General features: G+C 37.2%; 1 protein-coding gene across 1 annotated transcript; it reads right to left on the bottom strand.

Annotated features, from left to right (window-relative positions):
* Positions 1-76,568: 76,568 nt before the first annotated feature.
* On the bottom strand, positions 76,569-127,720 carry LOC149205918 (protein DETOXIFICATION 33-like). Its single transcript, XM_089395225.1, has 8 exons — positions 127,184-127,720; positions 123,978-124,522; positions 123,774-123,860; positions 123,420-123,476; positions 122,140-122,378; positions 121,893-122,011; positions 76,885-76,971; positions 76,569-76,786 (listed from the first exon to the last, which is right to left on the bottom strand). The coding sequence occupies exons 1-8, from the start codon at positions 127,562-127,564 to the stop codon at positions 76,727-76,729; spliced, it is 1,575 nt and encodes a 524-aa protein (XP_089251351.1). The 5' UTR covers positions 127,565-127,720; the 3' UTR covers positions 76,569-76,726.
* Between the last annotated feature and the right edge of the window lie 16,459 nt (positions 127,721-144,179).

Here is a 144,179-nt window from a genome sequence, read left to right as displayed (position 1 = left end):
ACAACAACCAGATTTATATTAAAGCATTAAAACAGAGTTACAGTGGATCACTTCTCAACGAGAGTCGATGATCAAAGTTTTGAATACAACAAGAAATTACATAAAAGTAACAACAACCCATCCCCTGGGCTAGCAGTGCTGCCCCTTTTTATAACAGCCGGGCAGAGATATCAATGATGCAAAAATAGTTAAGATTGCGATCCCTCAAGATCAGAGGATCCTGAGGGATTCGCCAAACTGTTAATTCTAGTTATCCCTTTGTTTTCTTGCGCCGATTCGATATCTCCCTTTCCTTTCCTTGGCTAATATGCTTCAGTTTGGATTGTCGTGTCTGCATATGGTTTCCTACCACAGGGACAGCAGTTAACTCTACTCTGTCTTTTCCTTGGGACGGAAATCTTTCATTTTTCCCTTTTTCTGCATAAGAAAATGGTGATTATTAGTTATCTTGTGTTACATACAATTCTCATATATTTTGCCATATTTTCTTATTAATTACCTAGTTCATGATGCAAAGGGATTATAAATCTTTAAAGAAAAGATGAAAAAATAATCAATAAAACATCCTTCTTCAGTACTCCACACCTGGTCCATTTCGTATTCTCCAATATGGGCAGTCAATCTCATTTCGCAACCAATCTTTTTCTTAATTTTTCCCACCATATGTACCCCGCGTTGTTACGATAGTGGCTTATTCTTACCAGTCCAATTATCTATCAATTCTTGCAGTCCTTATACTTCCTTCTTATCCCTAGGAGCTTCATGTGGGTTTTTATAAATGATTTTAATAATGATGGGTCAACCACTTGCGTAGTACCGGTGTCTTGATGCTTTCCTGTACTTTGGGCCCTTGACGTAGAAGCTCCTTCATCTGCAAAGCTCCTTTTTTCTTCCATAAATGTTTCCTTCACCTTATTTACATCGACTCTCATTTCCTTATCAGTAGCCTTGCGAACCCATAAATTTTCCTTATGTTGCTTCCCTTTATCCTCCCCGATATCTATTTCACTTCGCATGACAATATTAACACAAGGACCCTCTTCGCGCAGTTCATATCTCATCATCTGGATGTTCTACATAGGCTTCTGAGTCTGAGTCTTCTTTTATTGCATATTCGCGATGAGCACCGGGCAGTCTTCTATGACATGATAAAAATGGCGACAATATTGACATGAGGGGTGCGTTGGATTCTGAAAATCCTGCGCAAAGTGACCTGGTTCTCCACAGTTGTAACAGATGATTTGGCCACGACCTCTTCCATCCCATCCTCTATGTTCTCTTCCTCGTCCCTGAAATCCTCTATGCGCTGCAGTTGCGCCTTGATCCTAAGGGCGAGCTTCCATCTGTACTCTATATGTTGATGTTTTGCCCATCATTAGTTCGTAACTTCGGAAATTTCACTCGTCATGACCCACAGACTAACAGAAATTACAGAACAACAGTTGTGGAGTCTGAACAAACTTCTGTAGTAGATGACAATTGTTCGTCGTATCCTTTCCTGTAATCTGACAAATAGCACACCATGGTACCACTCTGGTACTTGGCCTAGCAGTGTTCTCTGGTTTCAAGGGGACATGTCCCCCTCCAAATAGATAATTCTAGTACACCAGGCAATGATCTTATCATGTCCCTGGCCCTTACATTTCAAACACCATACCTCTGCACAGGCCTCATTCTAGACTTCTTTTCCCTTCTTGAGGCTTTGCAACTCCATATGCAGGTTATCCAGTTGTGACTGAATTTGTTGCATTCCCAGATTCGTATACTGAATGGGTGAGGCTTCTAATTCAATAGAAATCTCTAATGCCTCCGCTGCATTCCAATCTTATTTTGCGATAATGGAAATCTCAAATGGGGCAATAGCGAAGCAATGTACTAGTCCTTGTGTTGATCATATGTGATCTGCATATTAGCCTGTTGGAGCAGACATTTCAACCTCTGATCAAAGTCCCATGCGGACTCATTTACCTTATGCTGGATCTCTTTGACCTCTGTCACTAACTGGCCTTGCGACTTAGGCTTATTGAATTCATTATTGAGTGCTTTCTTAATTTTGTCCAGTGTTGCATTTGGATTAGCCAAATAGTACTTAATATACCAGCTTAGTGCTCTATCTTGTAGTGTTGTAACCAGTTGCACTTTCTTCAAGTAATCATCTGTAATCTGTTGTGACTTCCACACATCATCTCCTACAAACCAAAATATTTCAAGGTTTTTTGTCGCTAGACCTCTGAATATGGGCATCTTCATAGCGTTGGCCATGTTGAATAGTGGAGGTAGAGGTGGAGGCAGAGGTGTAGGTGTAGGTGTGTGAGGTGAAGGTGATGGTGGAGGTTGAGTGGCTGGATGTGGTATCCCCATGATACCCTGATTTACCGTCTGCAGTGCACCTAGAGGTGTCCTTAGAACACTACTTTCCTCGTCACTATTAGACACTGCCAATAGAGGACTATACTCAGCACCTGAATCTAGATCTCTTCTGAACGGTTTTCCACTTCGCGTAGCTACCGTCAGATCTCTTCTATACATTAATTCAATGGAATAACCCTTTTCTCTCACAATAGCATTTTAATCCAAGTTTTCAGGTACTTCAAATACTTACCTCTTGGTCCTTTGAAGAACTGTTGTTCAACTTCGCTATAATTACAAATGTATCGATCGCAAACTCAGTGATGAATCCACCCAAAATGCTATCCATCTAGTAATTGACATCCCTCACGATCTTGTTTTCTGAAGCTTCCAGGTGCCTAACCAATTCTAGATTCCACACAATAGGGTTATCCAGCTTCCATGTACCTTGACTGTCCACCAATTTAGACAGCCACTGGTGTAATTCGCACAGAAAAGAGCATAAGAAAATTTTGTGTTCGCCTGTATATAGGTATCTTTTCAACCACTCTTCCTGCAATAGATGTGGATTCCTATTTTCCTGAACTGCAAATTCGTGTAGCTTCCGATCTATCCACTTCTTGATTTCCTTCTTAGTTGGAACCATTTATTTGACATCACACATTCTTCAGACAGATCGCGATCCCGGAAACGAGACCATTTGTTGCCTTAGGGGGGTCTGGACCCAAGTTCAAAGTTAGTTGCACCAACCAACAAAACCCTTCACTCTTGGCCATTTCGGAAAAATCCCACGTAGCATAGGCTGTAGTCTCACCCAAAGAAGTATTGGGGGATGGTAGAACTAAGTTTCTATATCCAAAGGTTTGTGTGATGGGTTCATGTTATTTCTAGGGCTTTATTCTGACCTTCGCGGGCCCTAACCCTTAAAATTTAGAAAGTACAACAACTTACAGAAACGGATTCTAACCCTGCGTCGATTGCCTTAAACATTCATATCATTATGTAAACTAGAAAATCTATTACTTTCACACACCAATTAAGTGTTTCTTTAGATAATTACAAAAAACAGAGTGAAATACCCAAGAAATGCATAAGTAAACAGAAAGTCGCAAATACACAAATATGGCTCCAAATAGTCTTTATTATGGTAAATCCTTCTATTACATACTCTTTCTTCGATGTGCACATAGCGGTAGGGGCCCGTGCGCTCAACTGTGGACTTACCAAGGTCTCTGCGCACACAGTTGCAGGAGCCTTCCCCTTCGCCTAAGCACAGAAAATAAACTCTTTTTCCTTAGATCACTTGCCCATACATAGATCTTCCATGACTAGGTTGTTCTTATGACTTGCTATAACTCCTTTTTATAGCATCTTTCTTTACAATACCATGGTTCGTGACCCATGGGTGGGTCACAAAACATCCTAACTTCTAACAAACTAAGGGATTTGACCTTCCTAAATCCCCTTTGACTCCTACGACCTTCGTGCTCTGCTTCCTCAAAATGTGGAGACTTTACATAGATAACAAAATTTATTACAAAATTGACCCCAAGGGACCCTGTCCCAACAAGTCTTCAATTTAACCTAAAAGACAACCTATCCCAACACTCAAAGCCAAAAGGTCACAAAGTTAAAAAAAAAATTAAGAATAAAACGTAAACTTTACAAAAGTGGGTTTTTAAAAAATTTTGAAACTACAAGTTATAAATAGACCTTTTTGCTTACCAAGCCTCATTTGTGTTTTAGACAATTGAGTGCAAGAGCTCTTGAGCAAAAAACTAGCAACCACAATCCACCAAATTTCTCAGCCAGAACAGCCACCAAACTTCTAGGTAATCATCAAATTCGATTTCTCAATGAATTTTTGTACATTTCATGTATTTTTTGAACAATTTTACTGTAGGAAATTTGTTTTTAGATTTTTCTCTGCGCGTAAGCGGGTTGGGCATAATGAAGTTGTGTATTAGTAAGCCATATACATGACTTTGTATGAAGTGAACCCACATGTGCACAGTGAAAATTTTTAAAGCATGGATTCTAATGGATGGAAATGCTTGAAACTGCAGAATGACAATCACATGGAAAGAAAGAGAACATAGTGCAGTAGATAATGAAGTGATGAATGATCCATTGGCACTGGATGCACTTAGAAGATGTGGATTGTTGAAATTTTTCAAAATGCCAAATATGAAAGCCAGCAAAAGGTTGCTAGAAATGCTTGTCCATTACTGGGATCCAAAAGAATATGCTTTTATGATTGATCAAATGCCCCTGTGCATTGAAGCAGAAGACATATACTTCATTACTGGACTTTCCCAGAGAGGAGAGCCAGTCAATTTTCAAGGAAAGGCCTAAGGAAGCCTTAGCATGGATGATTACATTCACATTTACTTCCCCGGAAACAATGAGAAAGTAGGGACACAGATCCCAATCAAGAATGTGGAGAGTATACCCCTAAGGATTCTCCCTTTTACCATTGTAAGGGTAGCAGGATAAGCCTCATTGCACCAAGCTTCACGTGTGACAATGGGCTTGGTAGTAGATTGCCTCACCACAGTTTTTGATTGGTGCACAGCCCTCTTAATCAATCTAGAAAAAAAAACTCACTTCTATTCAGAAGAGTAATACTAAACATTTTGGGTATGGTAAGTTATCCTTTGAACTTTCTTCTTTGAGAGGCTCCCAAGACTTCAACCCAAATTAATTTCCACCATTAGCAGCCCAAGAGATCCACGGATAGGTAGATGGGTTGACTTAATGAAGAGACTAGGGGGTGGTGAGGTCCCTAAAATGACATTTGATGACGATTTTTTCCTTTGGTGGGAACAACAAGTCATTGCCATCAAGGAATACCCCTATGCAGGCATGGATTTTAGAGTGAATCCAGATCTAGTGCTTCCATGCAGTACTCCATGGGGTGCCATTAGTAAAATTGTTTTTAAGTTTTTAATGTTATTTGATTTATTTTTTTTGGATTTCAAAATTATGAATTGAAATTATTTTTGATGAGGAAAAATTCTTACAAATTTTTTTTATCATGATACAGATGTGGGACCGGTAAGACCTAAGGGTCTGCCCAGGAATAGGCATCGTGAAAGAGATGCAGAGAGTGCCACAGTTGATACTGAGAGAGTCATCCATACAATACAAAGGAACTTAGAGATATTGACTCACTAGGCACCTATGGAAGTGATAGAGGATCTACCAGAGGCGATGCAGAGATGTGTGGTAGGAGTACCACGAGATTGGGTGCGGCTTTTCCGATGGATGGCTACTTCCATCACCTTCTTCCAATATGTACATCCAGGGCTGGACCCATAGATATAGATTAGATATGTCCAGATGTTTTAATAGACATGATTGGTCTTAAGCCCTAATTTTGTAGGACATTTTGTCCCGATTTTGTATAATATTTTGAACATAAAAATTTTATCTATATACAAACGGTTTCATGATGTGATGACCATATATACAGATGATTTTTTATTATTTTTTATTTTAATGTGATGAATTATTAATATGCCAATCTAATGCTTGATTAGCTATGGAATAAACAAATGAATTTTCTAATCGTGCAATATGAATAAATGTGATAAAATTAAATGATATTTGTAATAAATGCACTCCAGGAAATTGGCGATATAAATAAGGATCTCTCACATGATATATTTTATTTAACCAAGACACCACCAGTTGTGAATCCAATTATACTACTAACGAATCAATACCAAGAGATATTGCTTCAGATAGTAAGTTAACAACAACAGTATATTTGGCAACATTGTTTGAAGCAGAGCCAATACATATGCCTCTTGAAACCAACAAATGACTGGATGGATAGTAAATCACCGAAATTGTGGAAGCCAAATTCCGGGTATGTCGACTAGCACCATCGGCGAACCCTAGATATACCAGATCATCCATCGATACCTGCCAAAGCAGATCAAAAATATTGATATCACTATGAAACCTATAGACAGATATGCACAAATATATACAATATCTACAACCAAGCAAATGATAGGAAGAATCTTAGGCATGATACTTCTTAAGATAGAGCCCATTTCTGGGCTCCTCCAGCTCAAATCCATCAAAATCAACCAATTCGTGAGCTCCTTTTTTCAATACCTTTTTAACAATAAAAGGACCGTACCACATGGGTTTGAACGTACCTGGCCCCAAGGCATCTTTGTCTTGGTCATTGAGCAAGACAAGGTCACCTTCAGATAAAACCATAGGATGCACAACCTTATCATATTGGATCTTTATTCTCTTTTTATGAGTTTCTTTAATTGTGATTGCATCTCGACGATGTTCATCAAGACGTTCCAAATAAACGAGGCGTTCTTCAAGACTAGAAGTGTCTGGAAGAAGTTCTACAACCAATTTAAGAGAAGGAATTTCACATTCCACAGGGAAGATAAATTCCAAACCATAAACTAGTTGAAAAGGAGTAAAACCCATAGCAGTCTTAACTAACATCCGATATGCTCAAAGCGCAGGATATAACATGATATGTCAATTGGATCGAACTTTATTAATTTCCCTTTGTAGGATAACTTTCAGGGATTTATTCACGGATTCCACCTGACCATTGGCCTTAGGATATTAAGGAGATGAAAGCTCCTACCAGAAACCCAACTTGAGAGTCGATTCATCCATCATCTTGTTCTGGAAATGATTGCCATGGTCAGTGACAATCTCCTTTTGAATATCGAAACGAGAAATGACTTGGTTGAATAGAAACAAGGTTGTTGTTTCACCATCATTCATTAGAGTGGGCATAGCTTCGGCCCACTTAGTAAAGTAGTTCACTGCTACAATAATATACTTATGACCCTTTACTAATGGCAGATTACAAGTTTTAAAATCGATGCCCCACTTTGTGAACGGGCTGACGGTAATAACAGGAAAGAGCAGAGCTGGATGAGTGCACATTTTCCAAGTATAAACCTGACAGGGATGGCATTTTTTGACCACCTCAAAACAATCTTTGAAAATCGAAGGCCAAAAATACCTTGCATGCAAGATTTTTTGGGTTGTAGCAAGCCCAGATAGATGACCACCACAAGCTCCACTGTGGCAATCATTGAGAACTGACTCAACTTCTTCTAAGTTTAAGCAGCGTCTAAGGATTGAATCAACCCCACAACGATATAAAGTATCACCAATAATAACATAACTTTTGGCTAAGTGACGCAATTTTCTTCGCTCATCCTTTGAAAAAGTGACAGGAAATTTCGAAGTCTAAAGTTATATTATGATATCTCCATACCAAGGATCTTGTGAAAAAATAAGGAAAACATGTTCATCAGGGAATGATTCCTCATAAACCATTTCTTATTCACATGGAAACTCAAAGATTAATTCCGTAAATAATAAAGATTTCTTAGATTTGGCTAACAAGAACTCGAGATAAAATTCTTGTAAAATAACAATCCATCTATTATATTTTCCCCCAATCACTCGCCTACTGAGAACAAACTAAAATGGGTTGACACCTACTAAGACAAAAGTTTTTCTAAGAACAATATAGTGTCGAATTCGTTGGAAAACATGAACAGCTTCCAAAGCTAATTTCTCTATAGGAGAGTATCATATTTCAGGACCTACCAAGCCTCAACTTAGATAATAAATCATGTGCTCATGGATAGCATCATCTTCCTGAACCAGAACCATACCGATGGTTGATTCTGCCGTAGTGAGATATAAGAGGAAATCCTTGCTATAATCGAGTGGACTAAGTAAAGGAGCAAAGGTCAATGATTTTTTCAAAGCATCGAATGAGAATTGAGTGAAATCATCCCATAGAAATGGAACTCCTTTCTTCAGCAACCTCATAAATCCCTTTGTAATCTCAGCATAATTGACGACAAATACCCTCAAGAAATTAGCTTTTCCTTTGAGACTTTGAAGTTGATGGATGGTAGATGGGTGAGGGAATTGAAGTATTTCCTCAACCTTGAAAGGATCTATGCGAATCCCTTCAATAGATACTATGAATCCCAATAACCAATCGGATGTGACAGCGAAAACACATTTATTTGAATTCAACCGGATTTTATAATAATGACATTGCTAAAAAATAAATTGAAGATAATGAGGATCATCGATTCTCTTAAAAGAATGAGCAGCTAAGTCATCCAAATAATCTTCAATGATATGTTCGATATCGTGGAAAGCGTAGGACATGGCCTGTTGAAAATTCGCTCCAACATTTTTAATACCAAAAGGCATATTTTTGTATGCAAAGGTACCTCAGGGGTAGATAAAAGTTCTCTTACGCTGATTTTCAGGACGGATAGTAATTTGATTATAACCCGAGAAACCGTCCATGAAGGAGAAAATCTCTTTTGCCGCACATTCATTGATAATTTGATCAATAAATTTAAATCCCTAAATTCTATGCATACACGGATCTTTCCTTGCTTTTTATCAACCAAGACTGGATTTGAAACCCACTCGGTCAACAGAACGGGGTATATGAAACCCATCTTAAGAAACTTCTCAACCTCAACTTTGATAGTTGTCACTTTCCTAGGGTTTATCGGGCAAATATTTTGTCACATAGGCTTCGCATTCGCATAATTCTTGGTCTCATGCTAGACTATTGATGGATCAATTCTAGGAATTTCCTCATAATACCAAGCAAACACATCATGGAACTCTTTAAAAAGATCAGTATAAATTTGAATTTCTTCAGTGGGGCATTCAGATCTGTTGAAAACATTCTCAATTATATTGGGATTCCTGGAGATGTTCATCAGAATAGTTTCTGAAATGACAGACATGTTACCTTCAGTAAAAATTTGTCCTGGAGCCAAAGGATTTAAAATTGTGTGAACATCACCAGTTGACAAGGGGCTACACAAACTTGATTCCACTTCACGCAAGTCTGGAAGAAAATATGACCGATGATGCAAATCATCCCATGGTCTCTCTATACCCGTCATTACTTCTAGGATTTCTTCCTCAGATGGCAAAACAATATCAAGGCATTCAATAGAAGAAGTAGATTCAAGAGTCCAAGACAGACGCACATCTCCATCCAAACCCTCTAGTGAAAGAGGAGTAGGATCAGAATCTCTAGTATTAACTATAAATTCATAATCAATTTCAGCAGTAGACATGGGATATGCCATTCCACCCACTTTCCCATCTTCAAATGTGGTTGTAGAAGAGGGTAAGGGCCAAGGATCCGAAAAATAATGAGTTCTGAAGAACTCTCTTCGAGAAGGGGCCTTGGATGATGAAATGGAATTTTTTCGAGCAATAGGAGAAGGAATATCAAAAGTACCCATCAACGAGGAATACATTTCGACTCCTAGATTCTCAACAGATTGCTTGGAATTCTTCAACAAAGGAACGAAAGAATCAGAGGATGCATTGGATTCTTTCGGGGAGTACTCCATCTGATCAATAGTAACAATTCTCCCCTCATGGGGAAAGCATATGATGTCAAATAATGATGATACACTGGAATCCATTTCATAAATCCCAATTCGTCCCAATAGAAGATTATAATCCAAATTCACATCGACTATCTCTACCTCAATATTAACCACCTTGCCCCCAACACATATGGGAAAGGCTAGAATAATTCCATGTGGCTTATGAGAATGACCATCAAATGCAGTCAAGAGAGTGGGTGAAGGAACAACTTGAGGAGATCCAATAGCTTTCCAACATGCAATCGACATGACACATGTGGAATCTCCCTCATCAACTACAGTTCGAAAGATACTGATCTTTCGGTATGTAGATTTAATCTAGAAATCCATATGATGAGGTAGTATATTCTTAATATTTGGCATGTCAATTGTAACAATAAGATAGTTTTTCGGATCTATTACCCCAATCATAGTGATTATCCGATTCCTTTGTGATGGACACGACTGGAGTACCTCTAATGTAGACATCGTACAAGGACTTTGAGCCAAATCTTCAATAATGGAGTAGTTCTGGGCAGCCCTAGCATTAGGGTTAATCGTTGAACATCTTGCAGAGCCTTTCAGCATCCGAGGTATAGGCTCAACTGCAGGCCTCTCAATATGGAGTGCCTCTGGAACATCGGGTGAAGCCTTAGCCTTAGATAATTCTGGTTCACCCTAATCATGTGATTTTTTAGCAACATCAACATGATAAATCATCATGTATACATTCGATTGATTTCCCCTTCTTGGTTTCCCCCTGTGGGGGTTACAGTATTAGAATTCGAGCCAGCAAAGATTTTCTTCCCCTGGGGAAAAGGGTTAGTCAGAACAACTTGGGAGCTAGAAGAACCCTGCTGCACTAACAAGCACTGAGCATCTTGAATCTTAGGGAAAATATGAGTTAAATGGTCTCCATTGCACAATTTACAAGGAAACTTAACTTTCTTTTTGGACTCCTTTTTACCCTCCCCAAAATTATTGTTGGGTTTGTTCACATTACCCTTCCCATATTTATCTTTCTTCTTACCATGTCTCTTTTTCTTCCCATCAGATTGTTGATTTCCCTTAGGGTTAGAAGATTGGATCGCGTTAATATTTGACAGTTGAGAAGGCATAGGCACTAACGGCGATGCCTAAATCGAAGAAGCAGTTTGTAAAGACAACTATTGCAATTGACTTAACAGGTTAGTCGTGTTGTTATCGATTGATCTGACTATCTCGTCGGCATGGGGACCTGGTTTCGGTTTAGCTAAATAATTCTTTCATCGAGGAGCATCAGGCAAAATATTTTCAAGAATCCCATACTAACAATATATAAGTTCCAATAGTTGGGCTCTAAAGCTAGTTTATTCCTCGGTGAATACCCCGGATAGTGATACATCATTAGAAATTTATGGTTGTAGATATTTTAAAAACCATTCGAAAATGAATTCATTAGGAATGTAGGCTTTGATCAGCCTCTTCCTTCTCTGCCATTCTTGAATATGGTCAAAAATGTGAGTTGCCTTATCTTATTGGAAACTAGCCAATAGCTTAGTTTGAGCATCATATCGAATGGGCAACTAAAAATGGTTTAAAAACATAGTATCAAATTCACCAAATGAAGCAGAGGTACCCCCACTAAGCTCTATATACAACTTGGCAACATTTCCATTTAATGTGCGTTGGAACAATCTCAACCTGATTGAATCATCAATTAGGGAGTTAGATGAACACCATAAATGGAATGTTGTTATATGGTCAACCAGATCGTCCCCATACTTTCCTTCAAATTTTGGAATATCTGATGGAAGTTTGGTGGGAACTGAAGACCAAGTCGGATTATATCGGATCAGATCGTTTGTCAATTTTGAGAGATATGGAAAATTTAGGGTTGCGAGGAATGGTAAGCGTAAAGGAGCTTGAGAATTCTACCCATCATAAGTAGGATTCCCAACATTTTGAAAATAATATCCTGGATTTGTAGAGGCACTAGGTTGTTGAAATTATTTGCAGAAGACACTAAACCATAAGGAAAACCTTGTGGTCCAGAAAAATTAGGAGTTTTACCACCTCTTGCTGAAAGGTTACCATAACCATGAATATTTCCCCTGAGAAAAGTATTAAAAGGAGAGGAGAGCCCTTGATAAGGATTCCATGCATTGGTAAAGGGAGAATAACCCTGAAAGGTACTTATGGAGGAGTAAGGCATGTTCCCCTACTGACCAAAAGAAAATTGGTTCCCAGTTACCAAACCACTAAAAGCAGGATTAGTCCATCCTTGAAAAGGATTATAACTTTGACCTTGAGTGGAAAAGGTTAACGATCCCAAAGAAGGATTAGAATGAGGTATATGACCACTTCCAAAAGGAAAACCCTGAAAAGAGGTTGAACCACTAGCCATCAAAGTCATAGTTGTGGAAACTGTTATCGGGAAATCTAGTGTCCACTTGGATCTACTAGTCCCACTAAGACTGGTAGCTATCTTAGAAACAAACAAACTAAAACTACTTTAATTTTCCTTTACGAGAAGTAGATAAGAGGGGAACAAAGGAGAGCAACCTCTATCTTGCGCTTGATTCCTCTCCCTTCTGATAGATCTTTGCCACTCGCTTCCTCGTCTACCCAGCTTCAAAGAGCACCTATGGAATCAAAGCAACATAACACTATCCAAGAACAGAGATCTACTATCATAAACAACATAGGACCAGATATATATTGACCACACAAAAGCATATATCATCAATCATACAAGAATGTGGAGGAAAACTTGAATAGCTTTATTAATATCAAGAATAGCAAAGAGGATTACAACCAATTGTTCTGACCCAGCGTCATCCTCTCAGCAAGAAAGCCCTTCTTCACCTCATGAAAAGCTTAGATCACCCAACACTATGATGTTACACCAAGAAACCAGCAGCACTTCCTTACAAGATACAAAATTCCAGTCTCTGGATCTCTGGGATGAGGGATCCATATATAGATGTTTGCAAAGGGGGGTGAGTCAGCTTCTGAGATTTTATTAGTGTCCTCTCTCTGATAGTTCTTGATTCCACTTGGAGATTGATGATCTCTTACTCATCCCTGGGCGAATGCAGAGAGGCAAGTGTCACAGGAGAAGTTTCTGGAAGATTCCATGATCTTCCACCTCGCAAATTGACTCTACCATTTGTCCACTCTCACCCATCGCACCCCATAGAAAGACTTTTCAGTATGCATCACACCTCCCGTTTGCATTTAGGTGGGATGCAATGCACGTTGACCATGGAGCAGGTGAGATGGTCCAGTTTTGACCAGTTCTGAGTAGTTTTTCCTCGAGACCTTCTGGGAGATGATGTAATCAACTGACCTTGTTCTTTTAGGGGATGGAACAACACTTTTAGGGACTTAGGAACCCTCAGTTTATGGACATATTTGATTGGGTTTGCAGTGCCCAAAAAATTCTATAACAGAAACACCAGATGGGATGGTTAGAGGAACCGAGGGAATTGCACTAGAAGGCATCCCAAAGGGGAAGGAACCAATGTGGGAAGCAAAAGCTTGGGTGCCCCTACTCAAATATGGAATGGAGGTAGACCCAAATATTGCAGTACTAGGAGTGATAGTAGATATAACAATAGTACCTCCTCCTTGAATTGAAAGAGGAGTATGCTCGCTAGAAGGACTCATAACTAGATTCGCGCTCCCAGTAGTGGCCATCGAAGGAAAAGGAAAATAAAAATCATGGCTTTTCGGCCTGTGAGTTGGGGTCCCAACGTATAATAGAATGTCTAAATAATTGAGAGGAATAGGTGAAGAAGGAGTCACTAGGGACTCAGGAATCTCTTCAACCTCAACTTCGTCTTCCGACTGGAAGGGAACCCTAGAAAGGACAAGAGTTTTCCTATCTAAATCATGACTTGCACTAGGTTCACCTTGTGAAACTATAGCCTGAAGCAGAGGATCAATCTCTGATGTGTTCATTGCTACTGATTAAAAATAATCGGTAGAATTGCTCCTACGCTTTCGAGAAGAAGGCTCGCCGCTCGTAGGTGAGAGCCCCTGAAGCCTCCTGGACCTACGAACTGGTTGATCAGCCACTTTTAATTATTAAAAGGACTTGTAAAGACAAAAAAAAGATTATAAAGTTATGACAATCTAGGAGAAAAGACCACTCACTGAAATGTCCCTAAAGATACAATCAATCAAGCTACTTTCAAGTATTTCCACTCCGGGTGATGAGGACCGGACACCAAAATACAAGAAAGCGAAGTATAGGACCTTCCGAAGATAGTTTGGGATAATTATGGCCCAAGCCTACTAGTGAAGGTAATAGAAACAATTACGTTGACCTCCAATCAAAAGCCTTTGTCGGTGCAAGTACCCTAGCTTCGTAAGGGAACCCTCCAGAAGTACTAATGAGAGTGATACAACGTCTACCTTAGGTACCATGGGTAGTCCCTCGCAGTCACCTATGTGGTCCTTAGGAATGGAAACTAAAGTCACCAGTTCGCATCAAAATCTGAGCAGAACAGTATTTGGTCTGGATCCAACAAGTAGGAGATGGGGTATCTCTCTTCCCTGCCTTCACTCATCCTCGTGCTTAACTCCCAGAAGAGAAGAGCTTTCCCGGATAACTTTAACGACACTGGATTTCACTCTTTTAATCAACTTCTATGTTTAAATTCAGAGTGGCCTTGGAGAGTTAACTCTCCAGACACCTATTCCAAGGCCCTAAATGAGCTAGACTAGTTGGTGTAACTATGACAAATCAAAAAATTCTAGTTCATTTTATTTTTAGCGCTTGATTTTAATGGTTGTTCTTTAAGTCAAGTTTAAAATGGAGGTGCAACTTATGATGTTATCGATGCATAAACAAATCAACAGAAAGCCTGGCTACATACATATGCAAATTTTTTCTTCGATGGAAGAGATTTTTACAAGGTTCTACGAACAAACTATGAAAGAAAAATTTCTTTTTTATTTTTCAAAAAACACGTTCACACACTCAAAATCTACAAAAAGGCTAAAAATGCTTACAATGCAACTATCCTAATTCAAACTAAATGATTAATGCAAGATTCTAATAATTTCTCTTAAATCAAGCAAATTTTTTTCTCAAAGAGATTAGGAGTCCAAAACTTGACAAAAAGGGAGAAACAAATTAAATCACAAACTTTATCCAAAATCAAGCAAATTAAACCTAATGAAAAGACTTCACACTTGCTCTAAAATGATAAGAAGACCAAAAAAAAAAGGCAACAAAAGATGTTTTTATCTTTTTTCTTTTTAAGGACACAAAGAATTCTTGAGAAAACAAAAACTACTAAAGACTCCAAGATCAAATTCAAGCATAAATGACCTCAAATTTCACAAGCCATAATAATCATAAGCATCATAAGACTTAACGTGAAAAGAGGCTACAAACTCAAACAAATTGATCTAAATAGCATCATAAAAATCCAACAAACAAGAAATATTTCAAGAAGACCAAGAAAACTTTTCAAGATTGCAAGAAGGACTTTCTCAAAAACCAAGAAAAAACTAAAAATGTCAACTTTCAAGAAAGTAAGGAAAAGCAATGTAAAGGATGGGTTATAAACGAATTGATACCAATTCCCTATTCCAAAAGTTCAAAACAGCCAAGAACTTCACTAAGAAGCCTTGAACCCAAACACCGAAACCAACACTTCAAAAAAAAGCAAACCCTAGGTTGACTAGGTCTTTCCACAAAGAGAGATAGGAAACTTAAAAAATGCAAAAAACAAGACTCTCCTAGACAATCAATGACTAGACAAGAGCAAGAAAAATCAGGCAAAACCCTTTACTGGACTCAACATTTGAAAAATTCATTCAAAACCAAGCATACGCGATTGTACAGTGACAGACATGCATGTATAAGCGACTATAACCAAGGAAACTCACGTATATGTGTGTTTATTTGTACAAAAGTGTGTGTATACGCGACTGTATGAATTAAAACTCACGTATAAAAAGGTTAGCAAAGAAGAAATAAAAATTTAGGCCTGATCTAGAAGATCAGACTTTTTTCCTAGATTGCAAACAAGTCAAAGATAGTGGGAAAATCAAGAAACCAAACAAGAAGGCCCAAATCAAGAGAAACAACCCAAACTAGGAAATACAAGATTGTATTCCCCAACGGAGTCACTAATTATGTTACATGAATAATACACCCTAGGGTCTGGGTTGAGAACCCCAACAGATCGAAGGGCATACACCAATAAGAAGCAAACAAACAAGTAGTCCTAATGCTTAAACTACTAAAGTAGGATGAAGAGATAGTACCCGAAGGTCCTACGTTTGAGGATGTTCCCGTAGGGTCAAAACCATATGCTTCCTCCAAAGCTTCAAAACCTGCAACTCATTCAAGAAAAGAATATATACTAGCAGTAGTTCAAAGCATGTTCAAGATATAAATGTTAAATCATATAAGCATATAAGTATAAATCATGAAATCATACATAAGTAGATCATAACATGAATTAAAGCATTAAGATCATAACATCAGGAACAAGACAGAGCTTCTTTATTGATGACTGCAAAAGAATGTGGAAGAATACAACTTGATTCGACCACGGCTCCAAGCGAAACCTTCCTCTGGATCCGTCCAGCCCAAGCCTCAACAATCCTCTTTCAAAAGCATACACATAGATGCCATATAAAGGAGATCAACATCTCTTTGAGGAAATAAGGGTTTCCTGTAGCAGGGAGTACAGGAGGCACAGGGATAAATCATACATGATTAGGGACTAACTTGATATTATATCAATATCCTATCTTTCTCCCCCCTTTAGGCCTTCCCATGAGGTGTGTTTATATCACCCCAAAACAGTTTTTTCAGTTGGGATATAGTTAGGCCACGGGCTCCTATAGGTAGGCTTCCGGTGTAACCCGTAAACCCCACCCATAAAATAGGGATTTTATATTTTTTTCATATTTTAAATCATATACATGGATTCGGTATCGCTGGACCCGCGTGTGCACACGCTTTTTGAAGGGCAAAGTCGTGTATGGCATTTAAAATAATTTTTCTAATAAATGGACCAAGTCTAAAGGGAAAGGGTTGCCCAAGGCCATGACTCAGAGCATCAAGTATATAAGGGTGATAAATGATTCTATAACAAGGAGTATCATCTCCACAGGTCATCAACCTCCAAGGACATAATCCACAATGTAACTTCCACACACCCAGCTTTAATGCCCTCCTACCACCATATCCACAAGACCTTGACAAGCCAATAACCCGTCATCACAACACCAAAATCATCCACATACAAATTTAACTTTGTAGTAGTGTACAAGATTTCCACCAACAGTAGGGAGGTCAAAGTCTCGCCCTCACCTCTGCCTCTCTCTTGTTTGCAGAATGCCCAAAACTCCATGACAAGAGAAAAACTATAAATAAGGTGGTCATCTAGTGCCATGCATGTCATTGCATGATAGGGGCGAGTCGCGCCCTCTGATCATAAATACCCATCACGTCCTAGGGTGGCAGGCTCAACCCCCAAGGGACCTTTAACAATGCTATTCACACCCCCATTAAGGACTTACATCCTATCCTTGTTATCTTCCATTACAACAACCATTATTTTCCTAAAAATGTTGTGATATTCTTTTAAAAATTGTTACAACAACCATTATTTTCCAACAAATATTGTGATATTGTTTTTTAAAATTGTTGGAAGAAAATCTTATTAAATCATAGGCAATATTTCCAAGCAATAGAATTGAAATAAGTTTTCTATCTATTCCATTTTGGGGGATTTTTGTTCCAAAACTAATTTGGATTTGTTATCCAAGTGACTTCACTTGTATGTTCATATTTTGCTTGCAAGTTTCTTCTTTTCCTCTTATTTGTTGGATCATTTCCTTTATTCTCTCATTTTGTCCATTTTCCTTGGCTTTCCAAATTACTATTACTATTTTAATACATGCCACATCAATAAAACCAAATGGAACTTAATAATAAATGAAACTAATAAACTTCATCATTAAAATAAAATCACACCATTTTTTTCCAATATTTTTACTATCAATTTGATAAAAATAACTTTTCCAATATATTTTACATGCTCTTAGTTTTCCAATGAACTATTTCTTATTCAATTTGGTCTTCTAGAACTCAAGTTATTACCCCAAAAAAAAAAAAACAAGAAAACACTCAACAATCATTAATTTAATTTGTTGACTAATTCTAATCATTAATCTACAAATTTAATTCAATGCCCCAACACACATTAAGAAAAAAATGATAATTTACAATGTGATAGTCTCTTTAAATTAGGTAGGAAAAATTAGAATTCTATATACTTGAAAACAAAATGTGGAGCTCTTTGGTAAAATAAAATGCATAAATATCAACATAAAAATAATAAAAAACAAACAAACAAAAAAGAAAGATATAGATCTTTGGTAAAATAAAATACCAAAAGATAAATTAGAGGTAAAATAAATTAAATTAAAATTAATATAACAATCAAATTTAAAATGAAATAATAAAATAACATTATCAAAGGTTAAACCAAAATAGGAAAAATCAATGTGTGTGCCATTTAGAATAATTTCGAAACACATAGTGAAATCAATTCATTTTACAAAACTCAAACAACAATTTAAAATTATCCACTAATTTATTCTTTGTTATTGGTATCTGAACCAAATTTGATATTGTAGAAAACGAATATGAAACACGGAAGGATATTATTTAACCAGTGGTTCTTCATCTTTCCATTTATGCACTATTTATCCCACATTGGCTGGGTGAAATCGATTTTCAACGTTTACATTGTTTTACCAACCAAATGCATGTTTTGTCTGATTATCATACCGTGAGCTAGTCAAACACTTAGTGTAATTTTGACATTTACCATATTTGAAACACAAACTTTAATTACCACATAATCGTGATGAAATGACACACCTGTGATATAGCAGACTAAGTTTGATGCTAGTAAATGACTTAGTGTTGTACTCTAAATTTGGACATAATCAGAAGAAAATTTAGTCTTGGTTCTCATTTCTGTTACTTTCCCATTTCCTAATTTGGATATAATCAGAAGAAAATTTAGTGTTGGTCTTCATTTTTGTTACTTTTCCATTTCTTTTCATTATGTTACTTTTTTTTCCTTCATTTTGACCAATAAAGTCAAATGAGATCACAAACAGTATTTTTATTATTTTATTTTAAATTATGTTATTTGAAAATTTTAAGTATTTGAAAATTTATTTTATCAATTTTTGTAAAAATTAATTTGATCGGGTTTCATTCGTTAAAATATATGTAAGTGTTTTAGGTGAAATCCAAGATATGGGTTTTGTTCCTAACCTTCATGACATGGGCATTGTCTTCTTAGGTTTGTGACAAACTTTCTAGAGGTGTCTAGTCAACATGGACACTCAAAGGGAAAATCAAGTTGTTTTAGCAAATGAATTCGCCCATATCCAAACAGCGGCAATTTAGCACAATCTTGGCATCCATGGGGGTCGAAATTTATGAAGATGACAATTAAATTAAATGTCTAGTTAGATTAAAGAGGATTGTCAGCAAATTAGTTTTCTTTTTGTTGTATAAACATACAAGTGAAAGCATGGGGATCAAGTTCCTTCAAACAAAAAATTTTTAATTAAGTTTTGTACATGTTTTTTATTATTAATAGACAATAGCTCCAAGGTTCCATGGTCCATAACTTATTTAGTGTATGCAAGTCAAGGCTTGGAGGGCCCCCACCTTCTTGCTATGTACACTATTTCTTTCATATCATACGTTAGTTTCCTTTGCATAGTTTGTTGGTAAATATATTTTTGTTTTCCTTTTAATTTGTATGTCATGTTTATATATCAGTTTTTGTTTATGTTACAACAATAATTTATTTTAATTAGAGTAGGGTTTGTTTTTAAAAACAATTCTACTCTTCCCTATTAGGTAATAATTGATTGGTCAATTAAGTATTGTTGCAAGCCTTTTTAACCATTAAGAATTGAATAAGAGACACTACAGCGTAGTTCTACTTGTGAAGCCCCAATAAATGCTTGACAAGATAGCTAAACTTAGTATCCCTGCGATATTAGTCGGACAAATATAATAGTTTAGAAAAAAATTGCTAATGATATATAAGAATGAAAATATAATTACTATAAATTAAGTTCAAAGTTTATTAAAAATAATTAGTGAAATCTTTAACAATATAATTTTACAAAGTAAAATACAATGTAATGTAAAAATCAATTTTTATTTATTTTAATTTTATGTATCAGTTATAATTTCTAACAAAGTAGAGTCCAAGTAATTTCCCTTAATTTTTAATATTTTTTAATGAATTGGAAACTAATTTTTATGATAGGTATATTTCATTAACATTTAAAATAACTTAATTGAAAATAAAATTTCTAAATAATTAAAAAAAAAAATCAAAAATTTGATTTTTCTCAATCTCAAATAAATTTAAAATAACGTCTATATATTTTATTAAAATTTTAAAATGAGTTAATTATAATTATTTCAGAAATCTATGTATGTTATGTAGGTGCTTCTATATTAGATTACAACAAAGCAAGTAACATCGAACCAACTTTGGCTAATAAAAAGTGACCATCTATGAAATGTAAAGTTCAATATTTTTATCCATTGGAATTTATATTTCCTTATTTTTAATTTTTTTATGATTAAATAATATTAAAACAAAAGTATTCCAAATTTTAAGATGAATCAATACTATATATATTAATTGATATTAATATATAATGTTGACTTAATATATATTTGGTATAATATTAAGTTATTATTTAATTTTAATTTATTTTACAATTTTATCATTGTTGGGAGTATCCATTGGAGTTTATATTTCCTTATTTTTAAACTTTTTATGATTAAATAATATTAAAACAATAGTATTCCAAATTTTAAGATGAATCAATACTATATATATAGCTAAGCATATATATTTATTAATATATATTTAATTTACATTAATTGATATTAATATATACCGTTGACTTAATATATATTCGTTATAATATTCAGTTATTATTTAATTTTAATTCATTTTACAATTTTATCATTGTTGGGAGTACTTTTTACAACACATCATGACATCAAAATATTTTACTTAAGCTAAGCCGCAGGGAATGCTAGCTAAATCTGTTTATATTTTGCACGCTCTTCATCTTTCTTGAGAGAGTCATCTTAGTTGAATATTTTGAAGCCAATTATTGAAAGAAAAATAGTTTTAAATGAGTATAATTATTAGCTACAAACAAAACTATGGTCATTAAAAAAGGTATAATTATTAACTACAAACAAAACTATGATCATGGTCATGGAGAAGTGAAAAATATGGTCATTAAAAAGAGATATAATTATTAACTACAAACAAAACTATGGTCATAGTCATGGAGAAGTGAAAAATATAACGCCAATTGCAAGAGCAGTTCATAATTTGTCCATTAACCATCATTAAAATTACATATGACCTTTAGAAAAGGCATATCTGATTAGATTTTAAATAATTTGTTGTTAAAATAATTTAATATATCAATCAATTTCTTATTTACAACTATATATTTACATTAATTTAATTCAATCCGTTTATATCTGTATTTGGTTGCTAATATTTAATATATTAATTAATTTTATTTAATTTAACAACATAGGTTTAAATTAATATATTAATGTTTGGTCTTATAAAGAAAAACAAGTACCATAGCACTAAGTTAATATAGTAAATGTTTGGTCTTATAAAGCAAAACAAGTACCATAGCACTAAGTGTTACTATTGATAGTAAATTTGAAAAATAATTATTAAGATGACCATAATTCATCAAAGTAGTTTTTACATTAATTAGTTATAAAAATTAAATAAATGGTAAATGTTTAAAGAAATATTTTTTAATATATCTGATATGGTTGAAATTAAAAAGAAAGAAGAACAAATGTTAAAATCTAATTAAATGATAAAAAAAAAAAAAATATATATATATATATATATATATATATATATAACACAAAAATAATATTAATAATAACTAATAATTTAATATTATAAATAAAAAATAATAGAAATATAATTTACACATGTAAACATGGTATTATTTTTTATTAAATTGAAAATTAAAAAAAAAAACTTAATTAAAAAGGCATAACTAGTTTTGACATAAATCTTAACATTTTATCTTTGATTATTATTAAAATTAGAGTAACCATATAAATTAAATGGCTCACAAATACATATAGACATCAAAATACTTATCTTATAATATATCTAACATTGCTCAATTTAAATAAAAATAAAAATAACTTAACTAAATTATAACTTCATTATTATTAGTACTATTATTATTGATTCTAAAAAGGATTAATATATGATTTAAACATATATATGTACATTTTAAAATACATGTAATGAGATATTTAATGATGTAGATTAATCCCACTTTGCATGAAGATTCTTAACCTATAAATAGATTTTGGTACAATACCATGACGCGCTAATAGCGCATGCTCCAAAATCCTTAATTCGTGTTCATATAATATATGTTTTTTTAACTAAATAATTGAATTAAAAAGGAAGAAAGGGCTTAACCACTTTTTCAATACCACATGCTTAAGAAACATATAGCTCATTTCATAGGACATTTCTTTAATTAATTAAATTAAAAGGGAAAAATGGTCATAACTATTTGGAGATCAATTTTAAATATCTTCAATTTTTTATTTTACATATTAAATATCTTAAAATTTTAATTGTTAAATTTTCTTCAATATTTTTGACAAAATACGTGGGAAAAGATGCCATAAAATGACCATTTCATTTATTAGTTAAATTAGACAAATATAGTTGCCATCGACTGGTTGAACTTTGTTAGCATATATTCTACAAAGTGAATCAACCATATATACCATCTATAGCGTCTGTAGCCCTTGTTCAAATGTGGGAGTTGGTTCATACCTTTCAAAGTTTAATAATTAAAATAAGTTGCAAATAAGGCCATCTATAGCGTTTGTAGCCCATGTTCAAATGTGGGAGTTGGTTCATACCTTTCAAATTTCAATAATTAAACTAAGTTGCAGAGAACGCTAGTTATGTGGTCTTGTTTCAATTCCCTTTATTTCATTTGCTTTTATTTAAAGTAGTTTTGCATTCAATACAAGAGTGAGTATATTTATTTTCCAATCATTAATTTCCACGAGCGAAGAGTATCGTTGTGTGAGACATTCTAGGTGTGATATCACACAATTGGAGTTTCTACCTATGCAAACTTTGAAATCCTAGGTTGGACAAGATTAGCTCCATTTTGTATTCAAATTTTAAGTGATAGCTTAAAATCTTGTTTTGCTTTGAAAAAGTTCAAGTAGAGTTAGCATTAATATCAAAAACTTTTATTGTTTACACCGTAGTGATTTGATGTACTTATACCTTCTCTAATTATAGATACTAAGTTTGAAATTCCATCCTTCGTTAAGGACTTGAATTTTATTCTTAGACATTAAACTTGAATTTCATTTTTATATGCTAAGTTTCAATCTCAATCTTTAGCTTTAATTTGATTCGTAGTTGGAGTTTGATTTTCATTTTCATTCAAAGTTTGCTTAGATTTTATATGCTTTTAACCTTAGATTGAATTTCATTCTTATCTCAAGCTTTTAATTGACATTATTTATTAGTCTTCTAAAGTTAATTCTTAAAAGTGATACATTAGGAAATTAAGATAATTATTTCACATAGAATGAATGTGCTTCTAAGTTTAGGAAATATTTATTTCCTAATTTATGCTAATTCAAGATTTATTTCCTAATTTATGCAAATGAATTAGACCAACATCTGTCATCCAAGTATCCTACATAAATGAAAATTAAAGTAAACAATTGACTCCAGATTCCAAATATAATACTTGTTTATACCTCATTAGTAGTCCATATAGGTCAACACATCAGCATGATTCATAAAAAAAATTAAAATTAAAATTAATTAAATTAAATTAAATTAAACTAAAAAAAATAAAAATAAAAATAAAAATTTTCCACATCATCCATCACTCATATTAATGAATGACAAAAGTTGTGAAAACTTAAAGGAAAAGTGCTTGTAAAAGTTATTTGGGATTTGAAGAGAAATAACTGAAAAGTTAATTTAATCCTATGTTAACTTATGATTTAATCTCGGCCCTTCATCAAGATCTAATCTCACCTATTGAGAGTGAACGAGGGGCCAGGTTGAAATTATAAGAGGAGATAGAGCAAGTGGTGAGTTTTAAAGAGCACAAATAGTGTGTGTCAACTCAATAACGGGAGAGGCAAGGATTTTAGCAGACCACATAGTTTTAGCAACCAAGAGAAAGAGATTGAGTGAGGGTCGAGTTGCTCTAACTCAAACAACATTTACTCTGCCTTTCAACTCACATGTGTGCATAGAGAGAGAGAGAGTTTCACATCCATACGAGACACAGTTCAGCCAATCTACACAACCATTTTGTAGGCAAGTGCACAGAAGGTGTATCAATTTATCTTGGAATATGATCAGTGATTTTCCTATGGTGAAAGGGAAGTTTTCCCTCTTAAATTTTCTAAATATTTCCCTTTTGCTAAAGATAATAAAAGACATACAAAGTTTGTAGGTTTCCCGGACTTGGGGTTCCCTGGGTATATCTTGTGTTCTATGTGATGAATGTATTTGTCTTCTGATTTATTATTAATTTTCGTTATGCATGCTAAGTTAGAAAACTCAATGTATTTGTAATTTAAGTTTCTAGAACAATTGTTGTTTGTATCTCTTTTTTACACTTAGAAAATTGCAAATCAGTTACTAGCTTTTAAGGAAATCTAGCATGGTATCAAATCATAGCCTCTGATTGAAGACCAAACATAGGTTTACCTTCAAGAGTAGGGTTTCTGATTCAGAGGGAGTGAGTTCACTAAGTCAATTTTGGTCGCTAGGGTTTCTGGGCAGTGTGCATTGTTTCTAAGTAGTGCAATTTGGCAGCATGGCATATCAAGGTCTTAGATTTGAGGATAGATTGGATGGTGTGCCCCACTTCTATTCATGGTGTGACAATATAGTTGTGATGCTGAAGGAGCAAGGGGTGTGGGAGTTTATTCATCATGTTCCAGTTACACCCACTGACCCTCAACAATTGGCTCAACATAACAAGAAGGATATCAAGATAATAATAATCATCTTGGAAGGAGTAACAGACCACATTATTCCTCACGTGACTGGGAAGAAAATAGCCAAATCCATGTGGACTTCCATCATTGGACTCTATCAGGGTTCAAGCGAGGCCAAAAAGCTAGTTTTGAAAGACAAACTCACGAGCATTAAAATTTCCAAGTTTGATTATGTGGTGTCTTACCTCACCAAGTTTACCCAAGTGAGGGAAGAGTTGGCTAGTGTGGACGAGACAGTTCCAGATAGGATCTGATGAATTTTTCCATGTTGGGTTTCACTAAATCTTGGTAAGCCTTCACAGATGGGATTTGTTTCGAAGAAAAGCTTTCAGATTGGGAGTGATTATGGGGTGACTGTGTCCAAGAAGAGATTTGTAGACAAGCTCAATCTGGGTCTCATGTTAAGATTGAAGAAGAAGAAGAGAACTTTTCCCTAGCCAACAAAGGGGGCAGATCCAAGGGAAAAAAGGACAATGGTGGTGGAGAGTCGAGCTCCAACAGTGAGAAGAAGAAAAATTATTTGTATAAGATCAAGTTCTTTTCATGCCACCAGTTTGGGCACTATGCTACTAAATACCCTAACAGGAATAAAGGGTCCAAGAAGGATCAAATAGTAGCCTCTGCAGAGATAGATGAGTTTTCTTTTCATTTTGAGAAGGAGTTTTCACTCATTGCTTGCATGGACAGCTCAGTGGCTACCAGTTTATGGTTTGTGAACAATGATGTGTCCTATCGTATGACAGGAAATAACAAGTATTTCAGCAGCCTAACAAAAAGGGACATGTTGATGCAGGAGCATTCGACTTCCAAGTAATAATAATTATTTGACTAGACTAGGGGTCTTTCATTTCCCAAGGTATGGTTTTGATTTTGGTATCTATTTGGTTCATGTAACATGGCCTACTTGGAGGAGGAAGAGAATCAAAGATGGCGAGAAAAATGGTAGACTATAGTTCTCGTGACTCTCCCTACATATCAGTTGGGTAGTAAGGAGGAGAGCATTCTCCTGGTATAGCAGATACATTGAGGAGTTTGAGGGCATAGATCAGAAGTTGTAAAGCAGACAATGACAGGTTGGTTGAGGCTCAAGAAAGACTTGCAAGGGCTCAGGAGATGAAGAGGCATGGTTTCTTGGGATGAAGAAATTCTTCAGATTACATGGTTATTCAAAGAACATGAAATCCAAGATAGCCACCTTCAGTCTCAAAGGGAAAGCATATATTTGGTGGGAATATGTGAATAATGTCAAGGGAATTCGGGAAGAAGAGATTATTTGGGATGAGTTTGAGAGACTCTTCAAGAAGAAGTACTTGTCTGAGAGGTACTATGATGACAGAGCTAAGGAATTTTATGAGCTACGGATGGGTTCTATGACATATGATGATTACACTAGCAAGTTCCTAGAGATGTTGAGGTGTGTGCCTTACCTCAAGGATGAGAAGGCTAAGATTCAGAGATTCATCAGTGGGCTGGTAGCAGCATATAGAGACCAGATTGAGTTTGATGATGCTAGATCATTGGAGGAAACCATCAGGAAGATAAAGCAATGTTACGAGTAGTGAAAGCGCAAAGATGATCCTAAGCGTGATTTGAAGGGAAATGAGAAATTTAAGGGGAAGTGACCACCGAAGCAGGGAAGACCTTAGGATGTAGGTGAGAAAGAAAATGTGGTTCCTTACAACAAGTTCAATGCAGTTGAGAAGGGACATGGGTCGCAGCCTAGAGAGCAGTAGACTAGATATGATGGTAGGGGACCATTGCAGTGTTAGATATGTGGCAAAGATCATCGCAAGAAAGATTGTACATTGTACCAGGGTGGTAGGCCTCATATATACAGTGCTCAGGAGGCACATATAGTTGGGGATGTTGGGCATAACATTCCTTGGATTTAGGAAACTCTGGACAACAAGCAGGTAGATCACCAAGCATCCATTATTGATATGGAAGGTAAGCGCTATGGTCGAGTTGTTTCTATTTTGATTGATCCTAGATCTAATTATAGTTATGTTAATCTTGATCTGGTAGATAAGTGTGGCTTGAGAAAATAAGTGTATGCAGAGTCTTGGTTGGTGCAATTGGCTACAAGTACTAAGAAGAGAGTTCATCACTGGATAAGAGCTTGCGCATTCGAGTTGTTCGGTATGCCTACAACAACACATCTGATTGCACTGCCACTGGGATCATATAGTATGCTTTTGGGTATGGATTGGTTGTACCTTCACAGGACCAAAGTAGATTGTTATGACAAAGTTATTGAGTGCTTGGATGATAATGGGGAAAATATAATTTTGCAAGGAAAGAAGAAGTATACATCAGTGAGGATGGTCACCGCTATGTAGGCTAAGCGCAGTTGTGGGAAAGGATGTGTGATGTTTGCAGTCCATATCTCTAGTGACAAGGTTAAGGATGTTAAGGATGCAGAAATCTTCAAGAGGTGCCCTATATTACAACAATTTCAAGATGTGTTTCCATTAGAGATTCTAGAGTTTCCTCCCCACAGGAAAGTGGACTTTTCTATTGAGTTGGTACCAAGAGTAGCACTAGCATCAAAGGTGCCTTACAGGATGTGCACACTAGAGTTAGTAGATTTGAAGTTGTAGCTAAAGGAAATGCCTGATAAGGGATATATTAGGCCAAGTGTATCTCCTTGGGGTGAACCAGTATTGTTCGTGAAGAAGAAGGATGACACTCTTAGGTTTTATATTGATTACAGGTAATTGAACAAGGTGACGATCAATGATAGGTACATGTTGTCAAGGATTGATGATTTGTTTGATTGGTTGGAGGGAGAAACGGTGTTCTTGAAGATTGATCTAAGATCAAGATACCATCAGGTACGCATCAAAGAAGAGGAAATTTACAACACTGCTTTCAGGACCAGGTATGGGAATTATGAGTTTGTTGTAGTTCCATTTGGTATGGTAATTATGAGTTTGTTGTAGTTCCATTCGATTTGACTAATGCTCTGGCTATTTTTATGTGCTTGATGAATAGTGTGTTGTGTCCTTATCTCGACAAGTTTGTTATTGTATTCAATGATGACATCTTGATATATTCTAAGAATGAGGAAGAGCATGTCGAACATTTAGCAGTAGTTTTGAGATTTCTAAGAGAGCATCAGTTGTATGCTAAGCTTAGAAAATGTAGTTTCTTTCAGACAGAGGTGCATTAATTGGGACATGTTGTTTCCAAGGAATGCATAGCAGTAGATCCAGAAAAGATAAGAGTTATCATGGAATGGGAAACTCCTAGAAATGTGGATGAAGTAAGATCATTCATGGGGTTAGCAGGTTATTATAGGAGATTCATCAGGAACTTCTCTCAGATTTCCTATCCCATTACATCTTTGCAGAGAAAAGGGAAGAAATTTGAATGGACAAAGGAATGTGCAACCAGTTTTGAGCAGTTGAAGTAGTTGTTGACAAATGCTCTAGTTCTTAAGATTGCAAATTTGGATAAAGACTTTGTGGTGTGTAAATATGACTGTGAAAGAGGACATGGTGGAGTCCTAATGTAGGAGGGATAGGTGGTGTACTATGAGTTTAGGAAACTAAATGAGCATGAGCAGAACTATGTGACTCGTGCACTTGAGTTGGTAGCTATTATCCATGCATTGAAGATGTGGAGACACTATCTTCTTGGTAGGAGGTTCGTATTGATGAGCGACCACAGTGGATTGAGGTACCTATTTGACCAACCAAATCTGAATACTAGGAAAGCTAGATGGTTGGCCACCCTTAGTAATTTTGACTTTGATATCAAATACGTCAAGGGTAATGAGAATAGGGTTGCAATTACTCTCAGGAGGAGAGTGTGGATGAACCATGTTGCAACAATGAGCCCTTATGGTATAGATTTACAGGATCGGATCTTACTGACAGGACAACAGGATGACAGGTACAGGGAACTCAGGCACAGGTTACATCAGCAGGGTACAAGTGATCAGGATTTGGACTATCATCTCACGGCAGATGGTTTGGTGGGATTCAAGGACAGGATTTATGTGTCAGATGACAGTGGGATCAAGAAGTTTATCTTGAGGGAGTTTCATGTCAATCCTTATTAAGGACACCCAGGATACCAGAAGATGTTAATAGCAGTGAATAGGTTCTACTACTGGCCAAATCTGAAGAAGGAAGTGGCAGAGTTTGTGGCTAGATGTTTGTACTGTCAGCAGGTGAAAGCAGAGTGTAAGCATCCAGGTGGATTACTTCGGCCTATTCCAATTCTAGAATGGAAATGGGAGGTCATTTCTATGGACTTCATTACAAGTCTTTGGAGGACATCGAGGCAGCATGATTATATCATGGTTGTGGTCCACAGGTTTAGCAAGGTAGCTCACTTCATTCCAGTGAAGAATACTTATTCATCTAGTGAGGTGGAACAAGTTTTCATCAGGGAGATCATGAGATTGTATGGTGTTCCAAATAAGATTGTGTCGGGCAGGGATTCTAATTTCACTTTCAAGTTTTGGAAGGAGTGGTTTGTAGGTTTGGGGATAGAGTTATCCTTCAATACAACTTATCATCCACAGACAAATGGCCAGAGAGCATCAACATGATTCTAGAGGATATGTTGAGGATGTATGTGATGCATCAGTAGAGGAGATGGAAGGAGTACCTTCCATTGGTCGAGTTTGCTTACAACAATGGTTATCAAGAGTCGCTAAGGATGACTCTGTTTGAGGCACTGTATGGGTAGAGTTGTAATACTCCCATCAGCTAGAGTGATCCAGTGAACAGGGTATTGATAGGACTGGACACGTTGGCAGACATGGAACAGGAAAGGCAGGTTAGAAAAAAAAATCTAAAGGAAGCACAGGAGAGGCAAAAGAGTTATGTAGACCAACACAGGGCAGTTAAGGAGTTTCAAATTGGGTAGCATGTGTATTTGTGCATCAAGCCCAAGAAGAGATCCTTGAGGATTGGATCATGTGTCAAGTTTGTGCCATGGTATTGTGGGCCTTTAGAGATCCTTGAGAGGATTGGACCAGTGGTCTACAAACTTGCATTGCCTCCGACAGTGAAATTCCATGATGTTTTCCATGTTTCATTGCTTAAAATATATGTAAAGGATGTTGATCATGTTATTGATTGGTTTATATTGCAAGTGGAACCAGAAGGAGAATTCCAGCCGAAACCTCAGTGCATATTGCAGCACAAACAGCTCATGCTCTGGAATAGAGAAATCAAGCTAGTTAAAGTGCAGTGGAAGCAATTTGGGCCCAATGAAGCTACATGGGAGATGGTTGATCAGATGCAGGCTATGTATCCTTCATTGTTTTCTGGTTGAGGCAAAGTTATTTTGGTATATGTGCATATTCATGTATGGTTATTATTGTAAATATTGTAATGAGTTGTGTTAAAGCTCCAATAAGTGGTATGGTTGTCATGTTTATCATGATGGTTTTTCCTTTGAGCAGGTTATTCATTGTAAATAATGCAACGAGCTGGGTTATAAAGCTCCATCAGCAGTATGTTTTGATTTTCAATGGTTTTGTTGATTATAGGTACCATACAACACTAAGGACGGTGTTCCCCTCAGGGGGAGGGGTCTGTAACAACCTCAGGTTAAAAGTTCATGTAATAAAAGTTAATAAAGGAAAAATAAGGCTAAGGTCAAGGGACACTTATTCCAAGCTAAATGTTGGGAAAAATATCCTAGTGGGAATCACTTTATATGTTTATGGCTAAAGGGAAATTGGCAAAGGCAATGGAAAAGTCTTTGAAAAGGCAAAGAGGCATTAATTGGCATTTATTTATGAAAATAATGTAAATTAGGAGAAAATGGAGGTGAAAGTTCACAGGTTGCATGTGAGGAGGAAAATGAAGGAAAATAATGGAAAAATGAAGAAATTAGAGGCATTAATAATAAAAAGACATCAGAGCATCAGTTGGTAGTTTTTGTTAGTTCAGTTTTGGAGTTAGTCTCAAAGAGGAGAAGAGCACCAAGAGGAGAAGGAAAGCAAGCAAGCAAAGGAAGGACAAGGAAGTAAAAGGAAGCAAGGATCAAGCAAGGAAAGGTTGGATCAGGCAACTTCAGCAGGAATACTTGCAGGTAACAAATTGCATATATGGTTTCCTAGATGATTTTCGCATGCATGGAATATGCATGTGTGTATTTTGGTTTATTTGTTGTCGATGGCATGGATTTTGTCTGGTTTTGACAGTGGTTTCAACCTTGTATTTCCATTCCCGGATAGCCATGATGTGATGGGATTATTTCTCGGTTGAGTTATGGATTTCCATAAGGTTTTGGATCCGGGTGAGGTGGTATCAGGAAAATACCAAGGGTTGGGGGTAGAGATGGTTTTCTTCGGGAATTTCTCAACAGGTGGGTGGAGACAGAAAAATTTCTCAAGGGATGGTGAAGGAATTTTGAAGCATCCAAGCTGGGTTTGCTTTTGTGATCTTGGAACCGGTTTAGGTGAGATCACAGTATGGTGAGGGTGGAGTTGGTTTAACCTTTGGATTCCCTTGGTTGTTTATGGATGGTTTTATCTAATGAGATCCCACATTCATGCTTGGAATATGGGACGGGGGTGATTGGATGAAAGAAGGATTTGGTTCAGCCCAATCTATGGTCAGGTGGTACGTGGAAGTCCCTAACTTGGTTGGCTTTTGCATATGGTTAATAAGAGCTAAGTTCCTCTTGTTTTGATGAGTAAATGTACTTGTTATTATGTGTCTGGAATGGTTGTTCTATCATTATTATTTATATGGTTATATGTTGGTTATAAGCATCGTTAATTGACAGATCTAAGTATGGATCTTATCACATTTCACTCAATGAATGTATGGCCTAACTGGTGTTATGACAACTATTGTGAGAAGGCATAAACCCTTCTTGTTAAATCTCAGATAAGTTTTCAGATCATTATGTTCATATATGCATTCATGACCTATAGGTTGCATGTTCACCATGTGTTTGACGGAATGTCAGTCCTAGTTGGGAGGGGTCAAGTCAAGTCCTGGTTCAAGTTTTGGTTTATAATATTTGTTTCTATGTCATTTATCATTTTTGGAAGTTTCACTAAGTTTTAGGTAGAGGCCTGAGTCCTGGCCCTGAAAAGTGGTTCAGAATTCAGGGTCAATGGCATAGAACTGACTAGAAAGGTCCATAGTTGCATGGAGGCAGGCTTATCAGTGAAAATGGAGGGCTACACTTGCTTGCATGCCTTGGAAAGGGAACGACTGAGGCTCTAGGTCAATGAAAAAGAGATTCAGCTCAGGGATTGGACACTTGGAGGGGCTGGGTAATTCCTGGAGTTCCTGTAGCGCCTGAGGAAGGTCAGTAAAGTCTTAAGTTGTCGAATCCATTTCCTTAAGGTCATATAGGAGGTTGAGTCTTATCATAGTGACCCTCAGCTCATGTTTACCCTAGGAAAACCGGTGAAAGTGGGTAAATGTGGGAGGAGGCGTGTTACATTGGTTCCCTAAGTGAGTGCTTTTGTTTAAATTATTTGTATATCCTATGCATTTAAAGATTTCTAGAAAATATGTAATTAAAGAAGGAATTTGTAATAAGATTTATTCTTGAGGAAATATCTCGATAATATTTGAGTGATTTGGAGATATTTCAGGGTAGTTAGAACCGTTGAAGGATTTGTGGATCTAAGAATCCTAGATTAGAGGTTTAGGTGAGAATTTTGTGGATCTGAATTGAATTAGTTCATAATCATTTGTATTTAATAACATAAATGAGAATTAATGAGAAGATGGTATGTGTGTAGAGGTGTATAAGAGATAGTCTTAAGAGGATTTATGGGCCAAATAGGGTCACAAGGCCGAGAGCATTTTTATTGTAAATCGGGCTGAGAGGGCCTTTTGTAATTATTTATGTGTTTAATAGAGGAATTACCCAAGTTTGAACAATGTGTATTATGATGTGTTATCGGGCCCTATAAAATATATTATATCGAGTAGAACCTTGTATGTTGCAAGTATTCCAAGAAGCTTGGGAGGGCTTCATGTTACATATATATATGATATACTTGATGTAAAATTGAAGCTTTACAATGTATAGAGCGCAAATTTGAAGCAATGAAGTTAAAATTAGAGATTGAGCACAAGATCGAGACAGAGTTGGTCGAGTATGATTGCATGCAATTACACGAACATAAAGTTGTCATCGAGTTGTTGAGTGTGGATCAATAAGAAGATTAGCAATTCAAAGTGATTAGAGTACACAGTGGAAGCATGGCAATATCGAGAAAGAACCAACACTGGATCATTGTGTGTAAGCCTACAATTAGAAGAATCTAAGGAGAACAAATGAAACACTTAGGCATTTTGAGTTGGCAAAATCCATTAACTAATGGATCGGCAGTGGAAGATAGTTCCCTGGGATTTTTAAAGTGGAAGCACTACAAAAGTGTCGAGGGCCCAGGACACATTCCCCAGAAAGAATTGTGAATAGGTAAAGATTGTGGTAATTGATAGAAAGGAAATTCGGTTACCCGGGTTCGTTAAGCCCGGACATGAATTTAAATTACAAGCGAGCATCGTATGAACTGGGCATTGGACTAGCGAGAACAACAACTGACAGAGTTTGATAGTTGACAAAGAATGTTTCGTTGCCCGAAACATAGACAGCCTGGAGGTTCCTTTTAAAACAAGTTACCTTGATAAGTTGGCCTCGAGGAACCGTCAGACATAGAGGTGAATATGGTGGGGCTGAGACATTTGTATATATATAAGTGGATGTGTGGAAACATTTAAAGAGCACTAGCTAAGTTGAGGGGCTACCGTCTTGAGTCAAACTATTGTGAGTGGGTCGGAGGCTTTGAAAACCTTTCTCCATCAGGCTAGGCTATTACGAACGGGATTACATGGTGTCGAGGTCAAAGTGGGACAACTTGGAGGTATAAGAAGTGGCTATTAAACTTGCAGCGAGCTTGCATGTTAAGGAGGAGGAGTGGTCTTACGTGACAGGGCTCACATGGTAGTCGACTGGGCAGAGTATACAAGTGATTCAACTCAAAAAATATATGTACTATGTATTATGAAAAGGAGTGACTCTCGGGTAATATTATTTGTAGGCCACGGTCATGAGAGCAGGTTTAGTCCAGGGAAAGAATTATTCCTTTGGTTGGATTGAAGGGATTTTTTTATCAGATTCAGCTAAACGAAGGAATTTTTTGTAGTTCTGATCATCTCTGTGGTCAGCCTACATCAAGTGGTATCAAAGCAGGAGGGCTCTGAAAATCTCATAATAGAGAAGTTGAAAGAAGAAAGCAAAGGAAATAGTAGCAAAAAGACTATTAAACAGTAAAGCGAGGTGTGAAAGGAGTTGAAAGAGGTAAAATTTGTTTTATGCTTACATTTTGTATTATGTTTGAAGATTGACGTCCACAGAAAAAGCATTAGATATTTTGGGAGGACAATCGAGCATAATGTCCTAGAAAGAGAATAGTAAGACAGAGTCAACAGAGGACTAGAACATGTTAAAGAAATAGAGAAATTATTTGAGAGGAGTTGATGTGCCTTGAGGAGGATTGTTTTGAATAAAATAGAGCAGAAGTGCTTTTGATCCAAAGGAAAGATTGTAAAATATTATATATTGTTTTAATAATTAAATTTAGTTATGAAGAATTATATGTGCAGATAGCATAGAGAGAAGAAGGCTGGTAGTAGCTATGACAATTAAAATTGTGGCAAAGGAATGAGAGCATACAGAGCTCTTAAAATAGAAATGTTGTGGTAGGACCTAACAACAAAATGAGATTGTTGAAGCAAGGACAGTAAAGGAGGGTGGATAAGTGAGTAGAGGAAATTGTAGTAGCCTGACAGCTTTGAAATCTGAAGAGAAAATGTGCTCAAAGAAAATGATAAGAGGTTTTGTTACAGAGGACCAAAAGAATACAAATTCCAACAAGAAGAAGTTGGGTATAAGTTTCTAGAGGAAGTTCCACAATGATTGTGGGTAGAATTTACTAAACAAAGATAGAAACATAGAGAGAAAGGAAGAGGAAAAGGCTTGTTGCAGCTCACAAGTGGACAAGGAGTGTTCACGGAAGTAAGAGGAAGGAATGGTTATTGAAATTCATAACGAGGGTTCAGAAAAGAGAAGTCACAATCGGAGGAAAGAAAGTGTTAGAGCAGTCAGTACGAAGAGGAAGATGAGTAGTGAAGAATGGAAAGAGGGATTGACTAAGTTAAGAGCATATTTTGATGAGCTCAAGCAACAGTTTGTAGAGTGGGAAAGATAAAGGAAACTGTGTTATGGTTGGGTAATAAAAAGAAGGAGGTAAGATGGCCTTCTTTGCAGACAGAGTTAAGACAGAGGAAGTATAATAGGATAAAGGAGAAACTCATAGCAGCTGAGTTTCAAAGAAATCTTGCTAGAGATATTGAAGAAGAATTTATAGACAGTTTTCAAGAGGAAAAAGAGGCAATTGAAGCCTTGAAGGAAGAAGAGACCTATGTTTTTTAATCTAACACTTTTTTATATGTTTTCAAGTTTGGTAGATGGTGATCAGTACTTGACTAATGTATTTATGCATGCTAATGAAGAAATGAGACTTCTCGAGGAGATGGTTGAGATGGAAAATGTTTGTGAGCATATGCTTAATAAATTTGAAGAGGTGATTCTGAGGATGGACACGGCGTGGAACAGTTTTTCAGCTGTCTGCAATAGTAGGCATGGCACCTCCGCGAGGCTAGGGTTAATCACTGGGGATCACGAGGTTTCAAGGCAAGGGGAGAATGCCCAACTATGTGACATTTATGGAAGGGGATTTCGCTCACCCATTCTAACGGAGCTACCGTTGTTTTTACCACGACAGGCATCAAGGAAGATATTTAGAAGCGGGGTTTTCGACCCAGATGCGAAAATATTAACAGAGTTTATACCCAGGATGGTTTTCTGGAACATCAAAGATGCAGAGGATGGGGTGTTGTGCTTTTTTGGCATTTTTACACTGCAAAGAGGATAACCATGCGTTGTTGCAAATGTTTCTCTTAGGAGAGTGTGAGACTAGATCCCTCTATCATTTGTTGCTGCATATGATAGTGAAGACTGCAGGGTACTACCTGTGCTGCCATCTTTTGAACCTGCGCAATGGACATGCAATGGACAGGAGATGCATGCAAAGAAAAATGCCATCTCTAGCAGCAAAGGGAAAATTTTGATGGAACAAGCAAAGACTGATCGAAGCACCGTCCCATACAACCTAGGGGTTTGAACCCAATCAACAATTATGGAACAAACCAACAACCCAAATCTGGAGGATTTGTTTCAGGTTATTATCAAAAATATTTCTAGGAAATCGAAAATGGTTTGGGTTTGGAGCATGGATCAAGTGTCAGATCTGAAGCAAAAGACCCAAAATGTCACAGGTATTTCTGCTTCTTTACAAAGTTTGATTTTTTCTGGAAAAGTGTTGCAGGAAGAGATCCTTTTGAAAGACTATGGTATTAAAAGGAACTCTACCATTATCCAAAACCTATAGCTACAACGAGGGGCCCCAGGAGCAAGCACATCAACCATATCAGCGCAGCCAGACAAGGGTCAGTTTTCTTTCAAAGATGTATTAAGAGGGAAAGTCGACAATCATGATAAACAAACCCCAAATCTGACAATTCCAAGTTCGTATATAGTAGAAAAGATGGAAAAAGCTCCAAATATGTCCATATAACTACTAGAAGTAAGTGGTCTCTTCAATATTTTACAATAACAAGCAATTATTTGTCGATTTAATGGTTTCTGACCCAAATATGAAGATCTGAGTGACTGGATCTACCTAAAATGGACCAAAGACTATGACATTTATCTGTGCGGAAAAGGTTTTTTTGTGGTTCAGTTTGATGCGCAGAAAGATTACAATCATGTTATAAATGACGGACCATGGTTTTGGGGAAGGGTAGGTCTTTTCGTAACCCCATGGTACCTTGGTTTTGACGCAATCTCAATGGTGGTTTCAAAAATGTTAGTTTGGGTCAGGCTACATAATATCCCACTTCCTTTTTGGCACCATCTAGTCTTAGAAGGCATTAGAAACTCTCTGGGAAGATACATAAAAATGGATAGAGAAAGAATGGAAAAAGGGATCTTCACTTTTGCACGCATTTGTGTGGAGGTGAACTTAAGAAAATGTCTTCTGAAATGTATTCATCTTACACATAAATATTTCAAGTGGACACAGTGTTTAGATTTTGAAAACACTGCCTTTAGATGTCGGGTTTGCCACCAAATAGGGCACTTGCAAAATACATGCAATCAAGCAAAGAAAAAATCAAAGAAGAGATCGCAAAAGCCAAAAGGATGGCAATTTCAAGAACCCCCATCGTTAGATGAAGAGGATGAAGAAAAGGATGAAACCCAACAACAACCAGAGACAGAAAAACAATAAGACCCCCAAGAGGGGGGTAAAGAAAAGGAGGAAGAACATAACAAACAAGAAGAGAATTCAAATAGCTCAACAGTTGCTCCGAACACTAAAATCCCAATAGATGAAAAAAACACCAATCAAGGCATAGGTGGAGTAAAGCGATCTCATGTTTATTAAAGTTCTGACTCAAATAAAGAAGCTCCAAACATCTCCAGAAATAATGAGCTGGCAATTGCCTCAACTTCTCCATCTGTTGGAGTCTAGAAAAAGGTCCAAAAGAAAAAAGGAAAAAAAGAAAAGTCCATTTTATCTGGCAATCTATGACTTTATTTTTTTATTTTTATTTTTATTTTTTCTTGGTAGTTGTGCTACTAAGTGTGGTTCACACACGGGTCCCTCCGGACACTTCATGAATGCTTTATACATCTACACAAGGTATCTTTTCATTTTCATTAATAGAAAGTTACTAATTTTTTTCTTGGAAAAAATAACTATGAAGAGGTAAAAATTAATAAGGAAGTTGTTATGCCAGAGGAAATTGAAGGAGCCCATCCTTAATTTTTTATCTAGAGGAGGATGAAGCAACATCATTTCAGAAATATGATGCAAGTGTAGAAGATGGAGTAGCCTCAAAAGATGAAGCAACAATTGAATAAGATGAAATATTTCAGGAAGATATGCTCGAGGGGATTTCAATTAAAATTCTCATGTGTGTTGTTAGCATCAGGTTTGCACCATTCCCTAAAAGGTCCAAAGGTTATATTTATAAAGTTTATTATGCAAAGTCATGGTTATGTAAAGGGCCTATAATTTTCTTTGTGTAAATTGAGATATAAGCCTAGGGACATTTCAAATGAAGTCATTTCACCTAACCCTAAGCTTTCCCTAAGTTTTTTGCACCAAAATTAGCCTATCGCAAGCCTACAGTTGGTGCTACGAAATATTTTCGTAGTGCTCACCAAAAAAATTAAAGTTAGGTTTTTGAGCTGCCAAACCTATCATTTCAACTCCCTAAGTGACTTTTCACAAAGCCTTATCCTTTTACATCCATGATTTGACATCTAGTTGCATTTTGAAGCCCAAAAACAAAGTTTAAAATCAAACCCTAACATGCCTAGTTTAACTTAAAACGGTAATTTCGAACAAACCCATAAATTTGTTTACAGTGTGTAGAAAGGTTCTAGAATGGTTTGCAATGTCCATCCAGGGAATTCAATGTTGTAGATGCATTTTCAGCATCAAAAACATTTGTAATATGGGTCGATCAGGTCATGTGAATCATTTTGAGCCCAATGGAATGCACTTTGAAATTTATCTAGAAATGTTAGCTCTATTCTGAAATGCAACTGGGAATAAATGTTCCAACACTTCAATGGACACAACCTGAGTTGGTTTCATAACTTCATATACTCTTTTGATGGCAGTGCAGCACGAATTAGAACCCTACAGTTTCCATTCATTGAGGAATCCATTGCAGATTCCATGGATTTTCCAGCTAAGGGTGGGAGATGGTTTAAAAAAAGAGATTACAGAATGTGGACTTGAATTTTTTCTTGAAGGAAGATTGTCAGAACCAAGACTGGAATGTAGGAGTCCTCCAAAACATGTTGAATCTTGAATGGTCTAACACTCTCAGGACTATGCATCTCTTCTTCACCTGTGAAGGTAGGTACTCTAAAGCTTATTTGTATCACATGAGGTTTTTATGTCATTTAGCAGGTTTTAGTAAGATGATTTTTCCCTATGTTCTTCATCAAAGTTTTTTGAAGATGTCTACCAAAGCTAGAATTAGAACTGAGTTGCAACCTCATGATATTTGTCATCATGACTAGATAAAAATATTGTATGCTCATGAGCTAAAAAAGCATGTAGAACAACTGAGACAAAGAAACTGGAGACAATATGCACCCAAAACACTAAGGAGATACCAAACGAAAGTTTTGTCCAAATCCTAGCTCAAAAAACAAACGGAGAGCCTAGCCATATCCATGTTGAAGAAAATGTTAAAAACCATGTAAAATAACTAGAGGTTAGGGTCAATGAGAGGAGAACAAGAATACAGCAAAAACAAAGGCTAGAAGAAGAGGAGGCAAAATAGAAAACAACAAAAAGTGAAAAAGGCAAACAAAAAATGGAAACAATGGATGAAGAAGTAGAAACAACACCTAGGGTTTACTATAGAAAACCTCATACTCGCCCTAAAAACAAACTAAGACTAAGTTTAAAGGAAAAAATCAACCCTAAGCTGAAGGAGATAGTGATTCTTGATGAAGATGAAGAGACTATGCAAGTTTCAAAGAGTAGAAAGAAGGCCACCAAACAAAGGAAAACAAAGTATGCAGAAGAAAAAGGGAAAGAAATCGTAAAAGCTGGGAAAAACATACAGAAAGATACCAGAAGGATGACAAGAAGCAAAAACAAGTTATACCTCCTTTCCCAGGCTGTAGAAGCTATGGAGGAATGATCAATTACCTCATTGGTAGAGAAATATACAAAACCCTAATTTTGTTGAACATACCCTAATTATACCTCAGCATTTTGACCTGCTCCATTTTAATATTTTTGACGGTCAATTTATTTTTGATATGTTATGGTAATATGTCAAAGGATTTTTGTGGTTGAGGAAATGCGGATAATACGAGTCAACATAAGGAAAAAGAGCCTTAAAAGAAGCAAGTAGTTACATAGGGAAGTTGCACAGTTTCAACAGAGTTTACAAGTTCATGTACCAGTTTTTCTACCAAGAGGGAATACGAGTTGCAGTTCCAGATATCAAGCCTACAAGGGAGTGAATAGTTCTAGATCCTACAATACAGTTATGACTCGTCCTTATTCTAGAAGAATACTAGGAGATACGTGCAACAGTTTCACAAGATACTTTGACCAATGTTATGTGCCAAATAGAGATCTGAATAGCTAAAAGGATAGGATTTTGATTATGTTTTGTTAATTAAACTCTCAGATATTGTAAATATTTTGCAGTTATTGCTACCAGAATTTATGGATCTTATCTTATATGTATTTTCCCTATATATTACATGAGAAATGAGGAAAAAAGGTTGGATTTTGATGAAAAGATAGTTTATTGTCTATGTGTTTTGAAAGATTTATTAATTTATAGTTTTCCAAGATCAAAAGATTTTGATTAGTGACACAAAGATTCATGTGATGGTATCTCTTAGTATGTATTTTCTACATGTTTCAGTGTTTCCCTCTTTGTAATATCATTTGAATGTAATGTCTTCTGATATTTGAATGAGAATACATGTTACAAAATTCATCTTGGTTTTTGATGCTCTGTCTCATAGATTCAAATATTTGCACTCCTATCTTCTAAATCTAATCTAGGATTCATTTCATATGCCCTACTATAGTGGACTGTTTTTCTATTTTTCCTCTTTTGACTACAACAATGACTTGAAATGTCTAGGATGTGCCATCTACCTTGCCTTTGTCAATCCTTGACCATAAAACATGTTTCTTGGTAAGTTGCCTTAAACCCTAGCTTGTTGACTCCATTTCTTAATGGACTATTTCACTCATTCTCAACCAAACCCTATTTCAATACAACTCAACTGAAGATCTATCCATTTTGTGAAGGTACAGTCAGTTGCTAATTTAGTGATTAGGTTGTCAGAGAGAGCCCTCTCTGGATTAAAGGGGCTAGCCTTCAATTTATAAGATTGGTTTGTAAAGGTTACCTTGGAGATTATTTTTTTACATCCAAGAGAAGCTTTTTGAGTGATAACACGTGTGGAAGAAAACACAAAATATGAGGGTAAAATTCTGGAAGAGTGGTTGGCAAGAGACCTAAGCATGGAGGACATGGAGACAATTCAAAGTAATTTTGAATTGTTCGAAGAATTGAACTTCTTGGAGCAAAGGATAGAGAGCCAAAAACTGCATATTCAGTTTGCAAAAGTAGAAGAAATAATAATGTTTAGAAGTGATGAAGAGAAGACTACAAAATGTGGACAACAGACTAGTAAAGGGATGTGCAAGCCAGAGTTGAAAAAGAATTTTATAACTCTTGTGGAAAAAGAGGATATGCGGCAGCCTGAGGACAATGATAGAAATGTAGTTAAGCCAAAGTTGGAGATTGATGAATTAATAGAAGAAATGTGGATGTTGATGAGGAAGACATACAGAAGAAGGTACACCAAAAGGAGGAGGACAACCAACAAAGAATTGCAGGTGACTAAAGAAGTATGCATCAACAGAGAAAAATGGAAACAACAACATAAAGTATGGAAACCTGGAGAACCAAAGACAACAAAACAACAACAACACAACAAGGAGGAAGACCAATTGCAAATAAAAGTTTGGAACCAGGGAGGGTTTTTCATCAGCATATGGAAGGACATGGCCAGGAGACCATGATTTTTTTTTACCTTGGGAGTGTGATGTAGGATCATTCAACTTCCAATTCAAAATCATATTTTGACTAGACTAGGGGTCTTTCATTTACCAAGGGATTTTGTTCCCGAAGCGAGTGCTTTTGTTTAAATTATTTGTATATCCCATGTATTTAAAGATTTCTAGAAAATATGTAATTAAAGAAGGAAAATGTAATCAAATCTATTCTTGAGGATAGATGTCGAGAATATTTGAGTGAGTTGGAAAGATTTGAGGATAGTTATATCCTTTAAAGGATTTGGGGATCTAAGAATGCTAGATTAGAGGTTTAGGTGAGAATTTTGTGGATCTGAACTGAATTAGTTTAGAATCCTTGTATTTAATAATGTAAATAAGAATTAATGAGAAGAGCGTATGTGTATAGAGGTGTGTAAGAGAGAGTCTTAAGAGGATTTGTGAGCCGAATAGGACCTCAAGGTCAAGTGAGGGTATGTTGTAGAAGCTTGTATGTTGTAGGTATTTTGAGAAGCTCGGGAGGGTTTTTCATTACATATATATGATATACCTGCTATATAATGGAAGCTTTACAATGTACAGAGCGCGGATTTGAAGCAGTGTAGTTCAAATCAGAGATTGAGCACAAGAATGAGACAGAGTTGGCCGAGTATGACCGCAGGAAATTGCAAGAGCGTAGATTCGTCATAGAGTTGTTGAACGTGAATCAATAAGCGGGTTAGAAATTCAAAATGATTAGAGTACATAGTGGAAGCATGGAAATATCAAGAAAGAACCAACGTCGGATCGTTGTATGTAATCCTACAGCCAGAAGAATCTAAGGAGAACCAAGGAAACACTTAGGCATTCTGAGTTGGCGAGAATCCATTAACTAACGGATCCACAGTGGACAGAAATTTCCCCGCGATTTTTAAAGTGGCGGGGCTACAAAAGTGTCAGGGACCCGAGATCCATTCCCCGGAAGGAATTATGAACATGAAAAGATTGTGGTAGTTGATGGAAAGGAAATTTTGTTACCCAAGTCTGTCAAGCCCGGGCATGAATTTAAGTTGCAAGCGGGAACCGTATGAACCAAGGATCGGATTATCGGGAACAGTAGCTGACAGATTCTGAGAGTCGACATAGAATGTTTCGTTTTCTAGAACATAGATAGCTGGAGGTTCCTTTTAAAACGAGTTACCTTGATAAGTCAGGCTGGAGGAACCAGTTTTATGTAGAGGTGAGTATAGTGGGGCCGAGACAGTTGTATACATATAAGTGGATGAATGGAAACATTTAAAGAGCATTAGCTAAGCTGAGTGGGTCTCGCCTTGAGATTTTTGTAATCCCTTTGTTCATTGAGCCAAGCTATTGTGAGCAGGTCGGAGGCTTTCAAAACTCTTCTCTCCATTAGGTCAGTCTGTTATGAACATGATTATGTGGCGTTAACTGATCACGATGTCAAATTGATCCATCCCAAAGGTATAATAAGTAGTTATTAAACTTGCAGCATGATTGTGTATTGAGGAGGAGCGGGCTCACGTGGCAGTCAACCAAGTGGAGCATACAGGTGAGTCAGCCCATAAAATATATGTATTATGTATTATGAAAAGGAGTGACTCCTCGGTACCATTAATCGGAGGCCACGGTCATAAGAGCAAGTTTAGTCCAGGGGAGGAATTATTCCTTTGGTTGGATTGAAGGGAGTTTTGTTAGATTCCACTCGAGGAATGAATTTTGGGTAGTACTTGTCATCTCTATGGATGGAAATTCCTATTTCCACCTCTATAGCATTATAAATGCCCTCTGACATGCGAGGGAAATAGTGCTCGCCCTCTCTCTCCACGCTCCATTCATTTGTTCACGTGCTGTCACTCAGAGGGCGAGCGCTATTTCCCTCGCATGTCAGAGGGCATTTATAATGCTATAGAGGTGGAAATAGGAGTTTCCTCTATGGACAACCTGCATCACATGTAGTTCAACATTGAGATGGGATATGATGGGAAGTATTAGGTCAAGATTACCAGTACATTTTGATTTGAGAGGGAGTCTAGAAACCCTTTGTATCTTAGAGATTTCCTTTACATGCCTAGGCTTAAGAAGAAACTCATTTCAATTTCAGCATTGGAGGATAAGGGGTACGAGGTTACCTTCAGAAAGGGTATGGTTTTCATAAAACCCTAATACTCCAAGGTGACTCAGCAGATTGGGGTTAGGCACAAGAGTCTATACTGATTGCAGTTTGAGACAATCACAACATTAACTAGCAAAGGAAGTTGTTACTCCAGTGGGTTGCTTGGTGAGTTGTGGCATAAGCATATGGGGCATATGCACCATAGTGCAATAAATATTCTTAGGGAGATAGACAAGGTTGCCATAGTGCAGTGTGGACCAGCATGAGGTGTACAAGGGCTGCACACTTGGAAAATATGCCCAAACCTCCTTTCTTAGTAGAGATAACATGGCCAAGAGTATATTTGACCTTGTTCATTCAAATGTTTTTGGTCCTTTATCTACAGTATCCCTTAGCGGGTACAAGTATTATGTCACCTTCATATATGATCACTCGAGGAAGACTTGGATATTTTTCATGAAAAAGAAGGATGAATTCTTCTCGAAATTTCTAGATTACAAGGCCTTGGTTGAGAACTATATTGGAAAGAAAATCAAAGTTATGAGGTCTGATAATGGTGGTCAGTACACCTCAAATTTATTCAAGGAATTATGTGTCAAGGAGGGTATTAGGAGGGAGTTGACTACACCATATAACCCTCAGCAGAATGGGGTGGCAGAGCGCAAGAACAGTGCCATAGTTGGAGCAGCCAAAGCCATGTTGCATGACCAAGGCCTACCCAAGTTTCTTTGGATTGAGTCATGCAATAAAACAATTTTTTTACAAAACCAGAGCCCACACAAAGTGTTGGGGCGAGTTACACCAGAGGATGCTTTTATTGGGAAGAAACTGGATGTGTAACATTTCTGGATATTTGGTAGCCTGGTGTACTACTATGTACCTATGGAGAAAAGGAAGAAGTTGGAACCCACAATAGAGAAGGACATCTTCATGGGCTACAACAAGACATCCAAATCATGCAAGGTGTATATAACAGCACTTAGAAAAACAATCATCGAGAGAGATGTGAATTTTGAGGAGGAAAAGGCCTTGAGAAAGTCCTTAGAGCGTGATCTGAGTATAATGTAGGAGGAAGAGCAACAAGCTCCCAAGCAAGAGGCTCAACCAGCACCTCAAGTCTACAACTCAGTATGTTGATGGGCAGTCCAAGTAGCATAAGGACAAGTGAGACAGTTGGAGGATAGAGTAGATCCCACTTGGATCATGACTCCTAACATAGGGAAAAGGAGAGTGAGATGGGTAGATCAATTTATCTAGAAGGTGCAGGAGAAATTTGGTGCTCCTAGTACATCAATTCAACAGAGCAAACAACCACAAAGGTACACAACATACATGACACTTATGACAGAATTGTTGGATGTTGAGCCTTCCAGTTATCAGGTGGAAACCACTCAGCAAGGGTGAAGAGATGCCATGGTGGAGTATGCCTATGAAGAATGATGTCTGGGAAGTGGTGTCGAGGCCAAAGGGAAAATTTATGTTGGGCTCTCGTTGGATCTACAAGATCAAGCATAGGGCTAATGGGAGATTGAGAAATATAAGGCAATATTTGTGACAAAGGGGTTCTCACAGGTAGAGGGAATTGATTATGAAAAGACCTTTTCCCCATTCGCCATATATTTGTTTGTCAGGGCTATTGTAGTGATTGCAGGTCAGATAGGGTGGAAGATCCACTAGATGGATGTTAGAACAACATTCCTCAATGGGGTTATTGAAGAGGAGATTTATATTGAGAATCTGGAGGGATTTAAGACATGAAGCACGGATACTCACATTTGTAGACACAAGAGAGCCTTGTATGGGCTCAAATAGGCTCGAAGGGCAAGGTATGCTCAAATTGGAAGTTACCTCATAGATTGGGCTTCACCAAAAGTGAAGCAGACCCCAACCTCTACTACATTGTTGTTGGAGGTGAGTTTCTTATTCTGGCGTTATAGGTGGACATTCTGATTTTGACAGGCATAGGTAAACTCATCCAGGAATACAAGAGAGATATTGCAAGTGAGTTGAGATGAAGGATATGGGGTTGATGCAATGTTTACTTGGGTTGGAGGTTTGACAGGGTGATGGAGAGATATTCTTGGGGCAAGGAAAGTATGCCCCGAAGATTCTGAGGAGATTTCACACACAGGATTGCATTCCCGTGACCATGCCTCTAGTCATAGACTGGAGGAAGATGGATACATCTAGATCGAAGCGAGTAGATCCTTCACTTTACCAACAGCTAATAGGGTCGTTGATGTATTTGGTAAACACGTGGCCAGACATATGTTTTTCAGTTAACTCTTTGAGTCAGTTTATGGTCTATCCTACCAGAGCACCTTGGGTTTCTGCCAAGCACGTATTGAGATATCTCAGGGAGACAAAAGAGTATGGATTTTGGTATAGATAGGTTGATGGAGTGAAGCTTGAGGACTTCACTAATGCGAATTGGGAAAGGAGATCCACAGACAAGAAGAGCCATCAGGATGTACATTCAGTGTTGGATCAACAATTGTTTCTTGGTTTAGTCGGAAGAATATATCACATGCATTGAGCTCAACCGAGGCCAAGTACATGGCTACCAATTTTGCAGGTGTGAAGCTATTTGGTTGAGGAAACTTCTCGTGGGCTTGTTTGTGAAAGAGTTGGAGTCCACCGTGATCCACTGTGACAATAAAAGTTGCATCAAGCTCTCTGAAAATCCAGTTTTTCACGATCACTCAAAGCACATTGACATATTTTATCAATACATCAATAATATTGTTAAAAGAGGTATAGTTACACTTTAGTACATACCAACAGAGGAGAAGACAATAGACATTCTGACCAAGGCACTATTAGCGAACAAATTTGTTTACCTCATAGAGAAGTTGGGTGTAGTGCAAAACACCTTCCTCTATAAGAGGGAGTGTTGATTGGAGTAGAGAAGGGTTATTTTTGCCTAGGTGTTAAGGCTAGCAAAGGGATCCAAAATACAACCACTTTAGCATAATATAAATTTATTTAACTATTTCCTAAAGTTAGACTTAGCATTAAAAATTGAAAAATCCTAAGTTAACTTATGATTTAATCTCATCCCTTCATTAAGATCTAATCTCAGTTGTTGATAGTGAAGGAGGGGATTAAGTTGAAACTATAAGAGGACACAGAGCAAGTGGACAACTTTGAAGGGGCGTAAGCGGTGTTTGTCAGTTTAGCAAAGAGAGAGACTAGGGTTTCAATGGATTGCAAAGTTCCAATGACCAAGAGAAAGAGATCAAGTGAGGTCCAAGTTGCTCTAACTCAAACAATGTTTGCATAACCCTTCAACTCACACATGTGCATAGAGAGATAGGGTTGCGCATCTGTACACGGTGCAATTAGGCTAATATGCACAGTGATTTGGCGGAGCGAGTGCATGGAATGTAGATCGATTTATCTTGGAAGTTGATCAGTTGTTTTCCCGTGGTGGAAGGGAAGTTTTTCCTTGCTGTAAATTTTCTAAAGATTTCCCTTTTGTTGAAGATAATAAAAGACACACAAAGTTTGCAGGTTTTCCCTAAAGTTGGGGTTTCCTGGGTATATCTTGTGTTCTATGTGTTGAATGTGTTTGTGTTTTGATTTATTATTAATTTCCATTATGCATGCTAAGTTATAAAACTCAATGTATTTACAATTTAAGTTTATGGAACAACTCTTGTTTGTATTTCTGGGTTTACACTTAGAAAATTGTGAATCGATTACAGGGTTTTAAGGAAATCTAATAGCCTCTTTCTCTTTAAACTGTCAATAATTATGAAAAACATTTTAGAGATTAAATTGAGTTCAAACAAATAAAAAATTTCAAAAGAAAATTCGTAAAACAAGTGTGAATGAACTAAACAATTTCATAAAAATCATGAAAAACTTCAACACAAATCAAATCAAACCACATACAATGCCAATGAAAACATAACAAATATTATTTAAACTTTTCCAAATCATGCATAATATCTTGAAATTCCTTATCATAGCTTGATGACGATAACTTCTTAATGGTGAACTTATTTCTTTGAAAGAAAATTACCCATTGAATTTGCATGAGGACAACCCCCGTGCCAATGTGAAAAGCATCACACTCCACTAAAAAGGGTTGTGAGAAATCTAGAAGTGCAAAAACAACTACGAAAGTCATTATGTTCTTAGTATTTTGGAAATTAGCTTCTACTACATTTCTCGCTGTGAATCGATTATTTTTTTTGTAAGATCCATAAGGGTTGCCACGAGACTTCCAAATCCCTAAAGAAATCTTATAAAAATTGTATAGCACATGGAATGTTATTAACTACATTACATTCTTGGGAAGTGGACCATATGGCCTAGATTTTAGTTGGAAAATCCTTAACCCCAACTTTACCAGTATTGTGTTCTAGGAATGCAAATTCTCTCTTCACAAATTGACACTTGGATTATGTAAGAAATAAAGAGCTGGATCAAAAGGAGTTCCAAGAAAAAATTCAAATGGTTCAAATGTTCCTCTATGTGTAAATGAGAATATCATAAAAAACACCAAGATACATTTCCTCAAAATCAAATCAACCAATCCTATATGGTTTTCCTGCATAATTCTATTAATGAATTATCCGTAAATGGAATGGCAATAGTGAATCTATTTTTTATCGTCTCCTTGGTTGATTCCTTGTAGTCAGTGCACATACATAGACAACCATATGTCTTTCTAATGAACACCATAGGAGATGCAAATGGACTCTTATTAGGCACAGTATGACCCATATCTAGTAGTTTTTGCACTATTTTTTATATCTCATCCTTAAATAACTTTGAATACCCACAAGGAGGAATAATGACCAATTTGGATCTCCTTTCCAATGTAATGAATTGTTCCTATTCCTTTTGGGTAGTAAACCATGAGGTAGATCTTTGGGGACATTTATTGTAATGTCCCCAGCCCCGGCTGGGAAACACTACCCAAAAATATTGTGCAATAATAAATAAATTAAATGCAAAGAACTTAGACATCTAGATTTGTTTAGCCATAAATTAGTCTATTCCATACAATTACAATTAATTATGCATTGCAAAACAATATGCCATACAATTTTCCTACATCGCATATAACAATAGTTAAGCACTACAATAGAAAAGTTCTTGTAATTATGCCAAACCCCAGCTAAGGTTAATCAATCGAATAATACACAAATTTTAAGGCACAGCACAAACACAAAATATATAATATGATAATTACCCAAATTAGGGTTTATAGCTTAGTTACATAAATGCACATAAAAAAATACACAGAAAGACATCAAGAACATAGTAATTATTTGTATTAATGAGCATACTAGATGTGGGCTCTCCACATTCCTCCCATCCATAAACCTGGCGGTTCATAAGCTCAACCACTGGGTCACCCCCGAGCTAGGACGACAACTCCAAAGGCAACGTTAACCAAAAAATATCCATACCTCCAAGGCCAAGGTGCCAACCCAACAGTCAAAGTGCTCCAGGGCTCCAAATACCCTACGGGCTAATTACCAAGGTGCCAACCCAACAACTGTGTTGCTCTAGGGCTCTAGGCATCCTCCATCCCATAAACTGTCAACATTGGCAGTTCATGTTATAAAATTGGATGCATTCATAAGGTAGAGTTAACTTAATAACCGCTTCCCGGTCAGTCCAAATTCCAATCCCTGGTTCCACTGGCCATCAGTCAATCTCAGATTCCTTTCCCAAGGACTCACTGACCAATCCCCCCCCCAAAATATCCAACCTACACTTCTTTATATATTCATGGCTTAACTTGCCACGTGGTGCCCTCTAGAACCCTCATGGGTCCCAAGTCCACTTTTCACAAAAAATATCCAACCATTGCCCTTTTCCTTGGAGTTGCGCCCCCCATACTCTTTTTTTGGAGTGGTCTCCACAACTAGCCTTATTTTATTATTTTTATCATATTTTATTACATTAATTATATTTCAAGCTCTAAGGCCTCACAACCTTTTGAGGATTATAAGTATCTAGGCAAGCTAGCCCCACACTATATTTAACTTCACTACATGGGCACTTCGGCCTCATAATATCAATCTAACTCACCAGCCTAAATAAATAATAATAAATTACATTATGAATGACGGCGTATTACATTCCTTCCCCCCTTATTTTATGCACTGACCTCAGTGCATGATATATATACACAATCTGTTTTTTCTAATGAAAAATGACTTGAGCTCCCACTTCGTAGCTACAAGTCCATGTCCTCGTACTTGGTTTCATCCTCGAGCATCCTCCACACATCCGGTGCCAACCACACACCAGCAAGACCTAGAGGTCCATGCCCCATGTTGTAGAGTGTGCACTTCCAGTACCACCAACATTACACCTAGAGGGCATCAAAAATAAAATTAATATCATAAACAATTAACCTTGATTTATATACACATGTTTTGAATTTCAAAAGAACAACATCACTCATATGCAAGTAAACATTTAGCTAGATACACAACATAGTTTACTGTTTCCTATAAGGTGTCAATGATAAAAATTCATGCCACACCCATTGTTATGCCTCAACCAAAAAGCATTGTTCCTGCATGCAATTAACAGTGAACCTTCTCAACTGACATAATTGTTGTAGAGCTTTTCCTGTCACCTAATTGCCAAAATATATGGAATATGTTAAAATCATTTCAAGCTTCTCTTTGCTCTATTGCTCAGCATTTCTATTTAAGTTCAAGCATTTGCCCCTCCAAATCCCTACTAAGCTGGCTATTTTCTTCATGGCAGTGATTAATCAGAGCTTGAACTTCTAATCAAACTTTAATCAAATCTGCTGCCAAAGCTATTCCAAAACTTGTTATGTCTTGTGGCATAACCCTACCACAACTTGTCATTTATTTATTTATTTTTTTGCATCTAGCATGGTCTTGTGACCTATAGAGACTTGTCAGAAGGCCTGTCACCACTTGCCTATAAAACCTATTAAATCTTATCATTGTTGTGTACTTGTTTTGTAGCCATCGTGCTACTTTTCCAACACTTAACATGTGTCCATGCACATTTATATTATTGCATCATAGACCACCCAACAACATTTTGATCGACATATTTACCAGAACCAAACCTGAGTTTTGTGATAGTAACAATAATTTCCTGTCTATAAATTCAATAATAGATCGACAAATATTCTATTCTTGCAAATTTAAAAACACAAACCATATAACTCGATGTGCAAGAATGAAGTATGTGCATAGTCCATACTTATCTTGCAAAAGTCAATGGAATGTTGACTCCGCCACTAATCAAGCCATTAACTAGAGCCACCTAGGCTCTCAACCTGGATGCATCAAATGATTAGCTGAATAATCCCACTTCTGTCAAATTCAAAGTTCTACCTTAGAACTCACTAACTAATCAATCACTGAACGTGCACTGCCTTGGGATACCCAAAGGTCTTAGTTCTTTAGCATATACCCAAAGTATTCAACAAATAAACCAACATATTATACTCATGTTTATATAAGAAATATTATATCCATAAGAGTTTGATTTCCTAGTTAAAGCACATATATTCAAACACAAAAGATTGCAACCAACACTTATTTATAAAATTTGTTATGTTGTTAACTTCACAGGCATCTACTCTCCCATTACTAAATACATATTTATTATTCTTCATTGGCTAGGGTACCAAGCCACAATAGTCTCCCAACTGTTAGTTTTCTAGGGCCTCTAGGTACCCTTCAAACCCTTGAACCATTCACTTGATTCCCTTTTGAAAAATTTGCAAGAATGATTGACATTATAACTATTAACAACCACTAATGATTACATCATAATCATAACCATAATTATTCTAAAAATATTGACAATACCTTGATATTCTTAGGTAACATATTCATAAACAGATGCATAATCAACATAAGAAATCACACTAGACAATAGTTTTATAGCCAGGCCAAAGGCCATGCAAGCCATACGAAGGTTGTAAAGGCCTACCTTTTACCCTCTATGTTCTTTGATGATACCAAATCTTCAAGTCAATCTTCCAAAAGTGCATTGATCTGCACAAATAATTCATCAAATCATCCTTCCTTGGAAAGGAAATATATATTGGATTTTGATTACGAATTGACCTCAAGTCAATGTACATTCTCCACTTTCAACCTTTCCTTGGTGTAAGTACAACATGGACTACACATGGACTCAAACTTTCTTAGATTAGTGCTTTATTTCTCTAAAAACTCTTGGACTTGCTTATACACCTCTTCACTTTCAAGTGGAGTCATCTTATAAGGTGTTGTGTTGTTTATTAGATTGAATCCTAGTATCAAACCAATTTGGTGAGAAAATCTTCTCATTGATGGCAATCCCATTGGAACTGCATCCGAAATTACCTGTCCAAATTCTATGAGAAACTCTTCAACTTTCACTGGTACAACATTCTTCAATTCATATTTATTATCTTTTGGAAAGACAAATAAACAAACTTCATTTTCCCATCTTCCTTCAAGCACTTGTTTGCTAAACAAATCATCACCACGTTGACATTTCCTCTTTGAAAACACATTTCCAAACAACCACAAACATACCAAAATAATTTTTAAAACATACCAATTTTTTGACCAATTTATCAAATTTACAAGATAGTGTGTTATATATTTTGAAATGTTGGTATCTTTTACCTCTTTTTTATAAAAACGATTCCAAAATTTTGAAGTATCATGTTTCGAAGACATACTATATTTCTATGATTCATCCAACTTAGAGCCAAGACTTCTTCCTTCTTTCTAAACCTAACATTCATTTATTTTCACAGCATGGACAACATTTCAATCATATTGCCATGGTCTTCCAAGAAAACATTGCAAGCATCTATGGGTAGTGCATCACACATCACTTTATCATGGCAATATCCAATATGGAAACACACAAAATATTTCTCCTACGCTATGATTTACTGTCCCTTTTCGCAACTACTACACCTTTTACACACCTGGAGGCATAAATTTCAAACTTAATTTCTAAATGAAAAATAGTAATTCAACTATCTACTAGCAACTCCTTTACCCAGCAACATGCAAAGGCTCGTAGCTATGAATTTGCTTACGTCAACAAGTCATTCAAACAAGTTGCATTTGCCCATGGTGATAATCCAAGTCATAGGCCAACAATAAGAGGAGAGGTTTTGTGCTACGTCCTTTAATGTGCATCTCACGATCCGATGGATCGGGTTCTTCTTTTCTATTAAATTTTCGTCGGTGTCACGCTTTACCTCTGACACTGAGTTTTCCGTCCACTCACAGGCACCAATGCTCATAGCTTGCCTCCATAGCCCATCAGCAAGACACTGACCAACACCATGCACCATGTTATATATATATATATATATATATATATATATATATATATATATACATATATATCATGATGGGTAGGCCCCCATGACCATCCAATTTTCACCATGTATTCAGCCTCTGCGTGCTTGCTATAACGGATAAGGCAGAGGTGCTTAGAACTTTGTCGAAACTGATCCTAACAATACAGCTCATGACCAAGCGTTTGGCATAGGGTGCTTCCACATGGTGTGGATTCTTTGATCGCCACGTTCAACATGTATCGACCAACGCACAAACACATGTCTACTCCCACGCTCAAGGTGACCCATACTACAATTCATGCAATGAGCAACGGTGAGGTGAATCCCGACGATATCGACGATGCAGAGGACATATCGGGCCACAAACAGTGCTCTTGTTAATGTGGCCCAACGACCCTATGGAAAACATGGCCCTCACCCATACACTTATGTGGAAGCTTCCTATTAGGAAATGGGTTTCAAAGAACGTCACCCAAACCTCCTTTCGGAGATCCGATACTACTTTAACAGTGGTTTCAGTGTTTAATCATATCGCCCATTCGGTGCATGTTGCCACTTCATCCCTCCAACATGAAGTTTTCTCTCTGTCTTATAATGAGATCAAAACCTCCTATAACATCCCCCAACTACTAAGAATAAGCATGTTCCTTGGACATACTTCCAGGGACACAACACGTTACACATTTTAGGAGTATTTTTGTATGATGCAAAAAGGGGAGTTGTAGCAACATCTTATTGCATCAACCATGTTATCTTTCTTGTACTACAAATTGATCGATGTATTACATGTGAGGTGATCAAGTGCAAAACCCTTCTCCACCATTCCATCCAAATTTGTGACTGCCATCGATGTCATTATGAACCAAATGAAAACCATAAGTGTAAGATGTAATATGCTCTGCATAATATTGCGTGAATTAAATATTGTTGTATATCCCTTTTAAACTATATATATATATATTATTTATATATTATTTTATAATATATATACAATTACATTACATAATTAATTAATTATTATATTTTATATATATGAAAATTTATATTAAGACCATGAAATAAAAACGCCAATTAAAATTGGCTCTCCACGCGATTCAACATTAATACCATAAATACAATAATCATAATTAATCATCGGGCCCCCTCTGTGCACCCGCCTTTAACATATGAACATACGTTGTAAAATAGCGCAGGCCCTTCCATAGGCCCACCTTGGTATCCTCATAGCACGTGTTGGTTCCACCATGTCTGCTATATACAACCATGATTATAAACGAAAAACTTAACATATATAAAACATATAATGCATGCATTTATAATTTGACGAATAAATAAAAGACCCCCACGACAATGGAGTCATCTAACGAGGCGGAGGAATTCTCTGGACAGCGAAAAGTGGTCGGAACTTGGTATAAAATTTTCAAAAAATTTTGTAGAGGCAGTGTTTGATTCGTGTTTTTGATGGTGGAAATGGATTCACCACTATCAAAAACGTCTAGGACACCTAAAATTTTGAAGTTTAACAACTATAATTTGGATTTACAAAAATCCTTGCTGGATTTTCTCTAAATATAACCAGAATTTCCATAACTTTCCAAGCAACTCCTCTGCCTCGTTAAAGTACGCAGACGAGAATTCACTGTCCCCTCCTAATATGTAATGCCCCGGAGCAGTGGATGAGTTTCGGCGAGGGCGCACGACGGAGGAGTGCGGGTGAGCCAAGCGAAACGAACAGCTGTGTGGAGAAAACGCGAGGCCGCATGTAAAATTGGCTAAGTGTTGAATGGGCGGTCGGTTTATAAGGTGAGGCAGTCCCGGGTGGGGGCGCCCAACCAACGAGCCGATGTGCAGAATGTTAAAGCGATGGACTGAATGGGTGGTCGGCTGGGCGAGCCGACGTGGTTAACCATGGTGGAGGAAGTGTATATAAACATGGCGATGGGAAGGAGACAAACCATCGAACTCAAGCAAGTGAACACGCAACGTACAGGAAAGAGAAGTGCGAGGTATGAGCTGGTGATCTGAAACTCAAGGCGAAGGTGCAGGCGGACACGGGGCCGAAGCACCTGAGCCGCAGGTCAAGGGTGTGCCACGATGATGTGCAGAACCGGAAGGTGCAGCTGAACGAGTCGACTGAATGATCGTTCAGAACGTGAGTCGCACAGCACGGGCGGGCGCACACAGCAGAGTTTGGCAGGCGGTCGAATGAGAGTTCGGTTTAACGGTTGGACAGTTGAGACGATCGGCGGGTGCAAGCGCACAACAATAGGGCGAGCCGGGCGAGGCAAGCTCGTGTGCGAGCGCACGGCGTTTGGAGGAACGCCGGGTGCGCTGAACGGTGAATGATGAACCGGCGAAGGAGTTGGGCGTGTGAAGGCGTGCCAACGGGCGAGTCGTGTGGGCGCGCCCGGCACGACGACACGGTCGACAGGTGAACGCGATTGGAGGGAAAGCTGGGTGAGCGCGCTCGGGGGCAGTGAAACATGAACGAGGTGAACTTGCAATTGGCGAGCGAGTCGGGTGAGACGAGCTCGAGCAAGGGTAAACGGTGAAGTGTTTGGGCGGTCGTGGTGGGCGCACCCGAACGAAGGTCGAGTTGTGCGACGAAGGCGTTGGTGAACGGTGGGCCATGCATGGGTGAACGACGATGGGCGACACGACGAAACAACAAATAAGTGACTTTGCCCAGTGGCTGGGCAAGGCTGCACGACCAGTGCAGGAAGGTGAATTTGTATAAGTGTAAAGGTGAAACTTGGGGTTTCCCTCGGTTGTAAGCTTATATGTGAATTCTGAATATTAACATTATTGATACGGGCAGACTCATAATTACAAGGAGTTGCCCCTCCCATGATATTCCGTTGTGCACTTGAATGCTAATGGTGTTAATATGTTAATGGTATGATGAAAGTTTCCGCTGTGTTAACGAAAGATATGCTTAGCTGTTGAAAAATAAACTATAGAAAGTATGCGTAGTCCACGATCATTAGTATTGTTAAAAATAAAAGGTTTGGTGGTGCCACACCTCCTATAGTGCAGTTGGAAAAGTACCGCCAGTGTAGGGGCGTGACAGTTGGTATTAGAGCTTGATTCAGTCGAACCAGGCTTACCGAAGGAATCTGAAAGGTGATTCTGATTTATAGTTTATGGTCTACACAAGATCGCAAAGAAGGTAGATAGCAGAGATGGCGAAAGAACCTCAGGTTATGACAGGTGAATCTAGCCACAATGTGGGAGAAGCTTTTCTGAACAGGGTATTGGAACGTATGGAGGAATTGGGTTTTGACATAACTTCGATGAAGGTCGAACATGAAGGTTGTGCGAAGGTGAAGGAAGAACTTGAAGATCTCAAAGTTCGATACAAGTATACAGAATGGGAGTATACGCAAATGAAAGAAGAAGTCAAGAAGATTGGTGAAGCAAGAGATCAAGTTTTGGCTGAAATCTTGAAATTGCGGCAAGCTCTTGACAAAGCTCTGGATGAGATCGTGGTTTTGAAGAAGGCCGTGAGACACAACTCAGGTGGAGGTGTGACTCATGTCAAAGTCAAAGAGCTGGATTCTTATGATGGAACCAGGAGTGCGAAAACTCTTGGCAACTTTCTATGGGATATGGAACAGTACTTGGAGCGCTTGGGATTATCTGATGAGGAAACCAAAGTGAAAGTAGCTGCTCAATTCTTGACGAAGGATGCTAAGATGTGGTGGCGAAGGAGGATGGACCAAATTGCCAATGGCAATGCTGGAGACATAACTTCGTGGGATGAAATGAAGAAGGCTTTGCAAACCCACTTTAGTCCACAAGATGAAACATGGGATGCGAGGATGAAGATAAAGTATATAAAGCAAACAGGAAGTCTACAGGCATACCAGCGAGAGTTCGCAAGTGCAGTTTTGGAACTTCCAGACATGGCGGAAAGGGACAAGGTGTTCAACTTTATCATAGGTCTGAAACCTTGGGCGCGGAATGAAGTGAAGAGGTAAAAGATTAAGACACTTGAGGAGGCTTTTGCTGCTGTGGATCGTTTGTTAGAACATTATGATGAGGGTTCCGATGAGAAGAAGAAGAAGTATGACAAACCGAAAGAGAAGACTACAAAAGAAGTGACTTCGAGATTGAATGACAAGTCGAAGACGAAGAAACCATTAAAGTGTTGGATATGTGAGGAACCACACATGGTGAAGAATTGTCCTTCAAGACCAAAGGTGGATGCCTTGGCACAGTCCAATGCAAAGAAAGAAGAAACTTCTATAGGAGTTATGCAGATATTGGGAGCCGCAGTGGCTATGGACACTGTATCTAGGAGAGACCCGAAAAGAAACAGATTGGAATATATTGAAATGAAGGTTGGGAGTGCTAATGTGCTTACTATGGTGGATAGTGGAGCAACTCACAACTTTATGAGTGAGGACACTGCGAGAAGGATTGCGCTGAAGTTTGTACCAGTGCAGGCACAAATGAAGACAGTGAATTCTCCTCCAGACTCTGTGATTGGTGTCGCTGAAAAGGTGGATGTGACACTTGATGAGTGGACAGGGAAAGTCGATTTCACCTTGGTGTGGATAGATGACTATGAAGTTGTACTAGGTAAGAAATTCATGAAGAAATTTGATGCGATGATTGTTCCCCATATGAGGAAAATGTACATTTACAACGGACGAGAGGATGTACCCATTGGTGTACCGACCGTGGGAGTAACTAAGCTCGAGCGTACGCTGACAACGATGAGTATGGAGAATGGAAAGAAAGATGAAGAGATCTGTAAGCGGTTGTCTGTTGCAGAGGCAAAGCTTATGGAGCAGTCACAAGTTATCAAGGCATTGTCAGATAGCATATTGGATCTATCTAGGAGGCTGGAAGCAGTGGAGGATGACGATGACGAGGAGTATGTGAGGCCGAATGTTCAGATGAAGGATCGGGAGGCATACCTGCAAAGAATGGAAGTGGAGGATCTGGATAGGTGGATTGAGTTGATAAGTGAGGGAGAGCCTTTAGGCTCTACTCCCTCCTCATCATCTTAAACTATCATGGATCAGGAAACTCATTGTTAGCTGCTCATGGCAGTGAGTCTCCAAACACTTTGAGCAGGCATCTAGGGGTAAGATGACACAGGTTGACAGGTAGCATGCAGTGGACAGTGATGACGATGTGGGGCATAAGTTCTTGTGGAGGCGATGCATGGTTGGATTAGCTACCCAACTAATCACCTACATGAGGGGTACCAACACATGATTCCTTGCAAAATAGTGGCATATCTATGGCGTGGAGCAGGTTAAGGAGTGGGCATCTGGATTACCCATATACACAGTTGTGTGGGTGATATTTTGGTGACAGATGGTTGCTGGGATGGAAAATTGTCGAGGGCGACAATGACTTCGAGTGGGGGAGGATGTAACACCCCGAAGCGGTGGACGAGTTTCGGTGAGGGCGCACGATGGAGGAGCGCAAGCGAGCCAAGTGAAATGGACAGCCGTGTGGAGAAAACGCGAGGCCGCATGTAAAATTAGCTAAGTGTTGGATGGGCGGTCGGTTTATAAGGTGAGGCGGTCCCGGGTGAGGGCGCCCAACCAACGAGCCCACGTGCAGAATGTTAAAGCGATGGACCGAATGGGTGGTCCACTGGGCGAGCCGACGTGGTTAACCATGGCGGAGGAAGTGTATATAAACATGGGGATGGGGAGGAGACAAACCATCGAACTCAAGCAAGTGAACACGCAGCGTACAAGCAAGAGAAGTGCGAGGTGCGAGTTGGTGATATGAAACTCAAGGCGGAGGTGCAAGCAGACACGGGGCCGAAGCACTCGAGCAACAGGTCGAGGGTGTGCAGAACCGGAAGGCGCAACTAAATGAGTCGACTGAAAGATCGTTCAAAGTGCGGGTCAGGCAGCACAAGCAGGTGCACACGGTGGAGTTCGGCGGGCGGTCGAATGGGATTTCGGTTGAACAGTTGGACGGTTGAGATAGTGGGCAGGTGCGAGCACACGACAGTAGGGCAAGGCGAGCTCGTGTGCGAGTGCACGGCGTTTGGAGGAACACCGGGTGGGCTAAACTATGAACGGTGAACCAGCGAAGGAGTTGGGCATGCGAAGGCGTGCCGACGGGGAGCCATGCAGGCGCGCCCGGCACGACAACACGGTCAATGGGTGAACGCGATTGGAGGGCGAGCTGGGTGAGCGCGCCCGGGCGCAGTGAAATGTGAACGAGGTGAACGTGCAGTTGGCGGGCGAGTTGGGTGAGACGAGCTCAGGCACGGGTAAACAGTGAAGTGTTTGGGCAGTCGCAGTGGGTGCGCCCGAACGAAGGTCGAGTTGTGCGACGAAGGCGTTGGTGAATGGTGGGTCGTGCATGGGTGAACGATGACGGGTAGCACGACGAAACGACCAACGGGTGACTTTGCTCGGTGGCTGGGCAAAGCTGCACGACAGATGCAGGAAGGTGAATTTGTATAAGCGTAAAGGTGAAACTTGGGGTTTCCCTCAATTGTAAACTTATATGTGAATTCTAAATATTAACATTATTGATACGAGCAGACTCATAATTACAGGGAGTTGCCCCTCCCATGATATTCCGTTATGCACTTGAATGTTAATGGTGTTAATATGTTAATGGTATGATGAAAGTTTCCGCTGTGTTAACGAAAGATATGCTTAGTTGTTAGAAAAATAAACTAAGTATAGAAGTAGGTGTAGTCCACGATCGTTAGTATTGTTAAAAAAAAAGGATCGGTGGTGTCGTTCCTCCTATAGTGCGGTTGGAAGAGTACCGCCAGTGTAGGAGCGTGACATAATAGGGCCTTTGCGCCCCCACAGGGTTCAAGTACAATTGACCCCGCCAAAAACATGCTCAATTCATTGACATTGGGTTGTTCAGATCGGATGGTGGAGGTGATTTGGGTCGCATACTTGTGCAGACATTATTGCCAAATTGTTGCCCGAAAGATCTGACATTCCAGATCACTCTCATCCGACAATTGATATCAACTTCGGGCCTCAACATGTAGGGCCATTAACGGGCTCTTTATGTAAAAATCTTAACTGACAGCCCAAAGATCATCAATACCAAATATTTCACATACAGAACATGATTTTAAGATGACATACCTTGATTAACAGCGGAAGATGTAATGGCTGCCATCTTATGTCTTCTGTGTCCTGACAGCTGCTACTCTTCTTCTCAGAATTCGGTTTCTCTCCTCTTGCCCACACTTCCTTTATGTGTTTCTTGATGGAGAAGAATACAACTCTTGTGTGTGGGAGAGAGAGGACCCAATCCTTTATATATTATTTAACTCTAATCTGGTACGTCCATCATATACCAATTCAACGCTTAAGATCTAATGCTTTAGATTAGAAACTGCTTTAGGATAAAATCTAAATGCTTTAAGATTAGATCGGGTCACATTAAGATTAGAAACTGCTTTAACGTTAAAAAGCAATGAGCCTTTTGCTGTTTCTAATAGCAGTTTCTAACATTCTCCCACTTGACCCGACTATTCATAATATTAAGTGTTGAACATCATACTATGATAAATTGCTGAGAGTTATGGCGGTTGTGCACTATTAATTCAATGCATTCCCTTCCATATACTACAATACCAGCAATCCATCAATTCATACTCATAATTTATATAAAACAGCATAATGGTCCACATAATGTCTTATATCATAATGATTAAACATAATATCTTTATAAGACTCTTTCTTGTTTAAAATTACATAAAATACGTATTACTACATTAAAACAAGAAACACATGATTGTATATCAGAAACACATAAAAGAGCTCAGAATGTCACACATCAATTATTATTAATACAACCAAGACCCATTCTTTGAACATGTTCCTTAAATTGTCTTGGTTGTAACCCTTTCGTCAAAGGGTCTATAATCATAAGTTCTGTCCTGATGTGCATGATTGACATTCTTTGTTTCTGAACCTCATCTTTCACAACAAGATACTTCAGTTCTATATGTTTGGCACCTTTAGAGTACTTGTCGTTCTTTGAGAAAAATACTGCTGCAGAGTTATCACAATAAATTTTCAGCGGCTTGCTAATGGTGTCGACAACCGCAAGTCCTGAAATAAAGTTCCGCAACCATAATGCATGAATTGTGGCTTCAAAACATGCCACAAATTCTGCCTCCATAGTGGATGAAGCAACGATAGTCTGTTTCGCACTTTTCCATGATATGGCACCTTGAGCAAACATAAACAGGTAACCAAAAGTCGATTTTCTAGTATCGATGCATCCAGCAAAATCTGAATCGCTATATCCAATCACTTCCGATTCATTGGATGAGCATGTAATCTTTCGTTGAGAGAAATTCCTTAGTCTCATGCAATATACTTAAATTATTTGCAGCAAGCAAGACGTCATCAACATAAAGGACCAGATAAATAAACTTGCTCCCACTGATCTTTCGGTATATACAGTGATCAACCGTATTTTCCTTAAAACCAAAAGATGTAATAATGGTATTGAACTTAATATACCACTGCCGGGATGCTTGTTTAAGCCCATATATTGACTTCTTAAGTTTACACACCAATTGTTCTTTACTTTCTACAGAAAAACCCTCAGGTTGATCCATATAAACATCCTCATCAAGATCTCCATTCAGAAAAGCTGTTTTCACATCCATTTGATGCAACTCCAAATCATAATGAGCTACTAATGTCATTATTATTCTTAGTGAGTCATTTTTCGAAACAGGAGAAAATGTCTCCTTGTAATCAACACCATCTTTCTGAGTGTAACCCTTAGCAACAAGTCTAGCTTTATACCGTTTGATATTACCACTAGAGTCGTGTTTGGTTTTAAAAACCCATTTGCATCCGACTCTTTTACAGCCATGTGGTAACTCAACGAGATCCCAAACTTCATTCTGTTGCATGGATTTCAGTTCTTCTTTCATGGCATTAATCCATTCCTTTGACTCTTTACTTTCTACAGCATGTGAAAACGAAACTGGATCCTTATTGATTCCAATATCATAATCTGATTCTTGCATATAAACCACATAATCATTAGAAATAGCTGACCTACGATTTCTTTGAGGTCTTCTTAATGCTACTTGTTGTGGTTCATGCATATCAGCATTATGTAAGTCATTTCCTTCAGGAAGTACTTCTTCATTTATATGTTGTTCATTATCATCATGCTGTTATACAACAGCTGGAACAACATTTGGAGTAATAGTAGATGGAGGAACTATTCTAGGTAATGTAACATTTACCCTTGTTTCTTTATTTCTACTATTTCTCTTCTAGTACTCCCACTGACTTCACCATTCTCAATGAATCTTGCATTACCAGTTTCTAATTGCCTCTCAACTTCATTTACAAACGTCTCAAGGACATTCACAGATTGAGATTTTTCATGAAGCAAATAGACATAACCATAACGGGAAAATCGTCAATAAAAGTGATGAAATACTTTTCTCCATTAAAGGCTGGAGTGTCCATAGGTCCGCAAATATCAGTGTGTATTAGTTCAAGAAGCTGGCTGCTTCTAGTGGCTCCTTTCTTATTATGTTATTATGTTTGGTTTGTTTACATTTAATACAATCCACACATAATTCTAGATCACTAAAGTCCAAATTTGACAAAATTTCATTACTTACTAATCTCATCATCCTTTCTTTGGATATATGACCTAGTCGTTTATGCCACAAGAAAGCAGAATTTTCATTCAACATGCTACGTTTTCATCCAACATTATTTACTACATTCAACAAGGAATTCGCATAAGTGTCATTCAGTTTCAATTTATATAAACCATCAATTAGAATACCAGAACCAACATTATCAGCATTCTTATCAAAACAACCAGATCCATTCATACATCTAAAACCAGAAATATCCAATTTACTTGCAGAAATAAGGTTTCTAGATAATGAAGGTACATAGAGGGTACTGTATAAGTTTAATACATATCCACTTTCTAGAATTAGACGATAAGTCTCTTTTTACAGACACGACATTGAACACCCTTTAGTTCCTTCTTTTCCTCATCCTGCCCATTCTTAGCAGGTGCCTTTTCCTTCTTGAAATGACTTGATTTTCCTTTCTTTTCTTTACCAGCTTTATTACTCACAAAACTTACTGAGTGATTCACTTGATTTTTCAAACTTCCTTCTTCCTGAACAAGTCTACTGGCCAATTCATTAACATTCCACTTATCCTTTATAGTGTTATAGTTAATCTGAAAAGGTCCATATTCAGAAGGTAGCGAGTTCAGGATGAACTGGACAAGAAAGGAATCCTCTACTGTAAGTCCCAGGGAGTTTAACCTTGCTGCAATATTAGTCATCTCTATAATGTGCTTTTGCATAGTTCGCGACCCATCAAACTTCATGGTCGTGAGTTCTGCCATAAGAGTACCAGCGAGTGACTTATCAGCTGAACGAAAACGCTCTTCCACAGACTGCATATATTCCTTAGCACTTTCTGTTTGTGGAATTGTTGACTTGATGTTGTTAGCAACAGTCATCTTAATAAACATAAGGCGCAATCTGTTACTGCGTTCCCATGCTTTATGGTGTGATTTTTCTGCCTCAGTACTATTTCTTGTAAGAGCAGCAGGCTTATCCACAAGGAGTGCCAAGTCAAGATCCTGTATACCTAAATGGAAATTGACTTGTTCTTTCCATTCAGAAAAATTAACACCAGTGAACAATGTAACAGATGAAGCATGTGTATTCATGGTAACTCCTGCAAATAAAAATTGAAATATCTATAAGCTCATAACTAACGCGATTCAGATGTAGACATAATAGTATAATATAGCACTCCTTTGGGTAGATACTATCTTATACTTAACATAATTAAATACCAAAACATAAGCAGGTAATAAATATATTCAATCAAATAGAACTGACATCTTTGGATGATCAATATTTATTTAATCAAAATATCTATTAAACCTCATCATGTCAACTAGTTATAGAACAAGACTTTCCTTTGGGTAAGTTCTCAGGTTCTATCATTAGTAACGCCAGTTTTAATTGGTATTTTTATAACTGGCAATTTCTATCAATAATCATTATGTCACTTATGCACTAAATGATTATTCTGATTTTGACCACTTTGGTGATTAACAAAATCATAAATCTCATGTGCATAAATGATTTATAACACATACTTGATGCGAAACAATCAGTCACAGAACAATTACTATAGAGATCCATCATTATATGGCAAAACAATCAAACGTCAATAATTTCTATTATCAACGCAATTACTCTGTGAAAAAATAAATTTCCAACACATTATTCTATAGAGCATGTTCTTGTACAAAATATATAATGGATTATATCAAGATATTTATATGCTGTTATTGATTTCATTATGGGCCAAAATCTTACGCCTCAAGCTAGCAGCAACCAAAACCTTGATTTTTACCACTCAACCACCACGGAACAACTTAGAGTTTCGCAGATTCTATTACAGCAAATACAAAATGATGAAAAATCACAATACGGGAAATTGGAGACAATTGAGCACGGTTGAAACAGGACGGCAAGTAATAACGATGGTCACGATGAATTTATGTGACATGCAATAGGATTGTGACGACCGAACAATAATACAGTTCCAAGGATGAGTTTTCCTTCGAGGCGATGACTGCCTAATCCAATCGAAACTGTAACTTTCCATAATGTGCTATTAAACTTTTCGACTCACATGCAGCCCAACAATCTTTTGTAATTCTTCGCATCATATTGACGTTTACAGATTCTCAAGATAACTTATATTCATTGCTTTTTAATACATTCATTCCAACATACATAGCTTCCCAATTTAACAGCAAAACGTAAACTAGAAAAACGTAAAAACGTATTTCTTCACAACTGCATCATATATCATATCATTGAGTATTTATTCTACGAGTTCCTTTCATAAGTATGTAAAACTAAGCCTATGACTCTACGACAATATCTCTCGCAAGAGACATTCCACAAAAGCTTTAATGCAAATTAGTTTTACCTCGTTATATGAATAGTTTTAATCAATAAACGCCAAAACAATTACTGGGTCTGAACATATGGAGGCCTAAACATAAACTAAAGAACCTCCTGAACCTTTAGCGAGAAGCTATATTTTCCAAAACGTTTAATAAATGGACTATGAAATCAACGCTAGCACGAAAGGGTTACAGAAAACAAGCAAACTCGTCCTCTTAGCAGAGGAAAAGGATAAAACCTATGGTTCCACCATGTTAATTTAGAATACTTGCGTGCTTTGAAGAAAGAGTTTACCCACAATCTACTGTCTTCGTAACACAGAGTAACCACCCGGTTTTATAATTCATGTAAACAATCACCCTTTAAATGCCTGAAAGAAATTACTTACGAGAGGCCGAAATCTCCCAAATGTTTAAATGCACCCTTAAAACGAAAACCCATGAATAATAAGCATAGAATGCTCGGCGTGCAAATTGCCAGGGATTGAGATTGAGCGATTGATTTACATGCAATCATAGGAAATATTCAGTTATTGATTGTGGCTCTGATACCAAATGTAAAAATCTTAACTGACAGCCCAAAGATCATCAATACCAAATATTTCACATACAGAACATGATTTTAAGATGACATACCTTGATTAACAGCGGAAGATGTAATGGCTGCCATCTTATGTCTTCTGTCTCCTGACAGCTGCTACTCTTCTTCTCAGAATTCGGTTTCTCTCCTCTTGCCCACACTTCCTTTATGTGTTTCTTGATGGAGAAGAATACAACTCTTGTGTGTGGGAGAGAGAGGACCCAATCCTTTATATATTATTTAACTCTAATCTGGTACGTCCATCATATACCAATTCAACGCTTAAGATCTAATGCTTTAGATTAGAAACTGCTTTAGGATAAAATCTAAATACTTTAAGATTAGATCGGGTCACATTAAGATTAGAAACTGCTTTAACGTTAAAAAGCAATGAGCCTTTTGCTGTTTCTAATAGCAGTTTCTAACACTTTACTACCTAAAAAATCTTGAGGCTCCGCCTCCTATCGAGGTTCCGTTATCTTAGAAACTGCGGTGCCGCAACTTGCAGAGGGGTGTGCACTGCCTCAGGGTCTATGGTCCAGCTACGATGCCTTTCCTCCCAACGCCCAACCGCTCTCGGCTTTAATAATTGTACACACCGCCAGTGAATATACATATGACAGGCACATACATTTATATAACCAGCATATATAAAACATAAATAAGCATGGACCTTTTAATTCGAAACCATTTCATTATGAATCTGTCGTCGAATAAGTTAACACCTCCCGGGTTTATGTTATGCCTTTGGCGACAGATATAACACATTTGGAGAGGTGTCACCACAAAATATATATATATATATATATATTTTACGAGGAGAATTGCAATTATAAGCAGATGATTACCACCAAATCCCTACATTACAATCACCAATTATGTATATCCCTCTATCTATATCTATATCTATATATAAATTAAAAATTTAAATGGTCTAGTCATGGAAGCAATGTCTGCAAATATATATAAATTCAATCGTCTTCTACATATAGCTTCACGCTACTGGTCATAAGTCTCACCAAGTGTATGAATACGGTGTATTTAGCGTTCTTAACTTAAATTCACACATATATATACGCTTATAAAACCACTCAATTTAAACTCGTTTACACATGGCTAGGTCGTAAGATGAATTGGCTCACATTTCTTTAAAGAATTTCATATATATATGTATATATAATTCAATATTTAAAATAAGTATTAACCCCTTTTTAATGGCAACCATGCCTTGCACATGAATTTTTACCTTTCAATTAATCAATTTCTCAAATTAATTTTATAATTAAATCAATTAATTTTCACTATACCTTTCTCAAGGCTTGTATTCCATTTCAGGGGCGAAATTTCTTCATTCTCTCCATTGGTATTTTTGTCACACAGTTGGCGAGAAAACTGTAAATTTTTCATTTTTCCCCAAATTAGCCTAACCAAACCTAGACCATCAAATTTAATCTGCGACTTCCTTAAATTCTACTAAATATTCCTTTAAAGGCATTTACTTGAAAGTTATAAAAAATGTACGTTCATCCCACCTTTCCCAGTTCTGTCAAACTCATGGTGGTCAACTTGATTTTTCCCCAAATTAGCCTAACCAAACCTAGACCATCAAATTTAATCTGCAACTTCCTTAAATTCTACTAAATATTCCTTTAAAGGCATTTACTTGAAAGTTATAAAAAATGTACGTTCATCCCACCTTTCATAGTTTTGTCAAACTCATGGTGGTCAACTTGTGAACCTGGCAATTGTTTTTTGTTGGCCAAATTTAGAACTAGTTTTGAAACTTGGCTACAATACTCCACGCAATAATAAATAAATTAAATACAGAGAACTTAGACATCTAGATTTGATTGGCCATAAATTAGTATGTGCCATACAATTACAATTAATTATGTTTGTGCCATATAATTACAATTAATTATGCATTGCAAAACAATCTCCCATACAATTTTCCTACATTGCATATAACAACAGTTAAGCACCAGAACAGAAACATTCTTGTAATTATGCCAAACCCCGGTCAAGGTTAATCAATCTAATAATACACAAATTTTAAGGCACAACACAAACACAAACACAAAATATATAATACAATAATTACCCAAATTAGGGTTTATAGTTGAATTGCATAAATGCACATAAAAAATACACAGAAAGACATCAAGAACATAGTACTTATCTGTATTAATGAGCCTACTCGATGTAGCCTCTCCACATTCCTCCCAGCCATAGACCTGGTGGTTCATAAGCTCAACCACCGGGTCACCCCCGAGCTGGGACGACAACTCCAAAGGCAACGGTAACTAAAAAATATCCATACCTCCAAGACCAAGGTGCCAACCCAACAGTCACGGTGCTCCAGGGCTCCAGACACCCTCCAGGCTAATTGCCAAGGTGCCAACCCAACAGTCGTGTTGCTCCAGGGCTCTAGGCATCCTCCAACCCATAAACCGTCAACATTGGGGGTTCATGTTATAAAATCGAATGCATCCATAAGGCACAGTTAACTTAATAACGCACCCTGGCCAGTCCAGAGTCCAATCCCAGGACCCACTGGCCATTAGTTAGTCTCAAAGTCCTTTCCCTAGGACTCACTGACCAATCCCCCCCCCCCCCCCCCCCCGCCAAATATCCAACCTACACTTCCTTATATATGCATGGCTTAACTTGCCACGTGGCACTCTCTAGAACCCTCATGGGTCCCCAGTGCACTTTTCACCAAAAATATCCAACCATTGCCCTTTTCCTTGGAGTTGCGCCCCCCATACTCTTTTCATGGAGTGGGCTCTGCAGCTAGCCTTATTTTATTATTTTTATAATATTTTATTACATTAATTATATTTCAGGCTCTAAGGCCTCACAACCTTTACAGGCTTATAAGTATCTGGGCACGCTAACCCCACACTATATTTAACTTCACTACATGGGCACTTCGGCCTCATAATATCAGTCTGGCTCACCAGCCTAAATAAATAATAATAAATTACATTATGAATGACAGGGGTATTACATTTATGAATGCATCAACTACTACATGCATTTTCTTTTTCTTTGTGTGCCTTCACCTTGACAACAAGTCTATTAAATTACATTTGAAAATGAGACATGGTTCACCCTTTGCAAGTTTTTTTTGTCATTTTGTTTGTCAAAATCAACATCCTTGCATTAGGTTGGAATACTCTAACTATGATCAATTGTTGTTCTTCCTCAAATTTTATGTATAACTCATTTTAAATTCTGCAAAATTTTCCCACAGACAACCATTGTCCTCCCATGACCACATCAAGTCCTGTGAAAACTACAATATAAAAATTAGAACTTAACTCATAGTTGTCCATTGATAATTTCTTAGTAATGGGTCAAATTCCATCCCCACCAATGATACTAGATGGGAATCTATGAAGTAAAGGGTGTTTCCAAAATCAATAAGTGCAACCAAAGCCCTCCCCTTGACCTCTCTTTTTACCCTTACGGTATAATATTAAGTTATTCTCAACATGGAAACAAGGGCTGACTATTGGGATCTCTTGTTGATATTTATCATCCATGTTAGTAATTTCTTCCTCGTCTTCTACCATTTTCTCTAGCTCATTTCCATCCAACTCCAATGGTCCCTCTTTCAACATCTCAATCATGTGGATCTTTCCAGGGGTATTGCACTTCTGTGCTTTGGAACATTTCTCTTTGCAATTAAAACATAGACCCTTTGTGCATAAATCAACAATGATAGCAAGGTTTACCATTATGTCATTGGATTGTCTAATAATGGTGATAACATGGGAATTGCGCTTTTCAATTCATTTAAGATCCCACCTTCTTGTTGTTTTCTTTGAGGGTTGAAAAAACTCTTACTATAAAACAACTTCTAACAATCTCTAAATAAACCTATGCACACTAAATGAACTCCTCAAGAGTAGTAGATTTCAAAATTTTGACGTGTCCTTTCATGGACTCTTCCAGAGCATCAATCTGCATGGCAACTACATGCCAAGGAGAAATAATTCATATAAGCACAATGGCTTGGTGGAGTAATAGGTCACAATGCCTTGCTACTTCATATTTTTTATGGCTAAATTGATATAAGCCTCAAACTTATCATAAAAAGCAATCACAAATTCATCCCAAATAGTTATTTCTATGTGATTTTCTTCATCCCGTTGCCATTCCTTCATTTGCCACCAATCAAATGCAAGCCCTTCTAGGCGTAGGGTGGTGAATTGGTATTTTGGATAAACTTCCATATGACTTAATTGAAAATTATAATAGTTTGTATGGATAATTGAGAGTGGGTGTGATGGCAACAAGTTCTAGGCCATGAGGAGAATGGCTCCGATCCTCTGTGTTGCAGTGCCTCAAGGACTAGGGTAAGCCCTCGTGGACTTGCTACAGCCGCTATCACTCGTCATGTGTTTCCTTCCTGCAGACTTCCCCTCCGTTACGGTGTGTGGTCAAGCTCCTTCCCTTTCGCTCAACCGTTACCGCTCCATTGACTCCCTTCGCGACTGCCAGAATGGACTCGGAAGTCGTCGACTATTCAACCGACCCAAATCCCTACGAGGAGATTTGGACGCGCCGTGTCGGGATCTAGCTCCTTTTGTTCGCCGTTGCGCCTACTGTCTGCACAGATACCTGTCTCAGACCACCCTAGACCATCTGTGCCCCACCTGCCATATTCAGTTGCTCTAGACGCATCTTCTGGCCTAGATTGTCCTCCGCTCTCCCGTGCAACCCTCAATCTCATCGCGGCTTGCATCCCTCCTTATCCCTCTTTCAATTCCCTGCTCCCTGTTCTCCCTCTCCCTATCGCTCCCTCCGATAGCCCCACATCTACTCAACCCGGGCTTTCCTCCCCCCACTTCTCCACTCCGGCCAGCATCTCTAACCCTAACCCTAACTGCCCTCTGCTTTGTTTCCCCATTCCCTCAGGGTGCTCCATTACACCTATCCCTAGCCCTAAGAGCACCCCTCATTCCCCACAGGCAGCACACCAAGGCAACAGGGGCCCCTTCCGGGACCACCCGACGGCTCCAAGATCCAACAAATTTAAGAAAGGGAAGTGCGTAAAGGCGACAAACAAAGACATCAACCTCACGCTTGGGGAAGATCTCACGATGGGAGAGGTGGTGGATACGGCCAACAGGGTTCTGATGGGCCGAGTCAGAGGGCGAAACTACTCTGTGGAGCGTCTGCGTCTCTGGACCATGGAAATTTGGGGTTCACTTCTTAAAGAACTGCCCTCGATTACTGTTCTCACTCGCGGGTGGTTTGCTCTCAGATTCCATAGGGAGGAATATATAGATTGGATCCTCTCGAGATTTTGGCACATTGAACTTGCCCCGGTTTTGATTAAACGATGGAGCCCCCTATTTGATCCAGAAAGGGAACAACTTGGTGCTGGGCTGATTTGGGTTCGTCTTCCAGGGCTACCAATGCATTTTTGGTGGGAGGATGTGTTCATTCGCGTAGGAAACGCCCTGGGGACTTATCTAGAACATGACAAGACATACAAATCTTCAAGCAACATGTCCATGGCGTGAATCCTGGTCCATCTAGATACAAGGGAAGGATTGGAGGAGAAGATCACCCTCCACTGGAGACATTTTTCTTGCAAGCAAATCCTTGATTACGAAGGGGTCCCCTTCCGATGCCGGAGATGTCACAAGGTAGGGCACCTGTATAAGGAATGCCCTCTAGTTTCGCCATCATCTCCTCCATCTGCAAAGGGAAAAAATCATATGCAGCCTGATGAACCACAAGTGGAAGATCAGCCTTCACGACCTGCTAGTCTGATGGATGCGGTTGGGGACACTGCTTAGCCAACTTGTTCTATCCAGGTTCCGCCTATATCCCTGCCCATGACAAGATCTCGGACTGCTACAACGGCTGCTCCATCCACGGGTACAGTTCCTCCTCTCTGTTCCTCTGTTATGCAATTTAGTAATTTCATGCATTCTCTGTCTGCATTTGCATCCATCCCTTGTATGATCTCCACTCCTATCAACTGTTCACTTGACCCACCTCCGGCTATATTTTCCACCACTCCACCTGTTGTTTTTGCTTCGGGCCAATCTGGACCATCTTTGCCATCCACTTCCTCTTGATCGCATTCATATAACCTCCGTTCCCAAATCCCTGCACTTCCGGAATCAATTGGATTAGGTATTTCATCTTCGATTGTGGAGACCAAACCCTCCCGAGGGCGTCCCTCTAAGATTTCTAAAGCCATTAAGCTTGCAGGGGTCGATGTGACCCTTGGCAGACAAAACACCATCTAAAGGGTACTTAAAGCATAGGAAACCCTAGCTCTAGTTCCCCCATGAAGTGGATATCTTTTAACTGCAGGGGTTTAGCTAGTCCATCCAAAAAACTAGCTCTGAAGAGGCTTTTGGATTCTGAGCCTTGCGATATTATATTTCTACAAGAGACCCTAGGTATGGCTGAGCAGATTACTCGGATACTACACTCATTGAAGCCTGGTTGGAGCTTTCATGCCTTGGATGTCATGGGGAGGTCGGGGGGTATCACTCTTGAAGTAAATTCTCGTACCATTAAACCTATCTCGGCATGGGGTGGCCATGTGTGCCTGGGTTGGACATTTACTGACCTCTGAACATCATGGATTGGGTCTGGTTACCATCTTGGAACAAACATGGAATATATGTCATCTGGAAAGCAGTCATACAAACTCTCCCCACTATCAGGAGTGGGCTAACATGGCGAATCGATAATGGTACAACGGTTCGCATTGGGGTTGATCCATGGATTAGGTGCGGCAATCTGTACAACCTTCCCCCAGAACTGAATGCTTTTCTAAACAACAGAGGCATCGTCACCATAGCTCATATCGTGGATCGGATGAATTCTTCTATTTTTCAACAAGCTTGGATGTCTGCAGCTGATCTTGGTATCCCCGATCTGTGAAGCCAAGAGTGGAGGCATTATACAAATGCATTAACAGAATTACATGTACGAATTAGGGATGACGAGGATGAATTGGTTTGGGCTTTGGCAGTGCATGGGGCATACACACTAAAGATGGATACCCCATCATCCATGTTGCTCATAAGCCCAACTTACTGGAAAGTTGGTGGCAAATGATCTGGAAACTCAAGCACCACCCCGCACGCGCCTCTTTATGTGGAATATGATCATGAATAAGACACCCACCAACACTAATCTCATGAAACGATCCTTTCAGGGTCCATCTTGGTGTGTATTATGCTGCGAGGAGGATTCAAATGAGCATATATTTATGTTCTGCACTATCACACAACAAATTTGGGTACAGGTGCGGTCCACGCTAAACATCAACCAGAGATGGGAAGGGAACAACATTAAGGAAGCGTGAAACAGTTGGTGGAATACAGCCCCCACCATGAAAACCTGAAACCTCCCTTTGATCCTGAGTTGCAATATCTAGTAATGTAGGAACAATATTTATTTTCGAAAACAAGCAAATTAGGTGGCACTTGACTACCTCGAGACGCTGCAACAGTTATAATGAAATCTCGGACGAGAACCTACCCACCTCGACTCGAACTATCACCCCTGAAGTAATAGATCATGCTCGTCCCTGGGCCTACTTTGATGGTTCAACGCAAGAACAAGGGTGTGGGGGGGGGGGGACTCCTACTCCACCTATCTGATTCACATTTCTTCCACAGTCGAATGGGCTTGGGTGCGGGCACAAACAATTATGTTGAGCTCATCTCACTTCGACATCTCTTATATTTTGCACTAAACCAAAACTGCAGCCACTTACAGATCTTTGGGGACTCTAAGATTGTCATAAATTGGTTCAATTGCACATCTGCATGCCATGTTCATTCACTCGGGAACATTTTGGATGATGCATTGTTTTTAAAATCACAATTTGATCAGATTTCATGTACTCATATTTACAAGGAGCGCAACAAATCTGCGGATCAGCTTTCAAAAGAGGCAACGCATCAACCTAGGGGTGAATGGCTAATACATGAACAAAGACAGGGACATGTCTACTTGCACTATCACAAGCCTTATATAGAATAGATGCAACAAAGAGCCGATAGGCCCTAAATTATCATAGTTTTTTTAGGCACTAGCAAACAGAAAATTCACAGAAAAGAATATTATTTGAAATTTTGCAATACTTTTTGTAAACACTCACTGATCTCTGAAGGTCCACCCTACTTGGGTAATATGTACAAACTTATACTTTTTGATGATTACGGTCGCACATATAGCATATGCCACAGGTATCTACAGCGTGTAATTTTTCATATATTAGAGAAAATTACGATTTTTCCCCCGGGAAAAAGACTTAATTGAAAGAAGCATGATATCTTTCCTATCTAAAGCCTTGGTTTAATGTCTTTGTTGACCCATCAAACATGGGAATGGGGATTCTCTAGGTAATTAATTGATACAATCTCTTTCTTGATTATCTTGATTGCCATGATTTTTGTGATAAACACTCCCTCCCATTAATGTTCCCCACATAAGGGTTTTAGTTATGATCATGTCAATTTGCCACCCTTCTCTAATTTTGATGTCTTCGTCGACCTCCTTCACCACTACTCCTATCTCCCTCTCCCTTCTATCTATACAACTAATGTGCATAAGGCTTGATTCATTTCTTCCATGGTGTCCCTTATGCCATCCAAAAGAATCCTTATGGCTTCTTCCACCGATAATGTAAATTTCGACTACCAATTATCTTCCTGGAGGATAGCTAAGAACAAAACCATTGTCAATGTTGGCTCACAAGGCCAAGAAAGTGGCTCTAACACCAATGTTATGAGCCCAATTTGAAATCTGATTTTTAAAACTGAAAAACCCTAAGTTCGAAATAGTACCAACAATGATTCCACCAATGTTTAGCATTACATTTGATAGCAAATTCTAGAGTAGAGAAGCAAAATGTCTAATAATAGTAATAGCCCCAAGTATTTAGAAAACTATGACAAAAGGACCATAACATCCCTAAAAGGTATAGATGCCGACTCAGCCGCAAAGTTGGGGGTAGTATGGACACTACACTTAACCGAGAAGAGTCTGTTACAAACCACTTACACTTCCTAAAAAAGCCCCCTACTCCAATGCCTAAGTACCCTTTTATAGCTCATGATCCCACTCTAATCGCTTTTGCAAGGGGGATAACTAGAGTTTACCAATGAAAAAGTACAATTTACTAACATAAACTTTAATAGCAGAAAGTCCATTAACTAATAAAATTGTAAATGAAAAACTGATAACTCATAAACCACACAAAGTATCACTAGTTAACACTCAAGCTGCTTGTCTTTAGACATTGTATCAAAGGAGAATTAAGAGTCTATTCGCAAAAGGCACCATTCAGAAGACAACTATTATTGAAGGTGTAGTGTGCATGTATCCAAATTGGTACTAGCATTACAGCTATATGACTAGCTGAAACTAATTACAAAAGATAAGATAGCAATACAACTCAAATAATGAAAAATAATAACAAAGACACAAAAAACTGGGGGCACCAGCAGGCCTAGGGGTGGATTGCATTTACAAATCCAAATTTAGTATAGATGAAGATTTCTTCATTGAAACATGTTAATTGTATTGCATTTACAAATCCAAATTTAGTATAGATGAAGATTTCTTCATTGAAACATGTTAATTGTATTACTCAAATTCTGGGAGAGAAGAGAAATGGAGAAACCCTGTTTATATCAAAAATAGGTAGGTAGCCCCGAGGGATAGCTCAAATGGTCAAGTTCCCGTTGCTAAGTACTCTCCCAGTTTGGGAGGTCACGGGGTCAAATCTCCTCAACGCCCTCAGGGTTAGGCCTGATATGGCCGACCGGCAGATCCCTTCGGGTGGAGCTGCCCCGCTTCTCTATGTGGACGTAGCGGCCACTCCGGTGCCCGTGAACCACACTTAAAAAAAAAAAAATCAAAAATAGGTAGGCACCCTATCCTCAAGTTCAAGTTACTAAAGTTACTAATAAAAGTGTTACATGTCTTGTTACGTAAAAATGGTCTTTTGCAAGCATTGAACTAAGATACCATAAAAATCTAAGACTAGAAGATTATTCGAAAATTGTGGTCTTACAGCAAAATAGCTCATAGACAAAGAGTGCGATGCCTAAGAAATATTTTGTGATTAAGCACACAACATACCCTCGCTTTTAAATAGCTTTCTCCTTGAAACCAAAAAAAAGACCAAACAATAAATGTCAGTGCTGGAAAATTGCTGAAATCATTTGAAAAATACAATTTTACCCCAATCTAACTCCAAAATATACAGTATAATGACTCAAAGAATGTGAAACATGACTCATTTCTTTTCTAAACTCTAACTCAAAGCTTTAGTTACCAAAAAAAGTGTTGAAGACATACCCTTATCTAAATCCAAAATACAGAAACATACCTATTTTTCTTTTAAATCCAAACTTAAACCTTGAATTACGAATAAAAATATTGACACTCGTACTCTTACATGAATTAAAATATGATACTTCAAAAGTCCAGAAGTATAATATTAGAATTGAAACATGAACTTACATGATACACCCTGTATGATATGAGGCGACAAAGAAGGATCTTTGGTACTCTAATGTTAGCCTGGTCAATTTCAACCACTGACCAAGTACTTAATTAACAAAACCTCACAAAAGCCCACGAAACAGAAGAATTTGAGATCATTTTAAGTTAAGAAATCCTGTCCTTGCAACTAAACAAATGTTCATACCTGGGTATATAACGAGGTAAAGGAAAACAAAGAGAGCGTGATAGGGTTGATGGATTCATACATACCCTAAAACAATTTATGGTCTTGTATATAAGTGTCACTGCCTCATTAATATTTCATGTACAAAACTGAACCTCTTTCAAGTACACAATTTTGATGCTGTGTGTGCGGTTCTCATACAGATAATGCCACTTGTACACGAATGGATCCAAAACAATTGTTACTAGATTGGGATTCCTCCATTCCCATAATGTTGCATTTTGAAAAACCAAGGTGTCAATAATATTCCTTTCCGAATAATTTACAGGATAAAAAGAGTTTAATCTTCGTGGAATTTGCTTTGAAGATAGGTGTTATACACAGGTACAAAATACACTTCGATCCTCCCAGCTTTCTTAATTCCATCACGGAGAGACTATATGGTCTGATCTCCAAGCCCGTAGACAGTCTGCAGCTTGCCTGGCCTTCATTCAAAAGCCTTCCAATTCAATACATATTTCAATGATAATAAGCTTTAACATTTTCCAAATTATCGATTTGATGTCATTGCAGTCTTACCAACCTGTTCATTCCAATTTGTATTCCATGTAGCATATAACAGAATTAGACTCTGTAGTGAAGTCCCAGCTATCATCCCAGACCAGATGCCCTGTGAGGAAAAGATTCCATTTTTCAAGATCAATAGTTAGTTTAAGACACAGATAGATTGCAAGATCAAAATAAGATATTTCAGATGCACTACACATAGTAAAGCATCTCCATGCAGAATAGTTATGGTGGTATAATCATTAATACTCTGAAAATAAAAAGGGAGTCTGACATAAATCTAACTGGAAAGGAATGAACATAGAAAACAGAAAAAGAACAAGTCACCTGCAGGTATAACTAAGAGCTTTTTACAATAACAGAAGCATTGATTGGTACATCAGTTTGTTTGAAAGACAAAATTAGAACTAGCAGTTTCTATATTCACAACATTAACTTCAGTGCAAAGGTGCAGCAAGTGCTCAAACTACAACAGTTATATATCAGTCACATAAAGCATAGTCTCGTGTTTGAAATTTAATTTTTGATACATTCCAACACACTCACATAGTAAAATACCAAGTCTGAAATCTTTTCTAAACCCACCATTCATTTGAAGTATTAATGTTTTCCACCAGTAAGTCTGGCCTTCAGAAAATCTGCAGCCATTTGCTTAGGTCCATAGAACCAAGAGTGGTTATTGCAGACTCAACCCTTTCCGTCGCAGAGTGATACTGATATCAATGTGTTTGAATTATTTGTCAAAGTGACAGAGAGCTTTGTTTGTAACTGAAGATGGTTACGGGTCGCTATCTGAGTATAACCAATCTTTTTGAACCAAATCATAAGCCAGATAGCCTTCTTTGCAGCCCGTGTTGGCAGTTGCTGCTATAAACTAGCTTCAACAGTGGACAATACAACATTGAGTTGTTACTTACTATTTCCACACATGCCTCCTCCATACAGGAGAAAAATGTATCTTATTGTTTGTTGATATTCACATCCCCACCCCCACTCTGGATCACCGTATCCAATAGGGCTGCCCTGATTTGAACTACTTCCACTGTAACAAATTTTGATAATATGTTGTTCCTTCTTGAAAATAAGCAACTTGTTTGGTTGGAAAAGTGGGGTGGTATATCTCTCCACCAAGTTTCAACACCCCTTAGAGACAAGCTTGCTCCTTGTGGGCCAGCACGTTGACATAAGCAAGTTGTTTATCGCAGTTGACGTTAGGTGAGTCTTGAGCAAATTTGATAGAATAACACAGAGTAGCGGTTACTTAGTCAAAGAAAACTTTTATAAGTTGTAAGATGTATCTGTTTCATTAATAATAATAATTATTATTATTTTTAAGGTCATGGCCAAGTCAGACACTAAATTGGTGTATGAGACACTTTTGTTTGTGGGACAAGGGACTTATCTGCAACAATTTGACTGCTAAAGTCTATGGAAGTGTACATACTCTTACCCCCTTTGAATTTGAATCTGTGACCTCATACAAAGAAACACATGTTCTTAAAAATTAAGCCCACTCAAATGGTGCTACTTACATAAGTTAACCATAAATATTCATATATATATATATATATATATATATATATATATATATATAGATAGATAGATAGATAGATATTCCTTTTCAAGAAACAAAAGAACTCTTTTGACTACCATATGTTTTGATCTAGGAACAGTCATACATGACTAATTGCTCACAGCACAAATTGAATAATTAATGAAGTGCATATCATCACATAGACTACCAATTACCCGTTGATATGGAATGAACTCAGTTTTCTTCAAATTAGTTGCTTGAAGAAGCATATTATTGGATAATTTGCAATTAGCATCAATAGAAGTTATGAACTCCATACTTTAAAATGGTTAATTGAAAAGCCATATCCTTGGATAACTTGCGGTTAGCATCAAAGGAGTTCTGGCTGGTTGACAAATCTGTAGAAAAAACAATTCAAGATATTTACTATGTACTTTTACTGGCCAGTTAGCATCAATAGGAGTTTATGAACATAACTTTCTTCAACTTAGTTATTGAAAGGGCATATTCTTGGATAATTCGCAGTTAGCAATAGCATGAGCATCAATGGGAGTTCTCGCTGGTTTTACACATTTGTAGAATATTTCTTAAGACATTTACTATGTCTTTGTATTGGCTCAAGTACATCTTCATTTCCTGCACATCCCAAATCACCTATATACCTAGAAGGTGGATTTTTCCAAGACCTTTCATTCCAAAATTAGAAGAGACAATTGACTTACTGTCTTTGACAAAAATTCAAAGTCGTTGTTAGACAAAAGAAAATCATTAACACAAAGAACCCCAACAAATGGCTGTTGTTGGTGGCCCTATAGAGAGGAAAGAAAGGGGATCGGGACACGAGAGAGTCAACAAGTGGATATTTTTTTGTATTTACCCTCTATGAGGATGAGATAAAAGATGAAGTAGCCCATAAAATTTTCTTCGGCCTCATGGTACTATTCCTAGTAAAAAGTGCTTTGAGTGGGTAAAGGACAATTGGAAAATAACACACAATATCACATTTTTTGTTTTCTTAGTTGGATATATATTTTTTTTTATTCAAATAGAAAACTACTGTCAGTTACTGTTTAAAAAAAAAGAAAAATTGTGGCTACGTGAAAGAACTGTCCTAAAAGCAAATGCAGCGGTTTCTGAAAATAAATATATATAGTTTTTAATAGTTTAAGGTTTGGATCCTGTATTATGAAAATTTGTGTGGTTTAAAGAAATACAGCGAACCTAGATAGGTAGAGGCGAATTTTTATGTAGTTTAAAGAATTACAGTGAACTTAGATAGGTGGAAGTTTAAACTCTAAACTGTGGAAATTTTTATAGTTTAAAGAATATACAATGAACTTAGATAGAGGTTTAAGGTTTTAAATTTGCATAATGGAAATTAGAGCAAATTTTTTCTGAGATATAAAACAAGATTATTTTATTAATGTGGATCAAATAAGCAAAAAGATAGATTAATATAACTAAAAAGTCCAACTAAAATAAACATATTGTGAGTGTCAAAACAACTCTAAATCAAAGTGGAAAATAAAATGATAAAAATTAAATACCTAATGAAAAATATATAAGCTAATTGTTAATAGTCTAGCAGAAGGATAAGATATTGAAAGTGTTAAGAGCGCAGAATACAGCAACTTCAGAAAATGATCTCTGCAACTAATATTGGTCTGCATATAGCTTCATATTCCAAAGAACATTTGCCAAAGGTGTTAAGCATAATTATAGGCTCAGAGTTATTACATGTAAAATTATAGAGTTCGGTGGCCTAGGTTCTTGTTATTTAAAAAAAAAAATTGATCATCCTAAAAACTGTCCAGAGGTAAGAGATGAAGGGAGTATTTAGAATGCAGCAACTCTAATGTCGATATCTCAAACCAACACAAAAAAGCTACATCTGGTCATGCTGGGAGAAATCCTAACATAGAATTCAACTGTCCTGGTAATAAAAGTTGTGCAGTCATATAGTCCAGTCAATAGCACAGAAGAGTCGGGTCTGTAGCGTAATGCGTTGGAGTAAGCAAAAGCACTCGGAGGGGAGGGAAACTACTATGGCAGTAGAAGAAAAGAATTCTGCCAAGGCTAAAAATCCTGGTTCACAATGTCTTTCTCAAGTTTTGTGTGAAAGGTAAGATCCCGGTCAGACTATTTCTTGTGAAAAGAATTCGGATAGTCAATCCAAAGAGGTCAAGTCTCAGCCTCAAATACTTCTGGAAAATGGATTGATGTTAAAGGAAGCACCATGACATGCAGAAGCAAACTTCATGGAATTCATCCAGCCAGGGTGACAAAGTGTTAAGAAATCGTTCTACCAGTATTGGCGGTAAAGGATCTGAGGTTAAAACTAAACTTCCTAGATGAGAATAAATAGATGGGCGCTTTTAAAAAGAGTGGAGCTACAGCACCAAGAATTGTTACATGCTCAGATGATTTTCTAAAGCTTGGATGCTTTCCTCCATCAAGGCAGGCTTATGGCAGAAGGTAAGTTTTCTAACTGTAAGTATGAGGAATGGGATTTGTCTTTTGGAATTGCAACTTCGGAATCCTGTCGGATGGAGTACTTAACCATGGAGGCAATATTCATTCGCCTAATTGGTTAATTGGTTAGGTAACCTGCATATTAAGTGAACTCGAATATTATCAAATATGGGAGCATAAGCTTGCTAGTATTCGAAACATTCACGACCAGGATAAAATTGTTGTTTATAGTCTCATCAGTGGAAGCTGGAATCCTTTGGACGTTATGGACAAGGCCTGATTGTGCTTGCTATTTGCAACTAATTTCTTAGATTTCCATGGGCGGTTGGTTATAATGAATCACCGCAGGCTGTTTGAGATTAGATACAATGAATACCTTGTCAGCCAATCAGGGTACGGTATGTTACACTTGCAGAGACATTTAATATCATGAGCAAGCTCTTTGTGCGAGAATGGCATGTACTTCAACACAAACCCATGCTAAATCGTTTTCTAATTAGAGCACGACATATTTCTCTTGCAGAGGCATTTGATATCATGTGCGCAGTGCAATAAGGGCATATACTTGAACACAGACCCATGTGTCTAATTGTCGGAGGTTTTTTTATGAGGATATTTTTTTGATTAATTTTGCTCGAAATTTGACAGAGATTTCTTGGACTTCTAAGTTTCAGCTGCAAAAATCAAATGCCCCCAAAAGTTTTTAGGGGTGTTAAATCCATTTACACGTTCAAAAATGTGTTTTAAATCACTAAAATTCAAAATCTAGCCAAAAATTATCACTGAATTTAAACCATACAGGCAAAAACACCTAATGGTTAGACTGCTCCATGCTAAATCGTTTGCTTTCGTCTCATTAGAGAACATGCTTGAAAACATTGAAACGCCAATGGATTACAATACCAATCACAGTTTTATTTATTTCTCGATGCTATCTGGATTTAAGCCGAACGTGAAATATAGTTGGATCCAAATGTCATGAATGAGGTGGTGTTTTCAGCTGCATTCAGTGTGGAGTTCGTACGGAATTCCGTGTGGTAATTAGGAGAGAATCCGCAAGGGCGTAGTGTATTGAGGCGACTTTTTGGGTTTTTTCAAATTATTGGCCCTTTTCTGGTAGAGAGCTAGCCATGGTTATAAATTAGGAAAATTGTAGTTTTAAGTTATTGAGTCAGCACAATTGGAGTGTCTCAAGGATTTTCTTAGTATATAGGGATTTTTCCAGGGCACAAGTGTTCCAAAGGTTTCTAAGGGTTTGAATTATTTTTATATTTAAAACTACAATTTAAATCATCTGAATTTCACCGAGAATGATGTCACCAGATTCCCATGGAAAATACGAAAAAATCACCACATTAAGCTATATGGAAATATTTAATCTAATAAAGCAATTTTTTAACATTAACAAGTGAATATTGGGCCTTGTACCATATTTACATTTGCAACTGTAGTGAATAGTGGGCACTGTACCATATTTACATTTGCAACTTCTATGTCAAGGAAACAAGCTGTAATCGACCACTCCAGTATTTCCTATATCATTCCATTAATTGATCACTGCAGGGCTTATATGTACCATATATCCTTAACTCCTGGGAAACAATTTGTGATTGATCACTTCTGTGCTTGTTCTGTTGGTGAATGCAGGAGCTTTCATTATTTTTGCTTGAGTTCGATAGTTACCAGTGATATGCTTATCCTTCTTAAATCAATACGTTACATGGAATATGCAACCAAATATTATCTAATTGAAATATTATCAATCTTCTACTTTTGGACCATCTGTACTCTCTAACAAATTATGCAGTCTACAGTAAGTATGTAAGTTGTGGCGATCTCCATTTGTTTTCGTATGCAAGTACGCTCTTTAACACATCCTTTGGAACCGAACGTTTCAATTACGACTCTAGAGCTCTGCCATTGTAGAGCTCCCCCTCTGTCTACGTCTCTGGTTCGCATAGGGTTGTCATCAATCGTCACCCAAAGCTTTTACACCAAGAAAGTTCAAGTAATACGCACGTGGGTGCTTTACAGAAGTGCTCTGCAAATTGTTCACGTATCTGCTCTCCTTGTCATTCGAATATTCTCCTGCTCATGCACAATTTATGTCTAACTTATCTTCGTATGGAAATTCCTCCGCAGTCACAAAGTTCTCGTGTCAGTTGGTCTTAGTCCCTTTGAACCATTTCGTTGATTTTCTAATTTCGGCTGCAAATCGTCTATTTCACAGCTTTTCTGAAATCAGTAGAATTTCCGCTACTGTAATCCGTGGATTCCACCCAAAAAGTGCTCAAACACAAAAATATCGTGTAAGGTAGTCTCGGTCCCTTTGAACCATTCCATTCATTTTCTAATTTCAGCTGCAAATCGTCAATTTCACAGATCTTACGAAATCAGTGGAATTTCCCTAATATAATCCGTGGGCTCCACCCAAAAAGTGCTCAAACCCGTGGTTTTTCCATGCCTCATGAAATTTTTCGTCGAGCGTCAAAATCTGCACACTCTGTTCATTTTCCGTAGATTTCTGCTCCAGTCTGGCGGAATCCCTTTCCTCAATGGCTTCAAATTGTTCTGTGAACGATAGCAAGTTCTCTAAAGAAACTGTGATCCAACTTTCAAGAAATGTCAACAACGGAGGCAGCATCAGAATAAACTGCAAGCCAAAATGATGCCGAATATGGCGTCCATGTTCCAGTAGACACAAAGATCTTGATACCGCACTTTAATGAATCTTTCAACGGAGACAATTTGGACGCTTGGATCAAAAGCTTCAAGGCCCATTTCGAGACAAGGACCAACACACCTGGGCATGGAAAAGCAGGCACTCAGTTGGCAGAGATTTCATACCCAAATGCTAGGTTACATAAATCAACAATCTATCAACCAATGGGTTGACTTCGGAGTTGTCATTCAAAAGATGTTCTACCAGCTCAGGTATAAAGATGCCCTACTTGCCCCGCTGGTTGTAGCTCTGCCTCTGCCAAGCATCTGGTCAAATGATCCATCAGTACATCGAGAAATTCAACCGACTCTTAATCAAAGAGGTACAAAACCCAAAAGACACAAATTAAATTCGTTTCTTCTTTATTTCTGAATCTTATAAAGTAGTTAGAGCTCTTCACTATAAACTCCTTAGGACGTGCCTTTCGACTTGCTTTAAAGGCTGAAGTGAATCTTCACAAAGGTTCTTCCAAACCGATTCAAAAGTCATCCCAAACCTCTTAGAACAGGGATCTCATTCTTCTTCTCCTCCCTGCAGCCAAAAATAGTACCAACCCAAAGGGACATCCAGTGCCTCCTATTGTTTGGTAACAAGAAGAAGAAATTATGCTACTAGGATAAGAAGCCTGGGCATTCAAATGAGGAATGTAGAACTTCGTGAACCAAGAAGGCCAAAGCGCTCCTTGAAAAGCCACAAGAGAGGCAATTCTAAATCTGATCTCACCCATCTCAGTTCCCCAAACATTTTGTAGATCCCAATGGCCAAACATAGTTTTGGCAACAATATGGAATCATCATTCACTAGTAACTACCATGTCAAGCACAACCTTGCACAAGTTATTATGGCCAAATGCTAGTTATGAAAACCTTCTTTCCCAATGGTTAGTGGACGAACTTAAGCTCCAAACCTCAACTCATCTTAACCTCCAAACTTCAGCTCATCTTAGTCGATATCAACTTTAATGCGTTACAACAACAAAACGACAACCAACATTGGTAATGCGAAGGTGTTCCATCACCTTAGCCATAATGAGCCTTTCCAGGATACTGTCGACTGTGACCTGATCCCTGGCATACCCTAACAATCTGATGGAAGAGCAATTTAAGATGGTTATCACAAGATTGCACGAGGATGGTGAAGTCTACAAACTTACATCCTCTTATGTTAACTCCCTACTTTCTCAACATAGAAGAAACAGAGCTCTACGTGAATATTCCCTCTCCAGGATACTGTCAAGTGTGACATGATCCTTGGCATAACCTAGTAATCTGACACAAGGATGGTAAAGTCTACAAACTTACATTCTCTTATGTTAACTCCCTACTTTCTCAGCTTGGAAGAAACAGAGCTCTACCTGATTATTCTCTGTTTACTATGGAAGTATTTTCTCAAAAAAAATATCCCTACTTTCTTGTAGGTAAGTCAACTTAAGCAAACTTATGGCCATCTGTGGGATTGAACAAATTAAAGAACATAAAAGAACAAACTTACTTCATCGGATATCCAAGTTCTTGTTGATTCTTACAATTATGCATTTGAGGAACACAAGGGGCTTCGACCTTTTCTAGCCATTCGACATTCCATTGATCTGATCCCAAGTTATTACCTGCCAAATTATCCTACATGTAGAACCATCACAGTGGAAAGTGCAAAGATTAAGTTACAAATCAAGCAGCCATTGGAAGAGGGTAAGAACAGACCCAACACATTTCCCTCTGGTTTGCCAACACTCTTAGTTTCCCACAGGGAACAACAAGAATAGAGGCTATGCAGTGCTTATCAAGCCCTAAGAAAGGTTGTGGTCAAGAATTGTTACCCATTCCCCAAGATCAATGATCTCATCAATCAACTCAAAGGAACTAAGTACTTCACCAAACTTGACTTGGCTTTTGGTTACCCACCAGATTCACATTGAACCCCAAGAGATATGAAAAACTTCACTGACAACCAAGTTCAAGGTCTACAAGTGGTCAGTCATGCCATTTGGTCTCACCAACCACCTTCCTGTGAGTCGTCGACAACATCTTTACACCCCAGCTTGGGCAGTGTGTTGTTATATACTGGGATGATGTTCTTATCTACAATAGAATGTAGGAAGCACATTTGCAGCAAGTCCATGTTGTCTTGGACTTTCTCAAACAACATAAACTTTAGGAAAAATGAAGAAGTCATTACTTGGATAGACTTCTATCAAAATATTTGGGCTTTCTTATTAATGATTTTGATGTTCGTACAAATCCAGATAAGAGCAAAGCGACGAAGGAGTGGCCTATCCCTAACACCATTTCATAACTCGAGTTTTATCGGAAACATAAATTTCTACAAGAAATTAATTCGTCACTACTAGCATATAGCTTGTCCTTTGAACCTGCTAACAAGTTGGAAAACTTTTATATGGAGCCTAGAAGCATATAAAGGCTTTCGAAAGCTAAAGGTGGTCATTCGCCTAGTGTATGTGCTTACACTCATTAACTTGTAGCAGTCTTTTGAGATAAAGCTTGATGCCTACTAGAGTGCTATTGGCACAACTCTTAAGCGAGCAGGACACTCGATTGCATGCCATTTAAAAACCTGTGCGAAGCAAAGCTGAATTTTAGTAAGTGATAGCTTGGTTCAAGCACTTAAAAATAATGTCATTACATCCCTGGTAAGAAACTAGTGCTTCACAGTGATCACCAACTACTTCATTTTTTAAATTCTATGTCTAAGATTCAAGAACACCACCATGTGAAGTGGTGGGCCTCTTAAATTCAACAATTCCAATTGTGATAAAAATAAGGAGGGCTCAACAAATAAGGTTGCTAGTTTCCTCGGTAGAACTTTTGCGAAGGCATTCAACATCCTTTTATGTTAGATGTGTAGCCTAAGAGGAGTGGAAGGAACTTTATCCAACATAGCTTCACTTTTCCTAAATTTCGAAAGCCCTACACCAATGCATAGCAGTGAACGAGACACCTTTCCTGGACCATATTGTCAACTATGGATTGTTGTACAAACGCATCCATCTCGTGCACCAATAGGACCAACTTACTATGCCTTCTTAACAAAGCCCAATCTTCTTATTATGGCGGTCATCTTTCATTGCAGCAACTACAATGATACTTTTGTTGGCCTTCCATGTAGAAGCAAATGGATGACTACCCTCATCGGTGTTCTATTTGCAATTAATCCAAGTCTTCCAATTGAAATCTTGGATTGTATCATACCCTATCAGTACCAACCAAATTATGGGAATCTATTTCCATGGATTTTATCAACAGGTTGCCCAAGTGCTCGAAGGAAACATGACTGCATAACATGAACAATATAACATCAATCATCTAGAAGTTATAATCTTCATCAACCACGTCCACAAGTTAGTAACATACAATATATCGAGTCTCACGATTCATCAAGCTTTCAAAATTCGATATATAACATTTATCATCATTGATCACTAAGGTTGTAACTTGTACTTGTAACCATTACCATTACCAAGTAACCAAACGATAACAGATAATATCTAACATGAAATGAAATGTTTCAACTTTCAACTTTCACGAAGCATCATATTCATAATTCATTACCAATGAGTTATAAATGCCAACTTCAAACTTCAAACTTAAATTGTCATATATTGTTTACAAAAAATACCATAATAAATATGAAAGATTCAATAGTTATAAAAAGTACTAGAAACTAGAAAAGACAAGTAAATCTATTATCCACTGCTTGACCCTCTTGCCACGAGAAATTTCTAATTTCTTGTCTCATGCTTTATCGGGAGTCTCCTCCTACGTAGTCGAACGGCCTTGGTGCTCTTGATTAAATACAAGTTCCATACCCTAGTACCCTAGGTGCTCTTGATTATTGGGAGCCTCCCCCGCGTAGAACGCTTGGTGCTCTTGATTAAATACAAGTTCCATACCCTAGTACATGACAAAATCCAATGGAAACATTGCAATCCCCCCAATCCTGAAATTTTGAAAAGATGATAAGTTTGTTGGATTTTGAGTGAGATCTAAAATTCTACTTTCTCCATATGAAATCCAATGAGGTCGGAACCACTCTCAAACATCCCAAGTCATTTCATGGTAATCTTAAAAATTTAAGTAAAAGGATGAAAATGAAAGGTAAAGGAGAATGTCACTTTTACTTTAAGAATTTAAAATTACCATGAACTGCATATCAACACTAGGGCCACAGGGTTGAATATTACGCTGCCCCACTCAAAAAAAATTCAATAGCTCCCTTTGTCACTCTTGAATTCACAGAGAGCGAAAAAAAAAATTAGTGAGCGCGCTCCCATGGTCGCTCCCGCCTAGAGTGCACTTCGGGAGCGGGTTCGAGGGGGGGGGCTCCCTCTCAACCCTGAATAGGACCTCAATCCATGCTCTCAACATCTATCACCAGAAAGCCACTTCCCAAAAAGACCATAAGCAAAGCATCCCATGAAAATTTCTTATTTAATATATATGTTTGTATATTATAATGTGTTTATGTTTAAAAAACAGGTAGAATGGAAAATTAGTTGCAAAATATATGAAAATACATCTTTGTGCTACTTGTAGATGGACACTACATTATTATGAATCTAGATATGTCATCCATGGCAGATAAATGATTAATCATCCAAGCATCAACCATGTAGTAGCTACAATCATACAAATTCTTAAACCATATAATTGGAGTAGACTAGTAATTCATGGAATGAAATATGCTATTCACCAACTTTCAACATAACCAAAGAGTTATGTTTACAAAATAGGCCATTTGCATTAAAATGATAATTTCATTGAAGTATGAAGACTAGAAGATCCAAAACACTAAACTAAGCTAAAGTCTATAACAAATAAAGTAGTGAAAAAGGGAAAACAATTATAGTTTTTTCTTTCTACTTTTCCTTCTTGTTTAATCTTTGCACTGCCACAATTTCCCCACTAGCATTCACTTGGTAGGGGAGCCAAAGTTGGACTATCAAAGGCAAGTATGTAGAATCTAGATGAAACTAAACATGAAGCTCTTTTTGCTAGAGTCCTAGTCAGGGTGACTATGGTAGTCGAGTGGGGTGGCATCGCAACACGATCATCATCATCAAATAGAGCATTCCCCAATTGCTCCATCATTGATGCTTCATCCTCCAAATTTTCCTTATTTGGATTGTTATCCCAAGTATTATATGCTATATCCATCTTTGATTCCTCACAATAATGAGACAACAATGATAGTAGGTGGCATCTCATCACATTCATCATCATCGCATAGAGCATTTTCCAATTACTCCATAACTAATGCTTCATCCTCCAAATTATCCTTCTCTAGACTATTGTCCACAGTCTTATATTCTATATCTACTGATGCAGTTAAGTTTACCTCTTCCTACAATGTCAACTACCATGCACTTGCAATCTTAACTTAATATATGACCAAGCTAAGTATGCAACATTACCCATATGTAAAACATGCTCATAACCAAAGTTTTATTCCTAATAACCAATGCTCATTTAATGACATCCCCAAATACTTTTAAATAAGATAATATAACTCTCACCTCTCTAACAATTCACACAAATTGTTCCACTTCAATGAGTTCATGCAAACTCAATTTAACGTTTTCATGCAAACTCAAAGCATTTAACATAACACAATATAATACGAGACATACATAAAGCCTTTGGCAAATTTGCATTTCCATTAACAAAGAAAAGTTGTACATGCATAACCTCACAATCATACATTTCTCTCTTGGCTTGATTCCACATTCATTTGCCCATTCTCTCCTTTCATCACACTTTATTGCCCATAGGTTTACAATATATAGAATTTAGAAACATCATGGATTTTTCTAGATCCTAAAATCACTCCATAAATCACCCATAAATCACTAAATCAGATTTTCCTAAATCACTCCCTGATTTATTCCCTAAATATCTCATGTTTTTCAAGACAACTTTGCTTTTTCCTTATGGAAAAAATATCTCCTATCCATAGGTTTTCTAAAACTATTATTCTATAATAATTAAAATAAACTAAAAATATTTATTGTTAAGGAATTAGAATTCTTATACAATATTGAAAACCCTTTTGGAGCTTTTTTTCAAAAATATTGATGGCTTGGAAGCTCTAATGCTCCTGCATCAGACTCCCAAGGTAGAAAAAATTCATGACCTCCTGGTCATGTGTGATTAATTGTCGAATCCTCCTGGATCCCAAACTTTGTACTGTAACCAATCACCTTCTTCATGTTGCTTCTCTGTTGTTGTTGTCACTATCTTCTTCAACCTTCCAGGTTTCCAAACTTTATGTTGTAGTTTTCCACTCTCTTTGTTGATGTACTCTTGTACATTCATTTTCCTTCTACAATTGACTACCCTTCTTACATTAGTGTGCAATTTCTCATGCACTTTCATCATCAGTATTCTCATCCTGTCAATTTCAATGTCCAGTTGATCTCCTAGTTGGTACATGTTGCTCCTTGTTTGTTGAACTTTGTTGTTGTTGCTCCTCATTGGTTGTTGTTGCATGTTTTCTTCTTTAATATCTGCAAAATTCTTACTCTTTCCTTCATCTGATGCCTTAAGCACTCCTTCTATGCCCGCAACTTTCATGCAGTATTCTCCATTAATCCTTGGATTAATTAACCATTCTTCCAACATCCTTAGCTCTTCTTCAAAATTTGTCAGCATTAAGTCTGAATGTTGCTCTTCCTCTTTATGCTTCCTTTGACTATCTCCATGAGCCAAATCTTCTTTTTCCTTTGCAACAACATGTTTCTTTAACTATCTATCAACAATATCTTTGTTCATTAATTTATGGTTTTCATCATGGTTTTCTTCATGAGAGAATGCTACCTCATCCTCTATCAAAATGAAATTATGAGTTTGTCTTCCTTCTATGCCTTGAGAAGACATTTATTTTTCTTCCTTCACCTTCATGACAGTTCTAGGTGATTGTCCATCACCATCCACAAAATAACCTGCAACCATACACAAAATATCAATTTCAAAAATATTTGGATTTTCAACCTCTTTTATCTCCTCTATCAACACATCCACATGTTGATCTGAACTATCCAAGTAGTTCATGAGACTTGTAGAAAGCCCCTCATCTTCATTCTCACCAAGCAATGGTCCTTGCTCTAGTTCACAAATGTACACTTTCTCTTTCTCACTTTCTCCAAGCATCCTTAACCAGTCTCTGATTAGATGCCTCATCCATCTTCTTTGATTTCATGCATGCAACTTCTTAATCAGCCATTTAACTTTCTTCTTAAAAATCCATCCACATTTCTGGTCTTCAGCTTCTTGTTGTAGCAACTCCATAAGTACATCCAACTATACTTTAATCTTAGTGAGTTCTCTATTAAATTCTTCATCACTCGTTTTCTTCTTGATGTCTTTTGCCTTGACATATTCTTTCCTTCTGCTATGGCTTCCACCTAAACCTTTGTCATGACCCTCTATGGTCATCCTTCTCTCTATCTTTGTGAGCTTCTCCATGCTCAATAGTGAACTGCAACCAAGCCTCTCCTCTGTAGCAAGTCTCCTCTTCTTGCTACTCAATACCTCATCAAGCTTTCTTCATTAGCTTGACCTTTTGGTATTTCTGATTCCTTCTCTGGAACCTTCTCTTGGCAATTCTACCCACACTCACTATGGAACTTCCCTCTGACAACTTCTACCCAACTGCTACTTGTTGGAAGTCGTCCTTCTTCTGGTTGCAATCCTCAATTCCAAAGAGCATACCAACTCTGATACCACTTGATGCGGGTAAATTTACCTCTTCCTGCAATGTCCACTTCCACGCACCTACAATCTTAACTTAATATATGACCAAGCTAAGTATGCAACATTATCCATATGTAAAACTTTCTCATAACCAAAGTTTATTCCTGATAACCAATGCTCATTTAATGACATCCCCAAATACTTTTAAATAAGATAATATAACTCTCACCTCTCCAACAATTCACACAAATTTTTCCACTTCAATGATTTCATGCAAACTCAAATTAACGTTTTCATGCAAACTCAAAGCATTTAACATAACATAATATAATACAAGGAGTCATACATAGCGCCTTTAGAAAATCTGCATTTCCATTAACAAAGAAAAGTTGTACATACATAACCACACAATCATACATTTCTCTCTTGTCCTAATTCCACATTCATTTGGCCGTTCTCTCCTTTCATCACACTTTCGCTCTTTTTTCTATTGCTCGTAGGTTTACAATAGATAGAATTTAGAAACATCATGGATTTTTCTAGATCCTAAAATCACTCCATAAATCACCCATAAATCACTAAATCAGATTTTCCTAAATCACTCCGTGATTTGTTCCCTAAAGCTCTCATGTTTTTCAAGGCAACTTTGCATTTTCCTTATGGAAAAAATATCTCCTATCCATAGATTTTCTAATACTATTCTATAATAATTAAAATAAACTAAAATATTTATTGTTAAGGAATTAGAATTCTTTTACAATATTGAAACCCCTTTTGGAGCTTTTCTTCAAAAATATTGATGGCTTGGAAGCTCTAATGCTCCTGCATCATCTACCTTTCATTTCTCATAATAATGGAACAACAATTGCAAACCCTAAACTTTCCTTAAACCCTAAACCTACCAAAGAGCCCCACTTTTTTTATTTTAAATCTAACAAAGGGTATTTTTCTTCATTTTTGTGGGAGTATGGGAGGGAGTACAAGGAGTATGGCAGGGAGTGCATTGTTCCAAACAAAAGTAGGGAGCACACTAAGAAGCTCGTGAGTGCACTCCCAAGGGTGTTTTGTATAGACTCCTACTCAGAGTGCACTTATAGATATGGAGTGTGGCCTAGAAGGATGCTTCTAGTATCACTGAACAAGACAATATGGTACATTGTTCACTTGTCACCTACAAATTCAAATTACTTGTACTCCCATAAGAAAACAAAATCAAGAAGGGATATTGTCACAATTGTACATAATGTAAACTCTATAACTTATTAGATATTTATAAGATTACATAGAGTCCCAAGTTGGAATGTGGAGTAGTCAATGCAGTGATGGATGGAGTAATCAAAGTCATTGATGGAAAGATTAATGGAGTGCATTGTTCCAAACAAAAGTAGGGAGCACACTAGGAAGCTCGTGAGTGCACTTCCAAGGGTGTTCTGTATAGACTCCTACTCATAGTGCACTTATAGATATGGAATGTGGCCTAGAAGAATGCTTCTAGTATCACTGAACAAGACAATATGGTACATTGTTCACTTGTCACCTACAAATTCAAATTACTTGTACTCCCATAAGAAAACAAAATCAAGAAGGGATATTGTCACAATTGTACATAATGTAAACTCTATAATTTATTAGGTATTTATAAGATTACATAGAGTCCCAAGTTGGAATGTGGAGTAGTCAATGCAATGATGGACGGAGTAATCAAAGTCACTGATGGAAATATTAGTGGAGTGCAGTGTTCCAAACAAAAGTAGGGAACACACTAGGAAGCTCGTGAGTGCACTCCCAAGGGTGTTTTGTATACACTCCTACTCATAGTGCACTTATAGATATGGAATGTGGCCTAGAAGAATGCTTTTGGTATAATTGAACAAGACAATATGGTACATTGTTCACTTGTCACCTACAAATTCAAATTACTTACAAAATCAAGAAGGGATATTGTCACAATTGTACAGAATGTAAACTCTATAATTTATTAGATATTTATAAGATTACATAGAGTCCCCAAGTTGGAATGTGGAGTAGTCAATGCAGTGATGGATGGAGTAATCAAAGTCACTGATGGAAAAAGATTAGTGGAGTGATTGTGTTAAGCCCTAGATATTAAGTTATTACATTAATTGTAATTGTACCATACGTCACCCCTATATACCAAGGAGATCTAGTTTTAGAAAACATCTCATCTTGACATTTGATGTATTATAAAAGGAGGTTGTCCTCTGAAGAGGCTTATCATTCCTTTTTCTATCTAATTCTCAAGGTGTGGCGTTACTTCTATTCATATTTTTATGCCATTTAGGTATTTTGTGCCTAACATTTCATATTAGAGCATATGATCCTTGGATTTGGCTCCTTCAAAGGAGTTGTCTTGGTATTTTTGGTATAATTTTTTTCTCAATGGTTTTAGACCATGAAATTTTTGGGAGCTTGAGGGGACATAGTGAAGTACCCATGGTAAAAGCTTTAGGTTTTGGTTCACTATACTTTTGGAGATATAGCTTGTGTAAATTAGGGGTTTTGAATAACCCTAAAATTAGTTTCAAATGAGTCCTCTTGGCATTTGCACTATAACCCTTTTCTAGGATGTTTAAAATAGAAAAGAAATTGGGAGACTGAGACCTTCTAAAGTACCTATCGTGAAATTTTTAGGGTCTGGTCCACTACACTTTTGGAAATATAGATTGTAGAGGTTAGGGATTTGACTAGTCCTAAAACTAGTCTCAAATAGGGATTCTTTGTAAAATTGACATATATGAAAATAGAAAAGTCTAAATTGAGTGCTGCTAGTTCCATTGGAAAGAAGAAAGATCACAATATTTTAGCTCCAAATTTCAAAAGTAGATCTAAAAAATTGGACACGTGGTAGGTCGTACAAATTCTTTCCCTTGAAAGGGACAAAAATAAGAAGTTTTCAGAAAGTAGCCATAACTTTCGCTTGGCACATTGGCATTTGGTCAAACTTGTTGCATTGTAGAGAAGACATATAAGGCTATTACAAATCAAAATTTTAGACTCAAAGGGGCGGAAATTTCAGTGATAATTCTGGAGAAAGTTCAGCTAACAAGATAGTCTACACAGCAAGGTTTTAAAGGTATGTTAACTTGAAATTAGCATAACTTTTGATTGAAAGATTTGTTTTTGGGGTATTATTATTTTCTCTCATGGAAGAGTGTTCTATGAAAATTTCTACTCCTACCAAACCTCCGAAAGAACCCAAACATGATGCCTAAAGGTATAGACTTAGGGTATTGCATATCCCTATTGATGAATTGCTTTATGAAATGGGTGATATTGTGTTGAAAAGGGTTGATTTGGCACATTTGTAAGAATTACTTAAAAGTAAAACATATCAAAAGATACAACAATTACAAAATTACATGGAGCAAAAGATGGAGCAATCACAAAATTCCATGGAAACCATGCTCTTACATACCCTAGATGAGAGGTTCCCTAAAAGCAATATGTGGATGCAAGGAAATCTTGAAAATAAGAATAACAAAATTGTTGAACCCCAATCACATATGGGGAAGATTTTAACGAATATGGAGTGTTACCGCTCAAACTAGCGGGGCTCCTAAGAGGGGATCCTATATAGCAACTACTAGGTCAAGGGGAAACAATGGAGCGATAGCCTACTGTCACCTCATCTAAGGCTCCCTGCTCTTTACAGACTTTCATCGATGGGAGAAGAGTCGGTGTAAGAGGAATCACGGGATAAGTAGATCAATGAATGAATGGTGGGTGATTCCTAAAACCTATTCACAAGATAGACTCAAATATATGGCTTACTTGCTTAAGAAGCAAGGCGATGGGCTCTCTAGGAAGGGCCAAGAGGATGCTTGAGCCTAGGTTTAGAGGATATGCCTTGACAAGGGACTCCCTAGACTTAAGGATCCTTATGGAGAAATGGATTCTATGCGATCCTTGTGGAATTTGAGTTGTAGAGTTGTGGGACCACAAAGAACCCGAGTGGACCCTGACTAGGTCAAGGGTATGGAGTTGATCAACCAAGGAGGGACTTGACCTAATTAGGGGAAAGAATAGGATCAAAGGACAAGTTTTATTTTGAGATTTGAATGCAATGATCCAAGTGAGGACACTAACCCACATCAACCTAGGGAAAAAATTGGTCTTATGGCTAGGGCTTGCTATATCTCGGGATTCCACCGTCAGATTTGCTTGAAATTTGGAGGACCTCTAAAGAAAAGCCCAACGCAGTGGTGGCCCAAAAATTGAGGGGTTTGAATGGCTACAATAAAATTCGTTGGATGCCCAAGGTGACCCTCTAGGGTTGGGCCTAGAATTTGGAAAAGTAAAGAAAGAGATGTCAATTTGACCACCAAAGAGATACGAGGATCGGTGTCTAATTTCTTGGACCTAATGGAGTCAAGATATACATAGATTGAGAATTTCCGTGAGCTAAGGAGCCCTAATTGATCTTTGGTAGCCTCTCCAAGGGAAGCAACTAGGTCAATAGGGATTTATACTTCAAATTTGCGAAGGAGACAAAGTTTCGAGGTCTTCAACCTAAGAGGTTACTCTAGGAACATTCACCCAATCCCTCAAAGCTCAATGCATACATTTAATCACTTGTTCAAGGTCCCAGAAGAATTTGACAAGAACAATGATAACAAGATACATGCATTTGACAATTAAGATAACAAGAATAGCATCAAAATTTCGACTTACATGAGAGAGAGAGAGTATATCCATTCATCAATTTCGCATTATAAAGAAGCTCCAAAGACAATAGCAAAAATCCAAACATCATAGTGCATCAAGAAAGCTCCAAAAGTCTATCCTAGCAAAAAGTGTGAAAATCTCTTAAGAGATACTAATCCAATCCAAGTGATAATGAGAGGAATGAATGAGCCTCTCATCAATTTATATCCTCTCTAAAGAGTTTGATTTGCCTAATTAGGCCTAATTAAGCCCCAACTAATAAAATAATGTGCAACAATAACATTCCTTGGTGACAAGCCCACCAAGATAGCTCAAAATAGAAAAATAAGCCTCTCAAGAAGGAAAATAGTAAACATGATGAGTCGTTGGGCCATTGAGAAGGCCTAGTGGAGTCCAAAGTGTGCCAAGGTGAGAGAATAGACTCCAAACATAGTGAAAAAGGGGTTGGCCCCTTGATATCCAAGCATGTCACATGTGGTGTCCCCAAGTGGGTGTGGGGGCACAATGACATCCTCATGGGTCTCCAAGTGGATCGATAATGTCTGTAAACCATCTTGTAAGGGCTAGGATGATGACATAAGCCCTCCCTTTGTTTCCTGCAGTGAAACACATCCTCATTTGGACCCTGGAACATCTACCAAGTGTATGGTGCAATGTGAAGCTAGTTAGGCATGGTGATCTAGGTGCATCATCCTCATCCAAAAAGGTGGAACACGAGCAATCACTGAATGGTACTGGGGATCCATGAAGTGCTCTTTGCTATGGTGGAGGCCCATGGCTCTCTATGCTCACCCTACAAGTGCCAATGTGACCCTCTGGAGGGCTTGGACCCCGTATAGGGAGACCAAACCCCAAATGGAGACCCACCTGCAATCCTGCATAAGATCCAATGCGTCCCCTTGCCCTCTAGTACAACAAATCATTAGAATAATCAAGTAAAAGAGTTTACAAATCATGGAATCAAATGGGCACTTCATAATGGCATGCCCTTCCATAGTGGGCTTTGGCATGTACAGGTGTCTCCAAGCTCAATAAGGGGGTTAACCAAGGACCCTATTAGGTGGTTTCAGCCTTTAAAGGAGGTGACATGTCCATGGTACATCCATCAAGTGGTAGGTGGCATGTGATATAATGATGAAATGGAGTGGGGATTAGGGAAAAAGCTCCAAGCCACGTGCCATGGTACAAGGGTAGCTATAATAGGGGAAGCCCACACCTAGGTATATGAGTGTAGGAGGGAGCAATCGTGGTACATAAGTTACCCCAGACCTTTGTTTTTCCACCCTTCTTCATATGCCTTTTGCCTTTGATTGATTTTTCTTCATAACTGCTCGGGGCTCTAGGGAATGAGAGCATGATGTGTAGTATATAGCAATAGATACCCCCTTTAAGGTGGGGCAGTTCATTGCCCACTAGGGGTTGGGACAGTCATGGGTTCCTTAATGTGGAGGGGGCTCATCTAGGGCCCATAGGAACCAGGGTGATGGCCATAGATAAGGGGTAGAGCTCATGTTTGGCTTTTTCCCACGTGCTAAATTTGTATGTCCCGACCATCTTTTGCATTTTGTGGTACATTTCCTATTGAAAGTCGCCAAATTATGTTTTTTCTTTTCTTTTTAGTTGCATCAATCTCAAGGGCATCATTCCAGGCCCAACCCAAGGTGTGGACAAGGGGAGGGAGAGGTTAACCCTTTGTGGACCCGAATGGGAAAAGTGATAAATGGGGTTAAAATGAACGGAGGGGAGTGATGTATATGGTGTCGGAAAGTGGGACCATACAACCAAAATCGAGATTTCCCATGTAGTGCCAGCCCTAAAGCTAATAGTCAGTAAAGGAGATCCCACGGGACTAGGATACAAGGCTAACCACCAAATCAGGCAGAGGAGACAAGAGTACAAACCTAGCCCACCCTTTTCGCCGAACATGGATACTACCCATAGATGGTGGGTAACATGGAGAACATGAAGATTGAGTCCCAAAATCATGATTATTCATCACTATAATATCTACATCATTGGAGGCTCAACTCCACATCAAATAAACTACTTCATTCCCAAGATTGATATGAGCAAATATGATGGCAAAGATCCTATAACATGGATAGTGTAGATCGAGCAATTTTTTGATCTACATCAAGTGCCAACTTTACAAAAATTAACTCTTACATCCTTGTATTTAGAACTTAATCAATTTGTTTGTTACTAATGGCTTTGTGAATGAAAAAAGGATTTTATTGTCTCTTGGTCCATTTTTACGAATGAATTTATAGCACATTATGGCGTTATTAAGATCGTCACTTTCTTTAGTCAACTGATAAATCTCTAGCAAAGAGGTTCAATTACATAGCACATTCAACAATTCCAAAAATTGAGTCTCAAGATAAAGAACATTCCATAGGATAATTTGTTAGATCTCTTTATGGGCACTTTACAGGAGAGCATTCAACATGAAGTTTGTCTATTTAAACCTAAATCCCTAGAGCATGCTTTTAGTGTGGATAAGAAAGTTGAAAGTAAAAATATGGCTACTAGAAGGGTGGCCACTAACCACTGTAGAGAGCACCATGTTCCCTCTCCTAACTTCACTCAACCTACAATATTAACACCTCAACAAATGGATGAAAGGAGAGCAAAGGGATTGTTTCACTTGTGACAAAAAATACACGAAGGGGCATAAATGCCATGAGAGGAAATTATTCTACATAGATTGTGAAGAGGAAGAAGATCAAGAATTGAAACCATTTCAATATCTAGAACTAAAAGGGACTACTCCAACCGTATCTTGTCATGCATTGGTTGGCATTAGTACTCAGCAAACCCTCAAGATAGAAGGATATATAAAAAATAAAGGGGTAGAAATGTTGATTGATTTTCTAGTACCCATAACCTCATTAATTGCAAATTAGCAAAACTTCTCATTTGCTTTATATATCTAGAACCAAAGTTTCAAATAATGATTGTATATGGAGATGCCATAAATTGTTCAAGGAAGTATTTGTTGAGTTTTGTAGCTCAGAAGGTACTTCTAGTCTTGTGTCTTGACTAGAAGGACCTTAATTTGCCTCTTTAGGTGCTTGCATGCGACACGCAAAGTGTGCAAATGAGTTGCACACATGCGAATGTGTTGCATGTGACGTGCATGAGATGTGCATGTGAAGCAAGCTAAATTTATGACTTGTACTTGAGTTAAAGTAAAAGAAGTTAAAGATAGGATAATTAGCTAAAGTAAAATCACTTACCTTAGTTAACTTGATGAGCTAATTGTGGTCGTCAATCTTAGCTTAGGAAAGTTATAAATTGAGCCTAAAGTGAGGAGCTAAGACACAATCGCAACACAAGATTGAGAGAAGCTTCTCAGTGAGTGTGTGTGGTGTACGAGAGAGTGCAGCAAAGTTGGTGATCAATTTTGTAATTTGTATTTTCTCAATTGGGCCATTATCCCAAGACGGGGGCCAAGTAAGTTCTGTGATTAATTTATTAATGAAGAACAATTGATTGGGCAAAAAATTGTTTGTGTATGTGATTTACATCGAATAATTTTTTGCTTCCGCTAAATATTTTGGTTATGAACTTAGTCGTGTATTCGTTCCATTAATAATTGTTGTGAACCGAATACCGAGTGTTGGGTTTGAGAAATTATAACATGGTATCAGAGCCCAACTCTGAATCGATCTTGGAATTACAGGCGTTAGGATCGTATCGGATCACTAGAGTCAAGTTCGCTGGGATCATACAAACGAGAATTTCTTTTGGGGCCGAGAAATTTTCTTGTTTTACGAGTGAATTTTTTTTTATTTGAATAGAAAAAAGGTACGATTCAAAAAAAAGGGAAAAGAAGAATAAAAAAGGGGGCCATTTAAAAAAAATAAAAAGTAAAAAAATTAGAAGGGGCCCATGGTGGTGGCCGATAGTCGCCAGCAGCCAGCGAACAGTGTTTGATGGCACAACCGTAGCACCATAGCACAAAAATTCAAGAAAATTCAATAGAGAAGTTGTCGAGTTGACGGTGAGATGCAGAGGTCGCACTGATCCGTTGAAAGGAAATCGATTCAGACAAAGTCGATAGCTGAGGAAATATAGGACCCGAGGCTACAATTGAGTCGTGATCCGCCAGGGAGCCGGACATCCGAGCGTGTGGACATGTGGGTTGCAACAAAGAGGAAGAAAGGTTGGCAACATATGTGTGTGGCTCGACAGGCAAAGACGGAGCAGGGGAAATTGACAAGTTGAGCACACGTAGACACCGTGGGAGTGGGCCTTACCAGTCGTTGCATGAGCAGAGAAATAGTGTTATCAATGTGAAGTTGTCGCAGGTTGATAGATAAGAGGCGACAGGATTGTTGTCAAACTGCATCCTAGATGTGAAACAACATTGAGACACTAATCATGTGAGGGCACAGTTCGAGAACGTTACAGAATTCAACGCTGAAACAAGGTAGCACTAGTCAGTGGGGTTTGACTCTTGAGATTACTATTGGGTTACAGTACAAGGATCGGTTGGACATGGCAAGAAATTTCAGCCCATGGAAGGAGCGGAATGTTCTATTATTTAAGGAGTAGGAATTGTGGGACATCATGGAGAAGATCATCCAAATTCCCACGGATCCTACTCAATTGGCTGAGTTTAATAAGAAGAACGTGGATACCAAGACAATAATCCTAGACTCCATTAAAGACCATGTTGTACCTCATGTGACAAAGAATAAGTATGCCTTTGAGATGTGGGCATCCTTAACCAAGTTATACCAGAGTACAAACCAAAACCGAAAGATGGTCTTGAGGAAGAAACTGAGAAATGCCAAGATGTCTGAAACTGACACAATTGCATCATACCTAACCAGGATCATTCAGATTAGAGATAACTTTGCAGCAGTGGGGAAACTATTGATAGTGAAGAGTTGGTCAAATCAACCTTGAGTGACTTTCCTCCGAAATGGGATGTCTTTGTTGACGGAATCGTTGCACCAGAGAATATGCTAAGTTGGGATAGATTGTGGTATGATTTCGTATAAGAAGAGACAAGGACACGTTCCAAAATTGCAAGCCAACATGATGGTAAGGATAATGAGGAGAATTTTACTCTTGTTGTTAAGGGCAAAAGTAAAGTAAAGGGAAGTGGGGGATCTGCTTCCGTGAAAAACATGAGCAAAGTAAAGTGCTTTGTGTGTCACAAAACTGGTCACTATGCGAGCCAGTGTCCATAAAAGAATCAGAAGGAGGAGGATCAAGTGGTTGCATCATCATCAACTAAGATTGATGACTTTACAAAGAAACTTGAGAAGGAATTTTCTCTAGTTTCCTATGTTTCTAACAATAGTTTTGTTGTGTATGAGGACAGTGGGATGGATAGTGGACAGTAGAGCATCCAATCACATGATGAGGATGAGGTCAGTGTTCCACAGTATTTCAGAGACAAGGTCAGACTGCAATGTGTTTAGTGGGACTAGTACCATGCATGCAATGAAGGGGGTTGGATGTGTCAAATTCCAGCTAGAGTCACGAGGATTTCTCGAGGTGACAGATTTTTTTTATTCTAGGGTTGATGGTACATGTGCTCTCAGTATTAGCCTTGGAGGATGTTGGATATAGATTTTTGTTCCGAGATGGACAGGTACTTCTATATTCAAAGGGAACAACCTTGGATGGTTGTAGTGCTTGGCATCAGACAGGGCAGTCATACAGGTTGTTGGCCCAACCTATGGGTATATCCGAGAGGATCTTGGATACAGGATCAGTGTCAGTTGTTGAGAGGGAGCAGGTGGCGAGGAAGAGTGATTCTTCAGCTACTACCAAGAACCTCAACTAGTATGATATGACAATGTTAGATGCTTAGGAGCAGGATCCTAGGAGCATGGTAGGAAAGAAAAGGTCTTTAGATCAGATTTCGAAGCAGGTAGCAGGGAAGTCTTCTAGTTCAGAGAGAGCAGCTACAGCAGTAGATAACATGGTGGTGTTGGAGACAGATCCAAGTGGACGAGGTTCTTCCAGAAGTACCTCCCTTGCTAAGAGGAAGTGTTTAGTTTTGTGGCTCGGAAGGTACTTCTAGTCCTGTGTCTTAACTAGAAGGACCTTAATTTGCTTCTTTAATGTAGAATTTTTTGTTAGTTGGTAGTTCACCACAATTTAAAGGTTTTTGTTTAAATTTAATACCCACAGCCCCAATAAATATTAGCTGATATAAAACATTTATAACAAATTTATTTGACATTAACTTTTCAACTAATATTAAAGTAAATAAATGCAAGCACACACATAGAAATTTTACACAATTTACACAGTTATTTTTTGGTTCAATGACCCTAGAAAAACCGACAAGCGGAAAACCAGTCTTCAAGGAGGATTTTGATTGCTCTTAAGGAAATTTGTACACAGTAGAGAAAATTCTAACTTATCTCCCTTTAAGTTTGATGATGTCACACCCAAGTTGCATAGAAATTTGATCCTCCCTCGCAGTCATAAACTCAGTTGTGATTTTCTTGAATTTTGTGCACAGGAACCAGCTAACAGTGCCTTATTCTTCATGCTCGATAGAGTTGTTATGTTCCAGATTTTTCGTGCCACTGATTTCTTATCTACCTTGAGTTTCATGCCTATGGAGACTTGGAAATGGAGTTGTCTAATCTCTTCCTAGATTCTCAACCTAGGTTGTAACTATGGCAGAAGTTAGCAGGTTCAAATAATTGATTTTCACCACTAGAATTATATTGAGACTCCCTCTTAGTTGCTCCTCAAATCAGCGCAGGCCCTTAGCATAAAACTTGGCCTTAAACAACAGTGCAAAAAACTCTGGATTCGTGCCTGTCTCCTACAACAGATCTCGGGTTTCTCCTTGGGGTGTATGCTACTTCCTTATCCCTGAAAACTCGTCCTTCTTCCTTGCTCCTACTCGAGCTCCTCCTTCGCTCTTCTCCAATGCTATTCATGAAGAATAATCAAAATAAGAATGTCTTTTTCCTTTTTGTTTTCTCTAAGTGAAGAGAAATCTAACCCTAGAGATCTAATGGCTGAGATTAAATCTCAACTCATTAGATCAAGGGTATTTCTCTCATAAAGTCACTTTTAAAGCATAAAAGTCACTTTGTACTTTTTCTCCCTAAAGTCGCATTTAAAACATAAAGTGACTTTATGAAAAAGTACCTAGCACATCTACCACCTCATACAGTGACTTACCTCCATGACATTAATATAACTCATAATGTCACATGACAAAAAGGTTATTAAAGAGTTATCCTAGGCAAAAAGACCAATGCACTAGGAAACACTTCCCTGTTACCATTTTTCTCACTCCCTCTTGTTGAAGAAAATGTAACTAGGTTCGGTCTTCATAAATGTAATTTTGATCTTTGTATTTATAAAAGAAAAGAAATATTATTTTTGCTATTTATATCAATGAGTTTCTTGCTCATTGCATAGGTCTAGCACATGTCAAAGTGCTATAGGGAAGTCAAAGAGTCAAAAAGATATGTTGAAGACCCTTACCAGCATGTTACACCATGTATATTTATGTATTAGAGTCAAAGAAATACATCCAAGCAAAGTCACAAGTCCCCTCCATGCAATGGCATCACTAAAAGAAGCTATCCGAATTATATATGACAAGTCGGCCTAAAAAAGGGACAAACCTCTATATATAAGTGGTTGTCCACTCCTCCAATGAGAACGCAATCTACCTCTGAAAGTAGCGAAGTAAAGGGACAAGTTAAGGGTGAGAAAGGGACAAATAAAGGAGCCTCTAGTGCAGCAAAGAAGGAAGAAAGAACATTGAGCCTTAGAGGACTCTTCTAAGGTCAATTGCAGTCACACGTGCAAAGGAAAAGAGGGTCTCTCTGCTGTCATAGCAGCCCTCCACCACAGTCATACTTATCTCATTGTTTGGGCTAGAAAAGTAGGCCTATAAGGCCTCTCACTCAAGCGAAGAAGGAAAGAGGACTTACACATAAGGTTTTTGAAGGAATCCCCTCACACATGTGAAGAAACAGTGATACACTACTATCATATCAAACCTGCAACTATATCTCAAGAAAGAGCTCAGTTGGAGGAGGGATAAAGTACTCTTCATATGTGAAGGAATCTACCAAGGATCAAAGAGGAATATCTCTTATAGAAGAAGCATAACAAGGACTACTATCAGTTGCCGGAAGAAGGACGAAGTGCCGGAGGAAGGAGGACGAAGTGCCGGAAGAAGAAGGACAAAGACTTGACTTGTGCTTGGAGGATATTCTTGTCAAGGGTCTAGGGTTTGGCATTTATCAATAGAAGCTTCAATAAGAGAAATTTGAAGAAGGGTTTTCCTCTCTAAGAGAGAGAGGTTTGCCTTGGCAGAGAGCCAACATCTTGTGTTCTTGTCTTTTGTATTTTGATAGCAGTTTGATGAAGTAAAAGAACATACACTAATAATAAGAAGAAGATCAAGCTAACAAGAAAAAGTAAAAGTGCTTCACAAATTGTTATCATTGCTAGAAGAATCATATCTTAACTATGATGCCCTAGATTCTTCAACATGGTATCAGAGCTAAGGTGACACATCAAGGAAGGGCATCTCAAGAACACATACAAGGTTGAAGCATCAAGCTAAGGGTTTCAAATCCATCAAGGACAAGGAGGTCTACCATCTACTCTTCTAGATCCATCAAGGAAGACTACAAAGCAAGAAGAAAAGTCTTTCATACAAAGGCACCTACAAGAAGATCCATTCAAAGAAGAACCTACATCAAGCTACATCATCTTCAAAAGAAAAGCACTCCAAGTCAAGCTTCACACTCCAAGAAGTCTTCATCATCAAAGAAGGCAATTTTGAAGATTATCAAGATCCAGGAAGACAAATCATCAGATCTTCAAGAAGGGAGCAAGACTTCTACATCACCAACACTATCAAGTAAGCATTTGTATGTCCTATTTTGATCATATCACAATGTCTTTTTGCAAGGAAAGCAACAAATTGGTTGGGACCGCTAATTTCCTTGCATGGAAAAAGAGGATTGATTTACTTCTCAAAGAGAATGAACTTCTATATCATATCAAAGGAAGTATCACTGTCCCTGCTAAGGAACAAACTCAAGCCTTAGCAAAGTACAATAAGGATGAGACAAGAGTTCAATGGATTCTAATAGAATCCATCAAGGACTCTCATTCCTTATGTCTCCAAACTTGAAACATCAAAAGAAATCTATGATAACTTGATAGAGCTATTCTCAGTTACCACAGTTGGAGAAGTGATATCACTACGCAATGAATTGTACAAAATGAAGATATCCAAGGAAGGAATAGCTCCCTACTTTATGAGAATCTTTGAGATGAGATATCAACTACAAGAGCTAGGAGAAGTCATGTTTGACAGAGAAATGACAACTGTAGTACTCAATGCTCTACCTAAGGATTGGGGCAACTTCACATCAAGTATATATGCCAAGAAGGAAGCTACCCCACTAAGTGAACTTTGGTCTCTATGTAAAATTGAAGAGACTAGACTCAAAGCCAAAGATGATATAGGATCAAAGGAGCAAGCATTTGCTGCAATGGCCAAAAGAAAGGGAAAATTTGGCAAGTTTGGTCCACGAAGAACAAGCAACAGAGATATGTCCAAAGTCCAATGCTTTGGCTGTCAAGAATATGGACACTACAAAAGGGATTGTCCCAAGTTTAAGAAGGACAACAACAAGAGGAAAAGAGAAGAAGCTCACATCACCGAAGAAGTGAAAGAATAAGAAAAGAAGCAGAAGAAGGAGGACCCTCTAGATCTATACTATGACTAAGTCAACTTCTTTACATAAGTCTTCTTTCAAAGTTTTGGGTATCATAGGAGCATGTAGAAATAGGATAGAATGCATGGTTTAAGAGAAAGGGCATCTTCTAGAATATAGGAGCATAATATAGAAATAGCTCAAGATATTTATGTAGGAAGGATATAGCTATTAAATGACCTCATCCATAATGAAAGGAAATGATCATGATCAAATCTTAGAAAGCCTCTATCATCAACAAAGAAGAGACATTTGCAGGATGAGGGTCACCAAGACCCTCTAGTAGAATCTTCAATAAAAGATTCATAACTTTCAAAATAGCAGATGTCTCAATAGGAGTTCCATTCATGGGACTCAAGAAATAATGATATGCAAGCAAGAAAAGATGAAGCAGAGCAAAAGAAATTGAGACAATCTCAATCTAGAAGGACTAACAAACGAAGCTGAGATGATCAAGAGAAGAATTAAAGATGAGGTATGTATGTATTATTGGATCATGAGGGATGGCTCTAAAACATGATTAAGAATAGGAAGATCTCTTTCACTAATAACATGCTCGAAGGCATGCCCTCATAAGGTGTATGAGGTGATTGACTAAACAATGAAGCATATGAAGAAGGGGATCAAAGATGACAAGACACCATAGTCACTAGGAATCATTATCTGACAGATTCGTTGAAGTAATCTCTCGAAAGAAGGCACGAGAACTCTAACAGAGGAAGAAAAAGATCAAAGGGGAAGAAAAAGATCAAAGGACCCTTTACACTTAGAAAAGCCTTGGAGATATGAAGATACAAGATACTGATTCAAGTCAACAAGATGTCATGATGAAAAGCCATCCAGCAAAATACTATTTAAATTTTGAAGTAATATCAGGGATGAAGTTACGAAGGGCTACTAGAACGAAGTATTGAAAGTGCAAGCACAACTAAGCACTCAAATGATGGATATTCCGGAAACGAAGCATGATGACAAAGGAGTAGCTATATGACGAAAGATCCTGACATGTATCAAGAAGGACACTTTCCACGAAGGAAGGAATGACATGACGAAGAAGGAAAGTGATCGATGGTTGATGCCCTACAAAGAAGAAGTTCAACAAAAGTTTCATGACATCAAGGAAAGAAGGAGATCGAGCAGCTGAAGGACCCACGAAGAAGAAGTTGTTGATGTATGGAAGAGTCCCTAGCTAAGAGGGAGTTCTAACAAGTTCCCGATTACAAAGGAGCTTGGGCAAGTTCCCAGTCAGAGGGAGCTTGGGCATATCTTCCCCAGTTAAGAGGGAGAGATAGACACAACATTCTTGTCTTCACTTTGGAAGAAAGAATGGAGGATTGGGTAATCATCTGGCATCCGATGCTCTTTGAGGATGTGTAGGGCACCCAAGATAAGAGTAGGCAAGAGGACCAATATTCTCTGAGGGCTAGGAACCCAAGATAAGAATAGTTCTAGAAGGTCATACTCAGTGAACACCCGGGTGGATATGTACCTTGACAGACAATGATGAAGGTGTCTATAATCATTGGTCTCACCAACATTGTGCTATGATCTAATATGAGATAGATCTATCATTCAAGGCCTTGTTGTGGAAACAATGTTGGTTACTATGATGCTATAACAGATGGATTGCCAATCCGGTTTCTCTTATGTGAATTCTTCAGATTGAAAATGGCCAAACACCTTATAGTGATTTATGAATACCTCCCTAGTTAAGAGGGAGTGTTGAAGAAAATGTAACTAGGTTTGGTCTTCATAAACGTAATGTTGATATTTGTATTTATAAAAGAAAATAAATATTATTTTTGTTATTTATATCAATGAGTTCCTTGCTCATTGCATAGGTCTAGCACATGTCAAAGTGCTATAGGGAAGTCAAAGAGTCAAAAAGATATGTTGAAGACCCTTAAGGGCATGTTACACCATGTATATTTATGTATTAAAGTCAAAGAAATACCTCCAAGCAAAGTCACAAGTCTCCTCCATGCAACGACATCACTAAAAGAAGCTATCCGAATTATATATGACAAGTCAGCCTAAAGAAGGGACAAACCTCTATATATAAGAGGTTGTCCACTCCTCCAATGACAATGCAATCTACCTCTGAAATCAGCGAAGTAAAGGGACAAGTTAAGGGTGAGAAAGGGACGAAGAAAGGAGCCTCTAGTGCAGCGAAGAAGGAAGGAAGAACATCGAGCCTTAGAGGATTGTTCTAAGGTCAACTACAGTCACACGTGCGAAGGAAAAGAGGGTCTCTTTGCTGTCATAGCAGCCCTCCACCACAGTCATACTTATCTCATTGTTTGGGCTAGAAAAGTAGGCCTATAAGGCCTCTCACTCAAGCGAAGAAGAAGCTCACTCAAGCGAAGAAGGAAAGAGGACTTACACATAAGGTTTTTGAAGGAATCCCCTCACACGTGCGAAGAAACAGTGATACACTGCTGTCATATTAGACCTGCAACTATATCTCAAGAAAGAGCTCAGTTGGAGGAGGGATAAAGTACTCTTCATATGTGAAGGAATCTACCAAGGATCAAAGAGGAATATCTCTTATAGAAGAAGCATAACAAGGACTACTATCAGTTGCCGGAAGAAGGACGAAGTGCCGAAGGAAGGAGGACGAAGTGTCGGAAGAAGAAGAACAAAGACGTGACTTGTGCTTGGAGGATATTCTTGTCAAGGGTCTAGGGTTTGGCATTTATCAATAGAAGCTTCAATAAGAGAAATTTGAAGAAGGGTTTTCCTCTCTAAGAGAGAGAGGTTTTGCCTTGGCAGAGAGCCAACATCTTGTGTTCTTGTCTTTTGTATTTTGATAGCAGTTTGATGAAGTAAGAGACATATACTAATAATAAGAAAAAGATCAAGCTAACAAGAAAAAGTAAAAGTGCTTCACAAATTGTTATCATTGCTAGAAGAATCCTATCTTAACTATGATGCCCTAGATTCTTCAACACCTCTTACTGAGGAATTTGTTTCCCACCACTCCATCTTTATCTCTGAAGTGGATATGCTCACCACTTGGTACCATCCTATCACTTGCTACTCTCACCACATCACCGTCCAACCTCTTTAGTGGTCTACTTTCCCTCACTGACTCATGTGCTTTCTTCAAGGTACCATAAAGCCTTCTCGACTTCCTCCTCCCTGAAGAAGTCTCTTGCACAAGTGTGGGAACCTCATCTCCCTCCCTTAACACCCATAGCCCTGTGGCCTATAGTGATTCTGCACTGATTTTGTCATCTTAGAAGCTAGTAATCCTCCTGACCTCTGTGAACCTTGAAACCTGCAGTGTGCTTCCCTTCCCAAGACCCTACTACTCTACACGATCATCCTCCCGTGACCTCCTCACAGACCTAGCAGGCTGAAACATGAAACTGTAAAGCCTCCCCTCACAGACACCAATCACTCTCGCAGATGCCATGCTAGATCCCATGGGATACATCAACACTTGTCCATCTTGGAACACCACAAAATATCCTATGTCGTCAATACAAGAAACCGAAATCAAGTTCCTCCTCAACCCCAGTACATAAAGGACCTTCGTCACTCTCAAAGGTGGAAACGACTCCCTCTAAAAGGATACAGTCCCCACTCTTGCCACTTTGACCCTAGTGTCATCTCCAAGCACCACCTCCAAGTCTACACCCTTTATAAGACTCGTAAAGTGCTCCCTCACTCTAGTCATATGGCAAGATACTCCATTGTCTATAAGCCAGACACTCATGGATATAGCACTAGTGGCTAAGCTCACCACCAGTGCAAACTCTGAATCAAATCTCGAGGTGAACTCCACCTCAGTTGATGTTGCCACATTGTTCGTCTTCCCCTTCTTCTCGGGACACTTGGATGCATAGTGACCCATCTTCCCACAAGAAAAGCATCTCACTTTGCTCATGTCCTTCTCAGACTTCTCTTCCTCTTTTTGCTACTTGGCCCCACTGATGGAACCCTACTTCTTCTTGCCCTTATTCACAAGGGCAACATTCTCCTCCTCACCTACCCTACCACTATAGCTACCACTCTTGGCACTTCTCTTGGTCTCCTCCTAGATGAAATCATCCCACATCCTCCTCCAATTTGGAAAACGCTCTCTAGCAACAATGCCATGTATGAATCCATCCCACTGTTGGGTGAAATCATCTAGTGTGATCCTGACCAACTGGTCCTCGGTGATAGCCTCTCCCATTGCAACCAACTCATCTCTCACCTGAGTGATCTTGGTGAGGTATGAGGTCACCATGTCAGTCTTGGTCATCTTTGTGTTTCTTAGCTTCTGCCTCAACACCATCTTCCTGTTCTCATTGGAACTCTGGTGTAATGTGACTAGGGACTCCCCCATCTCATAGGCAAACTTCTTCCCCATCTCATGAAGAAATAAGTGGTCTCTGATGGCATCGAGAATGATTCTCTTCACTTTTAGATTCTTCTTGTTGAACTCACTCAACTGAGCAGGATCTGTAGGAGGTTGCACGACATTCTCCACAATGTCCCATACCTCCAACTCCTCAAACAAAAGCATCATCCTCTCCTTCCAAGGGCCAAAGTTTTTTGCCCCTACCAATCTGTCCTCCACCCTTATACCAGTCGCCATGACCCTCACAACCAACACAAAATCTCAATTTGTAAACCTCAAATCTGCCTCCCTCTCAACAACCAATCTCTGGGTATCTAAAGGTAGTTTTGGTTCACTGTTTACTGACTTGTAGCAGAAGGTAGCTTGCTGGTTTTTCTATCAGCTGAAGGTTTTCCTCAGATCTGAAGGTTCCTTTCTCAGATCTAGAGCTTCCCAAGCTCTGATACCATGTAGAAATTTTTGCGAGTTGGTAGCTCACCACAGTTTCAAGGTTTTTGTATAAATTTAATACCCACAACCCTAATAAAAGTTAGCTGATATAAAACATTTATAACAAATTTATTTGAAACATTTTGAGTTGCCCGTATATTACCTTTTCTGCTGATATGAAAGTAAATTAATGCAAGCACATAGATAGAAATTTTTGCACAATTTACACAGTTATTTTTGGTCCAATGACCTTGGAAAAACCCACAAGGGGAAAACCAGTCTTCAAGGAAGAATTTGATTGCTCTTAAGGAAAAATGTACATAGCAGAGAAAAGTCTAACTTATTTCCCTTTAAGTTTGATGATGTCACTACCAGGTTAGAAATTTGAGCCTCCCTCATAGCCATAAACTCAGTTGTGATTTGCTTGAATTTTGTGCACAAGAACCAACTAACAATGCCTTGTTTTTTGTGCTAGATAAGTTTGTTCTCTTGCAGAATTTTCGTGCCACTGATTTATCTTATCTACCTCGAGTTTCACGCCTAGGGAGACTTGGAAATGGATTTGTTTGATCTCTTCCTAGATTCTTGGCCCATGCTATAACTATGGAAGAAGTTAGCAGGTTCAAACAATTGCTTATCACCCCTAGAATTACGTTGAGACTCCCTCTCAGTCGCTCCTCAAATCAGCGCAAGCCCTTAGCATAAAGCTCGGCCTGCTTACCCTGGAAACTATTCCTGAAACAACAGTGCAAAAAACTCGGGATTCGTGTCTGTCTCCTACAGCAAATCTTGAGTTTCTCCTTGGGGTGTACGTGTAATATTCCTAGTAGAAATTTTACAATGATGATAAAGACATGTACAAATAAATAACACAGAAAATTTCATAAATGCATACACGTAAACCATAAATTTTTGCAAATCCCCAAACTGGCCAAATTTTATTAATAATATCTGTTGTGGTACAAATTGGTTGGAGAAATTGCACCTGGGCTTGCACAAGGCAAGCTACAAGCACCAAGTGATGAGTACGAGAAAGCCAAACGACTGCAATAATCAACACCTCCAGAAAATTGTGTTGCTACTCCAAAACTGCACTGTTCCCTGACTTCGCCCCTTGATTTGCCCACCCTAGAGTGCCCAAAAAATTCTATAAAATTAGGAGAGTGCTCCTTGCCCAAAACCCAGAAAGGGTTTCCCTTAGTTCCAACTTTCAAAATTTGACCCTTCACAACTTGGCCCTCCACCAAATTTGAATTTTGTTACTGTGGCTACTCCTGTCAATCTCTTCTCTCCAAACTCTAGCAATCCTCCTCAAATTTCCCTCCCAATGATTCCTAGCACCCCAGCTCCAAACTCCCCCGGATGATGCTGCCCCAAAAGAGTCTCACTCCAATGACTACACAGTCATGGAGGAGATGATGTAGTCCTGTGTATGATAAAGTGAGAGTTGCGTGTAGGTTGGTCCTCTTGGCTGTAGCTTCCCTCCACACTCATGAAAATGATCAAAGAACACTCTTGTAGCTTCTTCGGTCAATTCCCCAACAACCCAGCTCCACAAACAACTAGTGAATCCTCCCTCTGTGCAGTGGTGGCTCCCAGACTGCGTGCTCTACTCCATAAATGTATGGGACCTGTAGTTGATGCCTCTTCCAGTCTCAGTGATGAAGGAAAGCCTTCCTAGGGTGGCACTCGAAGTCCACCGAAGAAAGGTTGAGCTTCTCTCCTTGGGAAGCTCTTGTGCTAAACAGCACAATATTGGCTCAACTGAACAGCTAAGGCAAATTCAATTTTCAAATAGACAAAAGACCCCTATTGCTCCCTCATTCCTTCCTTTTATAATTGTTGGCCATGCATTACTTGTGGGTCCCTCCAACAATTCGATTTGCCTCAAGGAATTCGAATTCTTTCTTCCCCAAGTGTGTACTTTATGTGGGCCCCATATTCCACTATTAATTCATTTTCTCTAATGTTGGTGGCCTCCATCTCTCCAAAAATTAAGTGGGGACTCCCTCCACCCACTTTTCCTAAGTTTACATGCCAAAATATTTCCCAACACCCAATTGCAAAATAGAAATTCATCTTAGCAGAATTAATTTAATTGGGGACATTACAGTACGTTGCTTCCTTATCCCTACAATCTCATCCTTCTTCCTTGCTCCTACTCGAGCCCCTCCTTCTCTGCCTCCTACGCTCTTCTCCAATGCTACTCATGAAGACTAATTAAAATGATAATGTCTTTTCCCCTTTTGTTTTCTCTAAGTGAAGAGAAACCTAACCCTAGAGATTTAATGGTTGAGATTAAATCTCATCTAATTAGATCAAGGATAGAGATCATTTCCCTCTTGCCCCCGTTTCTCATGTGGTCCCCCTCACTTAATGAACTCCTAGTCACTTTTTAATGTTTTGTACCATGTGCATTTTTTCTCTCAGTCATTTTTAAAACATAAAAGTCACTTTGTACTATTTCTCCCTAAAGACACATTTAAAACATAAAGTGATTTTATTAAAAAGTACCTAGCATATGTACAATGGTACCACCTCATAAAGTGACTTACCTCCATGACATTAATATAACTCATAATATCACATGACAAAAAAGTTATTAAAGTGTTTTCCTAGGCAAAAAGGCCAATGAACTAAGAAACACTTCCTTGGTACCAATTTTCTCAACATTTAAGTGTTTGCATGCGACATGCAGAGTGTGCAAGTGAATTGCATGCATCCGAATGTGTTGCATGTGACATGCATGAAATGTGCATGTGAAGCAAGCTAAATTTATGACTTGTATTTAAGTTAAAGTAAAGGAAGCTAAAGATAAGATAGTTAACGAAAGTAAAATCACTTATCTTCAGTTAACTTGACGAACTAATTTTGGCCATCAATCTTAGCTTAGGAAAGTTATAAATTGAGACTAAAGTAAAGAGCTAAGACACAACAACAACACAAGATTGAGAGAGGCTTCTCAGTTAGTGTGTGCAGGGTCTAAGAGAGTGCAGTGAGGCTGGTGATTAGTTTTGTAATTTGTATTTTCTTAGTTGGGCCATTATCTCAAAACGGGAGCACAAGTAAGTTTCGTGATTAATTTATTAATGAAAAGTTGTTGATTGGGCAGAAATCTATTTATTTGTATGTGATTCAGATCGAGTAAATTTTTTGCTTCCGATAAATATTTTGGTTAGGAACTCAGCCATGTATTCGTTCAGTTAATAATTGGTGTGAACCAAATACCAAGTGTTGGGTTCGAAAAATTCTAATAGTGCTAGAGTATTATGCTCACTATGGAGGAGTATTGATTGGATAGTCCCATGATTGCAATTCAAATGGGTGGTGTTGATGTTATATTAAGGGCTAAGTAGTTATAATCATTGGGAACAATGGCTCTTAATTTTTAGGAACTTTTCATGAGATTTTCCTCAGAAGGCAAGGAAATTGAACTCAAGCATATCCAAGGGAAACCCTCTAAAGTGATAAGATCTAATAACGTGATAAAATTACAAATAGGCACACCATGGTGTAATTGCACAATTGTGCTTACTAGATGTTCAAACATTTAGAACCTTTACTCACATTGATCTCCAAAAACTTTTTAATAACCATACCAAGGTATTTGGACAGATGTCCTTCTACTTGCTCGTGATCATGACTATGCCATTCACTTGCAATCAAGAAGTGTAGCACCTAACATTAGGCCTTACACGTACCCATATGCACAAAAGAGTGAGATTGAGCATATGTTCAAGAAATGTTAGAGATTGGCGTCATTCAACCTAGCCAAAGTGATTTTTCTTCACTAGTGATGACGGTTCACAAAGGGGAAGGATCATGGCATGTGAGTCCAGATTACAGAGAGTGCAACAAAATGAACATTAAAAATAAGTTTCCTATTCCCATCATTGATGAATTATTAGATGTATTTGAGCGATTTTCTTTATCAACTTGGACCTTTGTTTAGGATATCATCAAATCAAAATGATGGATGAAGACATCCCCAAAAAAACCTTTAGAACACACGAATGTCATTATGAGTTTTTGGTGATGTCATTTGGCCTTACTAAATTTCCGTCAACATTTCAAAGCTTGATGAATTCTATTTTCAAACCCTATTTTAAAAAATTTCTATTAGTATTTTTCGATGATATACTAATCTACAACAAATCTTGGGAAGAGCATGTATAACATGTTGACAAGCTCTTAAAACCATTGCAATAGTAAAAACTATATGCAAAGCCTTCCAAGTGTGTCTTTGGGGAAGAAGAGAAATATTTGTGTGATATGGTATCTCAATAATTGTTAAAAGTGGACCCTAACAAAATTAAAGCTATGATGAATTGGCCAACTCCTAAAAGCTTGAAGAATATTAGGGGATTCTTAGGATTGACAAGTTATTACCACAAGTTTGTCAAGAATTATGGTCACATAGAAAAGCCTCTAACAACACTATTAAAAAATAAGACATTTTCTTGGACTCAAGAAGTAACCAAAGCTTTTGAAAAACTTAAGGCTGATATGTGGAGTTTTATGCCTTAGGGGATGGTGTTGTTGTAGTTTTAATGCAAGAACAAAGGCTTGTTGCCTTTGAATGATCTATAAACTACATGGATATTCCATTGGACAGTTTGTCCCAAAAAATCTGACAAAACTATATTTAAAAATCCGAAATCTACACTATTAGGGTTTTAGTTCTCTTTAGATTTTTAGATTTGTAGATTACTAGCTTACTGTTAATTATGTATGTATGCAAATTAAAATTATGTTAAAAATAGAGAACAACAAAATAAAAACTCACAAACCACGATTTGACACGAGATATGACCTAGGAAACCCTTTCAGAGAAAACTCGGCTAGAAGGTGAGGCTGCTCTACTCTCTTTCACTGAATAGAAAATGGTTGCAAGTACAAAGAAGTATGGATTGTGGCCCGTGGGTTACTACAGTGTGTTGAAAATGTAGAGAGTGAAGGTCTTCTGACTTGTGCTTTAACCAGTGAAGACCTCGATTTGCCTTTCTCTAGCATGAGTGTGAGCTCATGAGTTAGACTTCAGTTAGGATGAGTTTATTTCCAATTTACTGGAATGATCATCAAGATGGCACACGTAGAGTTGAAGCATCAGTTAAGCAGAGTCTTCATCAGTTTGACTACAGAACGAGGTGGCAGTTGCAATTTAAGTTAGAGTGAGTTAGTCTTCAGTCTTGATGGAAATTGGAAGGACTAACGAGTTAAGACTCCAAGTGTTGATTGGAGAGAGAAAGAGTATCACTCTCAATTAACTCGCTATCAAAACTCGACTTCTAAAATTGAACTGGGCCTTCCTTGCATGCTCGAATTGGGTCTATAAAGAGGAGGACGAAGGTAAATAATACACATAAGTTTGTGAGATCAACTTTGATTGTGGAGAGCACAAAATTGAGCATCAACTATGAGCAAATATTTAGGAGACTGTGCGCAAAATTGAGAGCTTGTGTCCTAAGAAATATGAGATCACAAGTGCCCAAGGGAATACGGATTTTCTTTAAAGAATAGGAGCTCCCTTGTGCACTAGGAAATAGGAGAAATGCACAAATAAATAGGGGCTCCAATGTGCAAGAAAATAGGAGTTGGGATCAAGCAAGAGGCAGGGTAAGTCAAGGCTATTCAGCAGGGGAATAGATGCGTGCTAGAGGGCCGAGATCAAGCAGTGATCAAGGCAGGCCGAGATCAATTGTATCAGTTGAGATTAGTGAGAAGAAGCAGAACACTTTCTCAAAGACAAATTGCTTTGTAATAGATCTAATTGCTCAATATCAATCAATAAAATACCACAACAAAGAAAGCGTGTTTTGCCATTTGGGTTTCCTGGGTAAACCAGTGTGTCAATTTGTGTGAATGTGTTTTTATCTCTAGATTATTTTCCGTTGCTTATAATTTGTTAAGAAACTTTGTATCTTGGTGAAAGTAAAGTTGGTTTCAGTTTTCAGTTGCCTTGTTTTCAGTTATTCATCTAAGTAGTTGTAGAGTTTCATGGAAAATTAACATGGTATCAAAGCAGAGACCAGCCAATGAATAGCGCAGTGAAGAGCACAGTTTAAGCAGGAGGCTTGCGCTATAGTTTTAAAGAGCAATTTTTCGATAGTAGTATGTCATTTCAAGGACTAAGGAAAGATCATTGTTTAGAGGGAGCTTCGAATTTCTGCTCATGGAAGGAGAGGATCTCAATGGTGTTGGAGGATAATGGGGTGCTAGAATTTGTTACAAATCAAATAGTTCCACCTCAAGATGCCCAATAGTTGATCCAACATAACAAGAATGACACCAAGGCAAGGAGGATCATTCTTGAGGGGGTCAAAGACCATATTGTCCCTCATCTCCATGGGAAGAAGACAACATTTGAGATGTGGAAAGTCATCTTAGATCTGTATCAAGGTTCCAATGATGTCGGGAAGCTTGCATTGAAGGACAAGCTAAGAAGTATCTGGATGAGCAAAGGCGATCCCATCATTACGTACCTTTCCAAGTTCATTCAAGTTTGGGATGAGCTAGCTGGAGTGGGCACTATTGTAGCAGACAGTGACCTTGTGAGTCTTGTGCTTTTGGTACTTCATAAGTCTCGGGAGAATTTCCAGGATGCAGTCAGTGGTAGAGAGAATCTTCTCAGCTAGGAACAATTGTGGTCAGACCACGTGCAAGAAGAAATCCAAAGAGGGACGAGAGATGGGAGATCAGCTAAGACAAGGGACGAGGAGAAATTTTACCTTGGCAGGAAAAGGTAGCTAATCCAAAGGAAAGAAGGGCAAGAAGAAGAAGAAGGATCTTAGCAAGATCGAGTGCTTCCATTGCCATGAGTTCAAGCACTATGCCACTAAGTGTCCTAATCAGAAGAAGGAGTCCAATTCAGATCATGTAGTTGCATCAACTGAAGTAGATGTGTTTTCTTCTCAATTTGAGAAAACCTTCTCATTAATAGCTTGCATGGCAAGCTCAGTAGGTAGTAGTGTATGGTATATTGAATCTAGAGCACCGTTCCATATGACCGACAAAAAGGAATACTTCAACAACCTGAAGGAGAAGGACATGTAGTTTCACATTGAGCTAGGACATGATGGAAAGTATGTGACTAGAGGAGTTGATATTGTCAGTTTTGAGAGGGAATCAGGTAGCTCTCTTCATCTCAGGGATGTCCTCTCTGTTCCAGGACTGAAGAAGAATCTTGTTTTTGTTGCTACCCTAGAGAATAAGGGTTATGATGTCATCTTCAGCAAAGATAAGGCTTACCTCAAACACTTAGCTTTTGGATGTATGAAGTAGATCGATGTGAGGATGAAGAATTTGTACCTGTTGCAAGTTGAGACAAGCGCAGGCTTGAGCAACAAGGCATGAAGTGCGCAAAGGAGAGACATGAGGTTTGAGGAGAGAAGAGCTCTAAGGGAGTCCTTAGAGCGAGAGCAGGTTAGAGTACCTGAGGAGGAGCTACTCACTCCCAAGTAAGAGCCTTAGCCAGTATCACAGATTGAGTCTCATCCAGTTGGAAAGAGGGCCACACAGCAGGATGACTAGGAGTCAGCACAGGATCAGGAGAAGGGACTAGGATGAGTGGAGTCAAAATCTCAGTCAATGACTCCCAGCATAGGGAGGAGAAGAGCCAAGTAGGCCGATCAAGAGGCCCAAGAGCGAGTTGAGACTCCTAGCTCTATGTTCAGACAGAGCAAGCAGCTACAGGGTACACCAGGTATATCGTACTGATGACTGAGTTAATAGACTCAAAGCCTTCTTGTTTTGAGGAGGAAGCCTCTTAGCAGGTTTGTCAGGATGCCATGGTGGAGGAATATTCCTCCATCATGAAGAATGATGTCTGGGAGATTGTGCCACGCCTAGAGGGCAAATCAGTAGTAGGCTCAGATGGGGTGTACAAGGTGAAGCATGGAGCAGATGGGAGTGTGGAGAAGTACAAGGTCAAGTTTGTGGCCAAAGGCTTCTAGCAGGTTGAGTGCATCGACCATGATGAGACATTTTCCCCAATGGCTCGTTATTCATCCATCAAGATGATTCTGGCACTAGCAACACAAATGAGGTGGAAGATCCACCAGATGGACGTGAAGATAGCATTTCTCAACGGGGTGGTTGAGGAAGAGATTTATATGGAGCAGCCAAAGGGGTTTGAGACTTTCAGCAGAGACACTCATGTTTGCTTGTTGAAGAGAGCTCTTTATGGGCTCAAGCAGGCTCTGAGATCATGGTACACTCATATTGATAGCTACCTTCAGAGATTGGGCTTCACTAAGAGTGACGCGAATGCCAACCTGTACTACATCACGGTTAGAGGGCTTTCGCTCATTCTAGTGCTCTATGTTGACGATCTTATATTGACTGGAGAAGACAGCTTGATCCAAGATTGCAAGGTAGACCTTGCAAGGGAATTTGAGATGAAGGAAATAGGGCTTATGCACTATTCCCTTGAGCTAGAGGTATGGCAGGGTGATGGGGAAATCTTCTTGGGACATGGGAAGTACACTATAGAGATCCTCAAAAAGTTTTATATACAAGATTGCAAACCCTTGACCATGCCTCTAGTCACAAATTAGAGGAAGGTGGATGCTAGTAGAGAAAAGCGAGTACATGACTATGTATAGAAAGGGATAGTGAAGCTACCGTACATTCCAACAGAAGTCCATCCCTCAGGAGTTTGTAAGTTTTTGTAGTTATAAAGGATTTGCCGAGATCCCAGTATCTTGGCCTATTGGCATATTAGAGGATAGTGTCACATCAACCATACAAGCATATCAGTCATACCAACATAGCGGCCCATATTGGCATATCGAATACCAAAACCTCGAAGATTTTGGGACAAGGAACATATATAGAAAATCGCTAATATGGTGAGGTCTAGGACTCTAGGTATGACCAGTTAGCCAAGGACATCGACCAGCATGGGAGTGACGTGTGGCCAAGAACAGCCATGTGTCAACCATGTGGTTGTACAGATGACGATGTGGCCTTAGAAGAGGAAAATCTTCAAAGGGGCATACCTTTGTGCCCATAGCTCAAAATGAGATAAAATTTATATTGTTTGAAAGCTCTCGATGAGCAGAAGACAATGGTGGTATTGAAATTGTGATTTGAGGTGATGGGAGAAAGAGGAATTTTGGTAACCCCATCTTCATAATACCCTTGAAGATTGGATCTAGATTACGCCCCACAGCCCTAATAAGGTATTATGGGTTTGGGTGTGTTACAGTTACGCCATGATATATCTTTCAATAATAGCAGCAGTTACAAAACTATGTGTTACCTTTCACCCAATTTATAAAATAAACTACATTACAAACAGAATTAACACTTAAAAGTTAAAACTATTTCCAATGAAAGAAATTTATTCGTAAGCTGACCAGCCTTGGAAAATGCGGACCTAGTTCAATATTTTTGAAGGGCTTGTGGGGTAGTGGTATTTGTGTATTCTAGGTAATGTGAATAGATCTGTTTGAAGGCACCAATTTCTTTTCAAGGGGGGTATAAACCTATTAAAAAAAAGGATGGTCTATTGGCTTAAAAATATGGCAACTGTTGCAAAACTGAAAATAATAAAAATGGATAATGAATCTACAACCAGACATGTAACAGAGGCAAATGATAACCAGCAAAAACTAAAATGAAGTTAAACACATGCATAAATACAATGAACATGGAGTTATGGAGAGAAAAACACAAGACATTTGTTAACATAGAACAAATTCTCCCTACAGCAGGTACAAGGAATAAACTCCCCAAGAAAATCTTCCCGTCTTACCCACTCTCCTGAGTATTCCAAGGCATCTTATTCATTTCACGCATGCCCATGCCTCTCTCTTACACTACAAGAGACCTTTCACATAACGGCAGCAGTTACAAAAGCATGTGTAACCACATTTATAAAACAAACATTGCAAAGAGAATTAATACTTAAAACTATTTCTAACAAAAGAAATATGCTTGCAAATATCCTGAACGAACAAATATTTACAACAGAAAGCAGGAAACAACACTATTCACTGACTCTCATCAGCTAAATGGAAATATTTACAACATTTATCAATTAAAATAAGCAAAGGTAAGTGTTTAAAAATTTGTGGAATGTAGTCTTAGGAAGGAAACTAGACCACAGGCATAAATTAAGCTTCACTTAAGACCAAATTGGATGATGGCAGAGGATGGTTTCTGAGGAAAAGTGACAAATTAACTCAAAGATAGGTCAAGGAGACTGATGGTTCGACTCACACCGGAGATTTCTTGAGCAGAAGCAGGAAGAAGCATGAGGCTAGGCACAATGTTGCACACATGTATAGGTGCAGTACAGAGGACAGACACATGGCACAAACACATGGTATGAATACAGGCTACAAGCTTAACACTAAGGATTTGCAATTTGTTTAAAATATTAAACTGTTTTTGCATATATTTCAAAAAAATAAAACCCAAAAACATTTCATGCAGCAAAACCTCAGAAAATTCATTTCCAATACTGTACCTATTTTACATTTCTGGTTTCTGATAGCATAGTGTGTTTCCCAATTTTACTCTTTTCATCTTCAGATTGAAGAGTATCTAGCATAGAGAGAAACTATTTGCTGTGTTCCATGTCTCAAACGCTCTGCTCACAACATCCCAATCACCAAGCTTTTTTGGAAAGTAAAGAGCCTTAATGTCTCACATCATATAACCCAAATACTCTGGTAATCTTTCCTTGATTATTCTAAGCTGGTTGACAGTCCCATTGACATATTTTGGTCATTGTGGAAATCAATATACTTTCTTTCATTCTATCTATAAAAATAATTCATCTTGAGCTTTCAGAGACTCAAATTTTCTCTATCGAACTTCTCAACTATACAATATTCCATGGTGGCAGCCATTGCTTATTGTAACATTCATTGCAATGCACCCACTTACAAAGTTCTTGTCCTCGAGATATGCAGGTCTCCATCTCATCAATCAGAACTTGTCTCTCACACCATGTTAGGAATCTAACTAGAGTATAATGAACATGGAAAACAGAAAGAGAACAATGAACAACAGGCTGTAGAACACTTAAATCTCATTTCAAAACAAGAAACATTGTTGCAAACATCAATTTGTTTAAAGGAGAGTCAGAACTAACAGTTTCTGCAGTCTTTAGTATAAAACTGCAGCAGCTAGTCAAATTACAGTTATGTAAACTGCTGTTTAGTGCTCTTGATGTGACTTTTGATACATTTCAACTATCTCGCTGTACTAATTGCAAACATAGAAAAACTATTTAAAACAATCCAACCATGAATATAGAAAAACTTTGTCTAAAAGAAAAAATATCATTCAAGTAACAAATCTCACAGACCAATAAATACAGACGAATTACAAATGATTAAAATCATCTATAGCAAGGGACCCTCAATACTTACAGTTATCCCCAATCCGAACTTGTAACATATGAGTATGCCTAGCGGCAATCCCACCATATAACAGGAAATTAAGTTCACATTAGCAACATAGTACTGTGAACCAGATCCTATAGCCACACCTGATCAAATATGGGTTTAGATGTTAGCTTCCATTTCCTTCCCTCTAATATGCATGGTTATTTAATTAACCATGTAACAAATAGTCAATTAAAATCAGAAAATTCATCAGCAAATGTTAAGTACTTACCTGACAGCACTGCCTGTATTCCATTAAGAAGGATAGATGCAGTAAGAAATGGAACCAACTCTGAGACTCTTTCTGTGACAGTCGGGCTGCTTGTGAAGAGATAACCCAAGACATTTTTGCAAACAAGAAAAACTATTGCAAAGAATATGCTGATGACTGAAGATGTAGCGACCGAAACAAAAACTGAAAAGCATGCAGCCTCAGCATTCCCAGCACCAAGTTCATTGGAGACCCTTACGCTGCAAAGAGAATATTATGAACAGGACGGAACATCTGGAGCATAATGTATATGGCAGTCATATATTACAGAAATTGTTTAATTATGAAAGAAAGGAATTTAGTTAGGAAACAATTAAAGCATTAGGGAGATCATATGGCATGACCCTGCTTTTATCTTGTATCTGTACATGATTTTGCAGTGCACATGGGATGTGCATTCAGATTTTCTTAATCTACTAAGTGTGCAAATTTATTTAAAAAATTAAAAAAAAATAAGTATGACACAAATAGTTCAGAATGATTATGAACAGTAAGCAAATTATAGAGCTCCTCAACCATATCGAAGTGCAATTTAGGAATGGTGTGACTACCTTTAAGCTCCATTATAAGATTTCTTCTTCAGCTTAGAGACACTTTCACATTGTAATTGAATAAAATGCTTAAGATGGAATAGCATAATAGCAGAGAAAAAAGTAAGATCTAGGGCACTGGATTCTAACAGTACTAGGGCTGCTTATGGCTGTGACCAACTGGTTTAGGTTGACGTTTGAACACAAGCCTGTTCCCACAATTATATCAATCATATGCCTATCTCAGAAGTTTCTCTCCAATTTAACATACGTGCCCTCAATTTATAATGGATTAAAACCAACGGACTAACCAAGAAATTCCTGCGACTATTGCCTCACTTTATTCATTTGCCCAATCTCTAGATGTGAGAGAGAAACATGTCCAACTACATCAGATATCAAGAAATTGTGTTCAGTGAGTCACTGATTTCAGGTCAATATATACCAAAGAAATTACATGTATAAATTTTATAAACTAGCATTGTTGTCTAGATCATAGTTTGTGTTTGTAATCAAGCAGAGAGTACATCATTCATTTTATAATGTCTAAATCTAGTAAGTATAGCAAGAGAGATAAATGAAATAACATCTACATTGTTCGCCTTCAAAGACTAGCAATAGCAAAAATCTTATAGCTAATTTTCAATGTTCTGTTTGGCAAACGAGAGTAATAATGCACATAAAAGGATTTTCTTCAGTTTTAACACACACCTTATGGCAACGTTGAAGCCAAGTGGTATCATCATCTCCAGAAGTATCATACTAATGCTGCAATTTAGAAAGGGAAACCCACTCAAACTAGCATTCCAGTCTCATTTTCAATTAAAAAAGGAATAAATTTAGACTTATCATACAGTTTCTGTTAAATCACAAATTGACCGTCATACTGACTGACTAAAGGTTTTCAAACTATTACAAGTCAAAAATATATTAGGAAGTATGAAATAGATCGTTATGATCTAGTAACTATTGATAAATATTAAAAATGATGTAGACAACAATTCAACCAAAAACATAATTAATCACCTTTGATAACCAATGTCGTGGAGCATCAGGATTAACTACCTTATGGAAAGTGCATCTATATCAACTTCTGGATCATTCAATGTCCCAGCAAGAAAAACGAGGATCTGATAGTACCATATCTGCAGGCTAATTTATAGAACCCAGGATGATTCAAAGAAGAAAGCAGTGAGAATATTGAAAGCATTGCATAACATACTGCTGCAAGGAAGTGACTATTACAGTTAACAAGAGCTGAATACTTACAATACCATTATGGCTGAAAATATAGATAGTCTTAAGAATGATGGAAGTTGGCGGAATGCAATTAATTTGAAGCCCGTCCATGAAGCTTTGCATGAAGCAGAACGCATTATGTAAAGAAACTCAAGGATGGTCATAAGCCAGCACGATACATTGTGTGTCATGACAATACCAATGAGGCCTAGTTTTAGTTTGAAGGCAGTTATCCAACAGAATATAAAGTGCAAGATTAATACTCCTCCCGAGATCCAAACTATAGGTAAGACTAAACTCTGTGCATGTAAAAACTTCTGAACAGATACATTTACTGCAAATGCAAACAGCTGGGGAAGCATCCATTTCAAGAGAAGTCCTGACTTAGCAGCAATGGCAGTTGTTTGGCCAAACAGTTTGAATATAGGTTCTGCAAAAAGGCATGGAATGGACAATAAAAGTGCAGCTCCTGTGAGTACAATGATTGACCGTTGCATGTAGATCCCAAGCATATGCAATTGTCTTGCTCCAAAAGCTTGTCCACAAAGTGTTTCTAGAGCACTTCCCATTCCTAGCTGCATAAAAAGAACACCCAAATACTCATCATTATATAATGCCAACAAAATGCACAGGAAAGCTGTTACTTGAAGTACTGCATAAGGGAGGACTTAGGAAGAGCTTAATAGTGCTGCCTAAAGGTCCTAAATTCATTCTATGTGATAATTCCAAATTTTAGAAATTGTTGAGACTGCTTAAAGTGGGTAACATTTGAAAACGGTTGAAGATATCATGAAGATTATTGAACCAAGCACTCAATGCAAGATAGTTTCAGAATTCCAATTGAAGATGAAATTTTAAATGTATGAAATTGAATGAATAATAAAAGAAAAAATTCAAAGGCAAGGCAGAATGCTATAACTATGATCTCAGCATAAACCAAACCTATACATGAAGTATCAAATGAGCTAAAGAACAAAGTATCAATAATGCAAGAACTTGGGGTATGAACATGCAGTTCAATAGCAGGTCACTCAAGTGGCCAGCAGCTAGTCTTGAATTCTATACTCATCTCTGGGTTTTTACAGGCAAACATTTCACAAAGTTCAATTCTTCTTGCCTTCATGCCCAGATCACTAAATTTAAAAAAAATAGGAGCATCTAGGAGAATCCATCATCTGGTTGCAATAAAGTTTTAAAACTCCTACTTATCCTGCACATCACCCCCAACCAAGGTTCTTAAATTTGGACACGGGAATGATTTGGCGAGATGCCCAGTAGGGAGTGACTTGGCAACTTCAAAAACTCGGCACCAGACTATATAATAATCAGGAAATAACTCAGCATAACTTGGAACAACTCGGCACAAAGACTCAACTGAACAATAGGTCATCTTGCTCATTAGACTGTAGCTTCATCACTCCAACTCAGAGTTTAATAACCCTGTCCTCAATTTCAGGGTAGTTTCATTTCTGTTTGGGAAAGACACATGAGATGGTTAAGATTGTATGCATGGGAACAGCATACATTTTTCTCATGCAAGGCTACAAAGCCAAAGAACTGCCACAGTGACTTGTCTTTTATCAAAAACAAGATAAATGTAACGGCATTGATACACAACGAAGTTGCAAATGTCCAATACACCAAGTTGGCCATCATGGACCTTAAACCATTTCTTGTGTTCAACATCCCTTTTTAGTCTATTGTTTTGAATACACTTTCAGAAAAATTGCAGATCTTACAAAGCGGAAGTTCAGAAGAGATAGCCATAGGGGTATACACTTTGTCTTTCGAATAGCTCAGGGAAGCCATAAGGACATACTGTTAAACCAATCCCTAAGAAAAATTCCAACAGATGAATAAATTCATAGCCCTCGAAGAAACTTTCGGAGGCACTATCCTCAACCCTCATTCTTTTTGGATAGAACATTCCACAACTCTCAGAACATTTTTGGCAATTTAGAGTTTAGATTTTGGTATATTGGGCAACATATTATAAGGATTCATGGTTTCCCATCATAGGATAATTGCAAAATTGTTTAGAATCTCACCAAATGCACAATGTGCATGAGAGGAAACTCCGAATTTGCTGAATTTGATATTGAGTTGGTTTGACTCAAGAGTTCTAGTGTGGCAGACCAAGCACTCCACCTCGGGAACTGCTCTAGGAGAAGAAGAGGTCATGTTACAAGGGTTGTTCAAACTTCATGACAGAAATGACTTACTTGCCTGAGCTAGTTCTGCTTGGACAGTTCCCCGGAGTACTAAACTCAGCTTAGCTCCCCAGATTCAGCCAAACAGTCAGGGGTTTCTCCCAGAATTTCTTTCCTTGAACCTTGGATGGTAAGAAAGCGGAGCAACCTTGGATGGTAAAAAAGTGGGGCTGCCTTGCTCCCACACTTCTCCGAATCCCCAGTACCATACCGCCAGGCCCCCTCTGCCCCAGTTAGCCCCCAGATGACATCATCAGCCATTTTACAATGGTCAACACCCCTGCCTCGGCCATCAAGACGAGCAGGCCCTGACATCCTTTCTCTCTCTCCGCACCATGATCTCTAGTCTCTGGCCTCCCTACTGTATTAGTGCCCTTAAACTTTGTATTCTGAATAGACCGCTAGGATATAGTTTAGCTAGACATTTAGCTATGCTTCTTTCTTTTTCTGCCTTTTATGGTTTTCAACGTTGTCATAGGAGTTGTTTTGGTATTTCGACTTTGTATTCACAATGGATATACCTTCAAGTCTCCTTGACCTACTTTTGTAATTATTTGCTGGATATAATAAAGTTATGTTATCTTATCTAGGTGTGTCTTTTAGCTGGTAAATACCAACTAGTCTGTGCCTAAAAAGAAAGCTGGTACTACCCAAAAGCATAACTTTCATGGCGGCTGGAAGGCAAATAGCTAGGTCAAAATAGAACTTTAGGTATGTAGCTAATTGAACAACTTGTCATTTGACAAGAGGCATATGTCAAATCCCAAACATACAAGCATAGGCCACCAGGATGAAACTCCCAGAATCATAACAATACATTAAGTTAACAAAAACCCAAATTAGCTTCGGGAGCATAGATTCCATTAACATTTTATTTGGGTTTTAGAATTCTCATTATAGTTGGAGTCCAGCCATGGAATGTGCCTCTGTTTTTTCCAAACAAATGGGGCATGCAAGCACTCTGAAATCAACAATGCCTTATGGGGGAATTAAATAGGACCAGTATGAAAACAAAACAGAGCATACCATGATTCCATAAGCCAATCCTCTAACAACAGTGCAGGCAATCGCCAATGCAGCCAACTCGAACTTCCCCAAGTGTCCTGCCATCAATTCTGCCACAACAGTAAACATATACTGCAAGACAGTAGCAGCTATAGTGGGAGCTGCAAGCTTCCATTGGGCCTTGCACTCGGACCAGGTTGTCCTGCTCAATTCTTTGCGCCTGTGACTGCTATCTGAGGTGGGCATTAAGCTGTCAAGCTGTACGTACTCGTGAACTCCGAACTCATTGTTTTGTTCATTGGAAGTATTCTGCACATATGCGGAGTAAGAGGAAGTGGAAGGAAGCAGCAAGGGCCGCCTACGTTCGTCTAGGGACATCGTAGTGTTTCTAACCGACGCCATGAAATGGAAAGAATGATATAACCAGAGATGGCTGCCTTGGTTATCATATCGAAGTGAAGGAATGGTAGTTGTAGCGGAAGGATCGCCTAACCTCCTAGTCAAATGAATAGGTTAGCAACATGTATGCAAAGTATCGTTAGGTGCGACGTGAGGTTCATGTGACAGTATTTAACGACCAACTTATGGATGCCTATATTTGTCACTACTTTTATCTTATACTACATCTCTGAAGTTGACGCAATTTATTTAAATTTCTGCATTTCCATATCAAAAACTTTGGTTGAAGTGTTCAACAAGTTATCTATCTTTATTTTTAGACGTGGTATTATGACGCAATAAAGTAATTGTTTCTAAGGTCATCACAGCCTGCCATTTAGGGTATGACCTATTGAGGACGCTACAGCCGAAACTTGGGTTTTGGCCCATGGAATCCTTTCATTTATATTATTTGTTGAAGTGTCGGCAAACTCTGGTTTAAAAATTACAATCTGTTTTTTTTGTTTTTTCTGTTCTCAAAGAAATTCACTAATATCACATCGTTATCCAAATAACATTCATTAATTATATATATATATTAGGGTATTGAATTAGAATTAGGATTCGTATAAGATAATATTTTATTTTATTTTTTATATTTAACCTATAATATTTGAGTAAGTCTAATGATTAAGTGTATGTGTTTCTTTCTAAGAGGTCACACGTTCAAAACCATTAAGTGTATGTGTTTTTTTTAAGAGGTCAGACATTCAAAACCAAAGCGGGTAGAGTATGTATGCCTTCATATACTTAGTAGTCAAATGGCTCTGTGGAAGTGGGTCCCTTGTCCCACAAACAAGGGGTTTCATACACCAATTTGGTGTATGGCTGGGTCATGACCTTAAAACTTCATAATAATGATATTATTGAAATTAGACTTAGAATTTGTGTTAAGTTATATAAGTTTAGAATGATATTTTAAGATAAATCACATTAGATAGTTCCAAACACCAACCATTAATCTGAAAGACATTATCAAAATAAATAAAGTTATTTTCTCTATTTATCTATATTATTATTAGCTTTCTCTTTTCCATTATTTATTAAATATTAATAGAGTTATCGTATATTACTTTATTTTATTTCAATGTTTAAAAAGTTGAGTTAAGATATATTTATATTTATTTTATTTTATTTTTTATGATGATATTATTGTTGTTATTATTATTATTTTCCATGTAAGTAAAGGAAAGATATTCTTTGAAACTCAAGGCCATATAACAACAAGGCTCAAAATCATTATAACAATATATTTGATATGAGCTTAACATGTCATTTGTGAAACTGAACCTAGATGGGGATAGCAATCATTTCTCTCCACCTCCAAAAATAAAGTCAATTATCTATTATTTTGTATTATCATTAATAATTTTGTTTCATTTTTACAAATCAAAATCAATATTACATTATACATCTCATATACATTAGATTGTATTTCTCTTGATGTAAGCGAAATAAAACTTATAAATACATTTCTTGTTTTATTATACATTTTATTTAGTAAGAGATTTAATCATTATTAATTTAACAAGTCAAATGAGCAACAATGTTCCTTGCTTTCTTTGACTTTTCATTTTACACAATGCATGAATGCATGTTGTTGTAATGTGGATGGGAAAAACAAGATTAAATTTCAAGTTGAGCATTTGTAATTCCAAGATAATATGTTGTAATGTGGATGGGAAAAAACAAGATTAAATTTCAAGTTGAGCATTTGTAATTCCAAGATAATAGGAAAAGGACCAATAAATTTTAATTCATATTTGCATAATTATGTTTTTCCACTCATGAGGTAATATAAAATTTAATGGAGAAAGATTAATGTATAAATATATTTAATGCATACACTATTAGTGTTTGTAAAGAAATATTAGAGAAAATAGTCATGACACGCAATATAGTCAAATTATTAAAAAATTGCTAATAAAAATAAGTTGCAAACTATAATTCCAACTACATATGCCACATTCAAGGGCTCCATCCAAAAGTGATGGGTGAGAAATTATCATGAAAACTTTGTTAAAAGATAATGATAAATAGAAGAGTGTCTTGCTATTAACATGATCGATTAACAAATTATTAATATTGAAATGACATTATACATTATTAATGATAAACTATTATTAATATTTTTATATCTTATATATTTATTTTTAATTTTTAATGCCATTAAAATAATAATTTAAATTAACTAAATTAATAATATTATAATAATTATTATTTTTTATTTTAAATATAATATACTATTAAATAAGAAAAAATATGAAACGAAGATATTAGTAAAATATTTTATTAATTTTAATAAATTTAATAATAATAAAAATTACATAATAAAATAATCTATATTCATATTATTTAACAACTTCATTCATATTCATTTAATAATTTAACAAAAAATTTACAGTCATTTAATAACTTCATTCATATTCTTTTAACAACGTGACAAGAATTTTAAAAATATAATAAAGCAACTTCTTTCCCTACCCCAAATAAAACACAAAAAAACAAATATCTCTTTGCCATAAAAATGTGTTTTTCAAAAAAAAATATTCTTAATAATAATCTAGAGATGGAGTGGACTATCTTTTTGATTTTATGATGTGTCTTTTTCTTTTCTCTTTATACTTATTTATTAAATAGAGATATCTTTACATTAGAGTAAACATTATATTTTTATATATCAAGTCAAAATAACTCTAAAGTAAAGAATTGGATACAATTTGTGTTCTCTCTCTCACATGATTCTAGTTAACATTGGCTAGATTCTATTTAACATTGGCCTAACCAATTTGGTGTATGGCTAGGTCGCGACCTTAAAATTGGATAATAATGATAATATTGAAATTGGACTTAGAATTTGTATTAAGTTAGATTAATTTAGAATAATATTTTAAGATGAACCACATTAAATGGTTCCAAACACCAACCATTAAACCGAAAGACATTATCAAAATAGATAAAATTATTTTCTCTATTTATCTATATTATTATTAGCTTTCTTTTTTCCATTGTTTGTTAAATATTAATAGAGTTATCTTATATTACTTTATTTTATTTCAATGTTTAAAAAGCTGAGTTAAGATATATTTATATTTATTTTATTTTATTTTTTATTATGATATTATTGTTGTCATTATTATTATTTTCCATGTAAGTAAAGGAAAGATATTCTTTGAAACTCAAGGCCATATAACAACAAGGCTCAAAATCATTATAACAATATATTTGATATGAGCTTAACATGTCACTTGTGGAACTCAACCTAGGTGGGGATAGCAACTATTTCTCCCACCTCCATAAATAAAATCAATTAACTATTATTTTTTATTCTCATTAATAATTGTGTTTCATTTTCATAAATCAACATCAATATTGCATTATACATCTCATATACATTGGACTGTATTCCTCTTGATGTAAATGAAAAATAAAACTTATAAATACATTTCTTGTTTTATTATACATTTTATTTAGTAAGAGATTCAATCATTGTTAATTTAACAAGTCAAATGAGCAACAATGTTCCTTACTTTCTTTGATTTTTCATTTTACACAATGCATGAATGCATGATGTTGTAATGTGGATGGGAAAACAAGATTAAATTTCAAGTCGAGTATTTGTAATTCCAGAATAATAGGAAAAGAGCCAATAAATTTTAATTCATATTTGCATAATTATTTTTTTCCACACTCATGAGGTAATATAAAATTCAATGGAGAAATATCAATGTAGAGAGATATTTAATGCATGCCCTATTAGTGTTTGTAAAGAGATATTAGAAAACATAGTCATGACAGGCAACGTAGTCAAATTATTAAAAAATTGTTAATAAGAATAAGTTGCAAACTACAATTCCAACTACATATGCCACATTCAAGGGCTCCATCCAAAAGTGATGGATAAGAGATTACCATGAAAACTTTGTTAAAAGGTAATGATAGGTAGAAGGGTGTCTTGCTATCAACATTATCGATTAACAAATTATTAATATTGATATGACATTATGCATTATTAATGATAAACCATTATTAATATTTTTATATCTTATATATTTATTTTTAATTTTTAATATTATTAAAATAATAATTTAAATCAATCAAATTAATTATACCAATCAATAATATTATAATAATAATTAATTTTTTTATTTTAAATATAATCTAATATTAAATTAAAAAAATATGAAAAAGACATACTATTAAAATATTTTATTAATTTTAATAAATTTAATAATAATAAAAATTACATAATAAAATAATTTATATTCATATTTATTTAACAACTTCATTCATATTCATATTCATTTAATAATTTAAGGAAAAATTTACAATCATTTAATAACTTCATTCATATTCCTTTAACAATGTGACAGAATTTTAAAAATATAATAAAGCAACTTCTTTCCCTACCCTAAACAAAACACAAAAAACAACTATCTCTTTATCATATAATAATAAAATGTGTTTTCAAAAAAAATATTCTTAATAATAATCTAGAGATGGAGTGGACTATCTTTTTGATTTTATGATATGTCTTTTTCTTTTCTCTTTATACTTATTTATTAAATAGAGATATCTTTACATAATAAAGATTACATTTTTATATATCAAGCCAAAATAACCCTAAAGTAAAGAATTGGATACAATTTGTGCGCTCTCTCACATGATTCTAGTTAACAGTGACTTTTACTCTTAATTTGTGGTTAATGATAATTCTAGGGTACACAAAATTGGTAGTTGTACCAATTTTTTTTTATCTTTAGGATGAATGATACTTTATATTATTTCTGTGGTTAATGATTATTTTAGACTGCGTTTATTGGGATTTTTACGGTGAATAATACTTTACAATATGTAATATGTGGTGGATACTAAGATAATTTATGTGTATTTTTTTGGAATGGTTAAGATTTATCATCATAAATTTGAAAATTTTAAATATAATATTAATTTATTTTTTATATTTGAATATTATAAATAAATAAAAATATATATAATTATTTATTTTAAAATTAATATGTTTAATATTAATTAATTTTAATGTATTTGATAATAAATTGTGGAAAGAAGGGGTAATTAAAGAGAAGTAAAAATGGAAGTTTAAGGTTTTGTAAAGTCTAGGATTTATGGAAGAGATAGTAAACTACACCATAGATTGTTTAGAAATGTTTATTATTTTTATTAAAGGAGGTCACAAAGTGTATAAGGAAGGTGGTGAGTTTAGGTGTAAGTTTCATGGGATGTTTGGGGCCCCTCATTTGTCTAGTTTTGCACTCAATCTTCCAACCATGGCAATCAATGGAAGATTGGAGACCTTATCAGGACATGACAACTCTATGACAAGGATATGTCATAAAGGCCCTTTTGGGATTGGGACTTGACAAGATGGGAGGAAAGATGAGATCTAGCATGTCTTTAATTTGCCAAACAATTACCCATCTTGCTAACATAGTGAGTGTTTTCATGGAGGGCATTGGGATGAAGGACTATGATTTAGCAGAGCTTTCGATTCCTTTTTACCTTTAATTATTTTCCTCTCATAATAGAGTTTTAAATCTAGTGTGAGCATAAAGTATGTTGATGGTAATAATGAGTTTTTGTCTAAAGAGGATTCCTTGGAATCTATAGAAATTTTAGGTTCAAGGGAGGAGGGGGAGAAATGTGCAGGTGATAATGGTGAATGACCTAGGTTACAACAACAAGAAAGGGAAAGAAGTACATTAAAATCTTAAAAGTTGAGACAAAGTTGGTGTTGGGCAAGGATATCTCTATGGAAGATGTAATTTGGATGATGAGAAAAACTTTAAAGGGTTGTTTATATTATAGGTATAAAATGGAGAAGAATATATCTCTATGGATTCATAGTACTTTGACCGAGTTGTTAGGTTACTCACCTTTTTTCATACCTTAGCAAGAGGATGGTTAGCATTCCACTTCAAAACAAAAGACAATTCCATTAAGATCTTAGAAGCTAAATTGTAATAAGATTAGCATCCTTCTAAAAAAAGTGGACTCCCTCTTTTGATCCTAGAGCAAAGAGTATAACAAACACCCAAATGCATAGTGATGAGGATGTCTTTAAGGTCATAAAAGATAGCATTGGGACCTTTTTAAAGGTGATTGATCAATTTAAAATGACAATAGCACATTTGGTAGCCTAAATTTTGCTGGTTTTCAAGGTTAATTAAGGGTTGGCTAAAGATATAAAGATTGTGGTGGGGATTCGAAGCTATATGCAAACATTGTACTATGTTGGTATTCCCTTTCATTACTCTAGATGTCATTCATATGGGTATTTAGTTCAAGACTATCCCTTGAAGTTCCATGGAAGAGTATGGAGTTGGAAAAAATAGTTACAGGAGGGTTTGGAGGTGGAAAAGGAATCTACAACTCTAAAAACTATAGATGGAAAATATCATAGGGAAAATGGTTAAACTCTTCACAAGAAGAAAGAAGCTCCAAAAGTTCCCCATTTGTCTATGGGAAGTTTAATAGGAGCATAAGTAACCATGGAACATGGCAAAGTGGACATGGTAAAAGAGCTTAGGCTTTTTCTTGAAGAAGTAACAATGTAAACTTTGAAACGGGAACTGATATGATTATTCATTTAGTTGAGGTAGCAAAAAAGTGACCCAATTTTGAAAAGTGGTGATGCAGAATACACATATTTTTTTTAGAATAGTTTTGACACTTTAATTTTTTTTTTTATGTACATTAGTTTTTAGAATGTTAGTGATTTGCGTGCTGATTTTAAAAAGTGTTGATTTTGCATCAGGCCCTTTTTTTAAAAGACCTATTTTTTGACTTTAAATTTTCTAATGTATTAAATGTGAATAATTATTTTTCTAAATTTCACAATTTTTGAAGTGGTATTCTTGTTCATATTTTCTTGTTTTTTTTTTTTTTTTTTTTTTGTAGTGAGGTTTTAATTTTTTTGCATAGTTAAAGAAGAAGGTCGATATTTTAAAGTTTCAATATTCTACATATTTATATATTGTTAATTAATTTTTCAATGCACCTCATATAGTTGTCTCTAAAAAAAAATATTTTTTAACAATTAACATAAAAATAACCATTTTGAACATAAATATAACAAAAAAATTACACATTTTGATAATTTTTTGCTAGAAATGACATGTCAAAATCACAATTTTATAGGAAAATTTTAACAAAAAATGGTTAAATAATAGTTTTTTTTATGAATTTCATGTCAAAAAATAATAATAATCACTGTTTTTTTCAAAAAATAATGATTCACATAAAAATTAAAGTGAAAATCACATAATACAAATATTGAACACATAACAACATTAATTGAATGCTTATTCTTCTCATAAAATGTCAAAGTCAAAACATGACATGTATAACTAATTAATAATTACAAAAAATGAGCTTGATTTCCAAGCATAACTTAAATTTAATCAACAATATCACGTAATCCAAACTCTTCATCCTCTAGAGTTTCATCATTGTCTTCTTCCACAATATTTTCTGCTTCATTTTGCTCATTTTCCTCTTCTAATGGATCTTTGATGTCTGTGAATCTCCCAGTGTATGCCTTTCCAATCATTCCATGTAATGGTGATTGAGGTTCCTTTGCCTTTTTTGCGACACGTGATTCACTAAAATCCCCTTTCTTCAATCCAATTTCTTGCATTGCATCTGGAAGAAATTGAGGAAAATTAATTCTTTGTTGAATAAATTTGCACTGTACTGGATCTTTTTTAATGGCAATACAATTTCTTCCTTTTTGTAGGCAACATGATAGTGTTGTACCTAATTATCAAGCACAAAAGAAATAATGAAGTAAATTAATATAATGACATATAAATTAAGAAAGAAGATATTGAAATTCAATTCTATATAATAAAACTTACCTGAGCCAGAAAATAAATCGAGAACCCAATCTCCTCATTTGAACATATGTCTATAAGATAGTTAATCAATAACTTTGGTTTTTGATAAATGTTAATTATCTCTCCTTTTGCTTCTTTGTCTTCATGTGTTAGTTTTCTCACAACAACATTATAAACTAATACTTGGTTATGACTTTTTCCATCTACCCGATTAAAAAGCATAGACATATAGCTATCATCTTTTGCCCAACAATATGGATGAACTCACAGTCATTTATAAATGGTTGATATTCACGGTTAAGAAGATTTGACTTTTGCTTGTAACATGAAATAGTAAAAGTTCAATTAACTTGTACATAAACGAATTTTTTAACATTAATCAAACATACATTTTCAACGTCTTACCATGTAAGTTGCATCCTTGAGTTTGTTTTCCCCTTGAAGCTTGACAATAACATTGTCAATTGTGTGTCTGAATGAAATGTCACAAATCTCCATAATAGTGATGATGTGACTTTTACAAATCCCGCAACCACTTTACTAAGAGCTTGATAAGTATAAGGGTCACTATCATAGTCAATGTTTGGGATATTGAAACCATGGGGAATATCTGTAATAACTAGAGAATAATCCCTTTTAGGTATGAGTTTAGCAATGTCTTCATAGTCGCCTTGTATTACTTGTTATTGAATAGTGTCAAGCCCATTCCAAATGAAATGAGTAAGTGCTCGATCAAGTTCAACATTCCTAAGACGTTGCTTCTTCAGTCTTTCGATCTTAATTTTTTCAATAAAGTTTTTGAAACTACCTGATGCTCCATTTGCATCCTTCCTCATCTTTAATAAAATAAACAAATATATGTATAAGTTATAAAATAAAAATAGTATACAGATGAATAAAAATGAATGTATAAATCAACATACCTTTTTAAATGCAAGATAAAAATCTTTTAGTGTTGATGTAGAACTTGAATTTGGATAGTTGCGTACAACATCATCCCAACTATCTTCATTCAACAATTTAACCATTTGTTCTTGTATTTTCATGTAAACTTTGTGACTGAATAGATAAAGTAAAAAAAGTTAATATAATGATATGTATAACAAATACTACCAAGAACAATATGTTATATTTAAAAGAAAATTATAATATAGAAATAAGTAAAAATAATTCAACAAACTTACTTTTGAAATTCCTCAGACATTTCCTCCAATGATAATTCCCCTGACCTCACACGAGATAATATTTCTTTGACAAGTTTTTCATCCTTCACTCCTTGCAATGCTCTCCAAGGTGTGATAGTCATATCTTCTAGAAGTTGTTTCATTTCAGGACCTGATTTATTGTTGCTACATATCAATGGTTTAGACCTTTTGACCTTCTGGTTTTTAATGCCAATGTTCTCCCACATGCTAAAAATATCATTAATCAATTCCCATATCTCTCCAGTTCTAAATGCCAACTGGAAAATGTTATCAATACTTCTGAATATATCAGTATTTACTCTGTCGCCTTTTGAATTGATTTTCTCCTCAATTTGATAGCCTATTTCCATACAACATTCCTTTTAGAGTTCTACAGTAACATTTATCTTATCCCCACCACATTTTTCTTCAAATTCACTATGAGTAAATCTAACCCTTTGGATTAAAGTCATAGACATCCTATATTCATTATCTGAATTATGATCACATGCCAATAACTTTGCTTCTGTATCTGATAAACCAGCATAAATGATACATTTCATTGTTTCAAAACGTGGGTTAATGGGATATTTCTACATCATTTTTCCTTTGAGCTTCTATAGAATGGTTCCCCCCAAGCACATAATAATTGTATTCAAAACATTTTGACTTATCAAATGCTTCTTTGTTGGGAACTTGAACTGGATCAACAAGAAGCACATAATTAACCACATGAGCATATGGATTGTACTTCATCAATGTCTTCAAGTTGTGAACATGCAGGTGGTGTGGCTTTCTAATTTGATATTTACATTGTCCTTCACTTGGCTTATAGATTTGTCTCACATTAAGCTGAAATGTACGACCACCCTCAATTAAGTTTCTCTTTGTCAAGTTCTGTCGAATGACATTTTGTTTTGTTTTAATAATGCCATCCTCTAAATTATCTTATGGTGTAATGATTTCCCTGCTTTCTTTTGAATTTTCACTAGGATCTTCACTGTTGGTAATGACTACTTGAGAATGTTCAACTTTAATTTTCTTCCTCCTAACATTCTCATCATTAACTAGAACAAAGACATTCCTGGGCATTGTTACTTTTGGTCTTTTATGGCTCTTCTCCTTTCTAACATAAGTTTTAATGTCATCCTCAGTAATGAAAACATATTCTTCAGCATTAGTTTCAACTTCCTCATCTTCAAAAGTAACATGTCTACCTTTGCTAGATTTATCCACTAGAGGCATTTTTTTTCTGATCCCTTGTTTTGTAGCATCATGAATTAGTATTTTTTTGCTTGTTTTCCATATCTTCCTCTGACCCTGAGTAGAAACTGCTAACAACAATCATAATATCTTGTTCTATGAAATGAATGCCTCCCAACATAATTGAAAGATTTTCAATAAAATAATGTCAAACAAAATATCATATGTCAATGAAAACTAAGTTATAAAAATATAATGAGATAGTTACAATAACGCAAAACACAAATATAAATAACAATACTTATGATATCTTCTGCAATCTCATTTACGATTTGTTTACACAACTTTGTATATACCTCTGTCGTGCCATACAATGACAATGATAACTGATATTTAATCTTATCATGTGACTTGGGCGGTTTTGTAAGTATATAAACAACTTCAGTGTCTAGTATCAAACACATGTCTATGAACTTTCCCAACACCTCATAAATTCTACTATATATATATATGCACATCTTCGCCTTCTCTTTCTTTCACATACCATACATTTTTTGGAAGCTTCAGTTCTTTTGATTTCTTCCAGTATGAAATCATCTTCTTATCGTTTGAGGCACTTGATAGATTTGTAGTTATCAACTCAGGTTTGGTTCGTTCAACAGTGCTTTTTGAGGATCCACCTTTAATTTTAGCAATCTTTGGTCCAAAAAGATTCACAGAAATCTTCTTTGATGCCATTTTCCTGCAAAAAATACACATATATATAAATCAATAAATTACAAAAAAAAATATTAGCTTAAATTAATAAACAAAACGATAAATGATAAATAATTTTGTAAAACATAACCTTTAAAAAAAACAAACAAACAAATAGGAAATTAGAAAAACGCAGCCCCCTCTTGCCCCACCCCCACGGCCCAATCGGCCATCGGGGGTGGAGGCCCAATTTTGAGAAGCTCCTCGAAGGAGGTTGCATGCAACCCCTTCCGCCCCACCTCAGCGGCCCCACGCAGTCCCTCCCGCCCCACCCCGACGGCCCCACGCAGCCCCTCCCGCCCTTCTACCACGGGCCCATTGGACCACGGGGTTAGGTGCTGTCGGCGAGCACGATCGGGTCCACCACGCCCATTGTGGACGTAGTGGCCTTCTGCCTACCATGAGCTTGTCGGGTAAATCTGGCTCATCTAAATTTTTAATTTCTAAAAAAAAAAAAATCATTAAACCTATTGAATTTTAAAACTTGCACACAGCAAAAGGGAAACTAACCTTTCAAATGCGATAATCTTCCATTGAATATGTTGTTGATAACAATGTAGCTGCTCCATAAATTTTCTCCAAGTCTTTTAACAAACCTCGAAAAACCTTGATGTGATGTGAGGAATAGTGATAATGAAATTTATGATATAGCGGAAATTACGGAATTGTTTTACCGCACAGTTAATGTGGGATTAATTTGTTTTTATAAAAACTTTAACATGTAAATTTTGTTATGGCGATATAGGGAACTATGATAAAACAAATATTATGGAATTGTTTTACCGCATGGTGAATGTGGGATTAATTTGTTTTTATAAAGACTTTAACATATAAATCTTGTTATGGTGATATAGTAAATTATGATAAAGCGAACATTACAGAATTGTTTTACCGCATGGTGAATGTGGTATTAATTTTTTTTTTTAATAAAAACTTAACATATAAATCATGTTATGGCGATATAGCAATTTATTTTAAATGTGTGATAGAAGATCTAATAAAAATTAAAAAGACATTAATTGTCTAGTAAATGTTATATAGTTTAAGTAAAAAATTAATTTAGGTAAAAGATTTAGTTTAAAAGATTAATTTCAGAAGAAAATTTTAGTTAAAATTTTTCAATAAATTTGTAGAAGAAAATTATGGAGGAAAATACATGAAACACAAATTTTTGGAGGGAAAAATTTCGGTGAAATTTTTTTGAGGGAAACTTTGGAGGGAAATTTTCATTCTTTAAGCTATATATTATCATTAGGAGAGAATGCATTTGTATCATTCAATCTCTTCTATTTGAAAGGCGTGTATTCTTCTTATAGTGAAGTTTCACTTTGTGAAGCATCAACATCTTCGTCGCGTAACAACTCTATTCATATTGATGAATATAACAGGAATTCTTCCACTATGAATAGAGAGTCAAATCTCCACTTAGTCCTAATCCTAAGGACTATGAGAGCAACACTCATGAAAGATAGGATGAAGAATTTCAAATTAAAGAGTCACATTTTCCACTTAGTCTTAATCCTATGGACTATGAGAGCAATAGTGCTGAAGAGCATGATGAGGATCTTCAAATAAATAAAGAGTCGCAGTTTCCACTTAGTCCTAATCCTATGGACTATGAGAGTAGTAGTGATGAAGAGCATGATGAAGAATTTTAAATGAATAGAGTGTCACGGTATCCACTTAGTCCTAATCCTATGGACTATGAGAGCAACAGTGATGAAGAGCATGATGAAGAATTTCAAATGAATAGAGTGTCACAATGTCCACTTAGTCCTAATCCTATGGACTATGAGAGCAGCAGTGATGAAGAACATGATGAAGAATTTCAAATGAATAGAGTGTCACGGTGTCCACTTAGTCCTAATCCTATGGACTATGAGAGTAGCAGTGATGAAGAACATGATGAATCATTTCAAATGAATAGAGTGTCACGGTGTCCACTTAGTCCTAATCCTATGGACTATGAGAGCAGCAGTGATGAAGAGCATGATGAAGATTTTCAAATAAATAAAGAGTCATGGTTTCCACTTAATCCTAATCCCATGGACTATGAGAGCAGCAATGATGATCTCCGGGATGATGAATTTCGAATAAATCGAGAGTCACATTTTCCACCTAGTCCTAATCCTAAGGACTATGAGAGAAGTAGTGACGAAGGACAGGATGAAACACTTAGTCCTAATCCTAAGGACTATGAGAGCAGTAGTGACGAAGGGAAGGATGAAGAATTTTCAGTGAGTAAAACGTCACATTTTCGACGTAGTCCTGATCCTATGGACTATGAGAGCAGCACTGACAATGCACATGATGAAGAATATCTAAAAAGCATCAAGTCAAATTTTCCATTTAGTCCTAATTCTAAGGACTATGAGGGTAGCACTGAAGAAGAGAAAGATGGAGAATATCCTCCAAGTTAGTATTTCAAAAGCACAGATGATCATAGTGAGGATAACATTCCTCATAATGATGATGAAAATGCTTATACAAATGATGATCTAATGATGGAGATGTTGCCTTGAAATATTGTATCGAGGAGTAGGAGTAGACCTTTTCGTATCAATCCAAAATGTTCTAGTTATACAAGGGGTATAGCAGAATATATGACAAGAAGAAGTTCTATCAGTGCTCTCATTTCAAGTGAATCTTGTGAAAAAGATTGCTTGAAACATATGGATTGCAGTTTGCATTAGAGAAAAGGAAGAGATATTTGTCAATGAATAAAAGCATGCAAAATTCATATTTAGTGGGGTAAATGCAATCTACATTGTTAGGTTATAATTATCATAATGGGTCTTTATTTATATGTAGAAAGGATTTCAAAATGTTTCATTCAATGGGTAATTTTTGTCTGTTAAGAATCCAAGAAATTTTGGAAAAGGATCCCATATTTTATTCAGAAGTACGTCATAAAAGACAGTTTGGGCCATTATCAAATACTGCAATGTCATGGATGAAATATTTCTTTTCAAAGCATGGAGAGTGTATGCCAAATAGAGAGACAATACATATTCCAGATAATTTCTCAAGATGATAAATCACAACTTATACAAAGAATATGCAAAAGGTGCTGAGTGACATGGTCGATTTATTAAATATAAATATTTTGTGAAGATATGGAAGAAATAATTCAACAATGTCTGTATTCCTAAGAAGAGAAGGATGGGGATTTGCAGTACATGTGCTTCTCTTAAATAAAAAAGGGATAAATGTGAAGGGTCAGAAAGAGGTAAGCATTCATAACTTTAAATTTTAAAATTGTATAGTCATCAACTATGAAAACGTATTTCTTAATGACTTTCTTTTATGTTGTGTAGATTCCATTGTCAAATCACTTAAAGAGCATCGCGAACAACAAACAAGTGAAAGGAAAAAGTTGTACAAGCATCAAAAGAAGTGTTACGATAATCCAAATAAATATTTGGGTTTGATAATTGATGGTATGGGCCAAAAGAAAACACTTCTACCACATTTTGTTCGCACACCCAAAAATTTACAGGAGGAAAATTTTATTTAGTATCACTTGGTCGGTTGTATGGTTGTGGTGAAGTAAAATTCTAAGTGCAGACACAAGCAATTCCTCTAGCCCGAGAGCGGGTCTAGCCACAAACAAGACATTATATAGACAATTTCCTTAGGTTAGAACTAATTAAGAGGGCCTACCTCTTAGTACGCTTATCCTGTTTGGTGATGACCTTGCTTCCTCGCTCCAGCTATCTCCCGTTTCTTTCTCCGAGCATCTGAAACAAGTAAACAACAACAAACAACAACTGTGATAATAGACAAATTGTATTCAACCTACTTAACATGTCAAGAAACATTAAGACATAAACATGTGATATGGCATATTATGTAGGAAATCAATCGATAGTTGCGTATATATTAAATCAAGAAGAGATTACAACCGTTGTTTTGACGTTGTTGTTCTCCTCTAACAAATTCGGGTTCCCACACACTTTCGTTAGCATTCCATGATGGCTCAACAATGGTAGTTTTAAGGCTCTTCCCTTTAGTCTTCACAGTAAACCAAATTCACACTTCTCCCTCACACACAACTAGAGAGCTACAACTATGAATAACTTGCTGATTACTCCACAATGAAAAATTCAACCAGAGCCTAATTAGAACTAGCTGGTGCTTGGGAAAAAGGGAGGTTTATATAGCATGGATGGAAGGGAGATGGTTCCTCTTCTCATGGGAGAAGGTATTATCTGTTGAGGTAGTTCCATCCTAATAGGGGAAAGGAGCCTAAACTGACCTCCTTGACTCCATCTGGCCTAACCATTTACCAGACTTCCATTACGAAGCTTCTAGAGTTGGAAGCTTTGGCTCCTTATTTAAAAAATTTCCAAAAGAGGATCAGTGCGACTGGAAAAAGGCTCAGTCGCTCTAGTCAGCGCTAGGGACAGTTATAATCCTTTCATATCGGCGCAAGGAGGACACGGATCATTAGCGTCGGTCTTGTAAACTGGGAAAAACAGAAGATATTTGGGAAATGATGCAAAAGGGAATTGTTATGCTCATGAAGAGGGACACAATGAGAGTTTCTTCATGAAGGGAAAGCATGTAGGGTTCACTATAGAGGTCCTCTAGGATCATGGAACGGGGAGTACAGGGACAGTGACAAAATGTTGTGTAACAATGGGTTTCAATGGGAAAATGTTTCCAAGGGTATGCTTCACATCTCCAAATATTCATAATGATGCAAATCTGACAATAACCATAATTCATGACGTGCTTTCTCATTGGTATGGTAATCTTCTTGAAGTTTTGTATCTACAATTGGACAACACTTGTCATGAAAACAAAAATCAAATTGTTTTTGGATATCTAAACATGCTTGTTGAATTGAGAATTTTTCAGAAGGTAAAGGTTGGTTTCCTTCTTGTTGGGCACACTCATGACCATATTGATCAGATGTTCAGTCATTTTTTAGTCACATTGAGGAGGAAGGAAGTTGGGATCTTGCCATCATTAATTGAATGTATTAAGAAATCATACATGCCAGAGCCTACTTTTGATGTGTTGGAAGAAACTGTTGACATGCGAAGGTTTATTCTAAGATCGCATGGTGAGGATAAATGCATTGAACAACTTAATGACATTAGCTTCTAATGTTAATTTCATATCAAAAAATTGATGGGAAAACACTAATATGGGGCAAGAAGTATTCAACTACTGCAGAATGGGCACCGTCATCAGGTTTTTCATTTTTGAAGTTCATTCTAGATCATCCAATATTTGCGTCAAATATATTGTTATTACAACCAGTTGCTGAAGTTCATAATGCACGTAGACAAAATAGAGATATAAATTATTCTGATTGCCTAGAAGAAATTAAAAAATGCATTAGATATACATATAAGTACTTTGATATTGTTGATTCAGTTTGGTGGGAGTCCTTTTTCAATAATCAAAGTGATATCATTTCAAGAACAACAAATGAAGATATACCTTTGAAAAATCCATTTATTTGGCCACAAAATGTGTCAAATGAACATGAGGAAAGAAACATTGTTGAACAACAACAATCTCAAGGTATTATTAATTCTTCACAGGCAGAGGAAAGAGAAATGTTTA

The sequence above is a fragment of the Pinus tabuliformis genome, chromosome 1_2 (assembly GCF_031772625.1).
Source record: "Pinus tabuliformis cultivar Carrire ecotype Pingquan chromosome 1_2, CPIR1, whole genome shotgun sequence".
NCBI classification, from domain to species: Eukaryota; Viridiplantae; Streptophyta; class Pinopsida; order Pinales; family Pinaceae; genus Pinus; species Pinus tabuliformis.
Note: the sequence above shows the minus strand (reverse complement) of the source record. Positions and strands in the feature narration are given on the sequence as shown.

Coding starts and splice junctions, on each gene's coding strand:
- LOC149205918 (XM_089395225.1), bottom strand. CDS start 127,564: ATGGCGTCGGTTAGAAACACTACGATGTCCCTAGACGAACGTAGGCGG. Junction 123,861..123,977: donor TTTTCAGCCATAATGGTATT/GTAAGTATTCAG, acceptor TCTATAAATTAG/CCTGCAGATATGGTACTATC. Junction 122,379..123,419: donor GGCTTCAACGTTGCCATAAG/GTGTGTGTTAAA, acceptor TTCTCTTTGCAG/CGTAAGGGTCTCCAATGAAC.